The 111,193-nt window shown below is 38.6% G+C and overlaps 3 protein-coding genes and 1 pseudogene across 3 annotated transcripts; 2 read left to right on the top strand and 2 right to left on the bottom strand.

Moving 5' to 3' along the window:
* Positions 1-53,935: 53,935 nt before the first annotated feature.
* LOC140243835 (uncharacterized) lies at positions 53,936-74,082 on the bottom strand. The gene is made up of 7 exons (XM_072323505.1): positions 73,877-74,082; positions 72,359-72,458; positions 68,533-68,660; positions 66,662-66,743; positions 65,154-65,260; positions 63,952-64,078; positions 53,936-55,667 (listed from the first exon to the last, which is right to left on the bottom strand). Exons 1-7 carry the CDS (start codon positions 74,080-74,082, stop codon positions 55,608-55,610), a joined length of 810 nt encoding a protein of 269 aa, XP_072179606.1. The 3' UTR covers positions 53,936-55,607.
* Positions 58,559-61,022, top strand: LOC140243969 (uncharacterized; annotated as a pseudogene).
* A 2,057-nt stretch (positions 74,083-76,139) lies between the features above and the next one.
* LOC140243630 (uncharacterized) lies at positions 76,140-92,704 on the bottom strand. Its single transcript, XM_072323295.1, has 15 exons — positions 92,620-92,704; positions 91,090-91,362; positions 90,132-90,208; positions 89,198-89,352; positions 88,865-89,070; positions 87,795-87,968; positions 86,710-86,891; positions 86,015-86,309; positions 84,592-85,221; positions 83,682-83,912; positions 83,046-83,198; positions 82,361-82,447; positions 81,206-81,349; positions 79,668-79,808; positions 76,140-76,798 (listed from the first exon to the last, which is right to left on the bottom strand). The coding sequence occupies exons 2-15, from the start codon at positions 91,345-91,347 to the stop codon at positions 76,793-76,795; spliced, it is 2,739 nt and encodes a 912-aa protein (XP_072179396.1). The 5' UTR covers positions 91,348-91,362; positions 92,620-92,704; the 3' UTR covers positions 76,140-76,792.
* Positions 92,705-93,806: 1,102 nt separating this feature from the next.
* Positions 93,807-103,148, top strand: LOC140243917 (endoribonuclease YbeY-like). The gene is made up of 4 exons (XM_072323588.1): positions 93,807-94,016; positions 100,975-101,103; positions 102,302-102,370; positions 103,026-103,148. The coding sequence occupies exons 1-4, from the start codon at positions 93,807-93,809 to the stop codon at positions 103,119-103,121; spliced, it is 504 nt and encodes a 167-aa protein (XP_072179689.1). The 3' UTR covers positions 103,122-103,148.
* Positions 103,149-111,193: the final 8,045 nt, after the last annotated feature.

Below are 111,193 nucleotides of genomic sequence, written 5' to 3' on the forward strand. Positions count from 1 at the left end.
GAGGCAATTTCTCTATTTGAATATTTCTCTTTTTCTCTTTGATGACAATGATGAATAATGGTGATATCAACAAGCTTCAGACTTGCTTCAGATTTCCTTACAAATGGTGAAATTTAGACACAAAAAATGACATTTTGCCTTTTTTCGAGGGTACTGAATCCGGATGTGAAAGATGCAACTTTTGGATTGTTGAGGATTTTAAGATATTCACGCATCCTCAATATGGTAAAATCATCAAAAAACTTCGGGAGGACGGTAATGCGAGGTCAGGCCCAGAATTCCGGTTTTGGCACCCAGACTACAGAGCATAACCAACCTTATTTGTTGTTGTTGTTTTTTCCTTTCTTGAATTCACGAACCACTGGAATAAGGAACCTTCGGATCAATACACAATAACGGGTAGCTGTAACATTGGAAATAAAAGTAGCCCCCTTTCGATTGACAAAAGATTTTGACGTTCAAGAGGCTTGGAATTGAATTGAAAACAACACTTACGTGCACAAAGTAAAACCCCAGTTTTTTGTTTTGTCTTTTTAACAGCAGCAACAACAAAAAGTGACACACATGCTATTTACACACAAATTAGCAGTCCACAAAGACTATCGTTGGCTCCACAATTTCGACTTCATAACGAAGACTCATATACCACGCAAGATTGCTTCATTGTCATCTCCTGTCCGATCGATAGATTTTGTTTAGACTTGATCGGCAAAATGTTTTCATAAAGTTGAAAAATCACAAAACTCTGATATAAAATGGAGACCAATACAAACACACACACGCTGCAATAAACTTCTTCATAAAAAAGGTTTGTTGATGACAGGGTAGACGGTTTTGCATTACAGTATTAAGTTTGGCTTAGCTATAAAGCAGCGACATATAGAGTAGGGCCTATATCTAATCAAAAGTGAAATCAGCTTATTTTCCCTACGATTACGTTGAGTGATTTTGACTAACAGCATTATGAAGTATTAGATGTAGGATACCTGCCGGAAGAATACGTTAGCATAGTCAATGTATTAAGAATAATCCAATATGGGAATACTGTAAATTATGGCTGCGTATCAGGCTACATGTACCTTCAAAACTAGTTGGGTTTGGGGGATAGCTGTATTTTGAGATAGCTGTATTTGAACATTTTTAAACAAAAAAGAAAAAAAAACTGTGGTCGAATCACATCAGAATAAGAACTTTGTTAGACAAGCACTACCACGTAGACAAATAGACTCGTGAACATGTTTACATCTTTACTGAAGTATTTGTGCTGGTATTTCCCTCCTCCACAAATAATCATATGACTAACAGTTAAAGCACTAATGAAATCATCAAGAAATTATGATCATTTGATAATATTCAAATTTAAGTCTATAAATGCACACTATACGCAACATTCCAGAATATATAGCGAGAAATTTTGGAGAAAAGATATAGCTCTTTCGTAAATACGAAAAAAAAAGTCAAGATACAACACTCTTGTATTTAATGATATACCAATGTAAGTTACAGATGCATCGATTTGGGGTAATTTTTCGCTACTCATTCCTTTTATTGAAATAAGGACGCTACATAATCTTAACCTAGCTGAAACCGCAAAGAAAATGTGTGCAACGTATAGATTTCCATTCCCATCCGTGTAACATGTATGTATATACCCTATGAATGTAATTATGTTGTTACTCATCATCACATGTATTTTGTTAATGTACGTTTTTGAAATTACTACAAATTTGTTTTTTTTTTCATGCATCGTGTACAATTTTCCCTGTTCATTTAATGGAAATGAAAAATAAAGTTGAAGTTGAAGTTGAAGTTGATGTAACAATTTATCTGTGCAAGAGGAACATGTCGTGGTGTGTCAAACTTTCAACAACTTTTGATGACAATATATGTCTCCCTAAAAAAGTGGGGGCTGTATATTATGTCATGAACAATTTCAATAAAGAACTGCTTTAACATTAGGTTCCGCACCCTACATTATATTTACCAAAAGGAATAATTTTGCCTACTGCTGTCAATCTTGTCACTTCGACCATTAGTTCTAGTAGTAATGAAAGGATTTTATTTTGACTCAAAATGATAATGAACGTGATTATGAAGTAATATACAAATAAGTCGTTTAAATCAGTATACTCAGGAGTATCCCTTATTCAACGAGAGAATTTCTACACCCGTCAATTTGAAGCCCGCGTGTTGCGACACGGATTTTCGCCCCTACACGGATTGTCGCCTTTTGCTCGGGGCGACAATCCGTGACGGGCGTTGGCGGCACGGATTGTCGCCCCCGTCACGGATTGTCGTCTGGCGACAATCCGTGACGAGGGCTGGCGGCACGGATTGTCGCCCGTCCTCGAAGCACATTTTGCTGGGTAATATCGTTCTGGACATAGTCATTGAAATACTAACACATAACTTACATGGCTACATCCATGCAAACATGCCATGTAAAAAGTCATGGTGAGGTTTCAAGGAAGTGTGTATGTGCGCGTGCACATGATAATTTAGAGTCCGTTTGTGCTTGTGTGTGTGTGTGTATGACGGAAGAATGTGTTTATTATGTCAGCTTTTTGCGTATGTGTTTTTTAGCTGCGCGTGGGGAGGGTACCTAGTAAGCTGTTGCTGGCATAGACGTTGATATTGATTTTAGCAGCAGCTTTGACTTTGATGAGTTTGTTTGGCGGATTTGTATATGAATTCGGAGTGGAGCTTGCGTGCGGGCGGATGTTGCTTTTCTGCATACGGTCCATTATGTCTTATTAATCAACATTGAGAAGTCGTTTCATCAGGATGGAATGTGGTATCGGTTCGGGTGTGCGTGTGTATGTGGGGAGGGGGTTACATTTCGTTATTGCAAAAGTTCGTTATTCTGAAGGCTCCTTAGTCCGAAGGTTCTTTATTCCGAAGGTTCGTTATTTCGAATTTCATTTTTGGATCAACGAACCTCTAGGTATAGGGAATTGTGTGTTTCGGATAAATGAAGCCTCGGAAAAAACGAAACTTCGGAATAACGAACCTTCGTATGTGCGTGTGTGTGTGTGTGTGTGTGTATGTATGTGGGTTGCTGAATGTGGGTGTGGGATAATTTATGTTTTGGTTAATCAGGGGTTATGGGGTTGGGGATTTGATTTGAAGAAGGATAGTTATAAGTGGTATGACAGATGTTGGTAGGATTTAATATTTAGGATAGATGTAGGCCCTAGATTTGTTTCGGTGGGGGGGGGGGGGGAGGGTGGTCGGGTTTTTTATGACTGATTTCATTCTAGATTTGTGTAATGTATTTGTGTTTTTTTATGTATATGCCCTTGTAAGTAAGAAGGTGTTACATGATCCAAACCAATATATTCAATGAATATAGGTTTGGTATGGCCCTACGTGTCAAAACTTTCTCGTGAAGAAATTATTAGTAGGGTTGGTCTATAATTGAGTTATCTATGTTGAAGTGAGATTATTAAGTAGTATAAATTGACAACTGGATTTGTTTGTGTTTCGACTTTCGAATTGCCATTTGTAACTTTTTTGTTTATTTTACACCCAGAATGGGTCTATTTATGAATGATTGGCATGAAATCAATAAATATCAAGAGGGGAAAAGTGTTGAGTTGGTTTATTTGCATTATGAGGATTTGTTCGATTGTTTGTTGGTGTTTGTTTGTATTACGTATTTATTAGGGGTGTGCAATGGCAGTTCGTTTGTGCTAAAATCAACTAACAATTGACAAATTATTTACGGCGTGTGGAAATTATTCGCTCATGCATAAAGCATGCCAAACCTATTCTGGGACAAAGAATAGTGGTATGGACGTTGTAGTTAAGACTGATGGAAGAAAATGACTGCAGTGAAAAATGAACAAAGACAGATAACATTTGGGGAGGGTACTTTCCTCGTATCAGGGAGGTGAGACATCCCTGCTCGTATGTATTTTCTCTCGGTCTCTCTCTCGCCTAGCTCGCCTCACCGCTGATATTGGTTAACAGACACACCCATACTATTTTTAGATCAACACTGGTGTGAACTCTTTAAACACGAGCACATACACGCTGAAGGCATTTTCAAGTTTGTTCGCACAAATATCAAAACACTACGGAGCCCGCCAGGTGACATGAGGAAAAAAATCTGCATGGATTATTGCGTTCCCTCGCAATGATCCATGCAGATTTTTTTTCCCCCTCATGTCACCTGGCGGCCTCCGCAAAACACAAACACAAACAGACACGTAGGCATACAGGCACACGTATAAACACAGACGAACAAACCACTACCACTATACAACCACCACACATGCACAGTTTCTACATATTGTATTATTATACTCCAAACACACACACACACACACACACACACACACACACAGAGCTATACGGAAACTTATACACAAGTCACTTATTGTACTCACCTACAAATCATACACAGCACATATGCAGCTCACAACACACACACACACACACACGCACGCACACACACACACACACGTACGCATAACTAACTAGTCATACCCATCCCACCAAAGCTTAAAGGGGCATTCCAGACGATTTTCATAATTTCACATCATGTAGCACATAAATCGACAACTCCATGTATAGATTTGTGGAATTTATTGTAGTTCTTGAGCAGAGAAACAATACTTTGAAAGATCTTAAACAAATTACACTGAACAAGGATGATGACATAGGAGGTTCACATATTTCAGAAATGTAGCAGTGTAATTCCATTACAATACCGCTTGCTTGCGAATTCACCTGTGTATAATCTGTACATGCCTTTTTCTTTTGTTCTGGTTCCTTGAGCCCCAACTCATGCATTCTTATGGTGACTCTGCCATGTCATCATCCTTGTTCATTGCAATTTGTTCTAGATTTTGAAAATATTCTTATTCTTCATCCCAATTATCACAAATTCTGAAACTCTGTCCTCAATATAACTAATTTACAATCCGTGAGGGGGCGACAATCCGTGTCGCAACAATTTTTTTGCCATCACGGATTGTCGCCTTCGAGGTCAAAAATTGGGAACTGCACAAGCGTCACGGATTTTCGCCAGACGACAATCCGTGACGGGGGCGACAATCCGTGCAGGGGCGACAATCCGTGTCGCAACACCCGCGTTTGTGCATGTCATATTAACAGTTGAGCTGAAATTCGTTGGTAAGAAAATAAATGGGATATACTTGTGCAATGGCTTGGTTTATCGTCGGCGGCATTCAATGTTGGTATTAGTTACGTTGATGGTACAGTTTTCGTCAGTATTCTGCTAGATAATTAGAAACTATTTATTAGAAATTCTATATTGAAATTATTAAATTCCAAGTATACGATTCGAAAAAAGATTTTAAAATTTATTTTATAAAAATCGGCTCTGAAATGGCTGACATATGAAAAACCAAGGCGGCCATAAGAAATGGTGGGTCCCATTTTATATTATGATTATTTTTTTTTTATATCTCTGTCATTTCAAAACCCATCTTAATCAAAGTAACGTTTAATTCCTCTTGGAATTGTATTCTCTCTCTAACATTTTAAAGTAACGGTTCCCAATTGTCTAAAAAAGTTAAAATCTGAATCAATATCGCAACCAAACTATGCTATGCCTTAAAGGGGCAAGAGCTTATCCTCTGAGTTAGCCACCCTTTAAGTTAAGGAACACCGTCCAAACGTAACTCCTAACTCCCTGCTTTTCAACATCCATTCTATGGAGAGTGCAGGGTAATGAATTGAATAGGAAATCCATTAGCGACATCTACGAAGGAAAAGACCTAAGAAACTGGGAATTCCAGACTGATTTCTTGATGCTACGCTGTCTTTTATCATTTCATTCCATGCACATGAGAAATAATAAATTGACCATGCAGTGAACTCTTTTCAGTGTAGTCAGTATGGACTGATCGATAGAACTGTTCGAAGAGAATAAAGTAACTGTTCGATGGAAATGCAGCAATTCAATCCTGATACTTTTCATTCGTGGTGCAGTTTCTTCGCTTCACCGTGAGTATTTTTGGTTGTTGTTGTTTTTATTTGTTATTTTTTTTGAGGGGGATAAAAAAAAAATCTCAAGTAAATTATTTTATGATACCCGTAAATCTCCACCCCCCCCCCCTTATACACATACTTCTTTATTTGTTTTTACTTTAACTTTTCGGGAACTATAGTGTAGGACAGGGCTTTACACGCGCACTAAGAATCGTTTTATCTGGATACGGTTAAAGACAAGCAATTAGGAATAATATCTAAGATGTTTGAGAGAAATACAGCATAGAATGTAATCATTACAAAGCTGTTCTTGCGTGGAGTTCCTTATATTGCACCGGATTGTCAGCAAAGCTGTACAATATCTGTTCATGTGACAATAATATCAGTACAACCATCCAGATATGTTTCGTTTTTATCCAATGATTTAGTTCAAATGTCCTGTCCTGTTTCTTGTTTCTTCTAAGCAGAAATCGTTGACTTGTTGTTGTGGCATTTGATTAGGCTTTTAGGTTCTGATACTTACTGATAATTATACCTGTATAGGATTGTCAGACAAGTTTAAAATAGGAGGCCAAGGACTGTTATTATCAGGTTCACCAATAATGTTGCAACTAAGGTTTGAAGTCGCTAGAATATTCAGGAAGGCACGTCGGTAATAATTATGTTGGTCATAATGATTGAACCTGTGTAACTTTCACTCAACTTATCTGCAAGGCTGTAAATATCACAGGGGTGCGGATCGATTGTCAATGTGTGTGTTTGTGTGTGTGTGTGTGTGTGTCTGTGTGTGTCTATCTGTCTGTCTGTCTGTCTAGGGAGGGGGTGGGAGTGCGTCAGGGGAAGCAACAAGGGTAGATGCAGGGACCGGGGGCGTTTTTCAGTTTGTGTGTGTGTGGGTGTGTGTGGGTGTGCATTTTTTTTTTAGGGGGTGTGCATTTTTTTTTTTTTTTAGGGGGAGGCTACGGGACAGGGAAGGATGAAAAGTCAATTGTCCCCTGTTTAGATGGGAAGAATCTAAGGGCGGAATAGTCGAAAATTGAAATTCATGGGGGGTTGATTCTTTTTCGATTTTTCTTTATAAGATTCGAATGTGCAATGGGGGGGGGGGGGAGTAGCAAAATCCTCCAAACCATACGAAGGATGTAGGATGAGATATCTCTGGTAGAGATCAGTGATTTCTAGCAATTTTATTTCTACGCAGAGAGGTCATTGCGCAACTCGCTCCAATGCGCCTGCGTATCGCGGATGTTTTTCTATTGGTCGAACCCCAACTGCAAGAATGATGTGTTTGGTTTTTGCTTCAAATCCAGTGGGAGTGACAGGTTCGACAATGTTATCTGTCCCAGATGGGGTACAAATAGACATTTTCCGAGAAGTCATATCCAATGAGATTACGACATACTCTCAGCATCGTTCTCGCCATCATCCCAACTTGTGAAGAGAGCCTATAGTCAGACTTTTATAGTAAGTGCCAATATATTCATTTCCAGCTTTGCCTTCTCTATCTGATCGGACAGTTTCTTAGGACTACAAACATACAATGTATTTTGATACCGTGGAATTTTTGATCTTCGGATACAGCACGCTTTACTCGAACCAGTCTTCTTTTTCTTCTTCTTCTTCTTATTTGTCCTCGTTTTTATCACCTAGCAAAGCATTATAAATTCACAAGTTCCAATTTCCAATTTCCACTGCACGTTGCTATACATCTGTCGCAGTCATAGCAGGTTTATGGTTGCTCTGACCCATGTATGTAGGGTTTCATTTCGATATCAAATACTTTTGAGAACTTTTTTTCTTTATTTACGTGACTTATGCCATTTATTTCTCACAGTACCTGAACAATAAATGAAAGAGTGTGCCACTGAAACTACATCAATTTTAGACTATCAAGATGGACTTTCTGAATACTTAGTAAAACATTTGCAAACAGCAAAATTAGAGATTTCAAGCATTATGAGTTTTACCGAATAGAAAAGATAATTTTTTCATCACTTTCATTCAATTTCCTTCCAAAGTTCATAATGAGAATTTTGATTCTTAATCTTTGTTGTCTTGTTACCTGCTTAAATATCTGTATATATCACTTCAAAACGTAATTCGAGTTCGATCGTTTATCTTCTTCCACTATAGAGATATCGGAGACGTAGTCTTCGCCATCATGTGGTCTTTGGTTGTAGCGATTGGTATCATAGTCCCCAGAAGCATAGCATCACCCATTGAAGCATTTTCTGGTAAAAGCGTCATCTCGATGGACCGAACCATAGACATAGAGGATGCAGGAACTCCAGGAATTTCCGGAAGCAATTTGCCAGGGAATTCCTCTGCCGAAAGTGACGAGACAAATCAACCAGGTGATCCACCAAAGCTTGACCAATTTAGGTGGGTATGGGTCTTTGAGTGGACGTGGGTGAATGGTCTGGAGATGAGCTGTGCCTTCGTTGGGATACTAGGAAACCTGCTCGTTATCCTCGCATTACGGACGCAAGTAGGAGTCAATAAACATTCGACCGACATCTTCATAGGAGCACTGGCAGTTTCTGATCTACTGACATCCATTTCTATCCTACCCTTACCTCTTGCTGTCAGGGTGCCGGGTACTCCAGTTGGTTCCCTCTACTGTAAGTTTGCATTCATGCGTTACTTTATGTGGGTCCCAGTCCACATGTCCATTTATACTCTTGTAGGAATAGCCATTGAACGCACGATTGCAGTGGTGAGTCCACTCCATTTCCGATCTTATGTCACCACTCGCAAAATTTATTCATACATATCGGCGGTGTGTGTTTTCTCGTTTACATCGTGTCTCTATACTGCTGAAATGTCGGTGGTTAACAGCAGCTGTAAGTTCCTTCAAGAGGACAAGTTCACCAAAACGATCATTTTCTACGTACTCATGATCAGGTTTTTCTTCCCTGTCACCATTATAATCGTAACGCAGTCGGTAACGGCATTGTCACTCCATCGTCAATCACGCCGTGCGGGCAAGGGTCTTTCTCAGTCCTCCTCGGTATCGTCCACTCACATACGAGCTCGCAACCGTTTGGCCAAGCTGACCTTCCTCATTGTCATGACATACATCTTAACATTTGCTCCTTCACATTTGACTGCCTTGGTATATGTCCTGCAGGGAAAGGTGAACTCGTCCCTACGTAGTCCTCTTCACAGCGCTGTGTCTGTACTGATTTGTGTCAACTCTTGCGCCAACCCTTTCATATACGCATCCCAGTACCCAAGGTTCCGAGCTGCTATTAGAAATGTTTTCAAATGCAAACGGGCTGTCAACCGGGAACATCTCTTTTCTACTGTGGAAAAGTCATATAAAACACAGAATCAATAATGCGTGGAAGTGTTCCCACTCCTATATTATGTTACGATATGACTCTGGGCTATACCCTCGTACATCAAAGCAAAAACCCTCTACTGGAAGTCGATTATCAGGGGGATGGGGAGTAGTATTACGTTAGTCCTGCTTAGAATTAGATAGAAATAAAACTTAATGTCACACCTATACATCAAGTATAAACAATTTCATGCAAAAACTGAAGCTATATGGGCAAATAACATTGGCAATGGCCGTAGCTTGTCTTAGAGGAATCAAAATGCATCAGTGACTGGATCAACTATGCAACTACCTATCACAGAACGTTGGTGAGGAACATCCATTTTTGGTTAAATAATAAAGCTGAAAATCTTTTCCTCAAAACGGAGACCAAAATTTCAAGAAATGCGAGGGAAATTTTTCTACGTTATTTTGGGGAGTTATGGGATGAAGCACGATCATGTTTTTACGAATGGAATCACTGATGATTGAATGCTAATCCAAAAACACGGGACTCGAAAATCGCTGAGAGATATTGATTGGACTAGTCTAGAAGTGACAACGGAGCTTCACATATTAGGCCAATATTGCCTTATGAATAGTAAATCATTGAACGCAAAGTTGACAGTTTACCTTATTTCGAGGGTGCTGAATTCGAGTCTGGGTGATACAACTTTGGATGGTTGAGGATTTTTAGATATCCATGCCCCTCGAAATAGAGTAAAACCATCAAAAACGTTAGGCGGACGGTAAGCAAGTTTAGGCCCAAAATCTTGCTTTGGCACCCAGACTATACAAAGTATAACCAACCTTCGGAATGCACTCACCATATTTCGCTTTCTCATTAACAAATCGTCGGAATAAGGAACCTTATTTCGTTTTCGTATTAAACACATTTCGGACAAACGAAGAATAATGGTGAACTATAACGCGGGAAATGAAACTCGGCCCGCTTTCGAATGACGAAAGATTATGGCAAAGAAGAGTTGGATTCGAGTAGAAAACAACACCTACACCTACAATATAACACTTTTTCCGAGCAGTAAGTAGCAGGAAAAAAGTGACACACGTGCTATTCAAACACAAATTAGCGGCCCTATTGAGAAAGACTAATTTCGACTTCGCTACGAAGACTCATACCACTCAAGACTCCTGTAGTACCATCTCCCGTCTCACGTGTGTCCCGAAGTCCAGTTGAATCTCATTATTTGATTTTGTTTAGACTTGATCGTCAAAACTTTACACCAGGTTGCAAAATCATAAAAGTCGGATTCAAAATGGACACACACACACACACACACATACGCACACCGTACAACGAACTTCGTTATCAAATACTGTAAGGTTCGTTGAAGTCAGGTAAGACGAATAAACGTGACTTGTTATATCAATAGGATTCCCCAGTGCCGTACATATATCATATACGGCACTGGGTTTCCCCGGTCAATTTCGTACCTCTGTCAGTCAAATTCATTTAATCCGCATTCAAATGTACATATCGCACGCACGCGAAATTATTCGGGCATTCAAATTTAGAATCAGAACGATCAATTTCATTATGACTGCAAATAAGAGTACGTGTACCTTCAAAACTATAGGTTTTTATGAAAAGATATCTGTTGTCGAACATGCTGAAAAAAAAATGTCCGAATAAGAAGTCGCAGATCCTGGGGGGGGGGGGGGACACTACCACAAATGGAAATGTGCTTGTGAATGTGCTTACGTTTGTCGAGATACAGCTCTCATATTCACCATACCAACGTGAGTTAGAAATGTATTGATTTGAGGTAATTCTTCATATATTCACTTCTTTTACTGAAATGTGAATGCTCCAAGATCTAACATTATCATAACATACAGCGTACTTTGTGCTGAAACTGCAAATTAAATGTGTACAACGTAATGTAGATATCAATTTATCTGTCACTGCAAGAGAAACATGTTAGTGTGTCAAAGTTTCAACAACTTTTGATGACAACATATGTCTGGCTATCATAGTGGGGCTATATTTCATATTATGTTACTTTCAATAAAAAACTGGTTTGGCATTAGCGTTCCGCAGCCTACGTTATATCTACCTATTAAGGAATGATTTTCGCCTTTCGTTTTAAACCTTTTAACGACGACCATTTGTTCCAGTGATAACGAAAAGCTCTCACTTTAACTAAAAAATGATATGAACATAATGAGGCATTAAAAGTACTACATATAACTCATGAACACCCTTTACCCAATGACAGAATTTCTGACGGGTAATTTAAACGGCGTGTGTGTGTGTGTGTGTGTGTGTGTGTGTCCGTGTCACTGTGACAATCAAGGAATTTATTGGGCAGAAGATGAATGGGATATTTCCACAATGGCTTGGTTTATCTTCGGCATTCAATATCAATTAGTATTAGTTACGTTCAGATAGTATATTTTTTGGTTTATGGAACATACAATTCTTAAAAGAATAAACCTTTTTTTTATAAAAATCGGATTTGAAATGGCTTAGATATCCAAAACCAAAGAGATCCTAATAAAGAAGCAATTGAATCTTTTTTTTTTCACGATTAAAAACGAAAAAATACCTATTTCACAATATCGACTGATATTTGACGGCCACTTTGGATATCTGAAGACTTCAGCGATAATAAGCTTCCAGCAACCATATTCGAAATCAGCACCACTAATATAGCTTAAAACCAACATTTGTTTTTGTTTTACTTTTTGTCATCTTAAAGGAAATATGCCTTATAATGTTCGTAACGGTATCAGGAAGTGCATTGCTCCAGTGGTAATGAAAAAAATTTAGTCACTTTACAGAAAATGAAACGAAAATATGAAGCATTAAAACTTTCACATGATTCACAAGCATCCTTTATTCAGCGACAGAATTTCTACAGGGTAATTTCACGTGTGTGTGCGTGACTGTCATTGTAACAGCCGAGCGAAAATTCGTTGGTCAAAGGATAATAGAGATTTGTGTTGTTGTTGTTGTTGTTGTTATTGTTGTTGTTGTTGTTGTTGTTGTTGTTGTTGTTGTTGTTGTTGTGACAGCAGGTTTATCTTCGACATTCAACGATGGCATTGATTCCTTGATTTCAGTATCCTTTCTTTAGGAGAGAGCAGGGTAAGGAATTGAATAGAAAATCTATAAGCGACATTTCGAAAGGAAAAAACCTAAGATACTGATGATTCCAGATTGATCTCTTGATGGTTCGGTGTCTTTTGATGTTTCATTCCAGGCACAAGAGAGGAATAAATTGAAAATGGAGCGAGCTCTTTTCATCGTATTCATTATGAACTGATCGAAATAAAGCACTTGTACTGTTCAATAAAAAATAAAGTAACTGAATATCTGCTACTTTCTTTTCGCAGTGTATTTTCTTGGTCTCACCGCATTCTTAGTTGCTGTTGTTGTTTGGGACATTAAAAACAATGAATGATTGTGATGTTACCCGTAAATCTCCCCTCCCCTCCCCCTTCCCTCACTATAGAAATACTTATTAATTCAATGTCGTTTACTTTCCTTTAACTTTTTGGGAACAATGGTGTAGAACAGGACTGACACACGCAGTAAGAAGAATTATATCTAACACATTTTGAAAGAAATAAAGCAAGGAAAGGAATCAATGCAAAACTGTTCTGGTGTCGAGCTGTTTCTTTTGGAATTTAGTGTCAATCAACTATACAATATTTTTCATGTGACAACAATGTCAACATAACCATCCAAATATATGTTCGTTCGTATGCAATGTCATTGCTTCAATTCACTTGTTCCTTATTGTCTCTTTTTTTAAAGGAATCGAGACATTTTGCAATTGCATTCGCATCTTCTTATTCTCAATGGTAACCACCCCTCCCCCCCCCACCCCCTTAACCGGGAAGAATCTAAGGACAATATCTTTCGACATTGAAATTCATGGGTGCAGGATTCTTGATTTTATTATTGCTCTATTTCTTTTCTTGGCTAGCGACAAGAGATTGTGTGTGTGTGTGTGTGTGTGTGTGTGTGTGTGTGTGTGTGCGTGTGTGTGTGTGCAGCCTCCCCCTTCACCAGTCCCGCAACCCCTGTCGTGGTTGGGTCAAGGGTTGTTATGGTTACACCCTTCCCCTCCAAACTACACCAACTATACGAAGGAGAGGATACCATCTGAATTTAGCCAGCACTGATCTAATGTAGATATCATGCACCGATTCGTAGCAATTCAATCTCTGCGCAGAACAGTCATTGCGCAATTCGTTCCAATGCGTCTGCGTATTTCAGGTGTTTTTTCTATTGGTTGTACTCGAACTGCGACAATGACGTGCTCAGTTTTTGCTTCGAATCGTGTAATGAGAAATAGGTTCAACAATGTTATCTGTCCGAGATGGGGTATAAATAGACATCTTCAGAGAAGTCCAATTCAATAAGACTACGACACACTGTCAGCATCGTTTACGCCATAATCAAGACTTGTGAAGAGTGTGTATACCTTTGGCGTAAGTTGCGTTATATTCTGTTACAGCTTTTCCGTTTGTATCTGATGGGTGAGTTTATGTGAAGTACAGACATAATTATTTTAATGATGTGGGATTTTCGTTCTCAGATAAAGCACACATGTTCCAGTCCTTGCTGGTTTGTGAATGTTTTACCAATGAATATAGGGTTGTTTGATCTCTGCACTAAATGTTCCTTTTTATTTCATTAACATGATTCATGTCATTGTTTTTTTTTTTCACTGTAACTGAACAATGAATAAAGTATGCACCACTGAAACTTCATCAATATTAGTTATCAGGATGTACTTTGTGTGGAGTTCTTGGCCAAAAAAAAAAAATGCAAACAGCAAAATTCGACATAGTAAATACGAATTCTTCAAATTTCAAGAATTTTGTGTTTTGCAGAAATAGAAAACCTTTTCTTGTCATCTCTTCTTTGGAATGTTCCGGCAATTTCGATAATAGAATTTAAAGGGATCGTACAGTTGTGGTTGAGACCTAATTTCAGGTTTCTAACATTTTTTGGCGATATAATGAGAAACCTCTTATGAAATATGACAGAGCATGTAATTCTATGAGGAATTCAACGTTTATTTGATGAAAATTGGTTTTGAAATGGCTGAGATATCCAAAAAGGAGCGATTCTAATGAAGTGTGGGACCCACACTTTATTACGGTCGCTTTGTTTTACTTTGTTTTTGGATGTTTCAGTCATTCCAAACCCGATTTTCATCAAATAAACTTTTAATTCCTCTTAAAATGGTATTCTCTGTACTATATCATAAGTGTTTTCTTGGTATCTCGCAAAAAGTTTTAAGCCCAATTCTCATCTCCACCAATACTGTGAGAGTTAATCTCCGTTGTGGTATTGCCAGCCTGAATATCTTAATACGTTATTTCAAAACTTCAAGGGGATGGCTAGTAACTGATCAGTGGGAATCAGTGGGAATGCTGGAGGATGATTGTTCCAATCCTTGTGGGATTCATTTAAGAGTACATTATATATCTATTGTGTGAAAATTATTTGCTTCAGAATGGTCTCATATTCAAGTAATGTTTCCAGGTTAGCGTGCCTGGTCAGTGACGGGGCATTAATCTGTACATTACTTGAATATGAGACCGTTCTGAAGCAAATAATTTTCACACAACAGTAGATATATAATGTACTCTTAAATGAATCCCACAAGGATTGGAACAATCATCCCTCAGCATTCCCACTGATTCCCACTGATCGGTTACTAGCCATCCCATTTAATTCGAGTCCGATCGTTTATATTTCTTGTTGTAGGAGATATCAGAGACTGACGCACGCTTCGCCATCATGTGGTCTTTGGTTGTAGCGATTGGTATCATAGTCCACGGAGACCTAGCATCTCCAGTTGACGGATCTTTTGATAAAACCGCCATCTCGGAGGACCGAAACATAGACATAGAAGGTTCAGGAACTCCAGGAATTCACGGAAGCAATTTGTCATTGAATGCCTCTAGTGAAAGTGTGGAGACAAGTCTATCTGGTGATCCAACAAAGCTCGACCAGATGCAGTGGGTATGGTTCTTTGAGTGGACGTGGGTGAATGGTCTGGAGATGAGCTGTGCCTTCGTTGGGATTCTAGGAAACCTGCTCGTTATCCTCGCGTTACGGATGCAAGCAGGAGTCAATAAACATTCGACCGACATCTTCATCGGAGCACTGGCAGTTTTTGATCTACTGACATCCATTTCTATCCTACCTTTACCTCTTGCTGTCAGGGTGCCGCGTACTCCAGTTGGTTCGCTCTACTGTAAGTTTGTATACTCGCGTAACTTAATGTGGGTCGCAGTCCACATGTCCATTTATACTCTGGTAGGAATAGCAATCGAACGCACGATTGCAGTGGTGAATCCATTACATTTTCGATCTTACGTCACCACTCGCAAAATTTATTCATACATATCGGCGGTATGTGTTCTCTCGTTTACATCTTGTCTCTATTCGGTTAATGTGGCGGTGGTCAACAATACCTGTAAGCTCCTACTTGAAGCCAAGTCCAGTAAAACAATCATGTTCTACTTACTCATGATCAGGTTTTTCTTCCCTGTTACCATCATGATCGTAACACAGTCGGTAACGGCATGGTCACTCCATCGTCAATCACGCCGCGCACGCAAGAATCTTTCTCAGGCTTCCTCGGTATCGTCCACTCACATACGAGCTCGCAATCGTATGGCCAGGCTGACCCTCCTCATCGTCTTAACGTACATCCTGACATTTGCTCCTTTTCACCTAACTGGCTTGGTATATGTCCTGCAGGGAAAACTGCACTCCTACCTACGTAGTCCTCCTCACAACGCTGTGTCTGTGCTGATTTGTGTCAACTCTTGCGCCAACCCTTTCATATACGCATCCCAGTACCCAAGGTTCCGAGCCGCCATTAGAAATGTTTTCAATTGTAAACGAGCTGATAACCGGGAACATCTCTTTTCTACTGTGGAAAAGTCATATGATAATACAGAGAATGTCAACACTCATTAAAGTGTGCAAATATTCCACTCCTATATCATGTTATGATATGACTGTGGGCTATACCCTCCTACATCTATTGTGAAATTCAAGCAAAACCCCTCTACTGGAAGTCGATTGATGTCAGCGTGATAAGGAATAGTAGGCCCCTACATTACAGTAGTCCTGTTTACAATTGAATAAAGATGAGGCTCAATGATATACCTAAATGTCATTAGTATAAATGATATTGTGCGAAAATGAGCTATGGGCAAATAAGATTTACAATGGCCATATCTTTCCTCAGAGAAATTGAAATGCATAAGTGACTGGATGAACTATGCAACTACCCATCACACAAAGTTGATCAGGAAAATCCATTTTTTGGTTAAATACATTATCCAAAGCTGAAAATCTTTTCCTTAAAACGGTGACCCAAATTTGAAAAAATGCGAGGGAAATTTTTCTATGATATTTTTGGGAGTTATGGAATGAAGCACGATCATGTTTTTACAAATGGAATCACTGATGATTGAATGCTAGTCCAAAAACACGAGACTTGAAAATCACTGAGAGATATTAATTGGACTAGTCTAGAAGTGACAACGGAACTTCACATAGGCAAATATTGAATTATAAATAGTAAAACAATGAACGCAAAGTTGACAGTTCACCCTATTTCGAGGGTGCTGAATCCGAATCTGGATGATGCAACTTTAGGATAATTAAGGATTTTGAGATATCCATGCCCCTCAAAATAGCGTAAAACCATCAAAAACATTAGGCGGACGGTAAAGCAAGGTTAGGCCCAAAATCTGGCTTTGGTACCCAGACTACAAAGTATAACCAACCTTCGGAATAACTCACCTTATTTCGTTTTCTGATTAACGAATCATCGGAATAAGGAACCTTATTTCGTTTTTGGGTTAAACACATTTCGGACTAACGAAGAATAACAGTGAACTGTAACGCGTGAAATAAAAGTCGCCCCACTTTCGAATAACGAAAGATTATGGCGTAAAAGAGTCTTGGATTCGAGTAGAAAACAACACTTACACCTACAATATAACACTTTTTTTCCGAGCAGCAAGTAGCAGAACAAAAAAAAAAGTGACACATGTGCTATTCAAACACAAATTAACGGTCCAGTTGAGAAAGACTATCGTTCACTCCACAATTTCGACTTCGCTACGAAGACTCATACCACTCAAAACTCCTGTAGGACCACCTCCCGTCCCACGTGTGTCGAGAAGTCCAATTGAATCTCATTATTACCTCCGCCAAGAGAGGAGGTTATGTTTTCGTTACCGTTGGTTTGTTTGCTTGTCCGTGTGCAAAATAACTCAAAAAGTAGTTAACGGATTTAGATGGAAACTTACAGGAAAGGTTGAGAATTACATAAGTAACAAATGATTATATTTTGGTAGTAATCCGAGATTTTTTTTTTTTAATTTATGAAGGACTTTTGATATTTTCGACAGGTAGGGTTAATGAACTTGGGAGTTCAAGATGCGCATTTTTAAGGCTTTTAAACGCGCACTAAAGTGTGTGCTCTAGTTTCTGCCAAAGATAGAAGCATGTATATGAAGAGTTTGTTCGCAAAAACCGATAAATCCATATTTGCCAAATGGAGATATTTGCAATTAAAGGTCAAGAAAAATAAAGAGAATAATAAGAAAATTTTTGCTTCTTTTGACCATAACTTCAAAAATGAACCTTTATATGTAGTGACCACTATATCATTTAAAAGGTATTATTTTGTACTTGACAGAGACCGTACTTCAAAATCTTCAAAAATGGACTTACCGGTTTTTGCAAACAAACTCTTCAAATATACCTATGGGTGGAAATCACTGCTCTCGCCCAAAGAGCTTTTCCCCAGTGGTGGAGAGGAAAACAATCTCTTTGGAAAGAGCAAGATCATCGGTGGAAAGTAGCTGCTTGGTGAAGGTCTGCGCTCTCAGAGTGCTTTTCTAGTTTGATTTTGTTTACTTGACTTGATCATAAAAATTTTACACGAAATCGCAAAATCATAAAATTCGGATTCAAACGGACACACACACATACACAAATGCGCACACGCTACAGTGAACTTCATCATCAAATAAGGTTTGTCGAAGTCAGGTATGACAGATAAGCGTGACTCGTTGTATCATGTTTTTGCAATACAATATTGACTTTGGCTTAGCTATAACAAGCGACATATTGACAGTACGGTCTATGTCTACGCAAAAAAAAAATAATAACTTAATAAAATTAATTATTGTAGAGGTTACTATGTAATACTTTGTGACTTTCTTGCCAAAATAGATTTTAAAGATGTGTCAATTTTGGGGTGCTGAATCAAAAAAACAAAACAAAACAAAACAAAACAAAACAAAACAACCCAGCAACTTTGATTCCATTTTTTTCGACCACGTCTTCAGGCGACATTTTGAATTTCAAAATGGCCGCCAGAGCAACCTCTATTTTGACCCATCATATCTCATAAAGTGAGCAACGTAGAAGATTCAAATTTGCTGAAAAAAAAAGCGTGTTTGTGATGTCAGACATTCTGGTTCATCTTTTTCTATTATGCTTCTTTTGATAGGCCGCCATCTGGAAATTCAAAATGACCGCCATTGCAAACTGTATTTTGGCCCATATCTCATCATGTGAGTATCGTAGGATGTTCAAATTTGGTGCAAAAAGCATGCCTGTCATTTAAACTATTCTGATTCTTCTTTTTCTGATATCATGGCTCATCTTGATAGGTTGCCATCTTGAAATTCAAAATGGCCGCCCTAGCAAACTATATTCTGGCCCATATCTCATAATGTGAGTATCGTAGAAGGTTCAAATTTGGTGCAAAAAGCATGCTTGTCGTGTCAGATATCCTGATACATCTTTTTCTAATATTTGGGTTGTTTTGATGGGCCGCCATCTTGAACTTTAAAATAGCCGCCATAGTTAAATGTATTTTTACCCATATTTCTGGTTTCAATCATTGTGAAAGCTTCACATTTGGGGGAATACACATGCTTGTGGTGTCCAACAAAACCAGTTCAACTTTTTTTTTCAAAATTGTTGATCAGTTGACAGCTTAGGCCAGCGTCTTGAAATTCAAGATGGCCACCATAAAACACACACACACACACACACACACACACACCAAAAAAAAAAAAAACCAAAAAAAAAACCAACATAATAATGCTGGCTTATGTATCCACTGATGACCTCCTTAGACAAAAGTAACTTGAGAGAATACCCATGTTCATAGCTTCAAATATGCAAAAATGTTTCTAGTTAGACCTTCATTTCCAGGTCACGCAGAGTGACAGTCATCGCACAATTCAAAAAGGCCGCCATAAATTCAATAAGTATGATATATTGAGCCCCAGTCATTAACTATTTGTACAAAAGACGCCATTAATATACGATTGAAGGTGCTAGTCAAAACTGATGTTGCCCCGAGAGAATGAAGAAAAGCAAGCAAGTATATCTTGCAATATTCTTGATGGTGCAGAGTAATCTCTACACGCTAATTTGTCCCAATGGACGTTAGTCTCTTGAAGGTCAATCAACACTTTACAGAGTAAACCATTGATAGGGAGATTCAACTGCGTCGTCACTCTTATGGAAACAGTGAGACACGAGAGATGTGAAGCTTTCATGCGGTCAGATGTTTTCAAATACCAACAACAATTCAGCCCTCTTGGCGGTCTCAAATCGTGCTAAAGGAATATCAGTTAGTTGCATGGTCGTCATCATAAAACAGTCGCTACTCTTGAACCTGACTTGTATGAGAGAGCAACCACATTGCAATCTTACTGGGAACTGGATTCTTCGAATTGGTGAACTCCATGTTTGCTCTGCATCAGTGCATGCAAGTTCGCAAAGTATCTAGTGAAGACATGTTTAATATGTTTAATAAGAATAAGAATAAGAATAAAAATATTCATAAATACCCCACTCGTCAAACAGATGAATATCATTTGCCCCTTACCCGAACTCTATTTACAAAATCCACGTTTATCTACAGTGGCCCAAAATTTTGGAATTCCCTTGAGAAAAATATAAAAGATTCCATTAGTTTGAAATCATTCTCCAGTAATTTAAAGAAATATTTGATTAGCTCATATGTACCCCATGATTAGTTTGACTGTTTGGAATTGTTGTTCTTTTTCCTTCTGCCTGTATCGAGAATGTTGACCTGCCCTTCGCTCTCTCTACTCTCCCTCTCCCCCTCCCGCCCTCTCTTTCCCTACTCTCTTCTGTGTGTGCACAATGTATGTGGATGCATACATGTGTGTGTACGTGCGTGTGTGTGCGTATGTGTATGTGGGTGTGTGTGTGTGCTTGTGTATGTGTATGTGTGTGTTTATGTGTATGTGTGTATGTGTATGTCTATGTCTATGTGTATGTGTATGTCTATGTCTATGTGTATGTGTATACATGTGAAAGCGTATACACTGTACTTCATGTAACCATCCGATTTGATTGAATGAAAACTGTATACTTTCAATGATTAGCTTGTACGGTACATGTATCGTTGTATTGTGTTATAAAGTCATATATAATTAATGTATTGTAGTAATGTAACGTAAGTGAGGGGACTGCAATCTACAAGTTCGCTTTTTAGCAGCCCCTCAATTTCCATTTCCATGAAGTTCTTTTAAGAACCAATATGTATTATTATGTTTCAATATATGTAATCATGTCAAAGTGTATTACCTGTGTTTGATTGGAAATGAAAATAAAAAAACATGCATGTGAACATGCATGTGTATAATGAAATGACAGTGGTTTCAGTTTTCTTTTCTCCCTCAACAATATGCCACATGTTCACAGGGAAGTACTTCAAATGAATGTACAGTCCATATTACTAACGATAGGGCAGGCTACCCATGATCTCCTGTTTGAAGCATCAGTGCATCGTGAACTCTTGGACACCATGATTATGAAATGTGAAGAGCTTTGCGAGAAGCTATACACCATGATATCTATTTCAGGTTACTGCAATGAAACCTCAATCATCTAAGAGAGTGGCAAGATGGCAACAGTTTTACTGAACTGAAAGAAACAGGCTGAGAGATTCCTACATTCAGTCTTGTTCATGGGTATCAAACAGACAGGGGGACCATATACAGGACCTGTAGGCCTATTTCACTTCCTTTGAAGAACAGTCTAAGTAGCTTTTGTACAGCATGAATTGTACAAGTATGATAAAAAAAAACTCTCTTGGAAAATGAGAAAGGTCAACTGAAGACATTTGGCTTTTACAGATAAAATACAAAGTGTGGGATTGAACGAGGATCACCCGTTTCTCATAATACTTCTATACTTCCATATTGCATTATTCTTCAAGTTTATTTACTCTGCTAATCTTCCCTCCCAAGGAATAATGCAATATGGAAGTATAATGTAGGGCCTTTACTAATTATGACTGCATATCAGACTACGTGTACCTTTAAAACGAGATGGGTTCTCATGAAAAGATAGCTGTTGTCGAACATTTTGAAAAAAAAAGAAGAAGATAATTATATGATCGAATAATGTCAGAATAAGAACTTTTATGGGGGAGCACTTACTACACGAAGGCAAATATGATTGTGAATGTGTTTACGTTAATATGAAAATATGGAGATACAACTTTAGTATTTATTATACTGATTTGAGTTAGTTAATTCGTTTAGTCATTACATTTGAAGTGTTTGTTCGCAAAAACCGATAAGTCCATATTTGAAGATTTTGAAGTACGGTCTCTGTGATAAAGCACAAAATAAAACCTTTTAAATGATATATTGGTCACTACATATAAAGGTACATCTTTGAAGTTATGGTCAAAAGAAGCAAAAATTTTCTTATTATTCTCTTTATTTTTCTTGACCTTTAATCGCAAATATCTCCATTTGGCAAATATGGACTTATCGGTTTTTGCAAACAAACTCTTCATTTACTGAAATGTGAATGCTACATGATCTTAACATCATGATATACAGCCTACATCGTGCTGAAACTGCAAATCAAATGTGTAGGCCTACAACATAATGTAGATAACAATTTATGTGTGCACGATGACCATGTTATAGTGTGTCAAAGTTTCAACGACTTTTGATGACAAGATATATAATATCTCGCTATTAAAGTTGGGCTTTATTTCATGTCATGTTACATTTCAATAAAGAACTGGTTTGACATTAGCATTCCGCACCCTAAAGGAATGAGTTTCGCCTTTTGTTCTAAAGTGTATCACGACGATCATTTTGCTCCAGTAGTAATCAAAAAAAGATCTCACCTTAACTGAAAATGATATGAACATAATGAAATATTGAAAATACTACAGGTTACTTATAAGTCTTTAAAGTACCATACTCACGAACGTCCTTCATTCAATGACAGAATTTCTAACGGGTAATTTCAAGCTCTGTGTGTGTGTGTGTGTGTGTGTGTGTGTGTCATTTAACAGTCAAGCTGAAATTTGTTGGGCAGAAGATGAATGAGATATTTCTGAAATGGTTTGGTTTACCTTCGGCATTCAATGTTGGTATTAGTTACATTCAGACGGTGTTGGTTGAGATGGATATTCAGGTTTTAACTTTTTGCGAGAGAATTTGGCACCATTTATATGAAATATTAACGAGCAGACAATTCTGACAAGAATACAAAATTTATTTTATGAAAATCGATTTTGAAATGAATGGCTGAGATATCCAAAACGAAAGAGGTCCTAATAAAAGGGTGGGCCCAACCTTTTATTTGTGTACTCTCTCCTACTCTCTTTTTTATATCTCGGTCATTTCAAAAACCGATTGTCATCAATAAACGTTTAATTCCTCTTAGAATTGTATTCTCTCCAATATTTCATATTAGTGGTTTCTTATTATCCAGAAAAAGAAAGAAATTAAAATCTGAATCAACATCTCAACCAAAAACATACCATCCCTTTAAGGAGCAAGAGCTTATCCTGGAAGTTTATTATAGCTAACCTTTAAGTTAAGGTACATCGTCTGAACGTAACTCCTGACTCCCTGCTTTTCAACATCCTTCCTATAGAAAGTGCAGGGTAATGAGTTGAATAGGAAATCCATTAGGGACATTTCCGAAGGAAAAGACCTAAAAAACTGAACATTCCAGATTGATTTCTTGATGTTTCGCTGTCTTTTGATATTTCATTCCATGCACATGAGAACAATAAATTGACCATGCAGCAAACTCTTCTCAGTGTAGTCAGTATGGACTGATTGATAAAACCGTTCGAAGGAAGTAAAGTAACTGTTCGATGAAAATACAGTAGGTGAATAATATCTGATACTTCTTTATTTGCAGAACATTTTCCTGGCTTCACCGTAAGAATTCTTGACTGTTGTTGTTTTGAGGGGCCATTAAAAGAAAACAAATCAATGATTGTGATGCTACCCGTAAATCTTCCCTACCCCCCCCCCCCTTATATTTTGTAAAATCACCTCCCCTTTACGGAATTCCTGGATCCGCCTCTGCATGTACTTGTTTTTACTTTACTTTAACTTTTTGGGAGCGATGGTGTGGGACAGGGCTTTACACACGCACTTAGAATCGTTTTGTCTGAATACGTTAGAAGAGCGAATAAGGAATAATATCTAAGGTATTTGGAAGAAATACATCATAGAAAGGAATCATTACGAAACTGTTCTTGCGTCGAGTTGTTTCTTTTGCAACTGATTGTCAGTCAGCTATACAATATTTGCTCATATGACAACAATGTAAATACGACCAACCAATTATGTCTCGTTTGTATGCAGTGTCATTGCTTTAATTCAAATGTCATATCCTAATTGTTTTTTTAGGGAATCGTCGACTCTTTTGCAATGGAATTCGTTTAATGGCTTTATTTACCATTTGCAAATGAAACAAAAACCCAGCACTAGAGCTTCAAAATAGTTCTATAATTTAAGTTGATGATAGAAACAACCAATGTAAAAAGTTGAACCAGTGTAATCAATGTTAAGTATTGGTGAATATGCAAACGTGAACAATAGTTATAATAAAAATGTTTTCAGACTAAACCGTCTACAGTTATGGTTTAATAAGAAAAATAGTGATATCCCCTTATATTTTAGGCTTTGTTACAAAAATTTTATATGGTAGGATGTTTTGTGATACAACTTACCTACACATATGCATCAAAAGTGATATCTTGAACATTTTTTAAATCACTGCTCCAAAAGGTAAACAGGACATTTAAGACGCGGACTATAGGGCCTACCAATAAGATTGTCAGTTTACTATAGGAGGCCAAGGACTGTTATGATCAGGTTCTTCAGTAATGTTGCAACTAACGTTTGCAGTCGCTGGAATGTTCAGGAAGGCACGTATATATATAGGTAATAATCATGTTGGTCTTAATTTCCGATCCTATGTAACATTAATTTAAGGGGACATTCCAGACGATTTTCATAATTTCACATCATGTAGTACATAAATCGACAACTCCATGTATTGATTTGTGGAATTTACAAACACAGTTCCAAATTTCAGTTACAAATTTCCAACCCGTCTATTTTAAAGTAACTTCCTTCAAATAAGGTTCTATACTTTACATAAACCTAACATTTACTTTTCCTGTGGTATTTTTCAATCAGCCTATACTGGGGTTTTACAAAATTGTTCAAATAAGTATTACAGAACATAGCAAATACCTGTTCGTTTTAATACGTTGATGATCATCTGTAGTGTCGCATTATTTTACTGCTTAATATGTGATTGATATTGATTTACTAGTAATACGTACTTGCAAACTTATGTAATCAAATTTTGACTGGGGTCGGCGTGTTTAATAAAGACATCTAATGAAATGAATTGAATTAAATGAATCATCTAGTATGTATTGATGACAACGGACAATGTGCAGTCACACTTTACAATTGGAAGTAACGACATTGTTGCAGAAATATAAGCATCTACATTGTCAACGTAGAGTGGTAAACTGGGTGAAAACATTCGGAACAAATAACCTTCTTTTTCACTTTCGAATTAATAATCTGGGTGCCAAAAGCAGAACCTTGTTTTACTGTCCTCCCTATGTGTTTTTGATGGTTTTATCCCATTACGAGGGTTCTGAATCCGAATCTGATTGATGCACCTCGTGCAGATTTATTATCCTCGCTAAAGCTTAAAACCATCATCTTTTGTAATTCATTTACAATTCATCAGGGAAAAAAAATAAGAAAATATCAATTTTTGACGGCCATATTTTACATATCTACATTGTAAAAACCCTCAATGATACAAGAGTTGCATCATCCAGATTTGGATTCAGCACCCTCGAAATAGGGTAAACCCATCAATCGATTCTTATTTTTTCACAATTTGTACGGAAGTACTTATTTCAAAATACGATTGATATTTGACGATCACTTTTGATATCTGAAGACCTCAGGGTTAAAAGCTAATCGCAACCACATTAAAAATCAGCACCACTAAAATAACTTAAAAAAACAACAATTCTTTTTAACCTTTCATCATCAAGAAAGAAACTTGCCTTCTGAATGTTCGTAATAGTATCTCTAAGTACATTTCCGACAGTAGTAATAAAAAATTCACTCATGAAAAATTAATTTCAGTATCCTTCCTTTAGAAGAGTGCAGGGTAATGAATTGGATGGAAAATCTATTAGTTACATTTCAAACGAAAAATCCTAAGATACTGATGATTCCTGATCGATCTCTTGACGGTTCGCTGTATTTTGATGTTTCATTCCAGGCACAAGATCAGCGAGCTCCTCTCATCGTATTCAGTATGAACTGATCGATAAATCTGTTCGATGGAAATAAAGAAATTGTAATGTTCTATGAAAATAAAGTAACCGAGTAATATCTGCGACTTTTTTTATTCGCAGAGTATTTTCTTGGCTTCATCGCAATCTTGGTTGCTGTTGTTGTTTGGGACATGAAAAAATAAATGATTGTGATGTTACCCGTAAAAATCTCACCTACACCCCCCCCCCCCCTCCCCTCCTTCCCCCAATATACACTTACTCACTGCCTTATACTTTACTTTACTTTTCGGGAACGATGGTATAGAACAGCTACGAATTGACACACGCACTAAAAATCGTTTTAGCTGGATACGGTTATAGAGACGCAATTAGAATATGATATTTAACCCATTTTAAAAGGAAAAAAAGCAGAGAAAGGAATCAGCACAAAACTGATCTTGCGTCGAGTTGTTTCTTTTGGAATTGAGTATCAATCAGCTGTACAATCTTTGCTCATGTGGCAGCAATGTCAATACGAACATCCGCATATCTCGGTTGTCTGTAACGTCATGCCTTTAATTCTAGTGTTATATCCTAATTGTCTTTTTTTTTTAAGGAATCGTTGACAATTTGCAATGGAATTCGCTAATGCTCTAAGACTCGGATACTAATAGATGAGTATAGGGCTTACAGATAAGTTCGGAAGACAAAGGAGGTCAAGGACTCTTATGATCAGGTTCACCAATACTGTTGTAATTTACGTTTAGGGTCATAATGATTGACACTATGCAACTTAATTTATCTTATCTGCAACTTAAAGGGACTGTACAGTACTGGCTGAGTTGGGGATTCATGTTTTTTACATTCCTAATTGAGAAAATGAGAAACCTCTTATAAATATGAAAGAGCATGTAATTTCATGAAGGATTCAATATCTATTTGACGAAAATTGGTTTTGAAATGAATGGGATATCAAAAAAAAATGATAATAATAAAAGGCGACAGGCCACGCCTCTTATCAGGATCTCTTTGTTTCCCCTTGTTTTTGGATATCTCAGCCATTTCAAAACCGATTTTCATCAAGTAAACTTTTGATACCCCTTAGAATTGCATGCTCTTTGACATCTCATAGAGTGGTTTCTGAATATCTCGCAAACGTTAAAAGCTAAATCCTCACCTCGACCAGAACTGTACACACCCTTTAACTTATCTGCAAGCTTAAATCACAGGGGGTGCGGAACGATTTTTCAGTATGTGTAAGTATGTGTGTGTGGAGGGGAACCCTTCGAGCCTGGGGATGGGGTGGGTTAAGAGAAGCCAAAGTTTTTCTTGTGCAGGGGCCACTGAACGTCTTTTTTCCGGGGGGCGGGGGAGGGGGTGTCCAGGAAGGGGGTCAAGGTTAATGGTATCCCCCACCCACCCCCCCCCCCCACCCCCGCTTAGATGGGAAGAATCTAAGGGGCGGAATATTTCGAAATTGAAATTCATGAAATTCATCAGCGAGCACCTACAATCTAATCTCTGCGCAGAACGGTCATTGCGCAACTCGTTCCAATGCGCCTGCGTATTTCAGGTGTTTTTCCGTTGGTGGTACTCGAACTGCGACAATGACGTGTTCAGTTTTTGCTTCGAATCGTGTAATAAGAAATAGGTTCTACAATGTTCTCTGTCTGAGATGGGGTACAAATAGACATCTTCAGAGAAGTCCAATCCATTGAGACTACGACACACTGTCAGCATCGTTTTCGCCATAATCCTGACCTGTGAAGAGTGTCTGTAATCACACCTTTGACGTAAGTTGCGTATATTCTGATACAGTTTTTCCATGTGTATCTCATGGGAGAGTTTATTTGAAGTATAGATATATTTGGATGATGTGGGATTTTCATTCTCGGATATAGCACGTATAACCCGATACCAATTTCTTCTTCTTCTTCTTCTGCTACTTCTTCTTTTCATTCTCGTTAATATACCAAGGAAAGCATAAGTTCACCAATTCTAATTTCCACACCACTTTGCTACATCTTTTCCAGTAAAGGCTGGTTTGTGAATTTTTGACCGATGTAAGTAGGATTTCTTCTCAACACTAAATACTCTCTTCATTTTTTCATTGACATGATTCATGTCATCGTCTTTTCACTGTACCTGAAAAATAAATACAATGTGCACCACTTCATCGATGTTAGTTATCACGATGTACTTCTTTTGTAGAGTGCTTGGCAAAAGATTTGAAAACGGCAAAATTCGAGATATTTGGTACGAATTCTTCAAATTTCAAGACTTTTGTGTCGTATCAAAACGTAATTCCAGTATACCTGCTTATCCTTCTTCTAGGAAATATCAGAGACTGACGCAAGACTCACCATCATGTGGTCTTGGGTTCGAATTGTAGTGATTGGTATCATAGTCCATGGAGACCTAGTATCGACACTTAACGCATTTTCTGGTACAACCGCCATCCCGGAGGAGCGAACCATAAACATAGAAGTAGCAGGAATTCCAGAAATTCACAGAAGCAATTGGTCATTGAATTCTTCTACCGAAAGTGATGAGACAAATCAACCAGGTGATCCAACAAAGCTTGACCAATTTAGGTGGGTATGGGTCTTTAAGTGGACGTGGGTAAATGGTCTAGAGATGAGCTGTGCCTTCGTTGGGATACTAGGAAACCTGCTCGTTATTCTCGCGTTACGGATGCAAGTAGGAATCAATAAACATTCGACCGACATCTTCATCGGAGCACTGGCAGTTTCTGATCTACTGACATCCATTTCTATCCTACCCTTACCTCTTGCTGTCAGGGTGCCGCGTACTCCAGTTGGCTCGCTCTACTGTAAGTTTGCATACACGCGTTACATTATGTGGGTCCCAGTCCACATATCCATTTATACCCTTGTAGGAATAGCCATCGAACGCACGATTGCAGTGGTGAGTCCACTGCATTTCAGATCTTATGTCACCACTCGCAAAATGTATTCATACATATCGGCGGTGTGTGTTTTCTCGTTTACATCCTGTCTCTATTCTGTTGATTTGGCGGTAGTCAACAACACCTGTAAGCTCCTACATGAAGCCAAGTTCAGTAAAACGATCATGTTCTACTTACTCATGATCAGGTTTTTCTTCCCTGTTTTCATCATGATCGTAACACAGTCGGTAACGGCCTGGTCACTCCATCGTCAATCGTGCCGCGCACGCAAGGGTCTTTCTCAGGCTTCGTCGGTATCGTCCACTCACATACGAGCTCGCAACCGTATGGCCAGGCTGACCCTCCTCATCGTCTTAACGTACATCCTGACATTTGCTCCTTTTCACGTAATTGCCTTGGTGTACGTCCTGCAGGGAAAGGTGAACTCGTACCTACGCAGCCCACTTCGCAGCGCTGTGTCTGTGCTGATTTGTGTCAACTCTTGCGCCAACCCTTTCATATACGCATCCCAGTACCCAAGGTTCCGAGCTGCCACTAGAAATGTTTTCAATTGTAAACGAGCTGACAACCGGGAACTTCTCTTTTCTATCGTGGAAAAGTCATACAATACAAAGAATGCCCACAATCATTGATTATGTGCGAGTAGGCCCTACTCCCACTCCTAATATTTATGTTATGATATGACTGTTATGCCCTTCTACATCTATTGTGAAGTTCAACAAAAAAAAAAAAAAAAAAAAAAAAAAAACCTCTACTGGAAGTAGTTGTGTGAAAATGGCATATGAGGTATGGGCAAATAAAGTTTGGCAATCGAGAGTGGGTGCCTCAGGGAAATCGAAATGCATAAGTGACTGAATATACCATGCAACCAATCATCAGAAATAGTCGATGAGGAACATCCATATTTGATCAGATATATAATTTTAAGCTGAAAATCTTTTCGTCAAAGTGCTGACCAAAAGTTACAGAAATGCCGGCAAAACTTTTCTATGTTTTTGAAGTTGTGAGATACAGTACGATAATGTTTTGACAAATGGAATCAATGATCAGTGAAAGTTAGTCCAAAAACAAGTGACTCGAAAATAACTGAGATATATTGATTGGATTAGACCTACAGGTGTGCAGGGATTATGCTGTTTATCATAACGAACAACTGACCTTTGACAAGTTTGACTTATACGAAAGGCATGTTATGGTTGGCTTTTTATGAGGCAATTTGTCTGTTTGGATATTTTTTCTCTTTGATGACAATGATAGATAATTTGATTTGATTTGATTTGATTTCTTGGTTCCTGCATTATATCATTGCTCATGCAGACATATACACATGTATTCTATAAATTGTTGATGCCATATATATGTATATATGTATATATATATATATATATATATATATATATATATATAAAACATTAATGGTTAACAAAGTAAGTTTCTTCATTGCCTTTAGAATATGCAGCAATACAGTTTCTTCATTGCTTTTACAATGTACAACAAAACATATCAGCGATGCAATGAATAATACAGAAGGGCTACAGCTTAAGCATTGCTTGATTTGCATGCAGCCCTCGTACATAATAAATAACATAATATAGGAGAATAGGAGGGAGGGATCACTTGCATAGGGATAGGATAGAAGAAAGGAGAAAGGAAGGGGGAGGTCTGTCTGCTTTCGGTAAAGGTCTACACAAAGTTAGATCACCTGGATCAGTGAATAGTAAAGCATGGTCAAGTATTTTCTTACCGAGGTACAGGTGAACAGTTACAGGTCATGGTCGGTTACATAACATTACACAATAAGTTCAGAAAGGCGATAATTCCACGAGGAAATTTCATATACAATGCAATTACAATGATATTATAAGATCAAAGATATCCAGAGAGCAGCATTGTCTTTACAGTTTTCTTAAAAGAGTACATAGACATTAAAGTTCGAATTTCAGAAGGAAGAGAGTTCCAAATATCGGGTCCAGTGTGTCGTTTAAAGATTTTGTAAATGAAATTTATCAGATTGCCTAGTGGGATAAGAATGTATGTCCTTGTCTAACTGAAATAATGAGAAAAAGAGAAGGTGGCAACTGACCGTTATAGAAACGAAACATGAAGAGTGAATTTTGCAACAACAACAAAAAATAATTATATCATTTACCTTTAGTGTTATTATAGCTTTCTTTTGTAGAAGCAATTTACTGTCAATGTGACTTTTTGCAGTTGCCCAAACAATGTTACAATGATGATAATAACAAGCTTCAGATCTGCGACGTCAACGCTACGACGACGCAGCCTGCTGAACAACGGAATGAATTAGCCTGTTATATCAAGACACCTTTCTTCTTTTCCACAGATTACAGAAAAAAAATTAAAGCAACAAAACTTGAGATATATTTCCTTACAAATGGTGAAATGGGACAAACAATGACATTTTGCTTCATTTCGAGGGTACTGAATCCGAATGTGAATGATGCAACTTTTGGATTGTTGAGGATTTCAAAATATTCAAGAACCCTCAGCCCATCAACAAACTTCGGGCGGACGGTAAAGCGAGGTCAGGGCCAAAATCCTGGCTTTGTCACCCAGACTATAAAGCATAACCAGCCTTCGGAATAACCAACCTTATGTGTTTTTCTTTTCCTTCTTTTTTTTAATTCACGAACCATTGGTAGAAGGAACCTTATTTCGTTTTTGGATTAAACCAAACAACCTTCGGAGCAATGAACAATAACGGTGAACTGTAACGCGGGAAATGAAAGTCGTCCCACTTTCGATTGACAAAAGATTTAATTATGACGTAAAAGTGTCTTTGAATTGAGTTAAAAACAACACTTACGTGTACTAAAATAAAACCCTCGTTTTTGTTTTTGTTTTTGTTTTGTTTTTGTTTTTGAACAGCATACAACAACAACAAAGTGACGCACATGCTATTCACACACAAATTAGCAGTCCATGTGAGTAGGACTATCGTTGGCTCCACAATTTCGACTTCGTATCGAAGACTCCTATACCACGCAAGATCGCTTCAGTGTCACCTCCTGTCCCACGTGTTAACACAGGTCCGATCGATCAAAGATTTTGTTTAGACTTGATCGTCGAAATGTTTACATCGGGTTGAAAAATCATTAAAAAATCGGATATGAAATGGACACCGGCCCACACACACACACACACACACACACTATACAACGAACTTCTTCATCAAAGAAAAAAGATTGGCTGAAGTCAGGTAAGTCAGATAAACGTGACTAGATATATATGTTTTTGCATTACAATATTAACTTTGGCTTAGCTATAAAGCAGCGACATACAGAGTAGGGCCTATCTTAGCAAAATGAAATCAGCTTACTTCTCCCTACGATTATGTAGAGTGATTTGACTTACAGCATTATGAAGTACGATGTAGGATACCTGCCTGAAGTATTAGCATAGTCAACGTAAAGAATAATCCAATGTGGAAGTATTGTAAATTATGGCTGCATATCAGACTACATGTACCTTCAAAACTAGATGGGTTTTCGTGAAAAGGATAGCCGTAATCGAAAGTTAATAAAACAAAAAAGGTGAAATCTGTGGTCGAATCACATCAGAATAAGCACCTTTTTTTTTTGGCAAGCACTACCACATCGACAAATAGACTCGTGAACGTGTTTACATCTCTATTGAAATATTTCTGCTGATATTTCCTTGCTCCATATATAATCATATGACTAACAATTATAGCACTAATGAACTTATCAAGAAATTGTGATCATTTGACAGTATTCAAAGTTAGGTCTATGAATGCGCACTGAATTGTGTTAAATCAGAATTTTTATATGTTCATTCTCAGTTTAGGCGAGGTGGTTCTCTCACAGAATTTTCCCTCGAAGACAGTACTATACCCACTTCTCAGTTCGTCAGAGATCTCGGAGTTATTGTAGATAAGCACCTGAATTTTCAACAACACATTAAGAACTCATGTCGTTCTGCTGCTTGGGGTATCTGTAAAATAGGTAAAATCCGTAAGTTATTGGATCAGTCTTCCACTGAACGTCTCATTCACGCATTTGTTTCTTCCCACCTTGACTACTGCAATTCCCTTCTTGTTGGTCTCCCTGCTTCTAGTATTGCACCACTTCAAAGAAGTCAAAACACAGCTGCTAGGCTTGTAACCCTTACAAAAAGATCTGACCACATTACTCCTGTTCTCCAATCCCTCCACTGGCTCCCCATACATCAACGTATCACCTTCAAAATCCTCCTTATCGTTTACAAGATATGTAATAATCTTGCTCCATCTTACCTCAAAGACTTAATTTCTTTCCGCTCCTCCACTTCAACCCGTTCTCTTCGTTCTTCCTCCACTCTCCAACTATCACATGGTCCCCGCACCTGCACCCGATATGGTGATAGGGCTTTTTCTGTTATTTCCCCGTCTCTCTGGAATAAAACTTCCTCTCCATATTCGTAATGCTGATAGCGTTGATAAGTTCAAGTCATCGTTGAAAACTTATCTGTTTACTCAACTTTAATTATGTTGTTTTGCTGCTGCATGTTATATCATAATACGTATAATTTTATTTACATAATGCTGTATTTTATTTTAATGTCATACTTCTTCTTCTTTTTTCCGGATCAATGCGCTTAGAAACATCAGTATTAAGCGCTATATAAATGTTATTCATTATCATTATCATTACGCTACATTCCAGAATAAATAAAGCGAGAGAAATTTTGAAGAAAAAAAAATGAAATGCTCTTTCGTGAATACGAAAATATCGAGAAACAACACTCTCATATTTATTAATATGTACTAATGCAAGTTACAGATGCATCGATTTGGGGTGGTTTTTCGTTAGTCATTCCATGTATTGAAATAAGTACCCTACATATTCTTAACATCATTATGTGCAGGTTGTATACACAGTTTAAACTTTGCTGAAACTGCAAAGAAAATGTGTGCAACATATCTGTGCGAGAGGAACATGTCAAGTATGTCAAAATTTCAACAACTTTTGATGACAATAAACGGCTCGCTAACAAAGTGGGGGGGAGGGGGGCTGCATATTATGTCATGTTCTATTTCAATAAAGGCACCCACGTTATATCTACCTAAAGGAATGATTTTGCCTGCTGTTGTCAATCTTATCACTACTACCATTTGCTCCAGGGGAAATGAAATGATTTTCCTTTAACTCAAAATGATATGAACATAATTATGAAGCATTAGTTATTATATACTTAAAAGTAGTTTAAAGTATCATACTCATGAGCATCCTGTATTCAAGGAAAGAATTTTTACGCCCGTCAATTTCAGGCCCGTGTTTGTGCATGTCATTGTAACAGCTGAGCTGAAATTCGTTGGTCAGAAGATAAAGGGGATATTTCTGCAATGGCGTGGTTTATCTTTGACATTCAATGTTGGTATTAGTTACGTTGAGACGGTGATGGTACAGTTTTCGTCAGGATGGGATTCAGGTTTTCACTTTCTGTCAGATAATTTAGAAACTGAAGTTGTATATTGAAATTATTATAATGAAAGTATACAATTCGAAAAAGAATTAAAAGTTTATTTTATGAAAATCGGCTTTGAAATGGCTGACATATCTGAAACCAAAGAGGCCATAAGAAAAGGGTGGTTCCCATTTCTTATTATGATGACTTTTTTTTATATATATCTGTCATTTCAAAACCGATCTTTATCAAACTAACGTTTAATTCCTCTTAGAATTGTATTCTCTCTAAAGATTTAAATCAACGGTTCCAAATTATCTCGAAAAAAGCTCAAATCTGAATCAATATCGCAATCAAACTATACTATCCCTTTAAGGGGCCAGAGCTTATCCTGGAAGGTAGCTACCCTTGAACTCCAGGAACACCGTGTAAACGTAACTCCTACCTCCCTGCTTTTCAAAATCCTTCATATGGATAGTGCAGGGTAATGAATTGAATAGGGAATCCATTAGCGACATTTCCGAAGGAAAAGACCTAAGAAACTGATAATTCAAGATTGATTTCTTGATGCTACACTGTCTTTTGAATTTTCATTCCATGCACATGAGAAAAAAAAATTAACCATGCAGCGAACTCTTTTCAGTGTAGTCAGTATGGACTGATCGATAAAACTGCTCGAAGGAAATGAAGTAACTGTTCGACGGAAATACAGCAAGTGAATAATATCTGATACTTTTTATCCTGGCTTGACCGTAAGAATTCTTGATAGTTGTCGTTTTGAGGGCCCATAAAAAACACAATAAATGATCGTGATGCTACCCTCCCCCTCCCCACCTGCCCCCACTCATGTACTTGTTTTTACTTTATTTTAACTTTTCGGGAACGATGGTGTAGGACAAGGCTTTACATACGCACTAAGAATCAATTTATCTGGATACGTTAGAAGAATGAATAAGATTAATATTTCAGATATTTGAAAGAAATACAGCATAATAATTATACAAAGGAATCATTACGAAACTGTTATTACGTCGAGTTGTTTCTTTTGCAACTGACTGTAAGTCACCTGTACAATATCGGCTCATGTTACAAGAATGTTAGTACGTTAACGTTACGACCATCCAGATATGTCTCGTTTTTACCCAGTGTCACTGCTTTAGTTCAAATGCCTTGTCCTATGATTGTTTGTTTCTTTTAAGCAATCGTTTAATTTTTGCAATGGAATTTACTCACGTTGATGACGAGTCCCGAGTATACTTTCCGGACAAGTCTTGATTGCATGCGACTTGCGAAGAACAATTTTTGCTATCTGGAGGTCCCGCAGATGACCCGCACATGACAGTACCTAGCACGTATCTCACCCGTAGTTGCCCGGAGTTGCGCACGCAAGTCCTCTTTACCCGCAGCCAAGTTTTGACCCTGTCACACCTTTCCGGGCAAGATGCGCGGTCTTGACGCGTGTAGGAATTTTTTCCAGCACGCAGGACAGTCTTTGTAGGCGGACAAGGATTTGGGCGAGTTTCGCATGCGTCTTACCCGCTGGACCCTTGCTACTTACGTTCGACTTACGTCCATTCCGTTTGACCTGCGTGTAGGCTCTTGGGTGGCGAGTGAGGGCTGACAACTCGGTGAAGGAATTCCTCTAAAGGAATTTGATTTGGCAGATGTCCCACAGAATGTCATGCAGATGACACGCGCTTTCAGTGCAAAAGCATAGATCCATGGGCAACTTACGTACTTCAAGCGGGTCAACTGCCTGTGACTTTCGGCAGCTACGGGCCTCCTACTGGTGTTCTGCGTGGACCTCTGCGGGCAATCCCCGCGACTTTTGGTCATACTCAAAATTTGGCTTCGGGTATTAAAATCGGACTTGCGCGCGCACCTCCAGGCAACTACGGGCGAGATACGCGCTATATACTGTCAGGTGCGGGCCAACTGCTGGGATGTCCGAGTAGCAATTTTGTTTTTCCCCGCAAACAAACCCGCAATGCTTCCTCAAACAATTCAGGTGTGACAAGGCCGTGAGAATGTTCAAAACTAGTTTCAGGTGAGTCGCAGGGTTTTGCCCGCAGAGGTACACGTAGAACACCAGTAGGAGGCCCTTAGCGGCAGCACTTCGCAGGCAACTCATACGAGGGTACTTCGCAGCCCCCGTGTGTCGCTCGTAGCTGAAAATGGATCGGTATACACGGAATACACGCAAGTAGCGGGTAAGTAGCACGCGTCTAGCAGGTAAGATCCAAGTACGGAACTCGCCAACGTCCTTGTTCGCGAAACAATTTTCGTGCGTGCTGGAAAATCCGTACTCGCAACCAGTCTTAACTCTTAACTTACCCGGGAAGGTGTGACAAGGCCTTTACTGAGAACTATACCTGTATAAGATAGTCAGACCAGTTTATTAGGCCCTATAAGAGGCCAAAGACTAATTATGATCAGGTTCACCAATAATGCTGTAACTGATGTTTGCAGTCGTTAGAAGGTTCTGGAAGGCACGTAGGTAATAATTATGTAGATCATAATTTCTGATCCATTGCAACTTTATTCAACTTATCTGCAAGCCTGTAAATATCACAGGGGTGCGGAACGATTGTCAGTGTATGTGTAAGTATGTAGGTCGTATGTGTGTTTGGGGGGATCCTTTTGGGACGAGCGGGGGTGGATCAATGGAAGCATGGGCAGTTCTCGTGCAGCTAGGAGCCTCGGAACGTTTTTCAATTAGGGGTGGGCTATGGGACGGTGAAAGAGGAGGGTAAAGATCAATGGTACCCAAATTAGACGCGGAGAACCTTAGGGCGGAATAGTGGGAAATTGTAATTCAGTGGGGTTCATATTATTACACACCAAACCACACCAAGAATGTAGGATGAGATATCTCTGGTAGAGATACTTGATTACTAGCAATTTAATCTGCGCAGAGAGGTCATTGCGCAAGTCGCTCCAATGCGCCTGCGTATTTCAGGTGTATTTCTATTGATGGTACTCGAACTACGGCAACAACGTGTACAGTTTTTGCTTCGAATCGTGTTGGAGTAGGGTCGACAATGTTATCTGTCTGAGATGGGGTACAAATAGACATCTTTCGAGAAGTCCGATCGAATGAGACTACGAGACACTGTCAGCATCGCTTTCGCCATAATCCCGATTCGCGAAGAAAGGCTAAAGACAGACTTTTATCGTAAGTGCCATTCACTTCCAGCTGTTCCTTCTCTATCTGATAACATTTTTTTTGAAGTACAAACATTTATTATTTTGATGAGGTGGAATTGTCGGTTTTCGGTTACAGCACGCTTTACTCGAACCAGTCTTCTTTTTCTTCTTCTTCTTATTTTGTCCTCGCTTTTATCACCGAGCAAAGCATATAAGTTTACAAGTTCCAATTTCCACTGCATTGTGCTACATATGTTGCAGTCATGGCAGGCTTATGATTGTTCTGTCTCTTGTATGTAGGGTTTGATTTCGATATTAAATGCAGTTGAGGACTTTTTTTTCCTTAGTTACGTGATTCATGCTATTGACATGATTGACTTTTCACAGTACCTGAACAATAAATGAATGTGTGCGCCATTGAAACTACATCAATTTTAGACTATCAGGATGGACTTTCTGAATGCATGGTAAATCCAAACAGCAAAATAAGAGATAATATGAATAATGTTAATATGAATTCTACAGATTTCAAGAATTATGCATTTTACCGAAATAGAAAAGATAATTTCGTCATCACTTTCATAAAATTCTATAGTAATCTTCATAATTACAATTTTGATTCTTAATCTTTGTTGTCTAATTACCTGCGTAGATATCCTATGTCACTTCAAAACGTAATTCGAGTTCGATCGCTTATCTTTCTTCCGAGTCGGATACTCCACTATAGAGATATCGGAGACTGACGCACGCTTCGCCATCATGTGGTTTTTGGTTGTAGCAATTGGTATCATAGTCCGCGGAGACCCAGCATCTCCTAGTGACGCATTTTCTGGTAAAACCGCCATCTCGGAGGACACAACCATAGACATAGAAGGTGCAGGAACTCCAAGAATTAACAGAAGCAATTTGTCATGGAATTCCTCTACCGAAAAAGACGAGACAAGTCAATCCGGTGATCCACCAAAGCTCGACAAATTGCAGTGGGTATGGTTCTTTGAGTGGACGTGGGTGAATGGTCTAGAGATGAGCTGCGCCTTTGCTGGGATACTAGGAAACCTGCTCGTTATCCTCGCATTACGGATGCAAGTAGGACTTAATAAACATTCGACCGACATCTTCATCGGAGCACTGGCAGTTTCTGATCTACTGACATCCATTTCTATCCTACCCTTACCTCTTGCTGTCAGGGTGCCGCGTACTTCAGTTGGTTCGCTATACTGTAAGTTTGTATACACGCGTTACTTAATGTGGGTCGCAATCCACATGTCCATTTATAATCTTGTGGGAATAGCAATCGAACGCACGATTGCAGTGGTGACTCCACTCCATTTCCGATCTTACGTCACCACTCGCAAAATTTATTCATACATATCGGCGGTGTGTGTTCTCTGATTTACATCCTGTCTCTATTCGATTAAAGTGGCGGTGGTCAACAACACCTGTAAGCTCCTACTTGAAGCCCAGTCCAGTAAAACAATCATGTTCTACTTATTCATGATTAGGTTTGGCTTCCCTGTTACCATCATGATCGTAACGCAGACGGTAACGGCCTGGTCACTCCATCGTCAATCACGCCGCGCACGCAAGGATCTTTCTCAGGCCTCCTCGGTATCGTCCACTCACATACGAGCTCGCAACCGTTTGACCAAGCTGACCCTCCTCATCGTCTTAACGTACATCCTGACATTTGCTCCTTTTCACTTAACTGCCTTTGTGTTGGTATATGTCCAGCAGGGAAAGGAGCACTTGTACCTACGTAACCCACTTCACAGCGCTGTATCTGTGCTGATTTGTGTCAACTCTTGCGCCAACCCTTTCATATACGCATCCCAGTACCCAAGGTTCCGGGCTGCTATTGCAAATGTTTTCAACTGCAAACGAACTGACAACCGAAGAGAATTCTTTTCTACTGTGGAAAGGTCTTAAAATACACAGAATGCCCACAATCATTAATGTGTGCAAGTATCCCCACTCCTAATATTAATGTTATGATATGACTATTATACAGGCTATGTCCTTGTAATTAATTGTGGTGAAGAAGTTCAAGAAAAAAACCTCTACTGGAAGTCGATTACTGCCAGCGTGATAGGAATCGTATTATACTTGTCCTGTTTAGAATGGAATAAAGATTAGGCTTAATGATATACCTACATGTCATTTAGTATAGTTGTGTAAAAATGAAGGTGTGGGCAAATAAAGTTTGGCAATTTAGAATGGGTGCCTCAGGAAAATCGAAATGCATGAGTGACTGGATGTACCATGCAACCAATCATCAGAAATAGTCGATGAGGAACATCCAGTTAAAAATCTTTTCTTCAAAGCGCTGACCAAAAGTTACAGAAATGCGGGCAAAACTTTTCCATATTTGGATGTAATGAGATTCAGTACGATAATGTTTTCACAATAGAAATCAATTATCATTGACATTTAATCCAAAAACAAGTGACTAAAAAATAACTGAGAGTTTTTGATTGGACTAATCCTACAGGTGTACAGGGATTATGCTGCTCATTATTACGAGCAACTGAACTTTGACAAGTTTGATTTATACCAAAGGTATGAGGCAATTTGTCTATTTTGATATTTTTGTCCCTCTTTGATGACAATGATAAATAATTATTACAAAAAGCTTCAGATCTAAGATGTCAACGCTAAGACGACGCAGCCTCCCGGCTGACTCCCGCTTGAACAACGGAACGAATTAGCCTGATATACTTGCATGGACATGCACCGTTCTTCTTTTCCGCAGAATACAGGCAAAAATCAAAGCAACAAATCTTCCGATATATATCCTTACAAATGGTGGAAAATTGAATCAACAAATGACATTTTGCTTTATTTCGAGGGTACTGTATCCAAATGTGAATGATGCAACTTTTGGATTGTTGAAGATTTTAAGATATTCAAGCACCCTTAAAATAGGGTTAAACCATTTAAAAAACTTTGCGGACGGCAAAGTGAGGTCAGGCCCAAAATCCTGGCTTTGGCACCCAGGCTACAAAGTATAACCAACCTTCGTAATAACCAACCTTATTTGTTTTTCTTTTCCTTCATTTTTTCTTTTTTTTTGTATAACGAACAATTGTGATAAAGAACCTTATTTAGTTTTCGGATTAAACCAACCAATCTTCGGAGCAACCAACAATGCACTGGTGTGTCAAAATCTCAACAACTTTTGATGACAATAAATGTCTCGATAACAAAGTGGGGGCTGTATACAATGTCATGCTCTATTTCAATAAAGAACTGCCTTAACATTAGTTTCCGCACCAAGGCTTCGTTATATTTACCTCCCTGCCTTAAGGAATGATTTTGCCTATACTGCTGTCAATCTTGTCACTACAACCATTTGCTCCAGTGATAATGAAAGGATTTTACTTTAACTAAAAATGATATGAACAAAGTTATGAAGCATTAATAAATTTATACTTCAAAGTCGTTTAAAGTATCATATACTAATGAGCATCCTGTACTCAAGGAGAGAATTTTTACGCCCGTCAATTTCAAACCCGCGTTTGTGCATGTCATTGTAACAGCTGAGCTGAAATTCGTTGGTAAGGAGATAAATGGGATATTTCTGCAATGGCTTGGTTTATCTTCGGCATTCAATGTTGGTATTAGTTACATTCAGAAGGTGATGGTACAGTTTTCGTCAGGATGTGATTCAGGTTTTCACTTTCTGGCAAATGATTAGAAACTATTCATGTGAAATTGTATATTGAAATTATTAGATTGAAAGTATACAACTCGAAAAAGAATTAAAAGTTATATTTTATGAAAATCTGCTTTGAAATGGCTGACATATCCAAAACCAAAGAGGCCATAAGAAAGGGTAGGTCCCATTTCTGATTACGATGACTTTTTTAATATCTCTGTCATATGAAAATCAATCGTTATCAAATTAACGTTTAATTTCTCTTAAAATTGTATTCTCTTTTCAATTCTAAATTAACGGTTCTCAATTATCTGAAAAAAAACACTTAAAATCAGAATCAATATCGCAACCAAACTATACTATCGCTTTAACCCTATAAAGCCCAAGCTATTTTGACCCCTTCCAGGCCCAGGGGGGGCACATTGTGTCCCCTATATAACTTCTTTATTATATGATGTATGATCGTCATATTTGGCACGTGGGTAGAGCATCTCATACTCTACAGGACCCAACATTTGAAATTTCTCATTGAAATTTCTCGAGGTCATCCTTTTCATTAGATGGATCAAAACGTTGTACAGTAATGCTAATGGTAGAGTAATGAATTATGGTTGGATATCTGAAGAATTTTTTTCATTAAAAGAGGTGTGCGGTAAGGATGTCCGTTATCAGCTCTTTTGTTTATCATTGTTGCAGAAACTTTAGCAGCAAAAATAAAGCAGAATGTTAAAATAAAAGGCATGTCAGTACCTAATATCGAATCAGAAAATGAGTATAAAGATATTCGAATTATTCAATTTGGTGACGATACTACAATTTTAGTTGATTCTGTTGATTCCTTTACAGAAGTAATGAAAGAAGTATAATTTTTTGGTGAAAATGCTGGCCCAAAAATTAATTGGTCAAAATCTCAGTTTATGAGACTGAATTCAGATATTCAAACTATTGGAGAATTAAATCTCACAGAAGACGCCATAAAATGTCTCGGTATATATATTGGGAAATGTTATAAAGAAGTTGAAAACCTTAACTGGGAAGGCAAAATTGGGAAAATAATGAATGCACTAGATTTATGGAGAATGAGAAATTTGACATTGTATGGAAAGGTGACCATTACTCAGTATCAAACAATTAGTTAAATCTCAGTTAGTATACACAGCTACAGCAGTACCTGCGCCCTTAAAAATAATTAGGTCAGTAAATAGATTATTGTATTCTTTTTTGTGGAATTCTAAACGGGAAAAGGTAAAACGCACCGTATGCTGCAACCCAGAAACAGGAGGAGGACTTAAAATGGTCGATTTGCTTTCAAAATGTTTATCTCTCCATATATCATGGATTAAGAAGTATTTTTCTGGGGAACAAATGTCATGGAAGATTTTGTTTCAATATTGGACCAAGAAATTTGGCGGAATGCCTTTGTGTTGGAAATTTAATTGCAAGAAAAATGATATATTAAGAATATGCAAAAGGAGAAAAATACCTGAGTTTTACATTGACCTTTTCTGTTCATGGTCTGAGTTAAAGTACAAAGACATTTTTAACGTTAATGATATAAAGAATAACAGTCATATTAGATATGAAAATGAAATGTTATGTTTCCAGAGTTGTATAAAGGAAAATGTTATCACAGCGAAACAGATTATAGAAGATGGAAAGTGGAAAGACGTTACATCCATAAATGAAACCTTCCGAGACAGGCAGCTGTTCGCCTCATTTGAATTGTCTAAGTTAAAAAAAAAAAAAGCATTCCCCAGGTTTTGGTTGGACAAGTTACGTAATAACATACAGACTCCTGTACTGCTGCACACAGTAGAATTTGATGCTATTGAGTTGTCAACACGTTATAAATTTTACAACAGGTGATATTTTTGCATACGAAAAGACAAGAACCTTCATGTTTATACCTCTGGCAAGGTTATTTGAATTTACCCTGTGATTTTGATTGGAAAATGTCTTGCAATATAAGTTTCATCAGATTAATGATAACAGAGTACAGAGTAACAATTTAATTTCAAGCTTTTTCATCGAATACTGCCCAGTAAAGACAATTTGTTTATTAAAATGGGAAAATTTGAATGATAATTTGTGTACTATATGTTATTGTAAAGAAACCACTTTTCATTTTTTGCTGAAATGCAAATAAAAAAAATAAAAATAAAAATGTATTGGAAAGTGGTTTCGGGTTTAATGCGAATATTTTTGATTTTGTAATAGATATCAATGAAAAAGTCATTATTCTCGGATATGATATAGGTAACAAAAAGATGAAATTAGTAAACCTTTTTTTGAATTATGCCCAATTTATTGTCCACAGGAATTATATCAGAGAACGCAATGAAAGAAACAAATGTTTGTTCCAAGTACACCATTTAGTAGAAGATTTGAAAGCGGAATAAAGATCTTATATCAGTTTGAAGCGCAACCAAACAAGATTCGATGACATCGGATTAAGAAGAATACGCTTTTTTTTTTTGGGGGTTGGTATCATTAATATACCCTTTAATTGTTTTTTTTTTCCTGTTATAATGATTATGTTGAACGCCTTTTGGATATTTGGAGATAAAGTGATTGTAAATATGCGAAGTTATGTGGAAAAATAAAGTACCTCGGATGACGAAAATAAAAAAAAAAAAAATCCACCGAGGGTAGGGTGCTATTTACCAAAATATAAAGAAATACAAAGGAAATGCGCTAAAATCATGTTTTTTCTGTTTATTTCTTTTTCCCCAGTGTATATGTTTTCATTTCATATCAATTATTTTCATATTTACCACGAAGGAAAAGCAAGTCAGCCTTCACTTATTGTTATGGTTGAAATTTCTCAAGGTCAACATGTGGGGGTGCTATTCATTGCAATATGAAGAAATATAACAATTATGAAACCTATTATGTATTGCTTGGAATGGGTACATATATTGGATTCACATTTCATATTTCCAAAATATTGAAATTTTGAGTTTGCAGACTGATAATATGATAAACAAATGATATTACCGGCAAAGCTTGTGTGAAGATGATAATAAAAGGGTAGTCTTTGGAAAATGCTGTATTTTCGATTATTTCTATTATATCTATTATTTGATGCCTATGTCATATAAAAGATAAAGGAAATAATAGGAAGACCATTTCAGGGTAATTCACAACCATATTTACTTCACATTTTGGTCCTTCAGCAAATAACAGCCAAGAAAACCCCCATTTCATCCATTGTTATTGTAAACTGAACTTGGAACAGAAAATCATGCAAAATCTGATGAAAATGGTTGTCAGTTTATGGTTGCCATGGCAACCACTAATATTGGACATACCTAAATTATACATCAAAATCTATGCAATAAGATTTTAGGAAAAGTCACCACATTTGGTTGAAATCGGGTGAAGGGTGTAGGAGTAGCAAACGAAAATATGGTAGGGGGCACAATGTGCCCCCCCCCCCCCCGGGCTTTATAGGGTCAAGGGACAAGAGCTTATCCTGGAAGTTAGCTACCCTGGAACTTAAGGAAAACCGTCTAACCGTAACTCCTAACTCCCTGCATTTTAACATTATTCATTTGGATAGTGCAGGGTAATGAATTGAATAGGGAATCCATTAGCGACATTTCCGAAGGAAAAAACCTAAGAAACTGAAAATTCCAAATTGATTTCTTGATGCTACGCTGTCTTTGATATTTCATTCCATGCACATGAGAAAAAAATAAATTGACCATGCAGCAAACTCTTCTCAGTGTAGTCAGTATGGACTAATCGATAAAACTGTTCGAAGGAAATAAAGTAACTGTTCGATGGAAATGCTGTCTGGCAGTAATTGAATACTGATACTTTTCATTGGTATAGTGCATTTTCTTGGGTTCACCGTAAGGATTCTTGGTTGTTGTTGGGTGTTTTTTTTTTTTTTTTTTGAGGGGGAATAAAAAAAGAGAACTGAAGTAAATGATTGTATGATACCAGTAAATCCCCTCCCCCTATATACACATATTTACTTATCTGTTTTTACTTTAACTTTTCGGGAACGAAATGTTGAACATGGCTTTATACATACAATAAGAAACACTTTATTTGGATACGTCATAGGAGCAATGATAAATGACATCTAACACATTTTGAAAGAAATACAGCATACAAAGGAATCATTAAGAAACTTTTCTTGCGTCGAGTTGCTTCTTTTGCAACGGATTGCCAACCAGCTTCTGTTCATGTGACAACAATGTCAGTACAACCATCCAGATATGTCTCGTTTTTATCCAGTGCTTTAGTTCAAGTGCCCTATCTTGTATGTTGTTTCTTTTATATAGTAATCGTTGCCTTTTTGCTGTGGAATTTGCTCATGCTTTAAGGCTCGGATACTTACTGATAACTATACCTGTATAAGATTGTCAGACAAGTTTACTATAGGAGGCCAAGGACTGTTATGATCAGGTTCACCAATAATGTTGCAACTGACGTTTGAAGTCGCTAGAATTTTCTGGAAGACACGTAGGTAATAATTATGTTGGTCATAATGATTGATCCTGTGAAACTTTAATTCAACTTATCTGCTAGCCTGAAAATATCACAGGGGGTGCGGATCGATTGTCAATGTGTGTGTGTGTGTGTGTGTGTGTGTGTGTAAATGTGTATTTGTGTGTGTGTGTGCCGGGGACGGGGTGGGAGTGCGTCAGGGGAAGCAACAAGGGCAGTTCTCGTGCAGGGGCCGCGGAGCGTTTTTCAGTTTGTTTGTGTGTGTGTGTGTGTGTGTGTGTGTAAGTGTGTTTGGAGGGGAGGCTACGGGACAGGGGAGGGGGTAAAGGTCAATGGTACCCGCTTAGATGGGAAGAATCTAAGGGCGGAATAGTCGAAAATTGAAATTAATGGGGGATTCTTTTTCGATTTTTTTCCCTTTTTTCAAAGAATCAAAAGTGTAAAGGGGGGGGGGGGTGGGTAGCAAAATCCTCCAAACCATACCAAGGGTATAGGATGAGATATCTCTGGTAGAGATCAGTGATTTCCAGCAATTTGATATTGCGCAGAGAGGTCATTGCGCAACTCGCTCCATGCGCCTGCGCATTGCAGGTGTTTTTGTACTGGTCGAGCCCCTACTGCTACAACGATGTGTTTGGTTTTTGCTTCAAATCCTGTGGGAGTGACAGGTTCGATAATGTTATCTGTCCCAGATGGGGTACAAATAGACATTTTCCGAGAAGTGCAATCCAATGACACTACGACATACTCTCAGCATCGTTCTCGCCATCATCCCGACTCGTGAAGAGAGCCTATTGTCAGACTTTTATCGTAAGTGTCATTATATTCATTTCCAGTGCTTTTCCTTCTGTATCTGATAACAGTTTCTTTGAAGTACAAAACATATTTTGATGAGGTGGAATTCTTGATCTTCGGATACAGCACGCATTACTCGAACCAGTCTTCTTTTTCTTCTTACTATTATTTTGTCCTCGTTTTCATCACCGAGCAAAGCACATAAGTTCACAAGTTCCAATTTCCACTGCACTTTGCTACCATTCTGTTGCAGTCATGGCAGGCTTATGATTGTTCTGACCCATGTATGTAGGGTTTTATTTCGATATCACCGATATCAAATACTGTCGAGGACTTTTTTTCTTCATTTACGTGATTCATGACATTGACTTATCACAGTACCTGAACAATAAATTTTAGACTATCAGGATGGAATTTCTGAATGCTTGGTAAAACATTTGCAAAGAGCAAAATTAGAGATAGCTAATATAAATTCTACAGATTTCAAGAATCATGCGTTTAACCGAAATAAAAAAAGATAATTTTGTCATAACTTTCATTGAATTTTCTTGCGATCTTCATATTGAGAATTTGATTGGGTGGTAGAAGGCTTCACGGTGCACCACGTATTCTTTCTAGAGTAGGTGTGTGGCCCTGAAAAGGGCCTACCTAATGCTGACGTTTCGTGAAGCCTTCTACCACCCAACGTTCTACCACCACGGAAGCCTTCAAAGATTTCGAGAATATTGATTCTTAATCTTTGTTGTCTTATTACCTGCTTAAATATCTAAATGTGTCACTTCAAAACGTAATTCGAGTTCGAACGTTTATTTTTCTTCTTCCACTATAGAGATATCAGAGACTGACGTAGTCTTCGCCATCATGTGGTCTTTGGTTGTAGCGATTGGCATCATAGTCCCCGGAGGCATAGCATCACCCCTTAAAGCATTTTCTGGTAAACGCGTCATCTCGATGGACCGAACCAAAGATCTAGAAGGTGCAGGAACTCCAGGAATTCGCAGAAGCAATTTGTCATGGAATTCCTCTTCCGAAAGCGATGAGACAAATCAACCAGGTGATCCAACAAAGCTCGACCAGGTGCAGTGGGTATGGTTCTTTGAGTGGACGTGGGTGAATGGTCTGGAGATGAGCTGTGCCTTAGTTGGGATTCTAGGAAACCTGCTCGTTATCCTCGCATTACGGATGCAAGTAGGAGTCAATAAACATTCGACTGACATCTTCATTGGAGCACTGGCAGTTTCTGATCTACTGACATCCATTTCTATCCTACCCTTACCTCTTGCTGTCAGGGTGCCGCGTGCGCCAGTTGGTTTGCTCTACTGTAAGTTTGCATACGCGCGATACTTTATGTGGGTTCCAGTCCACATGTCCATTTATACTCTTGTAGGAATAGCGATCGAACGCACGATTGCAGTGGTGAGTCCACTACATTTCAGATCTTATGTCACCTCTCGCAAAATTTACTCGTACATATCGACGGTGTGTGTTTTCTCGTTTATAGCCTGTCTCTATTCTGTTGAATTAACGGTGGTTAACAGCAGCTGTAGGTTCCTTCATGAAACCCAGTCTAGTAAAACGATCATATTCTACTTACTCGTGATCAGGTTTGGCTTCCCTGTTACCATCATGATCGTAACACAGTCGGTAACGGCATGGTCACTCCATCGTCAGTCACGCCGCGCGCGCAAGGGCCTTTCTCAGACGACCAGGGTATCGTCCATTCACATACGAGCTCGCAACCGTATGGCCAAGCTGACCTTCCTCATTGTCCTGACATACATCTTGACATTTGCTCCTCTTCATTTGACTGCCTTGGTATATGTCCTGCAGGGAAAGGTATACGTGTACCTACGTAGTCCACTTCACAGTGTTGTGTCTGTGCTGATTTGTGTCAACTCTTGCGCCAACCCTTTCATATACGCATCCCAGTACCCGAGGTTCCGAGCCGCCATTAGAAATGTTTTCAACTTCAAACGAGCTGACAACCGGAGCCATATCTTTTCTACTGTGGAAAAGTCAAACAATATAGAGAATGTCCACAATCATTAAAGGGAAATTCCAGTGCAGTTGAAAGTTAGTCTGAAAAGAAGGAGTAAAATTTTCTCAGCTCAACAATGAGCAATAGATCAAAATCGGATGAAAAAATATAGTCGCGTTATTCTTATCAGGAAACACTTCTTGAACAGTCGATATAAATACGTTGATAGTAAAGTGATAATGTCATCCTCTCGCAACAAACTTGCCATGTGGGTAATCCCACCCCCTCCCCCCCCCCCCCAAAAAAAAAGGAAAAAAAAAAAAGAAGAGTCAAACTGGTTAAATATGCCTCCTTCTAATCATGTCATTGCTTACAAAGTACAAGCCCTACAGTAATTAATTCTACTTTGAGTACTGTTATTCAGGTAAGTATCTTCCCTTTTGAAGGCAAACAAAATGTGCTACTACATGTATAACAAAGTACACATTTTCAACAAAAAGTGCAAAATCATGACTTTATGGGCAAAATTATGTGACATTTTTACTGTAATACCAGTTTGCTGGCTTTGCAGCTTATCAATGGATAAAAATCTACCTTAATGGCGCATAAATGATATAGGACAAGCAAATTTTGAATACTTTAGACTTAATGTCATACATCAAAATGATAGATTTCTTTTTTCTTTTTTGCATGAGTGAATTTCAACAATTAAGTTACCCATGTCCCGAAATCGCTTTAAAGAGGAACCTTACCTTATGAGGGTCGAATCTACGCACTAATGTTGAACTGTTCGTTGTTATTTTGGTGGCACTCACATAGTTTTAACGATTTCCAGAGAAAATAAGGTGATAAAAACAACAAACATAACAAATATGACCCATTGGAAGTTTCACATATGGCTTTGGTTCCCGCGAAATATTACGTCGGGGTACATTGATACCTAATTTTCGTGTCTTATTACAATAGTAATTGCACCTCATTCTTAATAGTATCAAACACTTACCATTGTCAGAGTTGGTAAAAACAAAATGTGGAGTGAATATGGGTGTCCTGCTTACACGAGGAACCTTGGTGAATCTTTTTCCTGGCCCAGAATTGGGGCTGTGTGATTCTTTGAATGGTGTACATGGTTTTTATCTAAAGAAATGATAATAATAATGTCCACCTATAATTATGGAAACATAAAACTAGTGTAAAATAGGTATTGAGATGCCAAAATGGAAGGTTCCTCGTGTAAGCAGACCACGGTGTCCCGCTTCATGTTTTCCCCTCATACATTGCTATTTTGTATGCTGACTTGCGCCATTTTAATTTAGAATGTTCGTTTTCACTCGCTTTTGAAGAGACTTAAGCCCACGTTACACTATTACGATATGTACCCCGATAAATCCCGATCTAGCAGATCGGGGGAGAGCGGCAAAAGCGTACAGGGATCGGGACCATCGTAGCAGCAGCGTTTGGACGACGGGGTTGGAGCGGGCATTCTTTCAATTCGGGAAAAAATTGAATCTGTTCAAAATCTATTCCCGATCTCCCCGCTCGAAATTGACCTACAATATTTTGAATTGTAAGGCAAGCGGGGAGAGCGTAGTGACAGTGTAAACACCGCGAAATGAGCGTAACAACGTGTTTTGCTGAGAGTAGTAGCATCGGCACAAGAACGGGAAGTAAACTAGACATCGACGTGGTCCCGCTGCTGCGCCGCTCTTCCCTGATCAAAGCACGACATTCCCTCTTTCACGCCCCTCTTACTACGTTCTCTACTCTCCCATAGAATCAAGTCCGTTCCTACGACGCTCTCAGTACGTTTCATTCCCGCTTTAGTTACGCTGTTTCCGCTCGAGCTACGCTGTTCCTACACTTTCCCAGACTCAACTACGCATGTCTTCCGCTCTCGCCGCTCAAAAAGGGATGCAGCCGATACTCTGGAAAATTTGCAGGGAAAATGTCTACCAGAAGATCAAAGAGATCGAGAGGCAAAACTGTTGAGGGCGAGGACGTTGTCGTTGCACCTGTCGAGGCAGAATATGAAGAAGAAGGAGCTCAAATTTTCGAAGAGGTAGAAGAGACGAAGACAAAGAAGAAAAGAAAGCAGCGAAGCAGCTACCCACAAGGTGAAGAAAGGGAGACTGCACGTGACGCTAACAGAGTAGGAAGAAGTGGACATGGTAGAATTTTGAAGAATATGAAATCATCTACAAGAAGAAGACGGACTATAAAAGCAAGGACATCAAGAAGAAGCTTTAGAAAGATCAGCACGTCTTTGATTAATGATTAATTGCTGCAGAAGACCCATGAGTTGAGGAGCATCTCCAAGGTCCACAGTATCTCTTTGATTTTGCATGCTATACTGACTGAGGATCGGCAGTTGAATTGGGGTACATCGGGGCATATCGGACAATTTTTTAGCTCTCTGGGCGGGGGAACAGCGTGATAACATATAGATCGTTCAGAGCGTAAATGCAGCGTGCATAGATCAGACAACATCGGCAACATCGCACTGACAGCGTAGTTACATCGTTTTAAAGCGTAACTGCAGCGGCAGAGATTGCAATGTCTCATTCCCGATCATCGTAGTAAGAGTGTATGTGCATGCACGTGTGTTAGTCGTAAATACAGCGTTCTTAACCTGTTCTAACTTCGTACTGTGTCCAGCTCGGCTCATGTTTTACCCGATCCTTCCCGATCTGAGAAAATTGTTAGATCGTGGAGAGAACGGTATAGTGAAACTTATAGGCTTTTACTAAAATAATACTTGTTTAAACCTTTTGTTAATCAAACGGTGACTTTCTGATTATATTGTCAAAAAATTCGTCATTATTTGTACACAATCAATCTAAAATTGTGAGGTGATGACATCATCAGCTCACTCATTTCTATATTCATATAAACTGTGCGAGATCTGTTCTGCAAAAGTTTACGAAACTTCACAATTTCATGACTTCAATAAGTTAGACCCAATCCGATTTTGATCTTTTTGATCCAATCTTCACTGTTGTAGGGCCTACTCGTTAGATTTTACTCTTTCTTACAAGACTTATCCTATAATTAGACTGGATTTTCCTCCTTAAGGAGTACTAGTACAATATTCCCATCCCAAATATGTTGTAATATGGCTAGGCTATACCCTCGTACATCTATTGTGGAGTACAAGAAAACCCCTTGCACTGGATGTCGATTTATGATAGAAGAAACGATATCAAAGAAGCCCTGTTTAGAATTAAGAATAAAAGAAGTTAGAAGTAAGAATGAGTTAGCTCAGTCGGTAGCGCGTCTGCCTCCGACCCAAGCGACCCGGGTTCGAACCTGAGTCTGGACTGAACAATGTTGTGTGTAATCATACCGTCCAATCTAGCAAGAGGCAAAACACTCTGTCCTTCGGATATGATATAAAATGGAGGTCCCGTGTATCAAGAGAGAGTCACATCTCATGCACGTAAAAGATCCCGCTTCATTCATTCATCGCAGAGAGCAGGGTGTTTAACCCGATGAAGTGGTCCCGCCTCACATCCAACTGGACCCCATGGAAGACCAGCTTATAGCATAGCTGAATATGGGCTATCCAGCCATCTTCTCAGATGGAAAATGAACAAACAACAACAAACAAATTGACTCAAAATGGGATTCATCGTCATACCAACATGTCATTAGTGTACATGATGTCGCGCGGAAATGAAACTATGTATGGAAAAATAAGATTGACAGTGGCGAATGAATGAGAAATCGAAATGCGACATTAGATGTACCATACATCCGCCACGGAATATTAGACATTATTAATAAAGGAAAAAAAATCGTAATATTTCTCTGATGTGAATCCAATTAAAATCACCAAGTATAACTTGTGTAATAGTACGTGTGATAACAGTGATATACGTGTATGGGAAAAAGGACACTACATTTCCACTAGATAACGACAAATGCAATCCAACAGAGTCTTGAGTTTTCATCTCTTTTCTCATCAAATTTTCATAAACGTTGATATTTTTTCTATCGGAAATAGTTAACGAGGAAAATGTTCTTTTGGTTAAATACAATTTATATCATTTGAAGCTGATTTTTTTTTTTCCAAAACGCTGGCCAAAATTTAAAGAAATGCGGACGAAACTTTTCGGTGATATTTCTGGAAGTTATGGGATGCGCTGCACTATCATATTTTCACAAGTGGAATCGGCCCGCAAGGAAGGATAATCCGAAAACATGGGACTCGAAATCACTGAGATCTATTAATTTGACTAATCCTAGAAGTGTGCACGGAGGATTAATCTTCTTCTGATGAAGAACAAGGTACTATGACCTTCTGAAACGGTGTCACAGTTGGCCGTTATAAAAGGCAATTTATACACTTGGGTGTTTTTGTTTTTGCAAAAATAATGATACGAATGATAAAGACGTGAATAGTGTTGATGAAAAAGATAGATATACATTTATAAAAGAATGAGACAAAATTGTCATGATTGTACGATTACGATAAAAATGTATATGTTTTATAGCATAAAATATAACATATTTAATTAGTTTGTGTTTACGTATATTTTTCGGTTAGGTATCTGGAATTTTTTAGTACAGTTTGTACCCTTATATCTTTTATTAGTACAAGTGTATTTACATGTTATTCTTCGTGGAAAATTGAGCAAAGAATTTTCTTTGCTAAATTTTCTACTAGTAAATAATATTCATTTCTGGTCAGCTTTTTCTGTTTGCGTTTGTTACATGTTATTCTGTTACATCATTCTATGATGCTGTGACACGATTCTAACAGCTTTATTTCTTTACGTTTATTTCTTTATCAATTCTTTTATTCATTTATATATCTATCTATATATATATATATATATATATATATATATATATATATATATATGTATATATATATTCATTTTTGTGCCTTGTGTCTCCTGCTTAATCCAAGTATATAATACTGTTGTATATCCGACTAGCCACTTTAATCACATTATGAAACACATTATAGACTACTAACTGACTTAGTTATATATTTCCTTAGCCTGATACCTTCCCCTTTTCTTTTTTCCGAATATCAGAAAGAAATGAAAGCAACGAAAAACATCCTCACTTATTATACCCAATAATCTCTTATACATAAACGTGGAATTGTAAAGCCTAAATACAGGCGCGCGCACACACAAACACACACACACACACAGGAACAGTACAAATTCCCAACCTTTCACTAGCGTCCAAGGTAAACTTTCTTTAAACTACTGTATGATGAATAATAAGCCTATTGTATTAATTTCCTGTATTTTTTTCATTTCGCCTATACAAATAGCTCTAGTTTCATGAAATTATTCTAATATGTATTTCAGAATATTGCAAATAACTTCTGGTCATGTTGAAGATGATCGGAAGTGACGTATTATTCTACTGTATAATGTCAGTGATATTGTTTACGTATTTGCACACTTATGTAAACCAATTTGGACTGGCACTGATGAATACATGAATTAAATTGAATTGCGTTGAATCAATTACCAATAATGTATTGACGACAACGGGCTATATACAATCACACTTTACAATGGCAAGTAACGACAATGTTCCAGAAATAAATATGAACATCTACATTGTCAACAGAGCATAGTAAACTGTACGGAGATAATGAAAGCCGCCCAATTTTGACTGGCGAAAGATAATGACGTAATCAGTCTTACAATTAAACAGAAAACAACACCGTCACATATATAATACAATATTGTTGTTTTGTTTCGTTTTTTTCTTTTGAGAACAGCAAGCAACAAAAAGGCGTAACACACACGCTCTACAAGCAAATTAGCAGTCCATTTTGAGAAAGACTTTCGTTGGCTCCACAACTTTTCGAAGTCTCATATCACGCCAGATTGTTTCAAGGGTTATCTCCTGTAACAGGTTCGATGACTTGCTTTAGACTTAATTGTCAAAATGTTTACACCTGTTTGCAAATCAAAAAACAAAGGTTGAAAATAGCCATCTTTATACACTATTCCGTAGTAAAAAAAAAAAAAAAAAAAAAACACACATCCACACACACGCGTGCGCGCTCTACAATAGACTTCGTCAAATAACATTTCTTGAAGTCAGCTAAGACACATAAACGTGACTCTAACAATATTCAAATGCAGTTTTGACTTTGGCTTATAGCCAAGCAGCAGGATACAGAGTAGGACCTATATCTATGCAAATATGAAAATCAACTACAGTAATTTCTCCTTACGAATATATAGTACGACTTCAATGACAGCTTACAAAGTACAAGGCAGTTTATCTGCCGGAGGTAATTAACAGAGTCAACATAGAGAATAATGCAATATGGGAGTACTGTATATTAATTACGAAAGAACATCAGACTACATATACCTTAAAACACAATGGATTTTCAACCAAAAAAAAAAATAATAATAAGTCGAACATTTTGAACAAAAAAGAGGAAATCTTTGGTCAAGTAATAACAGGATGATCACTAATAAAAGAGTAAAGTTATGCCTCGAAATAGGTTAGACAGCCCTTACAAGGCAACTTCCTGAAACGTTTCATACAAAAGGGGAACATTTGTGTTTGACTCTTAAGTGTCAATGTTACCACGACGAGAAGTATCATCACGACACAGACTGAGGTACTTACACTTTCATTTTTAATACAGATGTATGGATGCATTAAAGTGTGGCCTGCAACTGAAGTGTCTGCACGAGGCTTGCTTGACACAGCAGTAGCTGAAGACTGCAGAGACGATTCAAAGTATTTAATGGTAGCCAATGGTTAATAGTGATAATACATCATCATAAACTCGATGTCAAGAGAAGAAGTACATCTCACATTTGGATTTTACAGCTGCAGCAAGTTCTACCTGGCAACAAGATATTGTAAGATAAATCACAAGTGCGTATTGTTCACACTGAAACATAATGTGTAAAAGATTTTTTTATGTGTTTTGACTACCATCGCGTTTCCAAGACAAACCTATTGAATCAATTTCATCGTCATTTTAACAATTGCACAATGATATACACGTACAGGTAAAATATGATTTTCTAATCGTAAGGCACAAATTTTTCCCTTACGAGTCTATTCACATCACAATTTTGTTGCCAGAAGATCGAAATGGTCTATCCTTGTTAAGTCAAAAATTCCTCCTTTACCAGGATTCATGATGCATAATGTTTACCATATATCTCCAAAAATACACATTCTAAAAATATTTCTGCTCTCCCAAAGGTTCATTATATTATTTCGAACTTTCCTGTACTCTCCTGACCCTGTGTAGGTCAAAAAAGAGTCGATCAGTCCATGGACGAATAACCATCTTTCCTGCATGGAGATATGACGAATAGAAAGCCATCCTACAGAGGAAGATAAGAAAGGAAAGAAAAAAGAAACTTATAAAAATGATGGGCACGAAGGAGTACATTTCTCGTCCATTTATCTTGGTTATTACGATCAACTGTGACTATTTTAATGGCACTGAACGCTTCTCCCACCGTATGTGAACAATACGTATATGTCCCACTGTCAGGAGAGAAATTTATCTTTGATTTTGCCAGTGAAGTGAAATCGAACTTGTTTGAATTTGTAAAGATTTAGGGTTTTAAAGTTGTCCTAGAAAGCCACTAGGTCAAACTGCAAGAGACTGACTGTCTGGAAATCTACATTAAATGAGACAAAGTAAAAGTAAAAGAATAAACTGGCATAGCAACAGCATGTCTAGATTAGTCAAATTTAGGCAGGGCAGTCACATGAAATGAGACAAAGTAAAAGTTAAAGAAATAGCATGGCTACAGCATGCCCGGTTTGCAGTATTATGTATTAACTCAGACTATAGAAATTGAGTGAATAGAGGTGTTATGTAATAGCTCCCATCCAGGTGGGGGCTAGGAATGTTCTTTAGATGTTGGTTGTAATTTATTGTTCACAAGTTCATGAGTAAAGATGTTATGTAACAGCAGTCTAGACGATGGCTAGACATATTGTGTACAGTTTCAATAGGGCAATATTTAAGCATGATGATTGGATGATTTCTCTAGTGTAGGAAAGGCATGAAAAAGCAAGTGTATGGGAGTGTTAGGCTGCTTTCACATAGAAGTATACTATTCGGGTATTCGGGCTCGTTTTTCGAGGGCACGCGAATAGCTTGAATCGAACGATAGGATTTCCTCACACCGGTTCACATAGGAGGGCACTATTCGAAAGTACCGAATAGCTGCGAAAAGTATAGCAAAGTGGGAATCGAACATGTTCGATTTTCTTGCAGCGTATACCGTCTCTCGTTTATGAAATAATGACAATTTTGGTCTGGATTTGCCCTTTAGCAAAAATAAGCATGTAGACTGACCTTCTGATGCAGTTTAGAAATTGTTAATAAGATTTGCTAGGATGTAGGAGGAAGAAATCCTCACTGCATGGGATGGTGAGTTGACGGTGCGGGTGATGGTGTATTCGGGGCCCGAATAGCGAATACCGAATAGCGAATACCGAATACCGAATACCGAATACTTCTATGTGAACGCAGCCTAAGGGACTAAGTGTGAACATCTATGGTTAGGGAAGCTAATAAAAAGCTGAGTATTGTAGAGGATCGAGGAGAAACACTTTAATCAGACATCCAGCGTAGATCTCCGCTTAGGCAGCAGTCGTTTTTTTCTGGGGGTTTTCCACGTCGGTGAGATGCGAGCTCCAGCTGCTGATCTAAACTGAACCTGGACAGTTATGATCCGAACTTTGGTACGGGGCTCAATCTCTATTTGCCTGCTCGTCGTTGCTTGAGCTCGGGCATCGCGGGTCAAGGCAGGAGTCTGTGTGGTTGCAGGGACTAGTGAAGGCCGAGGAGCTGAGAGGACCGCCGATAGGGTAGCGTCTAGCTGAGTGGCCAAGTCAAGGGATGCTTCCAAGAGACAAGCCAAGCGACTGTGCCGAGGTCGACGACGAGTGTATCCGGCATCGATAACGACTGAGCCAAGTTGAGGGGATCACCAGTTCGGGTCATCCAAGAAAACCCAGTTATGTATTTGTGATTTGTTTCATACTATCTTTTATGCCCAATGTATTGTGAACGAGAAAGCTACAAAGATTTGAAAGATTAAACTCGAACATAACTGCATGCAAACAGTTTGAATTTCCGTTCTTTCGGTGTCAGAGTAGCAGAAAAAAAAGTCACTCACGTGACAATTTGGAGGTCCCACCGAGACACTGCTACCTGATTAGAAAAAGTTGTTTAGATACTCTTTTAACATGCTTTAGGCTTAAATGCGATGTTTGTGTTTGATTCATGATTGAAGCTTCATTGCTCAATCGTACGCATTACTGTCATATATTGCATGTTATTATTGTCGATATGATAACTGTTTCGTATGTTTGATCGGAAACATTACCCCAGTGTGAATCGTGCGAGTATGTCGCCTTACGTGACAGTTTGATTGAAGTTTTTCTCCCCAAGGTTATGCCCTTGGTGTTGCCTACTAGAGGCACATGTGTGATGTGGATTCGGGTATTGAATCTGTGTGGAGTGTTGCTCCATTTTCAAGGTTACGCCCTTGGTGTTGCATGTTATATGCATGTTTCATAGATTCGGGTTTGTGTGCATGAGTCTATGTGGAGTGTTACTCCTTTTTCAAGGTTACGCCCTTGGTATTGCCGGTTAGAGGCAGTGTGATAGATTCAGGGTTGCATGCATGAATGAATCTGTGCGCGAGTCTATGTGGAGTGTTACTCCTTTTTCAAGGTTACGCCCTTGGTGTTGCCGGTTAGAGGCAGTTTGATAGACTCGGGGTTTGCGTGCATGAATTAGTTTGTGCGGAGTGTTACTTTATTGCAAGGTTACGCCCTTGATGTCGCCTGGTATAGGCATGTTTGATGGATTGTAGTGTTGGGTTTGTAGTTGTACAGTCCCAAATCAATTGTATGCTCATTGGGAGATACAGCTCTAGTATGCTTATTGACAAGGCATGCTTGGTAAGTGGAATGTTTGTAAAGTGAGCTCGTGTCGTTTCACATTGCTTGCATTCTGGTATGCTTTTGACAATGTACTAGCCTGCTAGCGGTTGGGTATGTGGAATACTTGTTGAGTGAATTTCAGCTGTTTGTCATTTGCAATTGTATGCTCATTCGGAGATACAAATTGTTGTTAAGTACGCTGGCTGCAAGGTAGTACTTTTGTCGAACTTTGATAGCTAGGTGTTAATCAGCTGTTGTTGTGTACGATTACACGTCTGCTTAGTCTGGAAGTTACATAGTCAGTATGGCTAGTGTTGAGCAAATCAGAGAGTTCTCTTCATTAGGCAGAGAAATGGGCCTTAGTGGTGGTGAATTGAGTAGCTTGTTTCAGAGCGATGCCAGGCAATTGAAGCAGAGCTTAAAGCTGCCCGTGAAGCTGCCCGTGAAGCTGATCGTGAAGCACGTGAAGCTGAGCGTGAACGCGATGCTCTAGAAAAGGCGCGCGAACACGAAATAAAATTAGCACAGTTGCGTGTAAGGGAAGGAACAGCAAATGTTGGTAGGCCCCAGTTAGCTGGCTTAAAGCTGAAAGTAGGTCGATTTGATGACGCACATGATAAGTTTGATGCTTATGTCACAAAGTTCGAAATGTTGATGAAGAGTCAGAATATCCCGGTAGACATGTGGGTGTTGTATTTGATTTCCAATCTAACAGGCAAAGCGTTAGATGTTGTGAATCGGATGAGTGCTGATGATCGCCAGAATTATGCTACAGTGAAGCATGAGTTGATGTCATATTATCATCTCACTGAAGAGGGGTATAGGCGGAGTTTCAGATCAGCTAAGCCATTGAAGTTTGAGCGCCCAAAGCAGTTTGCTACTCGAATGAAGGGGTATTTTGATCATTGGGTGGAAGAGGCCGAGATTGGGGATACTAGAAAGGATCTAGAAGATTTGATTTTGCAAGAGCAATTTCTGATAGATTGTCCCAGAGAAGTAGTTAGGTTTGTCAAGGAACGAAAATGTAAAGATTTCAAGGAGGTAGTTGACTGCGCAGAAATCTATGTAGAAGCTCACGGTCCTCATGCATTTTCGGGTGTACAGAGATCGGAAAGAAACCGATCCGATTCAAAGCCGGATAGCAAACCGCCCCAACAAAATCAGATCAAGAAGACTAGTACGTATCAGAAACCGGCTGATGCTCAGTCAAAGGCAGGAAAGGCTATGGGAATAGGACTTTTCAGAGCAGGGGTTGCTATATGTGTGGAAACACAAATCACATGAAAAGAGATTGTCCCATGATGTCTAGGCCTGTATCAGCTCAAGGTTTGATGGGTGCTGGGGAAGGTACGGCCCCAAAAGTAGACATGAATGTGACGAATGAGGTGTCACGGGGTGAGTCTGAGTAGGGAGTGGTTGGTTCGACGGCAGGTTGTTTCCTCGAGAGAGTGATCAACGGCTTTGAGTGTGTAAAGAGTGAAGTGGATGAAAAAGGTGGAATGGCATGCATTGATGTCGCTGCGATGGTGAATCGTATGCCGGTTGTGTCTGGAAGACTGATGCCAGATAATACACCCGTGTCTGTTTTGCGTGATACAGGTTGTAGTACGTGTGTGGTGAAGGAGAGATTGGTTAGAAATGACCAATTAACAGGTCAACATCAGGCAGTGAGGTTAATTGACGGTACGGTTAGGCGTTTTCCCGTGGCTAAGGTAGCTGTTGACTCGCCATATTTTGAAGGGGAAGTTGAAGCCGTGTGCATGCCTGATTGTTTGAGTGAGGTAGTTATCGGGAATGTAGAAGGGGCTCGTGAACCGAGTGACCCCAATCTGCATTGGGTCCCAAAGAGTGTTGTGTCTGACCCGGATGTAGAGGTTATAACCCCGGATATGGGTCTAGAAAGTTCAAATGATGGTGTAGAACAGGACGTCGAGGTCGCAAGCCCAGGTGAGCTGGATGATACAGGGATGGCTGATCAAACTCGTGCACAAAAGGTGAAGGATTCAAGGCCTAGTAAAGGTTTGACTGTTGCAGATCCTGTTGATAATGTGCGGTCGAGTGAATTTCTAAAGGAACAGAAAGATGATGTGTCGTTGCGCCCTCTGTGGCAGAAAATAGGACATGTTGATAATTCCAAGGGCAAGTTTGTGTGTGAACGGGGGTTTCTAGTTAGGCGGGAAAAGGATGAAAGTAATCAGGGCATAGGTCCTAAATTGCTCGTAGTGCCTAAGCCTCGTAGGAACGAGATAATGCGAGTCGCACATGACTCACTCCCAGGTGGACACTTGGGTATCAACAATACTTTGTCTAAGATTCAGACTCAGTTCTGTTGGCCTTGGATGTCGGAAGATGTGGCTAATTTCTGTAGGTCATGTGATGTATGCCAAAGGACTATTGGCAAAGATAGTCGACATGAGGAAGTGCCAGTGGCCAGTTGCTTTGAGGTTGAGGGGGTCGAAGGCAATGAGGAAGTTGTTGAGGTCATGGCTGACGAGGAAGATATGGCAGAGGCTGGTTCTGATTGGAATAGGGAGATGCCCAGTGTGCCTAGTGTAGTGCAGATGGAGTTTGTTGACATGGTAACGGTAGATCCAGTCCAATGTGGAATCTCGTTGACGACTGATCAACCAGTGCGATCTCCGCCTCATAGGGTACCTCAGGCTATGGAAGAGGAGATTAGCGAGGAAGTTGATTCCATGTTGAAATTAGGAATAATCGAGCCTTCTAACTCTCCGTCCATTTTGCTAGTCAAAAGGCCGAACGGCTGACCTCATGAGTAGATTGCTGTAACTGTTTATATTGTTGTTTGTAATGGTCCTTGCTTTTCCATTACATGCTGACGAGGTGCAGCTCAAAGAAAGAGAAGAACATAATGATGAAACACATATTTGTTGAGTTGTCATGAATGAAATAATGCGCATGTAAGTGCAAATGCTACAAAAGCCTTTCTCTCTCTCTTATTTCTCTTACAGGATCAGCGAATCGCGATTATAATGTAGATGTAAAGGGATTAAGAGTAGGGAATAATGCTTAAGGCTTGGTTAAATTTCACAGTATATGTATTTAAGTATACATGAGGTATTAGAACACTACAGTTGTAGGCGTACTAAGAGGTAGCAGGTGTTAATTAGGTAGTAATATTACATTTCAGTAGATTTTCATCCAGGTAAACATGTAAATAGCAACAATATTATTTTGTTGTAAGGTTTGTGCAACATGGAAGTATCGGGAAATGAAAGCAAAGGTACAGACAAACATATTAGGATATCTGAGCAGGAATGTGTGATAGTAGAGATATTATTGCTAAAAGGTATCATTATTAGAGGCAATGAAGATTTGGTATATACAGGTTTGATGGTTCTATTTTAGTTATAGAAGACTTAAAGCTTATGCATTTGAAGATGTATTAAGTAAGCTATAAGGCCTTTATTAGGAATACCAACAAAGCAAAAGTTGGTTGTTAAAAGGCCTGGGAGATGATTATGAATTTGCGTCTTTTTAGAACAAGAATAGCAGAAGAGAAAAGGATAATGTAATGTATGATGCATATATGCTGTTGATATTGATGTCTATCAGTCTGTCTTTTGAACATATGCATATTGACATACACTGTGAATAATATGTTGGTTGATTGAATAGCAGGTTTCATAAATTTCTTGTAGGATATAATTTTGGTATCCCCAATTATATCTTAAGGTGGGGGATATTGTCAGGAGAGAAATTTATCTTTGATTTTGCCAGTGAAGTGAAATCGAACTTGTTTGAATTTGTAAAGATTTAGGGTTTTAAAGTTGTCCTAGAAAGCCACTAGGTCAAACTGCAAGAGACTGACTGTCTGGAAATCTACATTAAATGAGACAAAGTAAAAGTAAAAGAATAAACTGGCATAGCAACAGCATGTCTAGATTAGTCAAATTTAGGCAGGGCAGTCACATGAAATGAGACAAAGTAAGAGTTAAAGAAATAGCATGGCAACAGCATGCCCGGTTTGCAGTATTATGTATTAACTCAGACTATAGAAATTGAGTGAATAGAGGTGTTATGTAATAGCTCCCATCCAGGTGGAGGCTAGGAATGTTCTTTAGATGTTGGTTGTAATTTATTGTTCACAAGTTCATGAGTAAAGATGTTATGTAACAGCAGTCTAGACGATGGCTAGACATATTGTGTACAGTTTCAATAGGGCAATATTTAAGCATGATGATTGGATGATTTCTCTAGTGTAGGAAAGGCATGAAAAAGCAAGTGTATGGGAGTGTAAGGGACTAAGTGTGAACATCTATGGTTAGGGAAGCTAATAAAAAGCTGAGTATTGTAGAGGATCGAGGAGAAACACTTTAATCAGACATCCAGCGTAGATCTCCGCTTAGGCAGCAGTCGTTTTTTTTTTTTTTCTGGGGGTTTTCCACGTCGGTGAGATGCGAGCTCCAGCTGCTGATCTAAACTGAACCTGGACAGTTATGATCCGAACTTTGGTACGGGGCTCAATCTCTATTTGCCTGCTCGTCGTCGCTTGAGCTCGGGCATCGCGGGTCAAGGCAGGAGTCTGTGTGGTTGCAGGGACTAGTGAAGGCCGAGGAGCTGAGAGGACCGCCGATAGGGTAGCGTCTAACTGAGTGGCCAAGTCAAAGGGGTGCTTCCAAGAGACAAGCCAAGCGACTGTGCCGAGGTCGACGACGAGTGTATCCGACATCGAGAACGACTGAGCCAAGTTGAGGGGATCACCAGTTCGGGTCATCCAAGAAAACCCAGTTATGTATTTGTGATTTGTTTCATACTATCTTTTATGCCCAATGTATTGTGAACGAGAAAGCTACAAAGATTTGAAAGATTAAACTCGAACATAACTGCATGCAAACAGTTTGAATTTCCGTTCTTTCGGTGTCAGAGTAGCAGAAAAAAAAAAAGTCACTCACGTGACACCCACAGTTTCAAAAAAAAACATTATCAGAGTATAGTAAAGTTACTGACGATGCACATGGTGGGTAACGTTTAGCGCACACACACACACACACAAACACATACACACACATACACTATCACACACATACACTATCACAATTATGCCACAGCGATTATCAACACTCTTCCAACTCATCTTTAAAAAAAAAAAGTGAGGATTACGTGTACTTTTCTCTATAGTTATCGTGTGTATCCACTTCAAAAACTGTGTTTGAAGAGAATTTTACAGATTTTATTTTCTCCTAGCTATCAAAAGAAAATGTAATGCCAAGCATAGAAGAGTAATATACTTCTATCTTGATAAACGTTCCTATTTCTAAAGGTGCTATGATTATCATTGGAGCTCATCAGTCGAAAAGAAAGAAAAAAAAAGATACTTTGCGCTAATGATTCACATGAAAAATGGGACACAAAGAGAAAATCGGATAAATACAGTGTATATTCCAATGTGAAATGTACAGATTGACTACTACTATATGCATACATATAACATACAAAATATAGACAAACACATAATTATGTCGTTTAGACAGATGGGTGAAAGGATAGATAGATAGATAAGAAAGAAATATAAAGATAAATACTAGTAAATAGACAGATAGATTACGAGTGACAGAAAGAGAGATGGATAGGTTGATTGACTGATTGATTGATTAATTTGATTGAATAATTGATTGACTGATTAATTGATTGATCGATTGATTGATCGATTGACTGATTGATTGACAGACCCACCTTCACCAAACCGGGAAAATCTTTCCAAAATCCATAATTGGGAATAACTTCAGTCCCGGACGCGCCCCTTTGGTACTTCATGAACAGCACTCCCCCTACCAGATAGAGGACTACCGTTACGGTGAACCTGTGACAGGCAGGGCACAACAACATTACAACATTCCCGCCTCCATATCTAGCGATTCAGTGGAAAAATCATACAATGACTGGTGAATAATGATATCCTGCCATACGTTGTGTTCTATTGGAAGGGCAAATTGTGCTTTCGTTAAGACGTCAAGAATTCGAACCCCGCCGCAGTTCCTTAAAGTATGACATAATTGGTCTGTTAGTATAAGTATCCAGTGAGAGGCTGAATTGTGTGTGCGCCGCGTGGCGGCGGTCTGGCTGCAGCATACGCTACGGGGAGCGTTTGCGGTGCGTCTGCAGGTTTGATTGCACTGACCGAAGTTTCATGTAGGTGGTCTAAGCATGTTGACAACGCTAAAGATAAACTATTACTATTATTATTATTATTATTATTATTACTATTATCATTATTATTATTGTTACTATTATTGTTATCTCTATCTTCACAAGATATCTCTTGGAGATTAATATCACGTCAAGTTCCATCCTGGAACCTTAGACTTCCGGTACTTTTCTCAGGATTCGTGCCGTCCCCAGTAATGCTGCTTTTTGGAGCGTTTGCACTCGATCTGGTTACTAGTATTATTATTTTTATCACTATTGTTACTATTATTATTATTGTCGCCATTATTATTATCATTATTATTACTATTTTGTTTGTTTTTTATCATCTCGATTACTATTGTTGTCTTTTTTCATATCCCTGCAATCGCTCTGTAATTATTGTGGGTAACTTGAGGGTGAACAATTTTCAATTTAATGATATAATCCTGAATGTATAAATGGAACACAGGAGAACGTGAGAGAGGTAAATAATTATAATCACAACTTGAAGGACTATCTTATCTTCGACGGCACAACTTGCAACAGTGCGCATTGGTTAAAGATTGAAGACGAAGATTTAATGTAGAGGAAAAAAATCACCTCGCTGCCTAGTCGGTCATTGGTGTGACAAAAAAAAAAAAGAAATGTAGAATACACAGACTGAATGGTCTTAAATCATCCTTGATTCCTCACAGGAGGGAGCCAAATAATGTCAAACTTTTACAAGGAGGTTATGACGTCATACTTACACAATGCACAAGATTCCGCCCACTGTGATTTTGTTCGAAGAAGAAGACTTGACGGGGCAATTCGCCACACGCGGCCTACACGCCTGACATGTGGTGACGGTGAAATCCTGTAGCAAAGGTAAACATTAATGAAACGATGGTATAATGTATAATTTCGGGAGAATCGAGGGAGTAAAACCATAGCGCAACGACTGCTAAAAGGGAAAAAATGAATAAATAGGGTTCGTATACAGTGCACTCGTGTTATAACAAACACGGTGACATCAAATTCCGGTTACAACGAAGTAAAAATTCAGGCACATCATTATCCACTCTATGTATTTCTATTGTTTATTTGTTCCGTTATAACGAAATTTCGAAATAACGAGAAAAAATTGCCGGTCCCGAGAACTTCGTTAAAACGGGAGTCTACGGTAGTTGGGAATTAACGAAGGTTCAATAATCTAACAATAAAAGAAAACGCTTTGTTAATCGGTAAATGAAATGAGACTCGCTAATTTCAAACTAGTCTGTGGCATGAGGGTGGGGGCATCTTTGCCGTCTACATAATAATGGGCGATAGAGGAACAGGACGATTTATCATGTCCCTATCGTTACGTCACAGTCCTGTTGAGAGTGGATATTATACCAGAGAGGTCTCTCTTCCACCTACCTGATTTTACTGAAGTGCCTTCTCACCTTCAAAGTTAAATGATGACATTGTCAGAGCTTCAAATTAACGTGTCTATCGTTTTGCAAATGGAGGAAGGACGTTTTGTAAAGGGAGGATTGTCGAAGGACGGAGAAGAAAAGAAAATACATAAATGTAATCACCACAACAATTACAAATTACTATCGTTTTCTCTTTGGTTTCCAATTCAATAATGCGTGTGTGTGTGTGTGTGTAAATCTGTAAAGGGGGTAATAAGGCATCCTCCTTGTCACTTCTGAACTTTGTCTCTTGATCACAATGTTATCATTATGCTGGAATGCAAAAGTGACGCTGTATAGATCCAGATGACTGGGTCAGGGATGACCGGGCAGAAAGGCAGCCAACCGTTCAGGGGGAACCTCTAAATGTTAAACTCTAACTGATTTTGAAATGATATCTAATAGGATTCAATATATTTCGTATTCTAAACTTAGCTCAAAACTTGCGAAACGTCAGTCCTGACATTCTATGAGAGGTTCAGGTCGACTCACATGTCACTGACGGGAAACAACAGTCTCATCACAAGCAACTATTCTCTCTCTTTACTATAAGACAAGCATTTCTTTGACTTCAAAAGGATGGAAATCGTATAGATGACCTCTGCCTCATCCACTTCCTATATCAATTTTATATGGCGATAGTATTCCTTGTTGTGCATCAAGTTGTCTTTGTTTTTGTTTTGTTTGTTTGCTTGTTTATCTATTTTTCAATATACTGTATGGTATATGGCATCTTGAATATATACCAAAGACCTGGAATGTTCCATTTCATTTGCGGGTGTGCGACCTACAGTATCTGCCGTGTACATTGTACTCACGTATTTGCTGTCTCCCACAGAATCCAGCGATAGCGTAGGATCTAACGCAGTCGCCAAGCACCTGTATGTTACAGTCGAGGTCCTACGACAGGGAAAGGAAAGAGAAAGTTTGCATCAGTAAGGCCTCGATGGGCACTTCCTTTCAAACTGGAGAAAAGAAAATCTCCTCATAGTATAGAGATGAATAGAAAAAGTGTCAGGAATTAGTTACATCATAATCATCGACTGAGATTGCGTACTCAGTCGAGGACTACAGAAGGGAATGGATAGGTGAAGTGTGGATTTTTTTAGTGTAAAGCTGTTATTGTTTCATGCTGTTATCATATGTGTATAGAAAAAGAGAAAACGTCACGTGGAAATGCGAGAATACGTCCTTAAGTCATCTCCTTCAGTGTTTGCTTTATGTATCCTGTGCTGGTGAATGCGCTTGAGATGATTTATGCGTTCATTTTTTATTGTGTCTGTAATACCTGGCTGTTATTCATGTTAATGATTTTGTGTATTTTTATATGTTTTGGGTCCCTTTGACTTTCATCGTTTGAAAGTGGAAATTCCTATGTAAGCCACAAACTACAAGGGACAGTTTTGAAGGTTTTCTAGTACACTCCCACCACAAAGTATATCATGTATATGGCGTATACTCTGTTGCAAGTGCCTAGACATTTAGAAGAAGGTTCTTGACCTTCCACCTAACATAAAATATAAATAACTAGAAATGTCGCTATGGCGACTGGTATGCCTCCGCCATAATGCATGATTCTCCTAATAGGTCTATAGTACATGTGGACAATGTGTGATTACATTTTCACAAAATTGGCAACATATTAAAATGACATGTTTGTCACAATCGAATGTTCACCTTCCTTGACCTATGTTTAATTGGATGAATAGGAGAGCATGTATTTGGGGATTTAAGAACTTTAACTTCGACTTTGACCCTTTCATAAGTTCACACACTTGCGTAATTTTCAAGGTATGGAGTAAAAGTGCAATTTCTGTATTGCACAGTAAATTGTTATCATTTTCATCTGGCCTTTGATTCATAAAAGAATCACTGTCAGGCAGAACATACATAAATATGTACTAAGTTTAAAGATAACTTGAGCCACTTCCGAGATATGGAGAAAGGAGTAAGTTCAGCACTTTCACTTGATCTTTGACCTTTTGACCTTTGGCCTTCTTGGCAAAAAGAAAAAATCCCAGAGAAAATCTAGTGGGTTATACATGCATACATCAAGTTAAAAAAAAATAATCCTGCTGGCATTGCATAAATATAAGGAAAATAGTAAAATTGTGAAGTATTGCCCTTGACCTCTGACCCACAAACCCCAAATTCCCTAGATAACCACTGCCAGTCAGTATATGCATATATACTTTGTTCCATAAAGATACCTTGAACAATTTCCAAGATAGAGAGAAAAAAGTGAAATTTTAACACTTTACTTGACCTTTTGACCTTTTACCTTTTGACCTCATGACCCCAAACTTTTACCAGAGAATCTTAATTGGGTAATACATGTATACACTAAGTTTCAAGAAAATATCTTCAGGCATTGCATAGATATGGGGGAAATAGTGAAATTTTAAGCATTTGACCTTGACCTTTTGACCTTTGACCTTGAGCACGTGTGCACCCAAAAGTTGATAGGCACAACTTCACCCCCTAATACACATACATGCCAAGTTTCATTAGGATACCTCAAAAGGTTTTGATAGTTACCCTGTCCACAAAATTCATTACGGACGGACGGAAGGACGGACAGAAGGACGGACGGACGGACGGACGGGAGGACGGACGGACGGACAACCCGAAAACATAATGCCTCCGGCACCACTTCGTGGCGGAGGCATAAAAACAAAAACAGACTCACCGTATGACGCCGTCTTGGGTGGAGTCGTAGACAACTTGGATCGACTCGTCCGCTGCCGTGGTCCATGACTTCGGGGCGGGGTCACCGATCTTGTAATACTTAGGATCGGGCTTGTACTCTTGGCATGCCTGTAAATGTTTATATTGTTTATTTCCCCTCTAAAAGAACATCAAATTATCATGACAAAGCTCGTGCAATCCTGCACACATAAGTCACGTATATATGTAAGTATTATATTAATTATCATAATTATTATTCTAATTATTATTATTAGTGTTATCGCAAAACGAGCTCACTCCATTCTTGTGAAGCTGAGATGTATATGATAAAGCTGCTAAAAAAAGAAAACAATAAGAAAATATGGAGTATTATTAATCATAACTTTTATAAAAAAAAAAAAAGTCAATCAAACGTTTAACACAGACATGAAGAAAGTATATTTTTGGTTTGTAGCAAATCGCCTAGTATCAAACATAGAAAAACATGTTACATGATCTTTAAAACAAAGAATAAGGTAAAAGATGAAAATGTTTTACAAATACATGTAGGAAATGCCAAAATCAAACAAGTGAATAATATCAAATTTCTTGGTGTGATAATTGATGATGGTTTAACATGGAAAGACCATATAATATAATATATAATGTTTGCATCAAAATAAGCAGAATTGTAGGTGTTATGAGATATTTGAAATATGCACTTCCTTCAGAGATTCTTTCAACCATATATCACACAATGATTTTCCCCCATCTAACTTATCGTGCAATAGTATGGGGTCACACTTCATTGTATTTATTAAACCATGTGTTATTATTACAAAAGCGTGCAATAAGAAAAGTCTGTGACGTAAGCCCTTTTGAGCACACTGCAACATTATTAAAAAAAACTAGAAATTAAAAATTGATCAAATAGTGCAATTACAAGTGGTCATATTTATGTTTTCATATTTTAAAGGCGTTTTACCTTTCACCTTCCGCAAGTTATTCGTTCAAAATTGTGCAGTCCATAGTTAGAACACAAGATGTGCTAATAACATACATGTTTACCCTTTTTCCAATATAAGTTTTCAAAGACTACAATTAGATAATCATATTGGAGCTAAGTCATGGAATGAGTTACCTGCTTTTATCAAAGAATATCCTACATTATCATCTTTTAAACGTAGATACAGAATGTTTTTAATCCAAAGTGCAGCTGAATAATTCTTGGGATATTTGCCTTTTTGTTTTCTTTTGTTTGTCTTTTAGGTGTATTTTGTCCTTTTTTGTTGCAATTTTGTGTATAATTTCTAATGGTTTAGATTTAGTCTAAAAATGTATATCTTTGATCGCAATTTGCAGCCTCTTCATTTGTAAGGGAATCGGCCTTGATAAGTCCTATTTGGTCTTTATCTGATTCCCACACATGCTAACTATAGCTGTTTGCATCATTCCTTTTGTTTCCTATGTAAACGTTATGTGCAGTATGTTATGTCCGTGTACATGTATTTGTGTTGTTTATACTTTTTAGCATGTGGAATAAAAAAAAAATGCTTTAAAATTGAATTGAATTGAATGAAATATTCCTTGTTATGTTACAAGTAAGGTATTACTGACAAGGTTAAATTTGCTTTGTTTCTGATACTGGACTTTCTTTAAAGTGTTCATTTTGCAATGAAACTCTATTACTAGTATTGATCCGTGTATTGACAGTATAGTGGTAGAAGAAGGACGCCTCCAAATATTTTGATTTTTAATAGATACCAATTGACATTCAATACATTTCTTTATCGTGGCATTTATTCTATTCGTGGATGTGTGTGTGTGTGTGTGTGTGTGTGTGCGTGTGTGTGTGTGTGTATGTGTGTGTATGTATTCGTGGGTGTGGGGTGTGTGTATAATATTAAACATTCTTTGCCACATAAAGGTTACTTAGGATTATCTAGACCTATTTGCCATTAAGTTGTTGTCATTGTTTATAAAAATATAATCATCATCATTATCATTATTATCATTATCATTTACATATTACAGCTTGTATTTTTCGACAAGACTAGGAAGTGGTCAGACCTTGAGTCACCCCAATACTTCACATTATCATTGTTTTTACAAATATCATCACCATCGAAAGCAAGAGATTAAGCAGAGGGTTAAAAATTGAGATGTGAGGGTTTTTTTTTTTAATTTGTCTCCCTCTACAAATGAAATTTGTGAGATCAGAGCTTTGGTATTTGTTCCACGTTCATCGGGTCACTGCCGACAGCCAGGGATAGCCTAGCGGTTGTGGTGTCGCGGCCCGGAAATTAGTAGACGACACTCACTATTGACAGGTTCGAGTCCCGTGGTTCCTTTTTGCCGACATGGTTGTTGAATTAAAGCAGTTGCGATCTTGCACTTGTAGAGGGAGACAAATTGAAGAGAACCTCACACCTCATGATCACTATCATTACCATCATCATCATCATCATCATTACATTTTATTCGACAGGACTCGATAGTACCCCCTGTAGGCTTATCGAAATCGGTCCGACATTGAGTCATTCCAATAGTTCATAAAATTCACTAAATGGACTTCACTATAACTTGCAGACTCTGGGATATTCCTTACAGTTACTATAGGGCTGCCAAAAATCATACGCTATAGTTAGGTATCAACAAGCAACACTTTTCAATGAATCCCTCTATTTTTCACATACCATCATCACTGACACAAAGTAATTCAGTTCAGATTTAATTGATGTAAGTTCTGGTTAATGCAGAAAACATTCAATGAAGAAACAAGAAATCTATAATCAATGAATCCGATCTTACCGAAAACGGTTTCACGTCAGACGAGCCGATGAAGCATACAGGATCGGACGTGAAATCGTTTTCCAACCATAGTTTAATATTTAGTCCAGATGCAGTGATTTAGTTCTTGTTTCTTGATTAGATACAGATTACCCAAGCATATTTTTAAATAAAATTGGGGAATTATGTTTGGGGAATTGTGGTATTTTTGATACATTCTCTGTTATATTTGACATAAGATATTATGCACTCAGGACCTACTAGAATAAAAATGGAATGACACATTCCAATATGTTCTGCTGAAAATATGAAACATGAGGTGAATCTGAATTTAAATAGCCTATCAAATGTGTGTTGGCCGATGCATTTCTGTCCGAAGGTCTGCCATAATACTGAGCAGGCCGATACTTTTCATTTGATTTGGAAAGCAGGTCGTCGGTTATACCAGGTCAAGCTCAACGAAACATGTTTTGTTCTTGATACATTGCAGATAAGTTGCAGAAAGTATAGAAGGACCAATGTTCTCATATGTGTTACATTTTCCCAGTGTTATAGCGGATATGTTCTTTGGCACAACTTCAACCCCAATGTCCCCTTTTATTTCATAAATTTAGAAATACAATGTACAAGACTGACGTACAATAATGATACCGCAGTCAAAGGTGTCAGTTGTAATTTTCGTCATGTTATGTCCGCCTTACATCATTCTAACCACTTACAAACCCGGGGCAAGTTCTGTCTGCTATGAACACCTCGCTTAAATATGGTAGTTATACTTCCGAGAATGTCTCTTTTCCAAAGCACCCGTAAATGTCTTTACTACCACCCTGGTATATTCAATTGCATTCAATTCTATTCAAAATGATTCTATTTCGATATAAAGTACTATACATAACGCTTACATGAGTACATAAAGGAATTTTGAATCACGTAGACTGAATGCAAGTGTAATGCAAGGTATGTCACTACTGTGTGCGTAATTGAAAGATGGCCATTAAACAAAAAAAAAAATGATTAAGAATTGCCATACGCAAAAGAAAAGCAGTAAATTTACCTACCACTACATTCTCACAGACCCCATCTGAGAATGGATAGCAGGGGTTGAAAGCGTACTCAAAATCACCTGCCGCCTGATACCCGTACGTTCCAAAGGTGAACCTGACAAAAAGACACACGAACGAAATGAGGGAGAGATAAATCATAGACGGAACTTCAACTCGGAGTGTGGTGTTCAAAGGTCAAGGATGACTTTCTAAAGATAGCAGTTGTTTCATGGTGTATGTTTTCGAAACGCTGAGCTCGATCATCACAGGCAAATATCTTACACGAGATATTCGTCTGTCACGCAGAAGAGAGCATAAGGTATATGGCCACTGGCGAGTATGCCTATTCGCACGGTATGTTAACATGCTGTGCACAGCTTTTTATAAAGGCTGTGTGGTGGAATTAGTTTACGACTCGATACTGATAACGAAAGTAGCTACTACACGATTTCCGTCTGTTTTGTTGTCATGGAGATTGACTGAATCGTCCTCCATTTCTGCTAATCGTTTATGAGAAGCCACATATAAAACAGCGCCATCGCCTCACTTTCTTGCATGTTACTGTGTATTTCTGTTCCACGTAAAAGTGTAGGTATATGGGGATAATAAACTGGTAATTGTTTATCTGTTCACTGTATTGTGAGTATATGATTGCATGTATATTGAAAGCTGCCATTAGAGGCCTATATAATGTCCTTATGTGTGTATGTATGATAGTATAGATATCCCCATTTGTATAAAATATCAACATAAAGAATTTCCTATATGGACAATAAAATGAAATTTGAATCTGAATCTGAATTTGAATGATAGAGTATATCTGGATTACGCGGAATCTAATTTTTGATATACCGGTATATAGGCCCTATTATACATAACTCTTCCTATTCTGTCGCTTACCAAGATAATACCTTTCTATACAAGAATATACATTCAACAGTAATACAACATTTTTGTACCGACACTGGATAGCTATACATGTATATGGCAACCCCCTCCCCCTCCCCTCCCCACATATTTTGGAATCTTCTAAACAATATAACAAAATAAAGAATAGAAAACTCGCGACTTTCCTAGGGTTCTGTTGTCCCGAGATCCACAGCTGATCTTTAAGGGGAGAAGGGACTTAGATCCTTGACAGCGAGCCAACCAACTGCACTCCCCCTACGTGTCCGCTTGATGTACTAGGCCTACTGTGATATTAGTACGTGCATTGTATTACACTAAGTTGTATTAGTAAAATTTAACTACATAGGAAAGGGAGACTAGGCCTGGTACACAAAGATGGGGCGCGGTGCGTACGATATTCTTGAATAAGATCATGATAAGCAAAACAAACCCCCTCCCCTCCCTCCCCAAGTAAAAACTTTTACAGGTCAACTTTATAATATGGCGCAACACAAACAGTATAGGACAGCACAACTCATTCGGGCAACCAATAGTGTTGCAGTTGGAACAAGGAAGAATGATATACACTTAAGAATACGTAATGTCGTTACATAGGGTCTACATTACAGTCATTCCTACACTTACTTCGGTTTTCCAGAATTCAGCCCAATGGTTGAAAAGTCCACATGAGTCTTGGCATCGTCATTAAAAGTGCACTCGCAGTTGGAATTGGTGTCTCGAGTGCAGATATGCTGAGCGCTTGTCTTGCCCGTCATGTGCACAAAACACACTAAGGCCAGGGCCAACTTCATTCCATGGCTCAACATGTGGTAGATACTCCAAGGCGCCATGTTGTACAATTTTGCTGCTAAAAGGGAGAAATTCGAAACTGTGGATCAACAAGCTGGCCGGTCGGTGTACACATCGAATGGTCTAGTACAATGTCTACGTGCAACGACGGGTCACATGGTCTGTGGGTGTTTCCCGTGAACAGGGGTCGTTATCTCTTAGTGTGTAGTTAGCTGAAAGGCGACACTCGAGGGAAGCACTCCGGAAAGTTTACCCAGTGAAGTACTTTAGAGCATTACATGGTTCTCAGATGACCTACTCACGTTCAGATCCACTTCTCGATCGTAGAATAATATTAAAGGTTTTTTGTTTTTTGTTTTTCTTATTGCTAAGATGAAACATTATGATATCGACATATGAGTTTTACCTTACTCATATCTATATTATGATTTGTGATTTTGCTCTTTAATTATAATTGTTTTCTCTTCCACCCCCTTACACTTCTTTTCTTTGAAAACTTTGTATGTTCATATGTATTACATTGTTTTGTACGATTATAATTGTACAAAAGAATGTCATATGAACATACAAAATCGTCATAGAACAGAAATATATCATCGTATTTTTTTTTCACAGATCACATGCTCTGAAGAAGAGTAATGGCTGAAGTTTGTCCTGTCCTGAATTAAAATAAATGAATGAATGAATGACATAAGCAGATTACAAAGAAGTGACTCGGCTAGTTACAGTGCATACATAAACAATATTACTCGTTTTCTGGACTTCTCTCTTTCAGTATAATCATGGTTCTCGTATGAACGAGGAGACTTAATTCCCATATAATGAGTTGCGTACACACGTTCTCTTTAATTATTTCTGATTTTTTGCCTCGATCGCTTTGACTTTCTTATCCTCACTCGCTTCTGTAATAAGTATTGTCTTTCGATCTCCCTCCGTATCTCCATCTTCCCCGCCTCTCCCTCATTCTCTGTAAACCGGTCAGTCTGTGTCTATTGATTCTCTTTCTTAATTTTTCCCCCTCTCTTTTTCTCGTTCTCTGTCCTCCTGTCTGTCTTTCTCTTTCTGTACCCCCCCCCCTCTCTCTCTCCATCTCCATATCTATTCAATGTCAATGATTGTTCATCTCCCAAATGATGATGACGATGTAATAACATGTATACTTGGCTTTGTCTTTATCGCCCTAGAAGCTAATTGTTTTTCATGAATTTCCGGACGGTATAAAGGGATTGTATAGTTTTGGTTGAGACCTAACTTCAGGTTTCTAACATTTTTGGGTGAGATAATGAGAAACCTTGTATGAAATGTGAAAGCGCATGTAATTCCAATTGGAAATCAGCATTCATTTAATTAAAATTGGTTTTGAAATAGCTGTGGTACCCAAAACAGAGCAATTCTAATAAAAGGTGGGGCCCATCTTCTATTAGGATCGCTTTGTTTTACTTTGTTTTTGGATATTTCAGTCATTCCAAAACCAATTTCTATCAAATAAACTTTGAATTCCTCTTAAAATGGTATGCTCTGTACCGTCTTCCACAAGTGTTTTCTTGATATCTCCCCAAAATTTAAAAGCCCAATTCTCATCTCCACCAATACTGTACCTTCCCTTTAAAGGAAACCAAACCCACAAAGAAATGTAGATTGAGTGAAAACAGCAACATCAGTAGAGCACATCAGTGAAAGTTTGAGGAAAATCGGACAATCGATGCAAAAGTTATGAATTTTAAAAGTTTTTGTATTAGAACCACTGTATAAGAAGACTACTCGAGTTTATGACATCATTTGTGGACAACAATGTAAAGAAAATATAAAGAAAATTCAACATGCTTTCACTTTTCCAGCGTAATGAAAGAGCACTTCACTAACCAATTGTTGTCCACACATGACGGCATGAACTGGTAGTCTCCTTATCAAGTCATTACAACACCAAAACTTTAAAAATTCACAACTTTGCATCGATTGTCCGACTTTCATTGATGTGAACTACTATTGTTGCTGTTTTCACTCAATCCATGACATTGCTCTTTTGGTTTTGGTTTCCTTTGTTAAAAGCTGATGAACACAATGAAAACCGACTGTCATTGAAAGTTTTATCTCACAAAATTTAATCGTTATTTTCATATCAAGTCAATCACGGTAAGGATGGAAGACATTGGGTGAAAGAATGCGAAACCATGTACATTCAGTTTCTCATCCATCATGTCCATTGAAAAGAAAAAGTAAAATACAATAGAACTACAAGTAGGGCCCTATACTGATAATGGAATTGGGTCATGTCGAAGTAACTGTCGATTGTATTACTATATACTCACTCTCATATTCGCTGCTATTAAAGTGATTACTTTTCGTGTGCTTTGTGTGCTGTGGTGGCACATCACAGACATTAACTTCCATCCAGTCTTTGTCGCCTCTCGTGCCTCGTACAGTAATCATCTTTTCATTTGCTCAATGTGTCTCCTTATTACAGCACAAAATATTCCTTATGATATCAATTACTACTCTATACAGCTTCGCTCAGGTATTGCAATTTATGTCGTTTACTAGAATAGATTTGAAAACGTTCTGATAAAGGTCTCTAAATAAGGCTCAAATTGCAAATTGCAAGTTTCTTTTCTGAGATTCATTGAAGACGTTAGTTGAACTCTGAACCCTTCATGATGTGTGCCGTCCGTTTTGAGAGAAAAAAAAGAAGTGCAGTGCAGAGAAGGTCGTCGAGGTTGAATCAAGTTCACATTTGTTGTTCATCAAAATGAATTATGCCTGGGGAGAGAATTATGTATAAGCATATGAACATATGAGCATATGAACATATTATGAACATAATATGAACATATGAACATATGAATAGATGAATATGTTACACTGTCAGGCGAAATTTATAGAACAATGGGGTTGGGGGTTTCGGCTACACAGCTGTAAATCTGATAAAAGAACCTCGGTGTCTGATGCAAATATTGTTCTTATGTAGCACAAGGGGATACTTTCACATGCGGGGAAAAAAAGAAATTGATCATTTTAACTGTTTACCATTGAATCCCTGGGAATACGTGTGCCGATTAAAGCAGATGATTTGACAAAAACCCCGTCATCGTAATGATAGTATGAGTGCTGTAAATCTGTCGGCCGCTAGGCATTAGTGATATTTTTCGCTAATGAAAGAGACGATGTCCTTGCTCACAAAGCAAAGAATCTCGCAGTGAAAGAGCCATTATCTACACGATAATAGGTTGTCATTCATGTATTTCCAATGCCCATCCCGGGCCCATGTAGTTTTATACGTATACCAAAGATAGATCGGCTATGTTCCTAAATACATACGTATGTACATAACAAGCAATGCTAGCATGATAAGAACCGATAAGCTAAGTGATTGCTTCAACACGGATATTACTTATTCCTTTTAAAAGTTGATGCATTCAGAGTGGTCAAGACTGCAAGGGTTTCCGTATGAACAAGGGCGCCGGAAGCGGGGGGGGGGGGGGGGGGGGGGGGGGGGGGGGGGCACTTGCCCCCCCCCCCCCAAACAAAATGTTGGGGGGGGGGCAAAACGAGTTTTTGCCCCCCCCCCCAAGTGCCCCCTGTAACAAATAATTAATCACTGATTTAAAGACCAAAATGAACAATAAAGGCATATTTCTTGTCTAAATGTTGTAATTTCATAACTGAAAATGCAAAAATGTTCGCCCCTTACGGGGCGAACACTAACAACATACATTATTGTATCTATACACTAATAGTAACTTATGAGTAAATTTAGTGTATAGATGGTAGCCTCGTGTCCTCGAGTGTGCCCACTGAAACATACCTTTAGTAAACCTTACATTTTTCATTTTCTTCTTTGCTTTCTAGCAGTATAAGAATATGTTTTATTGTTCGAACGATGCGATCACGTTTAAGCTTTTAATGAATACATTTCAGATAAATTGCAAAGTGAAAGTGGCTCGCTCGTTCTGCCCGTACTTAAAGTAAAATGAAAAGTTTTCAAAAGTTATTATCATAGTCCTTCGCAGTGATTTCTTTTACTATTCTTTTACTCAGAAATTTAATTTAAAATGCTCTATAAAAGCGACTTTTATAGTCTGTATTTACAAAAAGTCCCTACCCTGGGAGGGGGTATCCCCCTCCCACACCCTCCCCCGCTCGGTCGCTTCGCTCCCTCGACGAGGATCTCACACCATCACATAATATACCTCCGTATGTTAAGATCATGGTCCTTCCAACTGATTTTTTTCAATATCTTAAATCCCTAGAAATTTGCTTTTAAATGTTCTATAAACGCAACTTTTATACTCTGTTTTTACAAAAAGTCCCTACCGTGGGAGGGGGTATCCCCCTCCCACACCCTCCCCCCCCCCCCACTCGCTCGCTTCGCTCCCTCGCCGAGGATCTCGCACCATCACATTATTAATGTACTCCCGTTCGTTATGATCATAGTCCTTCCAACTGATTTTTTCAATATGTTAATTCCCTAGAAATTTGCTTTAAATTCTCTATAAACGCGACTTTTATAGTCTGTTTTTACAAAAAGTCCCTACCGTGGGATCCCCCCTCCCACACCCTCCCCCCGCTCGGTCGCTTCGCTCCCTCGCCGAGGATGTCACAGCATCACATAATTATGTACTCCCGTATGTAATAATCATAGTCCTTTGCACTGATTATATTTCACTTTGTTTAATTCCTTAGAAATTTGCTTTTAAAGGGGATGGCTAGTAACTGATCAGTGGGAATCAGTGGGAATGCTGAGGGATGATTGTTCCAATCCTGGTGGGATTCATTTAAGAGTACATTATATATCTATTGTTGTGTGAAAATTATTTGCTTCAGAACGGTCTCATATTCAAGTAATGTGCAGTTTAATGCTTCCAGGTAAGCGTCCCTGGTCAGTGACGGGGCATTAATCTGCACATTTCTTGAATATGAGACCGTTCTGAAGCAAATAATTTTCACACAACAGTAGATATATAATGTACTCTTAAATGAATCCCACAAGGATTGGAACAATCATCCCTCAGCATTCCCACTGATCGGTTACTAGCCATCCCCTTTCTATGGTCTATAAACGCGACTTTTGTACCCCGTTTTACAACAGCTCCCTACAGTGTGTGTGTGTGTGTGTGGGGGGGGGGGGTATCCCCCTTTCCACCCCCCCTCCCCACCCCCCCCCCCCCCCCCCGCTCACTCGCTTCTCTCCCGCGCCGAGGATCTCACATCGTCACAATGTGCCCCCGGTGAGATTTTGCCCCCCCAAAACCGGAAGTGTTCCGGCGCGCTTGCGTATGAAGCAGATGCAGTACATTGAACACCTAGCTCTGCCACAACTTTGATCCCACCCCACTCAAAACTCCTCCTCAATCAACTCCCAGAGCTCCTGTCGTATACAGGGAGGTGCAATGTACAAAAACTTCGAGTATATTGATATATAGGGTCTTCATATCGTCTTCTTAATACCACACTCCACACTGGGAGGACTAATTAGCAAAAATGAGATATAGCATAAGAATATGATATGACGGAAACATTTTATGTCTTATTTCGTGGACATCTACGAAAAAGAGGTGTCACTTTTTCGATAATAAATGTGTATGTAGTTCAACGAGGCCTTGCAGTCTTGAGGGTCTATACGGGGTACCTTTGCACTGATTTCGTCCGGAAAAGAGCTCATTAGCAGTTCGTGCACGTGGTCGAAGTCTGACTGGAGGTCTCGCTTCTCTTGCTCGGACTCGGCCAGCTGCGCGGCGAGGGATTGCTTCTCGTCGTTTGCTGTCTGCAGCTGGAAAAACAACAACAGCGACATCCGAATGGTAGAAGAGGAGGAAGATAAAGTCGCTGCGGTAGAACTGTAGCACAATCAAACCTGTCTTAGCGACCACCTGTCTATAGCGGCCACTTTCCGTATACTATCATTAAAAAGAAAAATTTCTCCGAGAGAGAAGGCATATTAAAGAACTTGTCTGCAGCGACCACCTGTTTACAACAGTCACGTTTCCTCCCCTAGGTGGCCACTGTAGACAGGTTTGACTGTGATAACAGCTTATAGAAGCGGCACTGATGCTGATAACGTTAATGAAAATGATAGGCTCCTATATAGCAATGGTGTTAATGATGGTAAGAACAGTGACATGATTAGTGCGATAATGATGTTAATACCAGCTACTTGATAAGTGTGAAAATGATGATGTTAACAACAACGTAATGGTACTTATGAAAAAAAAAAATAAGCCTTAATTCAATGTAACCACTACCACCCTTCCAGAAGGCCTCGCGATACTCCAGTATCGGCATGTTCCCCGTGATTTCTACACTCAAGGCAAGGATACAGTCGGTGATACGTCTTGTCCCACGATTTAGTCTTACGATCTCGTCTGGAGAGGAGCTTCTGATCATTATACCACTCCTTTATTACCAGAGAAATAAAACAAGAAGACACTACAAAGTGGCTAAGAGCTGGGCAATAACGGACTAACGAGGGCCTGCTTCACCCAAGTGCAGTTTGTTTTTGTGTGGTTGTTGTTGTTGTTGTTGTTGTTGTTGTTGTTGTTGTTGTTGTTGTTGTTGTTGTTGTTGTCGTTGTTATTGTTGCTTTTTGTATGTCACTATGATACTTGCATGGTGGATGTCATTAAGACGGACTTTCGTCACACTTTCGTCAGCTCCGGAATATTCAGGCTCAGGAATGATATCACAGATAATTCTATATCGAATAATTCGTTATCGATTGTCTCTGTGCTGTTTCTGTCTTGGTGGCATGAAAATGATATGAATATCTAAACGAATGCTGCTTTTGAACTACATCGAAACAAACAGAATGTTTGTAGTTTCTAGCAAGGGAACGGAAATATAATAAGGAAAGTTACAGACTCTCAGGGTTTCACATGTGCTCATGGAGCAGCATGTCATCACGTTCCATCACTGACGGAATTTTACAGATTAGTTGAGATAATTATGCAATTGCCTCACTTGCCTGCCATCTTATTTACCTGCACAGTACGTAATAATGATTATGGCTATCGTATGTTACATTGTAATCATTACTGTCACCGTTGGTATTATCATAAAATCATTTATCGCTATAAATTATGTTAATCTTTCGGCCTCTCTAGCTCTGCTGCATCTGTCTGTAACATTCGTAGGGCGCAGTAACAGATATTTTTGATATTTCTCACTCACCAGCATAGAGAGTTGTTCGATATGAGTCTCTTGTTCTCTCTTCTGCCTGGACAGAGTGGTGATTTCTGACCGTAAGTTCCTGATACTCGTGTCACTTCGCTGCTTACGACAGTCTTGCAGCGACAGATTATCGTCTCGGTAGTTCTGTGATATAGTATGTGGACAAGATTTTGGATAGACGCCACAACTACTTATACTGCTGCAACTCTATAATCAGAATGATTATTAGTGTATTAAGTGTACTACTCATACTTTTTCATTCGGATCTATTAAGAAGCAACAAATTGGTAATTGACCGAGATATTAAAATATCTCGGAACAGCTTGTGGGCGCCATTATCATCATTCTATCCGTGCATCCAGTGAATCTTTGTGCTGTTGTCTGCTTAAGTATGAGTTATCGTCATTCCCGTATGATTACTTGCATCGACCTTTGATTATAGGTGACCGATATTCGTCAACGAGAAGCGTTACTTCATAGTTCATACCATAAGACTGAAAAAAATGGAAACATTAACAAGATTAAATGAAGCATAAAATAAAGCTTTTAATTCCATACCTCGCAATTTTGTTTCAGGTGAATAGTTTAATGCTCGCAACTGACATCATGGTTAAATACACGATTCACCTGTTCACATAACTTCTTGAAAATGCTCCTTTTTGCAACTCATGTATCTTTAACACTATACACTCTAAAAAAAATCCGAGTCAGAACTGATCCGGAACTGGTTCCGTTGGGGTCACACACCGTTCCGGGTCAAAAATGACTTGGAATTTGGTCATGAAGACCCCGAATGGGGTCACCCTTACCCAATTTATGACTCTGAATGGGTCATATCTGACCCCATTCCTTGTCATTTCTCCGGAACGGTGTGTGACCCCAACGGACCTAGTTCCGGGTCAGTTCTGACCCGGGTGTTCTAAGAGTGTAAAGACAAACAAAAAGTAAATTGATTTCTTCATCTGTTGCTTCAGGGGAACCAGTTGTGCCATACAATATTAATTAATGTTCTGGGAAATACACTTCTAGGACACAAAAGGGTGGAGTTGTTGAGCGGAGTGCAAATGCAGGAGAGCTGTGTACTGCCGCTGCCCCAGCTTCTGTGTAAAAATGCCGTTTGTAGCCTAAGGGGATTGTCGTAGAGGTCGCTCTTACCCTAGACGCGTTGCAGCTCCGATCACTGTGAGGGTTGCAGCTCTCTCTTCTCATCGTCCACGTACTTGTCCGTTCCAGACGACCCACCTGTCGCCGCAGAAAAGGAGACTGATGGACAACACGTAAACTACTTTCATAGTACAAAACTCGTGGCGTCAAATATCCCAAATCACATAACTTGAGATGAATTGAAGAGAGAAATCTTCTTCGCAATGGATGATAATAATAAGCATTTTAAAGTGGCGACGTACGGTAATAGCAGTAAACTAATGCCGTAATAATGAAAACGATTATGATGTCGGTATATTGACTGCGATAACGTCCGCAATCATAATAAAAACGGGTACAAGGATGAGAAAAAAAAAGGCTCATACAATCTTATTCGGTAAATTTCAGCCTTATAAAGACACCATTAATTCAGAAAGTTATGATGCGCACGAATCCACAAAAACTTGATTCGGCCATTACTACCTTTTAAGCATGGTTATATGAGCTGCTTTGAAGGCAGATTGACAATGCTCCAATTCTTTCATGTTTCATCTTCTCCCGGTTAAAAGCAGTTTTATGTTAAGTGATCTCAATTTTGAGCAAAGTGTGAAGGAGTAAGGCCTGTACGAATACTCGAGAATCGTTTTAACACAGTGGAGATCTTTTACCGCAAAGTACCGCTTCTTCCAGCACCCACCTTATTCGTAATGTCTTCCATCCTGTCGAGAAGAGCGATGCGGCCTTTTCTCACTTCCATTACTGTCTCCATCCACGCCTCTACCTCGCCCTCCAACTTGACCTTCTTCGCCTCCAACTCGGCCACCTTTCGCTGCCACTCGCCCACCACAGTCTGAGGAGAGCGAAATACTATAGATATTATAAGAGTTGTTTGCTTATCACAACTGATTGACAAAGTGACAAGGAGTTGTTTTTGTTACATCTTTTCTGTTATCTCACAAAAGCGAGGAATACTCCCGAGTGGAAATTTCGATATCTGTTGTGAAATGACTAGGTCTACAACCTACTTCCTACCGGGGAGGTGGAAAGTAGACTCTTTCCACCTTCCTGGATGATTATACATTGTTATAACGTGTGTGATTAACATGACCATTATTTTCTACGTCATTTATACACATGTACGTAGTTGCAGAGTCTTTTACGTAAAGAAAGTCTGATTTTGAAACCGGCACGTTTGGTTATAAGTTTTGATACTGCAACGTGAAAATACATTAGCGGCAATCGCTTAATTGGAGCTTCATTTGAGAGAATCATCTATCTAACCGGAGTACGGTGAGACGCTTTAGAGAGACATAATGTAGAGGGCAGGACATACTCTCAGCTTTATCTTGGAGGACTCTTCCGTTTGAAGTCGCTCTTCGGTCTCTTGAAGCTGCTCCGATAATTTTGCGATCTCCTTCTGCAGGGAAGCGATATTATCGATATTCCGCTGCCTGATGAACACCGAATCGCTCGCAGACTTGGCCAGCTCGCGATTGGCCGCATCCAGCCGGCTGGAAATCTCTTCCTTGCTCGCTGCCAGGGCCTGCTCGTTGTCCGCAAGAGCCTGGATGTGAAGACGGAGAATACAAGCGCTATTTCCGTTGCATAGACCAAAGTTATCAATAGAGGCGAGCATCTGTCACTGCCTTACGTCACGATTTACACAGCTAGTTGATTGTAAATTGAATTTTAGTCGTGTGCTATCTCACTTTTGCAGATCTTATAGTCACGCGAAACGTCAAGGCGCGAGACAATTGGTATAAGAGAATGCACCAAAGACGCACAATGTCCATTGGTATGGACAAAAAAAAAAGAAAGAAAGCATAATTCAGTTTGCCATTCCGGGATTTTCCGAAGGAGTAGGTCTTATATCATTAAATTCATGAGAGCTCACATGATTAATGATAATATTGCTATCGATATTGATGAAAGTAATTAAAAAAAAAACTGGAACTATACATGCGTTTGTTCGTTCTTCTTTTTTCCACTTTGGTATTATGCTCTTTCTTTTCGGACAATTTCGTTCGGTTACACCATCATTTTCCGAGCATTGTCCCGATGGCGTTTTTGATTGCTGAGTAATCAAGAAAATGAAAGAGTGGCGACTGTGACAATCAAAATGAAAAAAAAGAAAGAAATGATTTTGTCTGTGTTTTCAGTTAGGTGTGAATTGAATCATGGCGCCTGCAGGAATTAACGAATAACATCACTTTTTCGTCACCCAAACAACATGTTACTCTTACCTTCACCTGTCCCTCCAAGCACCATTTATCGACCAAAAGGTCAGATACTCGCTGAATGACTTCAAGACTGTTCTCCATTCTAGAGCCTTCTGATATTTTCCCTCCCACGTCTTTGCCTATCTCCTTCACTGACACTTCTCTCGGAGATGACGTCTCCCTCACAATGGCAGTAGTTAGGTCCGTTGTTTCCATGGTTTTTCTCACCGTCAATGGGAAGTCTACCCCCTTCCGCACATTTAAAGCACTTATCTCATTTCCCTTCACCTCCTTTTCCATTCCTACTCTTCTTTCACATTCTTTCATGTTGTCTTCGCTGGTACGATCCGCGTTCGATTCTCTTCTGGGTACACGCCCTACAACCACGCCTCGCATCGTACCAAGCGCATCGCCGTGACGAGGAGCTCCTCTCAGCTGCGGATTCGAGATGCTTCCTTGAGGTCTATCACCGCGGACCTTGGCGGCTGTGCGGGAGCAGCATCGTCTGGTCGTAAAGGCCCTGTCGGCTTCCTTCTGTCGCGACTCCCACATTCTGATTTTGTCGGAGAGCGGGACAGTATTTTGCGCATCACCGACATCCGCTCGTGTCGTAGTCTTTTCTTGGTCTGACGTCTTTTCTCGCCGAATCTTAACCTGAACGAACAGTCAATAGATTTATCAATCCCAGCTGCAAGGTAAGCAACTCATCATCGAAACCATGAGAAGAGTTGTGCAGATTTATCGAACACACCAATACAATCTCAGACTACTTTTCAAGCGAGAATAAGGCAGTTTGATTTGAATTACACAAGGAGTTTAGAGATCCAAGCATCAAGTTAGGGTAAAGCCCTCGCTGTGGCTACAAAAATATCATTGGCACGTAAACTACATGTCAACATCTAACAAAAATTGTCCTACAACGCGTCTTTTAACATAATTATGATAACGACAAACCTTTAGATGTTTAGATTTCATTTCAATTTATGGTGCAGTTCAAACAACGAATCAAAGACTGGAAGTACACAAAGCATCCTCTAAAGAATAATGATCAGACCCAGAACTGGCTTCGCGTATCACTGACTCTCAGCCTTGAAGTCACTGGTTCGAGTCCCGTTGACACCTGCACCGGATGAACCCCTTGACCTGTTCCCCACTGTCTAGTCCTACTGAGGATAGTTCATGCTGTATACCGCTTCCGTCCTGGCTCGCTCATAAGCAATAAAGTGCTTCCGCAGCGGCAAAATCCAAACACACACATGAAAATCGATACTGGTGTTAATGTTTTTTTAAATGTCAAAATAACTTTATCTCCGGAATTTTCAGCTGTCAACACTACAGCCTTCATCAGTGGACTGACTCATCTTCACCTAGATCACGTGACGGTCGATTGAAAAAAAAAATCTTATTCTATCATGTCGCAAAGATGAATCGACTTGTTTGAGCATACCTTTGTAACGATCTCACACGACTTGTCGTCGTTGCTAAGGAAACCTTCTAGCTCCTCGATGACCCTCATCATCTTGCTCATCTCCTCCAGTAACAGCGGAGATGCCGTCGAGTGAATCTTGGTGTAGAAAGCCCTTTCGTTCTTTTGAGGAGTAGTGGATGTGCCGCTAGCCATCGTTTTCCGAACTGGTCCCGATTCGCCGTTGAAACAGACGCCAACAATGGCTTCGGCCCTCTGTCGAGCGTTCGCTAGAAACAGCCGTGCGCGTGCCCGGTCGTCCAGAAGTGTCTGAATTCTATAGACAGCATATGTTTTAAGTTTAGAAGGAAAACGTGTCAAAAAATGAAAACCCATGCTCTGAAAAAGGATAAAGGCGGTGTGATATGAAAGGTTCATCAGAAAGAATTCACCAGTGAAATAAGAGAGCATTTTTTAGAGCATTGTTTTGTGCTATTTCTAATCATTGCTTCATTTCATATCATCATCTAATCATGGTGCATGTACAACTTTGTTATATTTTCGTGCTTTTATGCAGCAACGTCATGATTGAGAACGTGAGGTAAAAAGTAAAAGTAAACTGAAATTGGAGCTTATGTAGCCATCAGCATGATCGTGACCTTTAACTCACTGCCAGGGTCACTGTCTTTGAGAGATGCCGAAGAAAGACGCAAAAAGACAATGAAAGATGTAAGTACCGTTGAGCCATGCCTTTGACATCTTTTCTTAGGGAGGCATTCCTTGCTCGCTGTTGCTTCAGTCTTATGGACGAGGCTGTGATACCTCGGCTGACTTTCACCAGACGTGTCACTGTCTTGGACTTTGTTGTTCCGCCTCTTCTCCAGACATGGGTCCGGGAATGCTGTCGTACAGATGCAGTCTGGGAAAGGGAACAGGGAGAGATCCCATTCCCGTGGAACTAATGGAAGCCTTGGTTACACTGATATACAACCGACAACAGTGTACAAGGTTTGTCGGCGTTTCGGCGCACATAAAACTTGAGATAATAATTTTTGGTTCCCTTGGACGGCACACAAACGCCCGAAAGCTCAGGTTATACTAGTTATCAAAATGATGGCTACATTAGTATCTTAATCCACGTGTATGTTCATTTGGCATCATTTGATGTTTTAATTGACCCACTATCTGCTGGTTTGGAGAAATATTTCCTTATCATGGTTGTATGAACATGGTGCGCACGCTATATAAATTTGATCAAAGGGCACATGAGTTTAGCAACAGAAAGACGTGAGAAAGATAAAATCGTTCATTTACGGAGACCTTTTGACATCAGTTTGCCATCCGACTTTCCAATACCTTTCTATTAGGGGTGACATTACATCATCATGGAGAGGCCATCAGAGGCCTGGTGTATATCAGACTTTATGTAAAATATACGGAAAGCTTTGTAATTATCACATCATAAGGGGTGGTATCACTTTAACCTGAAGGAAAGATGTAATATTTGTGGCTGTTCCATCACCTGCCAATATAGATGTCATCCCCGCTAATACCATTGAATACCTTTCGGCTTGATTCAGAAAGACGGATGTATGGTCTGCTCATTGGTTGCTATAGTCAGTTTGTCGGCTTCGATTTCTCTTGTTCGATTTAATATAGGTAGGTTTGCACATCTATCTCCATCGTTAGATCGATTGATGAGATCCTGAGATGGTGAGCTCACTTTCTCCTGGATCAATTGAGGTGTATACCACCTGCAAGAATTCCTCGATTTCTTTACTGATCGTTATTGCTCTTCTGTCGAGAAGGAGACGATAATTACCTGGTTCCCATTGTGATCTCCCTCCCTCGTTATATCCACGGCTTGTCTAGAACTGATGATGACAGGGAGACCAACCCGATTCTCAGCCTCCCCAGCCTGGATGAGTTCCGATCCTGGATGTTCAGCTGTGTTCTCACATCTGTTTTTGTTGCCATGGTAACCGTTCTCGGCTTCCTTAAAGGCATAATTTAGCATTTGTAGATGAAACAAAAACCCAGCACTAGTGCTTTAAATTAGTTCTAAATGTGAGTTAGGGGTAGAAACAACCATTGTAAAAATTGGAATCCATATATTTGATGTTAAATGTTGTCAAATACACAAAATGTGAACAATAGTTATGATAAAAATGTTTCCAGACTAAACCGTCTACAGTTACGGTTTATTGAGAGAAACACTGATATCTCCTTATGTTTTAGGTTTTATTGTCAATATTTTATATAGTATGATGTTTTGTGATACAACAGACCTGCACATATTCATCAAATATGACATTTTGAACATTTTTGAAATCACTGCTCCCAAAGGTAAACTGGACCTTTGTTAAAAGTGGATCGTGTTGGTGAAAGAAAATAAGGGATGGTTAAAAAACACGTCCTCTGAAATGGTTTTAAATCCAAATGTTTCCATAAACTAGCTGCTCCTTAATTTTTGTCTTCGATGTGATGTTAATGAAATGTGACACAAGCATAGTTAATACAAAGCAACATCTGACCGATTTTACCAGTTATCCATCATATTATCTAATTAAGCATGCCTAATTAAGGGAGACAGGGGAAACGAGGATTCAAGACACACGTCAACGTTGATCCCTAGGTTCTCTGATATCTGATTCAGCATGTGTATTGACATCCATTTATAAGGCATTTCGAAAATGGTTATCAAGAAAGAGCAGATTCAAGACGTATATTGCATGAAATAATACAGACACTGTGTACAGTATATTGTCGACTGCATCCATGAGCTTTGCAGGCTTACATTTTATATCGTCATAATGATATGAGGTTCAGATGAGAAGTGGAAGTAGGTTGACTTCAAGTAACTCCTTTTTTTTGGGGGGGGGGGTAGAATACCTTGTTCTCCAGTGTCTCGATAGTTAGCTTCAGCTTTCTGATCTGCTCGCGGAGCTCCGCCTGTCGGACAGCCATCTTGATGACGTCATCTTGCTTGCTGTCCACCACCTCTTGCTGGGCGCGGCCCTGGATTTTGGCCAGACTGAGGACCCAGTTGAGCCGGGCCGATTCCCGTCTAGCTGCCGTCAGTCTCAGCTGCACACATTCTGCAAAGAACAGGACGTGATGTTAACTTTCACGTTATTCAGTACTAGTAGTTGTCGCAGACTATATTTCCCTGTTCTCAGTTAATATTCATGACTTTCCAAGAAAGAAAGTTCTGCCCTGACTTACCAAGTTTCCTACTGTCTTTGGCGATGCATTCATCCCTACTTCTTACGTCGTCCTGTAGTTTCCTAATTCTGTCTTGCAGTTCGCAGCGACGAGTTTCAAACAGTCTGCTCTGTCTCTTCATTTCCCGCTCCATCTTCAGGAAGAGCAAAGCTTTCCTAAACGCAAGTGAGTGAGGAGAAGAATGGTATAGGACAAACATTTAAGATAAATAGACGTTTTCCATGGATCCACATTTAAAACACAAGTTCTTCGCTGTAACTCTCTCAACTCAGTATCTGCAGTTCAGTTCTGATCTGAAGTGTGTGTGAGTGTGTGTGGGGAGGGGTACGACAAAAAATGTAAGAATATCGTGATTATAACACATTTGTACGACAAAGATCTTATCACATGTACCTCTTATTACATCACAAGACTTTGACTTTCTTTTTCTAAAAGTTCTGCACGCAATCTCAGTCTCTACTTTTTTTTTTCAATCTGGTCATCATGATATGATTTAGTATTGGATCAAATATATTTTATTTGCTGAGAGTGTCTCCCACAGGATTTTGTTGCGGTTTAGTGCATCTTATTTTGTGTGCGTGTGTGTGTGTGTGTGTGTGAGCGAATTACCATGAGCTTGTTCAATCATGCCATCGACGAAATAGGAGAAGGACCTACTATCATTCCAATCAAGAGTAATTTATTCAAAGAGAAGAGCTACAATAAATAATAAACATGACTTTTATGGAAATTCCTCTCTGCACGCGCAATTCCTTTAAATTCAGGTAATCTCGTTTTGGGGATCTTTATCTGTGATATATACATGCACGTCGCGCGGACATACACACATACACTTAACAGCAATATACGCAAAAGACCAAAGCGATAACAACATAAAATTGAGCGGGAGATGATGCCTAGATCGAAACCTTAAAATGTGTGCAAGGAAACATACTCGTCGAGTTTGTGAGTCTGCCTTCTGCATCTGCGCATGCGTCCCAGTGTTAACGCGCTCGATCCGTCACTGCTCCCCTACGAAACAAAACATAAGAAGTGACAAAATAATCATGTGACGTTTGGGACAAAAGCAAACTCATCTTAAACTGAGAGCGGGTCACAGGGGAATCTTTATGCTTTCAATGAGTTAGCTATGAAATTGATTTACTCATAGCATGAGAGCTAAAGAACAAAAAAAAAAAATCCTTTGTCTTGAAAGATGGACTACAAAAATCTTAATGCTCAAGAATTCGCCGAGGCTCCATTAAAACTTAGTGATGGGCATGATTTTATGTTTCTTTCTTTGTTTTTGTTTTTTTCAATAGTGCAAATAAATGGGAAAGAACAAAAACAAGAATAATACGTTCGAAGTATATGGACAAATGTCCACAGCTTTACATAATCTTAATATCATTCTCCAGTGATCACCATATCAAGGAGTGAAAAATGCTGCAATCCAATTCCTTCTCGGATTTAGTGTGCACTGATATAAACGCCTTTTTATTCAATGTATTAATAGTAAATTAATGGCCACTTTGGTTTCTTCTGAAAAAAAAATAGATTAACTCTCCGTCTTTTGCAGGAACTTAAAATATATCAAATGAGTGTAGAAGTTCTTGTCAAGCGAAAACTCTCAACAACACAAGAAAACAAGATAATATGAGCTCCCTCGTGGAGACAATATGAGCTCCCTTGTGGAGACTTGGTATATATTTAATATTCTTGTTTATATCTCTATAAGATTTATAATGTTTGTTTTATGTTAAGTGCTGTCTGGGGCAAATTATTTGTATAGGACCCCATTTTCTTTCTCTCTCCTTTCGTTCTTTAAAACAACAACACACAAGAAAACGAATGATTTAAAGTAATGGGTGTAATCATAAAATCACATGGAGGGCAAACAATGTATAACCGACCTGTCTGATTCGGCCAACTCCATTAGCCCGATCTGTAGCCAGAGAAAGCGTCTTCATACGACACCACAGTCCATGCCGCTTTGTCCAGTTTGTGTTTACTTCACCAGTATCCGAAATACAGGCACTTCCACTTAATCGAGCTTCGTCATCCCATTGCTTGTCATAGGAAGAAACTTCAATGTCGCCCTCAACGGTTTCCTTGAGAGTAGTGGCTCGACAGCTTGACTCTGTGAGCGTATGTTCTCGTTCTTCTGCCATAATTATTGGTTGAACCTAAATAAAGCAAATTGTAGATCTTAGAAAAATAATGCCATAATTATTGAAAATACACATCAATTATTATGAATGGCAGTGTGCTATTCACAATGAATGAACATGAAGTCACTCCCAAGGACTGCAGACATTTAAATAGGATGACAGATCTTAAACTTTTTATCCCTGTTTGAATTACTTTGTGATCAAGTCGCTTCTTCCTTTGATGTTATAATGTTCTTGTTCGATCATACATTAAACAGTCAGCCCAAGAAGTTATCTCACTAAATCTTTGGTCAGCCAAAACCTGTATGGTAACCCGTTGTAATGACGAGAGACAACTGATATACGCACTCAAGACTTAGAAAAAAAAAAAGTTTGCCATGTTGAGCCCAAATCAACAAATTATATAATCTCATGCGCCTTATGTTAACATGACTGAAAACGACCTCCGACGTACGTCAAAATGCTGTCAAAAATATATGAACGCAATGAGACGACGTTAGATGGACTTCAGTGCTCCTGTTTATTGATAAACAAAGTACATCGTAAGTGCTCTTTTAACTATACTTACTATACAAAGTCGTTTGTTTGTTTGTTTGTTTGTTTGTTTGTTTGTTTGTTTGGTTAAAATTCATGGTTTTGAAAGAGAAAGCTAATTACAGGTTGTTATCACCATGATTTGGTCATGATTTTAGTCTGCATTTCATCGCAGTAGCTTAGAAAGACCAAGAAGGCACTGGACAAACTCGCCACGTATATCTCCTCGGCAAGACCCCATTTTAGCTGCCTTGCTGAACCACTGCCTTGACTGAACTTTAGATTTGCTCTGTTGTACATTAATTTGGGGTACAGTGATAAGACTGAACCATCCTGGCTCATTTTAACTCATAGCCAATAGTTACGGTTACGACATGTATACAATGCAATCATTAGCCAAGAAGATACCTTAATTCAATTACATGTTTTATCTCATTTATGGTGATAGTCAATAGATGTTTAGTTTTGGTGGTGTTTTTTTTTTTCTTGCTGAAGTAAAGGAATGCAATAATATTAGATCAAGCAGCACATAAAGATGCAACACAGCAAACGGCCAAGTGTGCACAGGTTATACAAATCATTTGGTGCATTGAATTCAAATTCAAATTGAAATTCAAACTTTATTTTCACTTTTTTCTTTCCAACAGAATGTACAAGAAACAATATTATGAGTTTGACATGGGAGTAACAAAATATACATAAATGTAAAACAAAAGTGATAAATATTGGACATCATACCTTCACTGATCTGCTGCAAATCACTCGTGATGAATTTCTCCCATCTTCAATAAGACTAGTTTACCACTAAATCCCACTGACTCCAGTTACCAGACTGTGTCTCGTGGATACAGGCGTATTTTATTCCTGCTCATTTCGCGCAGTCAGTGTGAGCATCACAAGAGTACTGTACAGTTGCATTGTTACGTCACATATCAAGTTCGAACCAATATCCGTGACGTAACAATGATCATAGCAATTACTTCGCGCACGATAGCTTACAGCTGCTCACAACAACAACAACAACGACAACAACAACAACAGCAACAACAACAACAACAAATCCTTACGCAATATACAAGGGACCGTGTAAACAGTTATATTTGTTACGTTACAGCTCGAATTCTTGTCCTGAAGTTACAGTCTCTACTCAATCCTTAAAAGGCAAGTGAGCATGTCCACTTGATGATGAGCCACTTCAAATTCCTAGAAATAGGCATGTATTCATATCCATTTGCTTCATGTCCACTCTTTACTGTGACTATGTCTGGTTTTCAATCAATTGAATTGAATTGAAATGGAAATAAACTGTTTCAATTTACTCCAAACAAAACTGCGATAAGAGGTCTGCAAACAAAAATTTGCGACTGGTCAATTTCCCCATTTTCGGATGACTATGAAAAAACGACATGCATGAAACAAAAGAATGGAGTTCGGTCGGGTCATGTGAACTACACGTTTTCTTACATTTTGTACGGAAGCAAAAACTTTGTGCTCCAATCATGGACTACAGTAGCTCCATGCATGTTCTTATCTTGACAGAATGAATTACCACTGATTTAATGTTCAAGCTCCATATCATTCATTTATTTGTAAAACTTTCAAGAACAGTATATTCTATCGTGATAGACAGTCACCCGCGGCCAGTTTCGTACGCAATACACGCGAGGAGTTTATTACGCAATACACGGCGTATTGTAAACACATGTTTTTCACAAGCTCCACCCACATGTTTGCATCGGATTATGCAGGTCAGCTGCATAGCAGCTCCAACGCAGATTTGTGTGTACGGACTGCTGTACGTACGGACTGCTGTACGTACGTACGTGGGCTCACATCCCCGTACATTCCCGCCCAGTTGTAACGTGGCATTCACACCGTCGCAGCGCTTCTACCTTCTACGAGTTTTTCTAAGAATAATTCTTAAAATGTCTGCTGTGGTAAGAAACTTGCAGAAAGCCGTCGATTTGAACCTGCCAAAGCTGAAGGCAGATGTTAAAGCGATCCGTCGAATCCTACGGGTCGAAAGATTTGATGTCAGCGTGGTGTGTGTTGATAACAAGGAGGTTCAGAAAATGAACCGAATATACCGCGGCATCGACGAACCAACAGACGTGCTGTCTTTTCCAGCTCACGAGGTACGTACTGTCACGGGCATTACCCCGAACTCTTCCCGTGGTTTTCCCAGCGAGTCTCCGTGCTCCTGGCAGAAGAGCCGCTGCCTCCATCTTCAAAATGATCTTGCTATTTTCAAGTACTGTGGTAGACTGTAAGTACGCCATTGTGGTTCAAATAATACGTGGCGTCAATTTCAGTGTGAAGTTCAGTAAACTGAGCGTGCGTATGCGTGTCTTCTGTCAATTTTCCAGTTTTATTGGGGCGGAATTAATTTACATGTGGGTCAATCCATGTCAAATCATCCAGTGCTTGTCACCCGACCCCCTCCGATTTTCTTAAAAATCGCACCAAATGTTCCCCAAAGTGTCTGACGGAAAATCCCAAAATATTTTGCCCTAAGGTCAATTGGTTGCTAAGATACAGCCTCACATAGCAACCGGTGCGCATTCCAAAAAATTAGTTAAAAGAAAATTAGGCATTTTTGATTGACTGTTTTAGCTTGGATATTTATGCAAAAGTGTTCATTATCTGGAAATTGAGAAAACTTTATAGTCTTTACAAGAAAAACTGACTGTGACGCGAAATTGACTTTTCGTTAACGTGCACGAGGTCACCGAAAATGGTGTTAAATGTTAATTTTGAAAATTTTAATGCATATTTAGAAGCTAATATCTTCCACATTTCATCACCTTAGGTTCTAAAATATTATGCTGTTGAAGGCTTTGACTTGCTCAGTAATTTTGAAAAAAATCGGTGCATTCATGATGACCGTTTTTACGGAGAGCGCCCTCAAAGTTGACAAAAATGAAAAATGTGCCAAATTCAAGGTCACGGATCACCCTTCGTCCCACCTAGGAATAGCATCAATTTTTGTATATTGATAGACATTTACCTATATTATCTTGGGTTACCAAAGAAATTTTGCTCCCGAAATGTTCAATGGCAAATTTACCCCACCGAAAATGGTCGTAAACGGCCAAATTCCCATGTAATATCACATATTGGGTTTAGAGGACATTTCAAATGTCCACGCTTTCAAAATGAAAAGCACTAGCCCTGTGATATTTGCATTAGGGATAGTCTGTTATACGTATTTTAGTAATATATACCACAAAACACTTTTATTACATAATAATGACCTTGAAATTTAATCCAAAATTTGATAAAAAACAATAAATCGCTCATTTTCCTCATTGCACTGCATGTAAATGCATGTGTTTTGAAAGACTTTTCACAGAGCAATATTTCAAGAATTGTGAAAGCTGACATTCTACCATATTAGGGTGCTAAACTATTTCTGCTCATCTTCCAGATTTAGTGTCAATTTGATCATGAATGTTATATCTTTGACCTTGAAGTGCTTCTAAAAATAGCTGTAAATTTGTTAACTACAAATTACACACACAACAGGTGTTTTATGGCAGGATATGCTTGTTATTCTTCCACAAACACACAAGCTTTTTATGATGTAAATGTTATATACTGGAATTAATCTATACGTGTTTGCGAGATATGTTACAATTAATTACTCTGTTCTGACAATGACCCTCAATTTCAATCAAAAATGGGGATGGTAATATTTTGTGATTTTGTGTGCATTTTCTATGGAAAACAGTGCTTTTTGTGTTGAAACTCATAAAAACTTGACCATTTTTACTATCTATCACTTTGATTGGTTAATTCTGTTCTAGTTATGGTAGAAAAGTGGGCTGTGACAATTTCCAATAAAAAAAACATGGTTATGCTGCAGAAAATAAAAACAAAGAAATACATAAGAAATTCCCAAAACAAGAAAATACATAAAAAATTGAAATGATTTTGAAAGTTTTCATTAGGTACAGAACAAAAAGACTCCTCTCAGTCCTTTTAATGTGCGTTTCACAGGCTAGAATACAAATTGTTTAATGTCCATAATTATCAATTATTATTACGTACTTTAATACAGGTCTTTATGGAGAGGAATAGGCATTTCTCATGATTTTGAAGGTCATAAATTGAGGGTCATTGTCAGAACAAAGCAATTGATTGGAACATATCTTGCAAGCATGTATAGATTAATTTTAGTATATAACATTTACACTATAAAAAGCTTTTGTGTTTGTGGAAGAATCACAAGTGTATCATGCCATAAAACACCTGTCGTGTGTGTACTTTGTAGTTTACAAATTCACAGCTATTTTTAGAAGTACTTCAAGGTCAAGGGTATAACATTCATGATCAAATTGACACAAAATCTGAAAGAAGAGCACAAATACTTTAGAAACTTAATATTGTAGGCTGTCAGCTTTCATAATTCTTGAAATATTGCTCTGTGAAAAGTCTTTCAAAACACATTTACATGCAGTGCAATGAGGAAAATGGAGCGATTTATTGTTTTTTTATCAAATTTTGTGTTAAATTTCAAGGTCATTATGATGTAATAAAAGTGTTTTGTGGTATATATTACTAAAATATGTATAACAGACTATCCCTAATGCAAATATCACAGGGCTAGTGCTTTTCATTTTGAAAGCGTGGACATTTGAAATGTCCTCTAAACCCAATATGTGATATTACGTGGGAATTTGGCCGTTTACAACCATTTTCGGTGGGGTAAATTTGCCATTGAACATTTCGGGAGCAAAATTTCTTTGGTAACCCAAGATAATATAGGTAAACGTCTATCAATATACAAAAATTGATGCTATTCCTAGGTGGGACGAAGGGTGATCCGTGACCTTGAATTTGGCACATTTTTAATTTTTGTCAACTTTGAGGGCGCTCTCCGTAAAAACGGTGATCATGAATGCGCCGATTTTTTTCAAAATTACTGAGCAAGTCAAAGCCTTCAACAGCATAATATTTTAGAACCTAAGGTGATGAAATGTGGAAGATATTAGCTTCTAAATATGCATTAAAATTTTCAAAATTAACATTTAACACCATTTTCGGTGACCTCGTGCACGTTAACGAAAAGTCAATTTCGCGTCACAGTCAGTTTTTCTTGTAAAGACTATAAAGTTTTCTCAATTTCCAGATAATGAACACTTTTGCATAAATATCCAAGCTAAAACAGTCAATCAAAAATGCCTAATTTTCTTTTAACTAATTTTTTGGAATGCGCATCGGTTGCTATGTGAGGCTGTATCTTAGCAACCAATTGACCTTGGGGCAAAATATTTTGGGATTTTCCGTCAGACACTTTGGGGAACATTTGGTGCGATTTTTAAGAAAATCGGAGGGGGTCGGGTGACAACTTTTCTGAAAATTGGATGATTTGACGTGGATTGACCCATGTATGGGTGATGAGGGTGTGATGACCAGACCTCCAGCTCTGTGTGGTTGTGCCTTGTGGACATGGTGTGGCATGTGGAAATGGTTGAGTTATAGACTCATTGTGATGTAGGTACAATTCTATAAGCATTGCAGTTTTGTCAATGCTATGTGGTGGATGAAGTTTGCCAAATGCAAACTGAAAAATTCAATGTAGAATTTGGTTATGCTGATCACTTTGGCAGTGGAATTCAGGCGCACATCAATATGTTAAACTAAATAACTGGCACGATCCCCCCCCCCCCCCTCCCCCCAGTAGAACATAGTATCTATAGGGCCCCATAATTTTCTGGCATTTATCCACTTTCTGTCTGTGCTGTGTGTGTGTGTGTATGCTAGCTGGTGGGGCTGGGCTGCAGGATGTATCAATCGATTCTGTTTTCAATCAACTACAGTGTATTATGAAATCAAAGTGAATATGAAATTGAAAGACGGTTTGTGATCGAGCTCACATGCACATTTTTCACATGATCTTTCTTTACATTTCATTTAGGAACTTCACCCATTTTCAGAGCAATATAATTCATAAGCCAATTGCCTGGCATGACAGTAGAATTCATGGTCAAACAAAGAATAAACCAGCATGGATCAGGTGACCACATGGCCTGTCAAGTCACACTTTGCCAAGCATCCATTTCATTGTTTTGCATTGAATGTATTTGAGCAAACTTTTCCAATCACCCTGGCATTTATTGCCAATTACTAGGCTGTAATGAATGTTATGTTGCTGTCAGGTGAATGTGCTGGCAGATAATGCACCATTTACCACAAAATTGGAAATTTTGGGCATGTCATGTGATGTAAAATTATCACGAAAATAAAAGCAAGGACTTTTTTTGCGTGTCATATGTGATATTATTTTGAATTTTGATTCTACAGAATTAAAAACGTGAAGTTCATCTTAGGAAGCCTATCATAGAAATTTTTTAAACTAAAATTCCCACTTTTACCGTATGAAGATACACCTCAGATGCTTATCTCCATGAATTTATAGGCCAGCCTGCCTTTCATGACAAATGGCCTTTTTTTTTCTGCTCACGTGCAAAGTTGAACTACAAACTGAATTATAGTATAGTGTACATGAAACATGCGGCTTTTGTATGACACACACACTGTGACACACACAATATACGGTATTACACTTTATGGGGGGCCAGGGGGAGGGGGGATATCCCCGTAAAGACTTTTTCCATTGTGTTAGTGATCTGTATAATTCTCCAAATTTTGATGTATACCTTTGAAAACTTCTGTAAGATAAATTTGTATAATTCTCCAAATTTGGATGTGAGAAATGATTAATATACCTTTGAAAACTTGTGTTAAGATGAATTCCACAAGCTACACAGTTTGTAGGACCACTAAATGAGTTGATCAAAGGATGATGTATGTGGAAATGGAAGTCAGAATTATGTTTTCACGTGCTTGCTTGGAGGAGATGTGAAACACTGTATTTTTCTGCAAATTATTAGCATGGGGTCACTGTGTACACTAGGTGTTTGTTGTTGTTTTCCCCATTTTTTCCTCACTATATATATATATAATGTACCATGAACAACAATATGTCATGCACTTGCAGTACAACACATACCGAACTCACACACTGAATACAAACTTGTCTAGATAGAATACATGCCCTTGTGTTGACCTTCAGGCCCCAAGCAGGGGCCTGAAAGGGTGTGTCAGTAATGCTGCAATTTGATTGGACAGCTGTGAGAACACACCTCCTTCTTTTACAATGTGTGTTTACTGTGTGTGCATAGCACTTGCTGTCTTCTCTTTGTTAGGATAGGATGCTTGATGGGTTAACTTTGCATTGTAGCTTTTAGAGTGATGCAATTTACAGAGCAGGGTTGTGTTATTCAGAGTGGGCAGTGATCCTATTACTGGTTGCTCTTTTCTTCCCCTTTTTTGGAATCAAAACACAAGTACATTGCAGTTACATGTAGGCTAAAAATACATTCAGAAACTATACAACACATAATGTCACATGTCATCATGTTTACACTGCTAAACCACAAAAATGTATGTAATGTTATATACATGTGTATATGCTCAGTCTGTGTTCACTGCCATGGGAATGCCAGCACAATATTGACAGAGTTCAATAAGGATGTAGAGTCGAGATATTTTTGGCCACTTTTACATGGGTATGGCTTGTAAAGTGTAAGACACTGAGTGCGTGTGATATATTTATGCCAACACAGCTCTTCAGTGTGCAGTATCAGCTCGTCTCCAATGTGACTTGATATGGTATGGTGATAGCATACTAACAGAATGGAAGATGTTTCACCAGCATTATCTACATGAAAAGTCAGTGTGTTTTCAAATAAGTTCAATAATATTTTTAGTGGCTACAATGTAGAGTAGGTGAGTAATGATGTCATTACATGACAACTCTTTCATTTGCTACACTGTAATATAAAAATCATGTTTGTTTTTGTTTTGTTTTGTTTTGTTTTGTTTTTATGACTCAGCAACTTTAATTTCCGTGATTCCCTAGCCTCTTGCCAAGGCAGCTCGCAATGGACTCGTTAGTGAGCAGTGGACTCGTATGCATATACAGCGATCGGATTGGTACTCTCGCAGCTCGCCGGTCGCTCGCTGTGTGTGAGAGTCCATTGCTCTCTGTGTGCGTGTGCTGAAATTATAGAGAGCTGCCTTGATTCCTGAAAGTCATTGTACAATCCAACAATGAATGGATGCAAATGATACTTTTTAGTTCACTATTTAAGCAACAATTCTCAGATGATTCAGTGGAGATTTGTGTGCTGGGCAACAAAAGGACTTTTACGGGACAACATTGTCACTGCATTTCATTTGATTATTCTGGTAGTAACCAGTAACACTGGTTCATGAAAACATGAGAAACTATCGAAGTTGACTAAATCATAATTGCATTGTAATTGTCATGCCATGTATTTAATTTAGCTAAATTTCTACTGCCATATTCAACTTGAGCATGGAGTAGACTTGCACTTTAATTTTTCACAACAAAGCAAGTATTTCTCCTTTAATTTAACATAAGTTGTACAAAATACATTAGAGGTCAAATAATAAATTAGTGTAGGATGCAGTGATCTCTCATGGCATGAAATAAAAAGACACTTGGTATGTTATTTGTAGGAGGACATGAGACAATCAGTTATGTCCAGGAGCCATCAGGAGGAAATTTAGCTCACAATATTTTCATCGCCTGTCACAGCATAAATTTCAGTCAACAGCCCAAGTGGAAATTGTGCCAGCAAGCATGTTGCCGAATTTGCTCAGTGGATACTTACAATATCAGTGATCCAGTTATGTGAGAAAATTTATGAAACTGATAGACAGTAGATTACAATAATGTTACATGCTGCGTACGCTTAAAAATGAGATCCTGGCCATATGACTGTAAAGAAGGAGAAGAAGAAGAAAAAAAAAACTCCTTCAAATTCTAGAAACTCCATCTTGTCGTTCGTGCATTTGGCATTTATGTTGTTGCTACTAGTATAATTATTGCAGTTGTGGTGGTCTAATCATCTCCACTGTAATCAGTCAGGAGAAGTTGGTTGCAGAGTTCACTTCAAGAGAATGAGCACTTTAAATTTTGGTTACTTTAAATTTTGGTTACCATGGCTACTGACAGGATGCCTTCTACCCTTTTTTCTCCCCCCCCCCCCCCCCCTGCAGAATCTGAAGCCGGGTCGGCTTCCAGATCCATGGAGTGATCTGGCCGACCTGGGAGATATGTTCCTTGGTGTAGAGTACATCCTAGCGGACTGTCAGAGGTATAAGACAGACCTCGATGACATTCTACCGGTGAGTTGACCCAGTGATGTGGGTATGTGGGGGGGGGGGGGAAGGGGCCTCCGACCAACCCCAGAGAGTGGAAGAAGCAGCTGATCAAACTCATCAATCCGAGCTCACACACACTCACACACGTAGACAGTGCATCTGCATAGTAATTATTTCTGGCATGATTGAAGAGCTTGCAACCTATATCCTTTGGGTGGTAGGGAGAATAATATTACCCTCAGCATTTTATCAGTATTATTAGAAGATGAGGAAATGTGTACTTTTCATTAGATATTAAATGCTATAGATTTCTCTCTATACACATTTATTAAATCTTTGTGCTATTTTGACAGGACATGATTTTGTTGTAGCCTTTCCACTTCAATTCATGTAAGTAATACAAATGGATATGCTTAAACAACTTTTTGTCGGCTTATTTCTTTTTTTTTTTTTTTATTTCATTTATATGTTTTATTGATTTTCTTGATTACAAACAATACAAATTACACAATAATTATGAACATATGGAACAAAAAATAAAAATGAAAATAAGATCATCAATAAGACATAAAAACGCAGTATCATTTTGATCAATACACAAATTATTGTGGTAGTCACAAGTATAACATCTTGAAGGTTCTACCCTAACAAATAGAGTCTATGTTAAACATCTACGTGGTTTTACAACTCAAATTTCCATTTCTTAAAGTGAAGATGAAGTTTACCTCGTTTCTTAGCCACATAATACTCTGTTTCTTTCTTAATTTTCAAGTGTAACTTTAAAAATTCAAAATTGGGTCTAATGTTTTTAAATTTACATATATAAATGAAATATTTTAACGACAAAAACGAAAAAGATAAGAATCTTATTTCTATCTAAATAACAGCAAACTTCACTGAACTGTTCTACTGAAATTTCTGCATTCACTGAATCCATTCAAATGTATTGATTAAAATGCCCCTTTCAGTGGGAAACAAAAAGAAGAGAAAACTTGTGCATTTTGGTGTAAATACAGTGTTCATGTACAAATCTTCTTGTAAATACCCCTAATGGCCCTAAGCATCATTGTTATTATGAAGGGTGTGGAAGAGTAGGAATGATGGCAGTAGATCGTGTGTGTAACCAAAGAGCTAAGTAGCTCTTTGGTGTAACCCAGGAAAAATGCACTTTTGAGAGCATCAAATGCCTATTAAACATGTGTCATGTCTTGTTCATTGACAGGTTATTGTGACCCATGGGTTCTGTCATCTGATTGGCTACAATCACAAGACACAGGAACAGTGGCAGCTGGTTAGTACTTCTTTCATATTCAATAATTTTGTTTTTACAGACAATTTGTGAGCATTTTTTAAACATGAGTGGAAATCATCTGGATTTTGACCATGTAATGTAGTATTGTAAGATCCCAGTATACTCTTAAGAAAGCAGCAAATAGCTGATTTTGTTGTTGTTGTTGTTGTCGTCGTCATTGTTGATGTTGTTTTTATGGCTGTTATCGATTCTACAGATTGGATATTTTGAGAGGTTTACTATATCGTCGCTGGGGTGACAAGACCTTGTATCTGCAATTTTGGTGAAAATGACTTCTTTTTTTTAGATTAATGGTCAAATAATGGGTTAAGTAATGTCCTTTCCAAATCCTAACTGTTTGACTCCAAAAATGAAGCCACCACGGCATGTCAAAGGAAAGGCTATCCCATTCGCCACAGTGCTTTGGCCGCCATGTTTTTTGGCTCTCCTGAACATTTGACATTTTGTAGATACGAGGTCTTTATGCTAAAAGTATGGCATACCCGATAAATTCCATTTTTTCTCATCCTCCTTCTTCTTCCTCTTCTTCTGCTGCAAGTACTTTTTTTTCTTCTTCTTCTTTGTGTCATTGTTTTTGCTGTTTTTTTTATTGTTGCCATCATCAGTATTATTCCACTCATTCTCCATTGTGTAGATGCATGAAAGAGAACTCAATATTCTGGAGCAATTCAACAAGCTGACGGGTCAGAATCTCAGGCCGCTGACGGGGCAGTCACAGTTTGCCCGCTGACCGCCGTCCTTGACCTTCCAAAGTCCGAGACGAGTCTTCCAGCAGCTCTGGGGAGGCGAGAAGGGTTGGAACCAGCCCCCAAACCATTGCAGCGTGATTAACGTCTCTTTGATGGCAAATCTTGGAGGTGGGAGGGGGTCGGGTGTTCAATATGAAAATTGCAAATGAAATTGTTTTTCACAAACAGGTGAGTTGCATGGCAGGATTTGCCCCCATATACTTTGATGCCAATTATTCATAAAGTTACTTTGAAATGGATGATTTTAAAGGTAACCTTTATCAACTCTAAAAAAAGAAGTATCTAATCATGTCCAGTGTACCTTAAAGATTTATGATGAATCATGTATGTTTTTAACATGTATATTATGATATATGTGCAAGAAGAACTGTTATTGTATTCCATGATCTTGAAGTATTACTTTAATGAGACTGTATATGACTGTGCATTTTAAATTAGTGTGAAATATTTTTGTAATCGTTATGGCTTGTAAATATTTAGTTTCGCACAGAAAACTTTTTGAAAACATTTATTGTGGTGTATCTGCCAGGATGATCCTACACCACTGTGCCTGAATTTGCTTTAAATACGAGGACAGCCAACAGCCAAACACAAATTTGAAGGTCTCACTATCAGAAAACATGTGTCAAAGCTGGCTTTTTCCTTACAAGACAAGCCGCTCCTCAGACATTTTGTATATTTAAGGGTGCATTTTTTTGTTGGCTATACATTATATGTGACTTGTTAATAACACAAAAATGTAATGAAATTCCAGTACAATATTCACAATTTTTCTGGACTAAAAGCTGTTCGATGATGTATTTCATTTAAAAAAAAAAAAAAAAAAAAAAAAAAGAAAACCGACGCAGGAACAAGAAGAAACTAAAGAGCCAGATAAAAACATGTTTTGAAAAACTGTCTTGATTTTAACACAGATACAATTGAGTTATCAGATTATAAATGGGAAAAAGTTGGCTGGAATTCTCAGGCTGAGGTAGTTTAGATCAAATCTATTTTCAACATTTAGTCCATGGACTTAAATGAGTGTGAAATGGGCGTACATGTACCTTGGTCATGCTTGTGTCGAGGTGTATTCATTATGGGGTGTCTGATTTACATCTTCCACAGCATGATAGTTAAGCACATCTTGCAATTAGATTTACTTCGTGAGCATGTTTGTATCAACTGTGGAAGAATTTGGATATTTATCATGCATGGGTGTGCTTTCAATGTGCCTTCTTCAATGTTTTGTGCTGCTGAGTTTGTAGTCAATTGCTCTTGAATCAACTGTCTGCAAACTGCATTTTATCACCACAGGATGACTTTGAGATACTGTGGTTCAAAGGTCAACACACAATCTTAGTTTACATGGCTACATTATGTCATTATAAGTGCAGGAGTTGTCTCATCAGCTCAGAATTGTGTGTGTGTGCTATTTGTAGTAATTAAGCATCATTATGCTGAGACACATCTTTAGGCTAGAACCACTCAAGTGTTAATGCAGTACAAAGTCTAGAATTGTGGCTGGTCTGTTGTTTCTAACACTTTGAACTTGATATTATATAAATGTATATAAATTTGAATAATACTCTACTTACACTATTGTCAGATATTTATATTGACACACACAAGAAAAAAAAAAAACAACAACAACAACTGTGTAATGGAAAGATGGTAATTTGATTCAGAAAAGTTTTGGCACAGTGAAAAAATGAAACACTGTGATTCAGCCAGCGTAAAGCTGTGTTTTTTACCGGAAGGTAACATATACATGTACACATTTTGTAACTGTGAAAGTCTCCTCACCAATGTACACGATGGGTGAGAGCAAACAGTCTGGTACAATCCTGCTCCTATTGTGGTGAATACTGTAAAACCAGAATCATTCATGGCCTGAAACTTTCTCGAATTGGAGCGACAGCCTTTTTTGAGTCATGAAATTTTCGCCAATTGGTAAACTGACATTCAATGCATTGTGTAGACTGAAAACTTTCGCATGCGTTAAATACTTTTGTGAATCTTGGCTCCTCACGAAATTTACAAAAGTTTATGCACAGGAAAGTTCCTGGTTTTACAGTAGATGAAGCTTCCCAATTAAAAACCAGCTCAATAATGGTCTGCATGAAATGTATACAAGAGTGCAATAGTGATTATGTTATACACTCACACCATGCAATTTATAGTATAGTGAACATTTGTGGGGCTGGGTAAGCATTTTCTGTATTCTTCAGTGTCCCATAAACACAAATGTAGATAATAGCCTCATCAATAATAGATTGCCATCATGGTAATCTTTATTTTATCAAGAAGATGATGATTTTTTGGGGTTGTCATCCTCGTCATATTCATGTTACATGGTAATATTACGTGTCAGATTTGCAAGAGTAACCACAATATACGTCATGCTTGTTGTGATATGAAGAGCAATTTAATATTTTTATCAAAGCTGGTTAAAAGGGCTTAAACTTGAGTATTCTTGACATAATGATAATGATAATACATTCTGCTCATAAATATACTTGTAAACATACTTGTAAATATTTAATCCATTATTATTGCTCATGAATATTTTGTGAATATGAGGTGTAAAATCTTTGTAACTTATTCTAATACTTCCATGAGGGATTCGATGCAATGTAGGTCGGTGTACTTAGCATGTCATCTGCACTGCTGATATTCTTTCTGGGAACTCTTTCTTGTCAAAAATGTTAATCCAACTCTTGTTTCTGGCCTGCAAGTTTGGGAGACCCGTATCCCAGTTTCTACCCCTTGTAGTGACTAATGGCGTGAAATACATGAACATGAAATAGACTTCCCACTCATCCATAGTAGATAAATTCCCATTTTGTAAACCTGTCTGCTACCTCCTAACTATTAAACAGTCTTTTTACACCAGTTCTTTCTCCGCAAATTTCCACTATATGACTTTATCGAAAAGGCTTTTTCTCTCTTTGAACAGAATTTTGCCATATGCCCACTAATTGCTAGGGTCAGCCTGTGATCACAGTGTGATCTGTGTTTCACAAACAAACAAAAATCATTAGAAATATACATTAATCTTTAGATTATGATATTCACCATTACAGCAGTACCTCCCCCCTCCCACTCTCTTTGATAGTTGCTTGAGTCAGACTATGTCTTTGTAATTTGGAACCCATAACCTTATAGTTGAATTGTATGGGAAAGATAATCAGTTTTTCAGTCAAAACAAAGAATTTTCATGATTTTGTTTTCTTCTTTTTTGAAGATAGCCCTGTTATGTAATGGGTAAGGAAATTATGTGTCAAAAAGAAATAGTTTACATTCATTCTGACTGATTGATGATGTGGCATAACCTAATTGTCTATCCTCCAATGTAATGGGCTTTGATGAATCAACCATAGAAAAATGACAAACCATAGAAAGACTGAATACTGTGTGATCTAAAAGCAGCATACGTTGTGACTACATAACATGATCTCAGATCATGTGTTGTTCACAAACGAACAAAAAAGCATTAAGAATATGCAGTAGTCTTTTCATTATGAAGTTCATCAGTACAGTAGTATCCCCCACTCCCACTTTTGTTGGAACGTTGCTGGAGTTTGACTGTTTGTAATTTAAATGTCAAGCTACTGAAGCTTGCATTCTATTCTCTTGCACCGGTAGCATTCTGTGATTTTATGGTGTATAATTTCTGTATTTGCCACTCGTGAGACAAGAGTGTATCACATGATTCTTTGATACTGAAAAGAAATGCAGACTGTGTATTGTTCTGAAGGAGACAGGAATTTTGTTGACATTCATGTTACTGTAAAAGTGGATATTTTCGCGCGACTAATTTTTTGCGCTCGACCGGGCTTGAAGAAGATGGCATGTTCTTAATTCCGCGGAATCAAGACATCGACTACTGAAACATACAGCAAGCAAAAATATTTGCGTGTTTTTATTTTCGTGCTAGTTTCTGGTAGCACGAAACGTGCAAAAATTTCAGCACCACGAAAACTTCCACTTTTAGAGTATGAAAGAGTACATGTACCATGTCCGTGTTGCCATTCAGTCATGGTGTAGGCCTGCTAATTGTGATAGATTGTATGTTGTGCATGACTTTTTATGTTGTTTTTGTTAATCCCTAGAGCCTCAGTTTTACCTCTTTTTCTGTTGATTGGTCTTGTGCGGCAGCCAACTACTTAAAGTTGATCTTTTTGTTAAGATTCTATCGATATCTGGCCCTGGAGGATTAACACTTTCACACTGGCTGAAAGTTTAGCAGGCACATTAATGGACAATTGCAGGATATACATTCTAAATCTGCCACTTATTTAAGGCATTCTAGGGAATGGTGTGATTGTTATGTCAATGTCTTATATTCCTTTTTTTAACTCTACTTCATTTTTCTATACAGCCTACTGAAATTCCGTACAATGTGTGTGACTTTTATCCTACTTTCCTTCATTTTGTAAATTTGCTATTTATAATTTTCGGTACGTAAGACTCGTAGCTGTATCATATGTTGAGTATCTTCTCCATCTGTAGATATGAGAAGAATCTATTTGTAACTTAGAAAAAAAATATACTGAAATAATACACTAATGACAAAATAGATTAATGTTTGCTTCAAAGTAATTTGTTTGTTTGCTTGTTTGTTTTAATGCCCGCAGTGCACTGATACGCCCCTTGAGCTGTTATTGACCAGTGACATCCTTGTTTACCGGAAATGAAACTTTTCTTATCATTTGCCTATCTTTTTTTTTTCAGAAAGAGAGAGAGAGAGAGAGAGAGAAAGATATGTGTGTGTGTGTGTGTGTGTGTGTGTGTGTGTGTGTGTGTGTGTGTGTCTGTATAATATGTCGGGGCTGCCAACTCACAGACAATCAATATGAGACTTGAGAAATTTCCCCATTTTAACTACAGTTGTACCTTACTCTGAGAAACAAATTCTTATGCTGAACCCCAAAAACTGAAAGTAAACAAAGACAATGTCTTCAAAATCATTGATAGCCAAAATGTTCAATATACCCAAATCTGCATGCACACCCGCTTTATGTATGAGTTGAAATCTTGACAAAAGTATGCACCAAATTGCACCATTCAAAATGTAACATTGTCAAAGCTCCCTATCGTGAAGGGGGAAGTAACCCTACCCCCCCCCCCCCCCCCCCCTTGGTGGCTTCACTCCCTTGCAGTGTCTTACTAAACTCTCACACAGGGTTGGCAGCCTTGGTATATGTGCTGTGCATACTGGTTTATAGTACTATATAATCTTCATGCACAGTGGGTTGTGTCTCCTCCCACCTCCCCTGGTCTTACTACGCCCGCCGCACAGTACACAACCTCAGTTTGTATGACCTTCCGGTGTGACGGAGTTTGTATGACCTAAGTGTCCGGTCGTAGGACTAGGTCGCATGAACTAATCAGAAAGTTTTTGCATGTTGATTTTTTGTTCAGTGATTCATTATCAGAACACTAAGGCCCGAATTCACAAAGGTGGTTTCAAATGAAACTACGGTTTCTAGAAACCATGGTTTTTAGAAACCGTGGTTTCGAGCGAAACCACCTTTGTGAATTCGGGCCTAAGTGTTTCATTTGGAATAAAGTGAGCTGAATTATCATGCTTATCATTAAGATGCACATCCACTTGAAAAATTCAACATGCCAAAACCTTCCAATCAGGTCGTGCGACCTAGTCTTACAACCTGACACTTGAGAGTTCCTCCAGGTTGAATCAATATAGAAGCTACACCTGCTCTGACATGCATCATAATACACTTACCACAGCAAAGCATTAGCTTCTTCAGTGCACATAAGGCAGTTCTCCAATCAATTCTCAATAAGGTGTGAGGTGTACTTCTTTATCTATTAACCTATATGGTCATGAAACACTAGCTTGTGTCAGCCATGATAATGGGGGGGGGGGGGGGGCGGCTTCCAATATAAGAAAAGAAGATAATTCAATGGGTTATGTAATGAGTCATAGATGCATTGCTTTGTTGCATGGTGTATGAATTAACTGTTGTTGAAGAGACATACTGAACCCCTCCCCCACCTGAAATAGATATCAACATAAAATACAGTGCCCAAAATGGAAGGTCCATCTTTTACACAAATCCATGTTTGCTTTTTCAAACTCTGTGCCTTTTCATGGTTGATATAGGTGTGTGCTGAGCATTGACCAGCTTCTAAAAAGCAACCATAAAAGCCCGCCACACACAATATGATCAGACCAGTCACATGACTCTAGGGCATACGACCAGTCACATGACTCAACACCGTACACTATACGATCAGACTACACAACTAAGTTTACGACCGTTCCGGCCTCAGGTCATTTTGGTAAGTATAGAAGCACACGCAGAACTCACTGTGTGCGCTTCTATACTCTTTGCATAATACTGTATCGCAATTGGCTGAAAGCCCACGACTGGATATGGAAATTTGACGTGTTAATCTCAACTGAAACTGGCAAGGCTGGTGACGTCACACTTCTGGTCTTAAAGGACAAGTTCACCTTCATTAACACAAGGATTGAGAGAATGTAGCAATATTAGTAGAACACATCATTGAAAGTTTGAAGAAAATCAGAAAATCCGTTCAAAAGTTATGAATTTTTGAAGTTTTTGTGCAGTCACCGCTGGATGAGAAGACTACTGCAGTGTATGATGTCACATGCGTACAACAATACAAGTATAAGGAAAATATAAAGAGAATTTCACAAAATTTCATCTTTTGAAAAAAGTACACATTCCCTTGACTCGCTACTGACATATGTTATGGGTAATATTATTCCCATTGCCTTTAGAAAGAGGCAAGTCAAGTGCTCTTTAATTATGCGAAAAAAGTGAAAATATGTTGAATTTTCTTTACATTTTCTTTATACTGTTGTACTCGTATGACATCACGAGCCTTAGTAGTCTCCTCATCCAGCGGTTCCAACACAAAAATTGTAAAAATTCATAACTTTTGCATCGCTTGTCCAATTTTCCTCAAACTTTCACTAATGTGTTCTACTAATATTGCTGCATTCTCTCAATCCTTATGTTAATGAAGGTGAACTTGTCTTTTAAGGTCGTACGACCGGTCTGATCATATAGTGTGCGGCGGGCTTTAGACGAACGTGTAACATGTCTGCATCACTGACAAGACAGCCAAGCCCTTTTTTTTTCACATGTTGTAATTGCTTTATTTCTGTATTCAGCTGTGTACAGACATTGAATTTCACATAAAACGAATGCACACCTCTTACACATCGAAAGTAGTTTTTCTTCTTAAGATATTTTTAAGATCTCTACAGCCTTGTAGTGGACATCTCGTACTGGTGACAGTCATGGGTTTTCTCACTTTACAGCTAGTATATGCACTTTGTACACATGTGTCGCAACTTATATACTTATTAAATGAAGTTTCTGGTGATAGATGCATAAATATCAACTTGTCAATCATTTGTACAGTGATTCACTCATGTGTATATAAAGTGCCACACACACTATGTTTCCTTTCTATTTCTTATGTTACAAAGCACGCATGCAAGTAAATATTCCAAATGTGGTGCATGCACACACAGTGCATTAAAAGGAAAGAAGCTGAAATAGATGATGCACATTAATTTGCCAAAAGCACCGTAAATACATGCAGAACTTTTAAAATAAGCTTTGCCAAACAAGTTGTGAGCTTATTTTAAGAATGCGCAATTTGTATGGTAATTGTGCTCTGACGTGTGGCATCAAATAATTTGAGGAGCTTAGATATTGCACAACCATTTATTGACCACGTCGATGTGTGTAAGCATTTCTACTGAAGCCTACACATACTGAGGCATGAAAACCCAACTCTGTATTTTCAGTACAGTCTCACGACCATAAACTGACATAGGACCTTAGTGTACCTGACGCAGCAAATATAGCTTCTGCCCATCTGCTGGAAATACTTGTATGTAAATAAACCATTGGCTCGTCCTGCCTTACTTCAAACAGCAGTAGATTGTCATTGTTTTTTTGTTTTTTTCTGAATGCTCATTCTCTGTCCCATCCTCCCCCCCCCCCCCAACAGCTGACACTTTACCTGTAGCTGTAATTGAGGATTGAAATGGAACAGGTTG

The sequence above is a fragment of the Diadema setosum genome, chromosome 20 (assembly GCF_964275005.1).
Source record: "Diadema setosum chromosome 20, eeDiaSeto1, whole genome shotgun sequence".
NCBI classification, from domain to species: Eukaryota; Metazoa; Echinodermata; class Echinoidea; order Diadematoida; family Diadematidae; genus Diadema; species Diadema setosum.

Excerpts from the sequence above, each read along its gene's own strand:
- LOC140243630 (XM_072323295.1), bottom strand. The coding sequence starts at position 91,347 with ATGGCAGAAGAACGAGAACATACGCTCACAGAGTCAAGCTGTCGAGCC. Across the intron at positions 85,222-86,014 it reads CGTGTGAGATCGTTACAAAG|GTTAAGATTCGGCGAGAAAA; the intron begins GTATGCTCAAAC and ends CTGTTCGTTCAG. Across the intron at positions 82,448-83,045 it reads TGGAAGACATTACGAATAAG|GTGGGTCGTCTGGAACGGAC; the intron begins GTGGGTGCTGGA and ends CTGCGGCGACAG.
- LOC140243917 (XM_072323588.1), top strand. The coding sequence starts at position 93,807 with ATGTCTGCTGTGGTAAGAAACTTGCAGAAAGCCGTCGATTTGAACCTG. Across the intron at positions 94,017-100,974 it reads TGTCTTTTCCAGCTCACGAG|AATCTGAAGCCGGGTCGGCT; the intron begins GTACGTACTGTC and ends CCCCCCCTGCAG. Across the intron at positions 102,371-103,025 it reads CACAGGAACAGTGGCAGCTG|ATGCATGAAAGAGAACTCAA; the intron begins GTTAGTACTTCT and ends TCCATTGTGTAG.
- LOC140243835 (XM_072323505.1), bottom strand. The coding sequence starts at position 74,082 with ATGGCGCCTTGGAGTATCTACCACATGTTGAGCCATGGAATGAAGTTG. Across the intron at positions 72,459-73,876 it reads CTGAATTCTGGAAAACCGAA|GTTCACCTTTGGAACGTACG; the intron begins GTAAGTGTAGGA and ends TCTTTTTGTCAG. Across the intron at positions 68,661-72,358 it reads GGGTCTGTGAGAATGTAGTG|GCATGCCAAGAGTACAAGCC; the intron begins GTAGGTAAATTT and ends AAACATTTACAG.